This window comes from Pristiophorus japonicus, chromosome 23, assembly GCF_044704955.1.
Source record: "Pristiophorus japonicus isolate sPriJap1 chromosome 23, sPriJap1.hap1, whole genome shotgun sequence".
NCBI classification, from domain to species: Eukaryota; Metazoa; Chordata; class Chondrichthyes; family Pristiophoridae; genus Pristiophorus; species Pristiophorus japonicus.
In genome coordinates this window covers 11136982-11281160 of record NC_091999.1, presented here as the reverse complement: position 1 = coordinate 11281160, position 144179 = coordinate 11136982, and the positions used below count along the sequence as shown (strand labels likewise).

Sequence of the window (144179 nt, the reverse complement as noted above, 5' to 3'; positions counted from 1 at the left end):
GGGTAATGGCCAATAAATTCTGGGATCCTCAGTGACCTCACGAGAATTAATACGAAAGGAAAACATACGAAGATAAGAAAATAAGAAATAGGTGCAGGAGTAGGCCATTTGGCTTCTCGAGACTGATTCGCCATTCAAAAAGATGATGGCTGATCTGATTCTGGCCTCAACCCCACTTCCCACCCCGATCCCCATAATCCTTGACTCCCTTATTGTTCCAAAATTTGCATATCTCCACCTTAAATACATCCAATGAACGAGACTTTTCAACCCTCTGAGGAAAAGAAACCCAAAGATTCACGACCCTCTGAGAGAAGAAATTACTCCTTATTTTCGATTTAACTAGCAGAGTGGACAAGGGAGAATCGGTGGATGTAGTGTATTTGTACTTTCAAAAGGCTTTTACAAGGTCCCATACAAGAGATTGGTGTGCAAAATTAAAGAACATGGTATTGGGGCTAATGTATTGACCTGGATAGAGTACTGGTTGGCAGACAGGAGCAAAGGGTAGGAATAAACGGGTCCTTTTCAGAATGGCAGGCAGTGACTAGTGGGGTACCGCAAGTTTCAGTGCTGGGAACTCAGCTATTCACAATATACATTAACTATTTAGTGGAAGGAATTGAATGTAATATCTCCAAGTTTGCAGATGACATAAAACTAGGTGGTAGCGTGAGTTGTGAGGAGGATGCTAAGAGGCTGCAAGATGACTTGGACAGGTTAGATGAGTGGGCAAATGCATGGCAGATGAATTATAAAGTAGATAAATGTGAGTTTATCCACTTTGTGGCAAAAACTGGAAGGCAGAATATTATCCGAATAGTGACAGATGAGGAAAAAGGGGGGTGGAATGAGACCTGGGTTTCATGGTATATCAGCCATTTAAATTTGGCATGCAGGTACTGTAGGCGGTGAAGAAGGCAAATGGCATGTTGGCCTTCATAGCGAGAGGATTTGAGTGTAGGAGCAGGGAGGTCTTACTGCAGTTGTACAAGGCCTTGGTGAGGCCACACCTTGTTTATTGTGCACAGCTGTGTTATCCGAATCTGAGGAAGGACATTCTTGCTATTGAGGGAGTGCAGCGAAGGTTCACCAGACTGATGCCCGGATGGCAGAACTGACATATGAAGAAATACTGCATCGACGAGGCTTATATGCACTGGAATTGAGAAGATTGGGAGGGGATCTCGTAGAAACATTTAAAATTCTGACGGGATTGGACAGGTTAGATGCAAGAACAATGTTTCGATGTTGGAGAAGTCCAGAACCAGGGGTCACAGTCGAAGGATAAGGGGTAAGCCAAATAGGACCGACATGAGGAGAAACTTCTCCACTCAGAGAATTGTGAACCTGTGGGATTCTCTACCACAGAAAGTTGTTGAGGCCAGTACGTTGGATATATTCAAAAGGGAGTTAGATGTGGCCCTTAAGGCTAAAAGGATCAATGGTATGGAGAGAAAGCAGGAATGGTGTAGTAAAGTTGCATGACCAGCCATGATCATATTGAATGGTGGTGCAGGCTCGAAGGGCCGAATGGCCTAATCCTGCACCTATTGTCTATGTTTCTATGTTTCTATGTTTAAATGGGCGACCTCTTATTCTGAAACTATGCCCCCGTGTTCTAGATACCGGCACTAGGGGAAATATCCAATCTTCATGTACCGTGATGAGCCCCCTCAGAATCGTATACGTTTCAGTGGACCATTTCTGAATTAGGAACTCCAAAAAGTACATGTCCAACCTGCTCAGCCTTCCTTCATAAGACAACCGCTTCATCTCAGGAATCAATCTCGTCAAACATCTCTGAACTGCCTCGAATGCAAGTGTATCTTTCCTGAAATAAGGTGACCAAATTGTACACAATGCTCCAGGTCTGGTCTCACCAATACTCTGTACTTTTGTAGCAGGACGTGGAAACATAGAAACATAGAAAATAGGTGCAGGAGTAGGCCATTCAGCCCTTCTAGCCTGCACCGCCATTCAATGAGTTCATGGCTGAACATGCAACTTCATACCCCCTTCCTGCTTTCTCGCCATACCCTTTGATCCCCCGAGTAGTAAGGACTTCATCTAACTCCCTTTTGAATATATTCAGTGAATTGGCCTCAACTACTTTCTGTGGTAGAAAATTCCACAGGTTCACCACTCTCTGGGTGAAGAAGTTTCTCCTCATCTCGGTGCTAAATGGCTTACCCCTTATCCTTAGACTGTGAGCCGTGGTTCTGGACTTCCCCAACATTGGGAACATTCTTCCTGCATCTAACCTGTCTAAACCCGTCAGAATGTTAAACGTTTCTATGAGGTCCCCTCTCATTCTTCTGAACTCCAGTGAATACAAGCCCAGTTGATCCAGTCTTTCTTGATAGGTCAGTCCCACCATCCCGGGAATCAGCCTGGTGAATCTTCGCTGCACTCCCTCAATAGCAAGAATGTCCTTCCTCATGTTAGGAGACCAAAACTGAACACAATACTCCAGGTGTGGCCTCACCAAGGCACTGTGCAACTGTAGCAACACCTCCCTGCCTCTGTACTCAAATCCCCTCGCTATGAAGGCCAACATGCCATTTGCTTTCTTAACCGCCTGCTGTACCTGCATGCCAACCTTCAATGACTGATGTACCATGACACCCAGGTCTTGTTGCACCTCCCCTTTTCCTAATCTGTCACCACTCAAATAATAGTCTGTCTCTCTGTTTTTAACCACCAAAGTGGATAACCTCACATTTATCCACCTTATACTTCTCCGCTTTTATATTCTATCCCCCTTACAATAAAGGCTGTCATTCCCCTTGCCTTCGTAATTACTTGCTGTATCTGCATGCTAACGTTTTTGAGTTTCCTGTACTAGGACCCCCAGATACCTCTGTACCATTGCATTTTGTAATCTCTCCAAATTTATAGTAATCATTAGCTTTTTATTTTTTCTAACAATTCGGTAACTTCACATTTTTGCAAAATATACTCAATTGGTCAAATTGTTGCCTACTTAATTAGCCTATCTATATTCTTTTGTAGTTTATTTGCTTCCTACACACAGCTTGCTTTTAAACTTATTTTTATATAATTATTAAATTTGGTTATATGACTCGGAACCTTCATCCAAGTAATTACTACAAATTGTAAATAGATGATGCCCCAGCACCGATCACTTTGTCACCCGACTTGTTACTGTTTGCCACCCTGAAAATGACCCATTTATCTCGAATCTCTGCTTTCTGTTAGTCATCCAATCTACTATGAACGCTAATATATTACCCCCAAACACGTGAGCTCTTATCTTATGCAATAATCTTTATGTGGCATCTTATTGAATGCTTTCTGGAAATCCAAATACACAACATCTACTGGTTCCACTATATCCACCCTGCTCATGACTTCCTCAAAGAACTGGAGGAAATGTGTCAAACATGATTTCCCTTTCATGAAACCATGCTGCCCCTGCTTGTCTGCATTCTGATTTTCTAAAGGACCTGCTACTTGGTCCTCAATGATGGACGATAACATTTTCGCAATGACAGATGTTAGGCTAACTGGGATACAGTATCCTGCTTTCTGTCTCTCTCCTTTCTTAAATAGGGGCATTACATTTGCGGTTTTCAAGTCCACTGGGGCCTCGCCAGAATTCAGGGATTTTTGGTAGATTACAAACATTGCATTCCCAATCTCTGCAGCCACCCCCTTTAGACCGTAGGATGCAGGCTATCGGGGAAAAGGGGACCAATCCACATTTAGTCCCATTAGTTTGCTGTAAGAGGCAATGACATTTATTTCTGTTTGCTGCCAGAGATCGGCAGTAGATTTTTAGAATGATGGAAAGGCTTGAGCGGATGAATTACTTACTGCTATATTCCTACTGCTTTATTGTGTTGGGATACATAAATAAATAAAATCAATGTCGTCTCCATTTTCAAAATTACATTATACAATAACATGTTCGACTGGAGGATAACTGATCCTACTTCACAATGGCGATTATTAGCCACTATGATTATTTGCTGTTAAACAAGCTACTGAATGAAGGAATACTTAAAGAGTTAATATTAAATTTATTCCCATTCTTATTCTTATTCAAAGTCCCACAAGTAACAAAACAAACAGAAAAAACTCGGGCTGTTCTAGGCCCTTTCAAGAGCTGATATCCCGTGCTTGCAGCCCTGAGTCAGGGGTCACAGACCGCACTAAATGGGACTCGTGTGCTCTGCAGCAAACGGCCCGTGACCCCTGACACTGAATCAATGGGAGAAACAGCAAATCATGGCGCTGTAACGTGGAAAAGAATTGTGTCGTCATTCACTGCCGGGCACACCGCGGGCAACATTTTGTGACGTACAGTCCGCCATGTTTGTGTGATGTAACACGTTGTGAATGGCTTCCGTTTATTTACTAAAAATGCCTCGATTGAAACACCTCAATTTACTCGAAAATTACTTCGGTATTTTAATCGATAAAAGAGAGAAATATACAGTTGTTGCTAGAACGGTTGGTGAGGTGCGCATGTGTGAACATTTCTTCCAGAGTGCAGCGGTTTTCCTCTGCCGATTTGAATTGTGAGAGGCACAGCACTCCATGGCCCGGATATTAACCATGTGAATCCGGCAAAAGATACATTTTTGTGATGAGAAAATCAATTTTTTACACAGAAGCAGCTGATACGGTGCAATAACTGCACGAGTTATGTCAATAAGTAAATTGGATATGAGTCTCTAAAGAGTATTTTAAAGGGTGGGAGGAGCGATAATGGAATTACAGACTTGATGGACTTAATCACTCCCTAAAACTTAACGAGTCCGGTGACAGCGGGAAGATGACAGCGACATAAGATGAGATTAGAGTGGAGGGCGGTTCCGGTTAGGGGGTGTCGGGGAAGAGGGATTGGGGCACGGAAATAATTTAATCATCATCTGCACCTATTCCCAAACAAGTCCATCCACCCCCTTCGTAAGAGTAGTTAATTCTTTCTTCCCTTAACCAACTGTCCTATTAAACCACAGGAGACATCATGCGTGAACTCCAGGTGTTTCGAGGCAAAAGAGCGCCACACCAGCAAAAAAAACCGGACAGTACTCGGGTCTGATTAGAAACACCTGGAGATGTTCCCCTCGCCAGGAGGCGCTGAAGGAATCCGATGAGCAAGTAAAGGACGTGCAGTCAAACTTCAGGGAAACAGGGAGCGAAGGTCTGAAGGACAATGGTTGAACAACAGAGACAGCGTCTAGTGTAATACAAACAGTGACATGGTCTAGTGCATAAATAACTGAGACTGCATCTAGTGTAAAATAAATAGAGATAGGATCTGGTGCAGCAATAACTGAACAGGGCCTACTGCAACATAAAAAGATACGTGGTCTCGTATAATATAAAGAATGACAGGGCATGGCGTAATATAAAGAGAGACACGGTCGAATGCAATAATAACTGAGATAGGACCTAATTTAATATAAACAGAGAGAGGGCCTCGTGTAATATAAAAAGAGACTTGGTCTGGTGTGATATAAACAGATACAGGGTCTGGCGTAAGAGAAACAGCGACAGGATCCAATCTAGTATGAAGAGGGACATAGTTTGCAGAGTAAAAACTGAGACAGGGCTTTGTGTAATATAAATAGATACATGTGCTTCTGCAAAAACATCTGATGCAGGGCCGAGTGTAAGATCGACACAACTGTCTGTTTATGATACACTGATGCATCATTTTGCGTTGAAGAATTGTTACCCTCCCCAATCGGGCCTCGCAGTGACATTGGACCATGAGATAGAGAAATATCGCGGGTTCACTGTCAGTCTCATGCCCAATCTGTAACACCTATTGCTTCTGTATACTCTCTTGCCCTAAATACAAATCTATGTGCGGTGATAAGTCACAGAAGTGTTTCCGGGAATCCCCAGCTGTCACCCGTTAATCTCTCAGATCTGTAAGTTTTGGAGAAAAATGAGGTTTTGGAGCACCATTCTTGGCGACAGGACATAGAGTGAATCCGCTCTGTGAAACATTAATTATCAATTTATAACGAACACTGCTGTGTGATTAGTCTGTATTATTATTATGCCAGGTTATTACTGTTATTATTTTGTTATGAATTATGACTATAACTTCTGCCATTTTATTGTATTGGTTTTGCTGTCTCGCTATTTACATTAATTCGGAAATTTCATGTTTCAGTTTTTTACTCTGTCCAGCTCACCAACACAAATACGCATTTATTTGCCTGAACTAGATGGACTTCGCGTTAATAATAGCACTATTCATAACTATGGAATATTAATTTCGTAAAAATGGAAGTCATTCGACATTCCTAATCATCCAATATAAACACCAAGCAGCGTAACTCCATGAATCAATGGTGATTAACTTTTCGTTCTTGATTATTAAACTGAATGTTGAATCAAAACATTATCAACATAAATTCCTCATCAATATTTCATATTAAACAAACCCATACAGAAACAACATGGGTTAGACAGAGAATAACGCTCCCTTTACAGTGTCCCACCAAAAACTCGCAGGACAGGTACAGCACGGGTGAGATATAGAGTCAAGCTCCCACTTCCTTGGCCCGTCAAACACTCCCAGGGCAGGTGAAGCACAGGCTATATGCAGAGTGGAGCTCTCTGTGCACTGTCCTAGCAAACACTCCCGGGACAGGTAAAGCACGAGTTAGAGGCAGATTAACATTCCCTCCACACTCCCTCATCAAAAAGTCGCAGGGCAGGTACAGCAAGCATTTGATTCAGAGAAATCTCCCGTAACACTGTCCCTTCAAACTCTCGCAGGGCAGTTACAGCCGTGTTAGATAGAGAGGAAACCTGCCGCTATACTGTCCCATCAAACAGTGCCAGGGCAGCTACATCACGGGCTAGATACACATTAGCCACTCCCTCCCACCACCCGCCCCCAACCCCAAAAATGACACTGAAGATACATCCAAGGAGAATGTAATAAAATCGGTGGCTATGGGAAGACTGGACTAATCTATCTATCTATCTATCTATCTATCTTTCTATCTATCTATCTATCTATCTATCTATCTATCTATCTATCTATCTATCTATCTATCTATCTATCTATCTATCTATCTATCGATCTATCGTTCTATCTATCGTTCTATCTATCGTTCTATCTATCTTTCCATGTGTCTATCTATCTATCTATCTATCTATCTATCTATCTATCTATCTATCTATCTATCTATCTATCTATCTATCTATCTATCTATCTATCTATCTATCTATCTATCTATCTATCTATCTATCTATCTATCTATCTATCTATCTATCTATCTATCTATCTACCTACCTATCTATCTATCTATCTAACTATCTATCGTTCTCTCTATTTATCTTTCTATCTATCGTTCTATCTATCTATCTATCGCTCTATCTATCGATCTATCTATCTATCTTTCTGTCTATCTATTTCTCGTTCTCTCTATTTTGTTTCTATCTATCGCTCTATCTATCTATCTATCTTTCTATCTATCTATCTATCTATCTATCTATCTATCTATCTATCTATCTATCTATCTATCTATCTATCTATCTTTCTATCTATCGAGCTATCGATCTATCTATCGATCTTTCTATCTATCCATCTATCTATCGATCTATCTTTCTCTCTATCTATCTATCTATCTATCTATCAAGCTATCTAGCTATCGCTCTATCTATCTATCGCTCTATCTGTCTACCTTTCCATGTATCTATCTATCTATCTACCTATCTATCTATCTATCTATCTATCCATCGATCTATCTATCTATCTATCTATCATCTATCGATCTATCTATCTCTCTATCTACTCTGTCTTGTCCCAGGCGTGGATTGGCTGTCTCTGAAAACAACGAACCTTTGAACCTGGAATGCCTCTGACAGCTATGTGTAACAACAGATTAAGTTGTTCAGAAAGATTTGAAATGTGTCGCATTTCAATCTGAAATAGTCATCGCGATCTTGGAATCATAGAATTTTACACCTTGTTCCAATCTTTCTGAATCTGAACCCCTAAATTTTAATCCCCCTTTACTCCTTTAAATGAATATTTACCTTTTTACCGTAAGTTCATATGGTCTCTGGTCTCGATGCTTTCATTGTCTTAGCCAAAGAAAACAGGCAATTTTTTGATTGTGCTTTAAGTTCTGTATCAACGTGAAAACTCCTGACTGACAGGCGCTCCACGTGGTGGTGGTTTTGGATAAATGTCTATTTGTCGAATTTGTCAAAGGAAGTATTCTCTCCCAGAATTATTTGGATTGTTTTCCTATTTATTTTACTGAGAAGAGGATGTTTACTGCAGGGAGAAATTAAACTCCTGCGGATCTAGATATTGTATAACTTGGAGTTTCATTTATTTCATTTGAAGTAACACTAAATAATAAAACTGAAACGCCATATAATGTAATACAAAGTTATTTTTAATTCATTCGCTGGATGCCTGCGTCGCTGGCAAGGCCAGAATTTATTGGCCATCCCTGATAGCTTCCGAAATGATTATTTAATAATATGACGCCACTATATTTGATGTATCCCAGTGAAATCACGGTTACTGACTAAATCCGGTCCTTTAAATTGGCTACCTCATTCATCATTACTTTAACCCTGCATATCTTTGTCAGGTGACACTAAATGACAATAATAACATTCTGAATCTTTGTTTTCCAAAGCGAGACACAGGATAATGAGAATAAATAACCTGACCTTAATGATTTAGAGGAATGAAACCTGTTGTGCAGGATGTATCACCGTTTGTCTCGGTATGTATCTTCGCGCAGTAAACTGCCGGGAGTCCGCAGCGGTGGCTTTATGCACACCGAAAATATTATAACCACTCTTTTTGTCAACACACAAATCGAGCCGTCCACTCTCGTCAGTTTTATTCGGCTGATAGGCGGAGACTTAAAATTCTGGTGCCCGGACTGGTAATTGCCGGTATCTCAAAAACCTATCACTGCAGCTGCTGGTCACATCGCACTGGATTTGAACTGACTGTCCCTCCGCGGCTGTCACCTTCTCGGTTTGGGATATTCCGTCCTCGCCATAGACGCCTGTTAATAAAAGACAAACACGCAACACATTGAACAGGTTTATTTTCCAATCCAGTCTTCTTAAGTCAGAATAGTTACATGGAAATAAGAACCTGAATGTCCCGATTCGATGTATTGTATTGCAAGATATTGGTTCTGAAAATTCCAGCGCTGTCGATTGTCTGAAAATCTGTCTGTCTGGTTGGTAAGATCGATAACCAATGTAATAATTTGCCAGCGACTGGCAATGGTCTCTGATCCTTATAGCGTGGTTGTTCTTTATCCAATAAACAAATGGTTGACGTGTTTCAAACCGGCGCGCCCGATTTTTAGTCTGGTGTCACTTTGTAAACGTCAGAAGCGATTGGTGTCTGTTCACTATGGTGGATCCTGGCAATGGGTCCGAAGCAATCATATCATGCTGTGGTATTCTGCGTTCAAAACCGGACCAGACAAAAGGGATTAAAGCATCTCCATTTCTGGTGGTGACTGGGGTGGTCCGTGTGTCAGACATATTCGCTGATCAGGCAGGTGACGGCCGCGGAAGGACAGTGAGTTCAAATCCAGTGCGATGTGACCAGCAGCTACAGTGATAGGGTTTTGAGATACCAGCAATTACCAGGCCGGGCACCAGAATTTAAAGTCTCCGCCTATCAGCCTAATAAAACCGACGAGAGTGGACGGTTCGATTTGTTTGTTGACAAAACGAGTAGTTATAATATTTTCGGTGTGCGGAAAGCCACCGCTGTGGACTCCCGGCAGTTTACTGTGCGAAGATACATACTGAGACAAACGGTGATACATCCTGCACAATAGGTTTCATTCCTCTAAATCATTGAGGTCAGGATGAGGGGGCTGCGGAATAGATGGGGAAAAATTAACATTAGTGGTCCCGATGAATGGGCTCACCCATGCGAGACAGGAAAAATAAAGATGATTATGGCAGCTTTAACTTAATCTAGAAAAGTGTAAAGTATTGTACATGGGAAAGACAATCAAGAACATGAATACTTAATGCATGGTGTTTAAATAGCTGATGGTGAATTTAAAAGAGAGTGGAATAAATGCCCCACATGCGCAAGGAATGCAGCGGAGAACCGGTGGGATATTCGCCAATCTCTTGAGTCACAATACAAGGGATGTTCACATTGACAGGGTCAAACTGATTTAATATCTATTGGCGCCGTTTGTTTAATTGCAGCATTGAGCTGTACAACACAAACAATACATGTGTAAGGAAATTACTTCAATAATACTGTACCCTTTTGGAACAATGTAACTCCACTTCTCTATAAGAACTGTGGTATTTCCAGGCTCGAGCAACGATTTCCAGAGTTATTATTTTAGCTACAAACAACTGCATCTCTGCGTTGGGTTTCCATTTTGCGGGTGAAATCAGAGGTTGGATAAGATAACGCAAGACCAACACATTCTGAATTGTAATTAGTAATGAGAAATATATTTATAGAAACTATCAACTTAAGTTGACAAGCTCATTTACAGTCAACTAATATGTGGAACTGTTCAACTGTAAGTGGACAATATAATATAAGTGACCATAAATCTGAGAGGGGAGGAGGAATTTCCCATTAATTTATAATCAAAAACAAATCAGTCTGTATGTTTTGATGAAACGTGACCCGCGTGGGAAACAATGGTTAGTCAGCGCCATCTGGTGGCCGGGTCCTCTTTGAGCTGAACTCGCAGACATTGTTCACTATTTGTGCTCTCGCACTGCCAATTTCATTCAGAATCACGCACGGATGTCCCGACACATGCGCGGTACCCCTCCCCCAACCCCCATCAATGCTGAGTCCCGAGCCGCACTCACAGATTCACTTCTTGAGTTGCAGAGGCCCGTTTGTGCCGGGCACAGTGGATATTGGGCTCAGATTGATACACAACAGCGCTGCCTTCTCCAGGAATTGGCCTTGATCCGCTGGTGGTTCCTTTACATAAGTCAAAAGGATCCGACATGATGCTGGACTTTACTTTAGTGATTATCTCCCTGAATTTCTTACTCTCCCCTCACTGTGAGTGTGGTCACAATCCGTCAGTTGGAAATATTTTACATCTTAAATGTATTTTTTATTTATTATATATTATTATTTTATGTTATATTATATTTTATTTTATTACGTTGTATTATATTATGTTGTATTATGTTATATTGAATTAATTTATATTATGTTATATTCTGCTTTATTACGTTATAAAATTATTCGATATTATTTACATTGTGTTAATTATATGATATAATAATTTATTGTGTATTCTATTATATTATGTCTACTTCTCATATGATATATTATATTATATAATATTATTTTATATCATATTATTATCTACATATCCGTCTTAGGTGCCATGGGCAGTTAAGATATATCGCAGTTTCCCAATCAGTGGTTTTAAATGAGGGAGATACTGCATCGTTGACCTGCTTCACCACAATCGCAGCACAGATCCTGCACTGGTACAGACAATACCCGAAGCGAACCGTTCAGCACCTGGCAACTGGTACCAGCGATCAGAGCAGAATCAAGTCTCGGTTCAGTTCAGCAGATAAGCACCGTGATCAGAATATTTGTGACACTCGAGCAACAGGTGCCGCCAACTATTCTGTGCGGTGAAGACACAGTGCAGGTAAGATCGTCAGAGACAGTGCAAAAACCTGCCGGGGGCTTCAGGACTTGTATCCTCTGCTGTTATCAGAGAGCTGGATAATTTATAACACTGTCCCTTTGAACGCCACCCACCCCCGCCCCCCCCACCCCAGTCTCCCTATCAGGGAAGCCTGCTCCGGGTCTCAGTTTACTCTTTAATATCAGACGAGAAGATCCAACATTTTATTAAAAATTTGATATTTTCTGTCGCACTCGAAGAAGGGCTCCCCATGTACTACCCATGTTCCTTGCTGATAATTCTCGTGCTGCCCGGTGAGTATCTGTATAAATGCTAAGTATGTGCTACATGGGTTATGTGCAATCCATGAATTTTCACACATTTTGTGTTTTGTTACAGGAACCAGGGGCGCAGGCGTAGTGTGCTAGTATCCATCTGAACTAACGGTTAGAAGAACAGACCATAATACTCAGCTGTTGGTTCTCCAGATCCGATCGTTTGTCCTTCCTCTGCTGCTACATCAGCAGCCCTGTTAAATTCCGAGATACTTCCAGAGAAGATATCACTCGGGGCAGGTTGATAATTATCTATATTTCCCAGATCAGTTCTCTACAGATTTGGGCAAGGATACGGAAACGAATGCAAGCATGTATTTCATCTAGCAACCTGACAGAATTTGGATTTCGTCACGTTCTGATCAAATTAACCCCAGACAGAAAAGCATGAAAGATCACATGTTGGGAGGCAGTTCAGAGAATGTTCCATAGGTTTATTCCGGCAGTTGACGGGGTTAAATTATGAGGAAATGTTGATTAGTTTGGGCTTCTACTCATTGAAATTCAAAAGAATGATGGTGATCTTATCGAAACATAAGATTTTGCAGGGGCTTGATAAGGTGATTGCAGAGAGGATGTTTCCACTGACGAGGGAGGCTAGAACGAGAGGGGATGATGTTAGAATAAGTGGCCGCCCATTTAAAGCAGAGATGAGGAGAAATTTCTTCTCTCAGAGCGTTGTAAATCTGTGGAATTCGCTGCCTCAGAGAGGTGTGGAACTTGGGACATTGAATACATTTGATACAAATGTACACAGTTTCTTAAGCGATAAGGGGATAAAGGGTTATTGGGAGCGGGCGGGGATGTGGAGCTGAGTCCATGGTCAGATCAGCCATGATCTTCTTGAATGGCAGAGCAGACTCTAGAGGCCTTAGGGCCTACAAATGATCCTATATCTTATGTTGTTATGTCGCTATGCAGCTATAAATACATGTTGAGATTTATGTCCGGGCCTTTGCTTTCATTTGACGCTGCACTTCACTGCACAGTGCTTGACCGCCCGTCCTGCACACTTCGGTAAATGTTCTTTCTACACTTGCTTGCAGCCGCCTAATATTGTCCTGATATTTCGCCTCCCATTAGTGCGGATATTTTCTAATTAATGAGCTTTGAGGCTCTGCCGGTTTCTGCTGACACCATTGCACGATGTCAATATCTGGGGTTGTATATTCGCAGTCTTACTGCACAAAACACCCTGCTAACACCTCTATTGTCACCGGAGACTGAGCTACTTGATTCGCACATAATCGCCTGTGAAGAAAGGAGAACAGTATAACAGGAGCTTACACAGTGTCGATTACACCTTGTGTCTATCTGTGTGTGTGCATGTAACTTCCCATGAACCCAGCTATTTCTTGTATGGAAAGTTCAGATTGCCTGCACAAATTCTTTGCATCAGTCTGCTAACCTGGGTTTTTCATGTAATTCAGTACTTACTGCCCAGCCGCCTGTATTATGAGAAATAAGTCTGATTGAAACACTCGCAGAAACTTGGAATGGAATGAGACAGCGATTGAGAAGGACAGAGGTAACCCACGGCCTTTCCAGCTCACCGTTCCACCCACACACTGCGGGGAGCGACCCCATTGTTACTTCCTTTGCCTGCGGTCATTGTTGGCTTTGATTTTTGCATCACGGACTTTCTAATCCCCACGCTTGAGTTTGCCGCCGTCTGCTGGCGGATTTTGTTCAATTCGATTTAAACTAACGTCATTGAGTGAATTTATTTTTTTATGGATCATATATAAAACACCTGTGCCAGATATTGTGCCCCAAAACTCTAGATTTGAGCTGGTTCAACCAGGAATATTTCTGAAGCTGTGCACTCATTTCTTATCCCTCCCACTCTATTTATTTCCAGTCACTTGCTCAGTGAGCATGATCAGTTTGGCCACAGACTTCTCCACCCTGCCAACACCCTTTCCATTACATCAGCTGCGATTTCAGTTGATTGGCGCTGCACAGTTTCTGCGGGTGCACAGACAGTTGAATTCACTCAATTGTGTGTCTGCGGCTGCCCCACCAACAGCTTCCATTTGCTGCTCTTGCTCTGACCCGCCTTATTGTATTGGAGAGATTGCTGCCACTGGTCCCTCTTCGCCATTGCTTGGATCAGAAGTACAGTGGAGCGGGGATCTGTATTTCCGTCCCGACAGAGGATTTTCCAGACTGCAGTGTATCAGATTCAGGGAGGATCATGTAGAACCATCCCGCGCCGCTCCTCGTCATTATATAACTTCTCAGTAAGCATTTCCTTTCCAGGAAAAATCCATTCGCCCCCAGACTGCTGTAACACAGATGTTATTATTGACCAAGTGCTAACAGTGATGTTAATCACTATTACTATTATTTTATGTCAGAAGTAGACCACCAAGACACAGAAGAACCGCCAGTTCCGGAAATGACGGTTGAAGAGGCAATGTAATGTGAAAGCAAGTGGTACGACATATCATGTGTGCTGGTACCGTCAGCACCCCGTGCAGCCGCCAGGATTTGGGTTGTGGGTCACATTTCAGGAGAGGCCGCGTTGTTCTGATGTTTTTGAAACCCTCAAATGATTTCTAAAATCATTCCTGAATTGCCCCACCATTAAGTTATTTTCTTGACGACTGGAGCGTGAGGTCTGCTTGCAATTGTGACACTGAATGAGAACTGGTTTTATATCTGTTTCACTAAGATTGAAATTTGAGGTGCCCATGATATGAACATGGATTGGAAGCATTATCTATCAAACAACTTATTATGATAGTAATAGCAAGATTATTATTATTAATAAACATTATTCCAGTTTAGTATTGAAAGCTGGATAGCTACTCATTTGTTTGATTTGGACGGACACTCTCCTGCAATAAGTACTGACACTCCCGGTTTCTCACCACTTTTTCTACTGTCCCCTTGACCTTGTCACATTGCAGCAGCGGTTTTATATGAGGTTCCCTTTGGTTCCTGCCCTTGTGTCAGTTTCCACCCGCAGTAATAGACCGCGCTATCAAATAGCCAAGTCGCCGCTGGTGAAATTCCCCTCACGTTGCGAAGGATCGACAGATGTGAAAAATCGAGCAGCCACGCCCCCTGCTCGGAAAACATCCCCGTCCGATTGGAGGTAGATTAGGATTGTGGTTCCTTTTCCGCCGCCCTGCCTGTACAGCTGTAAGGAATGGGATGAAAAGCTGTAATTAATTGTCACCGCGTCTCCTTCAAAGTGCATCGCTGTCACCAGCCACTGCGAGATCGAGTCTGTGCCACTAACAGCTGCAGAAATTTAGTAATACAGAACTTCAACAATTTTTCATCACTTTTTTGTAACTAAATGATTACGAGATGGAATACATTGCAAATAGAGAGAAAACAACGTTATAACTATTTCAATGACACCTGGAAGAAGATTTTGTAACTTGTAAACTTTACCAGTTAAGAGAGCTGCAGCTGTGACGATTGAATAAACACGTTAGACCCAACATATTTACAGAGAGTTGATTGCGGATTGGAACAGAACGGTTTGAACCTGAAAATGGTTTAGTCAAGTGTTGGGAAGATGTTGATTAATATCCAGTGTCTTTGCCGATTGTTTCATTCCTGACCGTGTCAGCAGGTGGTATCGAATCAGAGTACGGGTCTTTTTTCTGCAATTCGTCGAATCAGTTCACAGCTCCTTTGTTCTCCAATTGATGTAGTCGGCTCACAGTTCCTCTGTATCCAATTCAGTACATGACAGCGAGCAGCGCTAAACGGAATGAAATTGTTCTCACAACAGAGAACTGGACGGGAATTAAACCCAATGTCGGCCCTGCAACAGGTGAGATAGAGGCAGTGAAGCGAAATAGTTAATGCTGTTCTGGTATCAGTGTAGGCGACACCCATTAAAAAATTGCTCACTGAATATTAGAACAACCCATAGCCAATCGAAAGCGGGATATAGAAGGCCTCGCAGTCCTGAGGGATTTGAAAACAAGGATGTGGTAAATCCGACAACAGTCACCTATAATATGAGAGAAATTAATTACAATATGCACATAAATCAGTAGCAGTAGAACTTTAATAGACTTCAAGTCAGTGTGATGAACCCTTCCCTTGCAGGATGAAGAGAGCTTGTCAAACTGTGCAGAATGAAGGAGTCAATATCTTGCAAGAAGTTCTGATTAACCCTTTCCTTACCGGATAAATGGAACTGTACACAACAAAGGAGACGGCACATTCAGGAGAGATGTGGAAGCGCGCTAAGATTGTCTGATAGGAAATTGCAGGAGATATTGTATTGGAGCGCCCAGCCTTTGTCTCACGGTGCCTCACTGCACAGTAATATACTCCAGCCTATGAGACCGCACTGCTGTCCATAACGAGAATGTTATAACTTCTTAACTTCTTATCGCGTCAATGAAGAATTTGAATCGTCCATCAGTGGAGTTGGCCAGGATAGTAGATATGATACAATTCAGGTCACGGTTCTGCAGTTGGCTTTACCATAATATACCATCAGAGCCGCTGGTCCTTGCATTGCACGGGATTTCAATCGATCCCCCCTCTTGTGCAAACAGCTGATGTAGTTGGTGAATCACAGCCTCACCACCGAAAACTGCAGATACAAAGAAGGTGGAAAATTAGACACAATAAATAAATGTAACGGCGAAGGCTTTTCAGCACACCGACACTCACCTAAAATCAAAAAGTGAAAATTACCATTCCATTCATGGCGTTTCCCTAGTTTATGCAAGTTCCTAGTTTATCATAATGGATCAAGAATATTATTGGAAATTCGATTATTTCGGGGTTATTCTGATGTGTAGTCGACGATGTGATTTTCAGGTATGATGGTAAGTATCTTTATGTCCTTGCTGAGAACCAGCTTGGAATGCTAGTGCTGATGCTTTATTCTAACTAACACGCCCTCTGGTTGCACAGTTTATCATTTATCTTCTTGAACAAAAATCGCAAAATTTAACACTAACTCATGCTGAACCGGCGGGTAACTAAAGTAATTCCACCCGAGCTGAGAGCAGAGGTCCCCTCTGTATGATTGGGCAATGGTGTAAACATGACCTATCTCCCTCTCGGATTCGGTTTCGAAAACAGAGGGGGCAGAAAAGACAGAGATCTATTATATCTGATGGGACTGCACAGGTTAGCTTTGTTAACGCTAGTGCTTATCCACCATTTAAATAGAGCCGATAAAGTGAGTTTTGGATGGGAAGGGCTTGAAATGAATGGTGGATTTTTCGAGATATGTTGTTGTGGCAAGGGCGGGATATAGGTTTCATGCGCTGCTGGCAATGACAACACAGTATTGACCACACTGGCCTTCTACAACAGTAATCGTCAGCTAATCGAATGTAATCTCCCGGGAAAGGAATGCAAAAATAAACAATTGGATATTTTCACTGCATAAAAACTATTGATGTAAAAGAGCATTACCTGGTGGCCCATTTGTCGTTTTTATTATTTCATTGGAGAGGGTCGTCGATGGCAAGGCCAGCATTTGTTGCTGATTCCTAATTGCCCTTGAGAAGTTGGTGATGAGCTGCCTTCTTGAAAGGGTGCCGTACTTCAGCTGACGTCTTCCTACTTGCTTTTCAAATCTGTCATTAACGAAGAGACAGAGAGAGAAAAATAGTTATAGATACAGTGAAAAAGATTGAGGGAGAAATAGGGCTAGAAACACAGATAGAGATACTGGGAGAGAAATTCAGCGAGAGACCGCGAGATAAACAGTTGGAAAGGGCTGTGGGAACAGTTAGAAGAATCCACATGCATGGAATTGCTTTCGTAATAATATAAGAAATAGGAGCAGAGGTAGAGTACACCTCCCATCTAGCCAGCTCCCGCATTCAATAAGATCATGGCTGAACTTGCACATCACATCCACATTCCCGCCAAAATACGTATCCCTTGATTCCATTACTCCCAATGATCTATAGATCTCAGTCTTGAACATAATCCACCATTCAACATCCACCGGCCTCTGGGGTAGAGAATACCAAATTTTCACAACCTTCTGAGTGAAGCAATTGTCCTCACTGCAGACCTAAATGTCTGAGCCCTTATCATAGAATTATAGAATCATAGAAACTTAAAGCATAGAAAGAAGCCATTTAGGCCCTTTGTTTCCGCATTTAATGACAAAGAGCTATCCAGCCTTAACCCACATTCCAGCACTTGGTCCATAGACTGTTATGTTTCGAAAATTCAAAAGCACGTCCAAATACTTTGTAAATGCTATGAGGGTTTCTGCCCCGACCACGTTTCAGGCAGTGAGTTCAAAACCACTACAACTGGGTGAAAACATTTCTCTTCAAATCCCCTGTAAACCGTCTGCCAATTAATATAAATCTATGCCCGCTGGTTGTTGACCCCTCCACTAAGCAAAATAGGTGCGCATATATACATTATCGAGGCCCCCTTCATTTTATACACCACAATAAGGTCTCCCGTCAACTTCCTTTCTCCAAAGAAATCAAAACCAGCCTATCCAATCTTTCCTCATGGCGAAAACACTTCAGTCCAGGCAGCATCCTCGCAAATCTCCTCTGTACACTCTCGAGTGCAATCATGTTCATGTAATGTGGTGACCTGAACTGTACGTAGTACGCTGGCTGTGGCGTAACTAGTGTTTTATACAGTTCACGCAACAGTCAAGCACCTATATCCCTTCTAATCAGGCAAGTAATGTGCATGCCTTCTTTACCATATTATATACATGGGCTGCTACCTTCAGAGATCCGTGGAAATGTACCCGAAAGTCCCTATGTTCGTCCACATATCTCAGTCTCCTCACATTTAATGTGTATTACCTTGCCTTGTTAGACCTCGCCAAATGCATTACCTCACGCTTTTCAGGATTTAATTCCATTTGGCACTGTCGTTTCCACCTGACCAGTTCATTAATATATTCCTTCAGGTTACATATTTCTTCCTCATTCTCAACCACACGAACAATTTTTGTATCACCTGCAACCTTCTTAATCATAGCCCCGACATTAAAATCTAAATCATCGATGTTCTCACAAAAATCATGGGACCTCCTACTTACCCCTGTGGAACCGCACTGGAAACAGCCTTTCAGTCACAAAAAACACCCAACGAGCATTACCGTTTGCTTCCTGCCTCTGAGCCGAACTTGGATCCAACTTGCCACTTTGGTTTGAATCATATGGGAGTTTACTTTCGTGAAAATCTTCCATGTGGGAACTTATCAAAAGCCTGGCTTCAATCCATATACACGACATCAAAACTACTACCATGATTGAACCTTCTTCTTATCTCCTCAAAAAATTGTATCAGGTTAGTCAGACATGAATTTCCCTTAACAAATCCATGCTGACTATCCTTAATTAATCCGTGTCTTTCTCAATGAAGATGTGTCTTGTCCCTCAAAGTTTCATCCAATATTTATTTCATCTCCGAGATTAGGCTTACTGGCATGTAATTATTCTGTCTGTCCCTTTCTGCCTTTTTAAACAAAGGTACACCATGAGCAGTCCTCCAGTCCTCCTTGTAGCCAAAGACGTTAGGAAAATGATGGTCAGTGCCTCTGTTAATTCCACATGTGCTTTTCGTTACAGTTGGGATACATTTCACCCGAGCCTGGATATTGATACACTCTCAAAGCTGCTAAACATGTTAACAATTCCTCTCTCGCTGTGATTATTTAAGTTTATTTAATATTTCACACTCCTCCTCCCTGATTGTAATGTCTGTTTCACTCCTCTATGTTGTGAAAAAAGACGCAAAGTATTCATTAAGAATCACACCCACGGCATCCGTCTCAACATACAGATTACCTTTATGGTCTCTAATACGCCCTACTTTTTTTTTCATTCTCTTAACATAGAAACATAGAAACATAGAAAATAGGTGCAGGAGTAGGCCATTCGGCCCTTCTAGCCTGCACCGCCATTCAATGAGTTCATGGCTGAACATGCAACTTCAGTACCCCATTCCTGATTTCTCGCCATACCCCTTGATCCCCCTAATAGTTAGGACTTCATTTAACTCCTTTTTGAATATATTTAGTAAATTGGCCTCAACAACTTGCTGTGGTAGATAATTCCACAGGTTCACCATTCTCTGGGTGAAGAAGTTTCTCCTCATCTCGTTCCTAAATGGCTTACCTCTTATCCTTAGACTGTGACCCCTGGTTCTGGACTTCCCCAACATTGGGAACATTCTTCCTGCATCTAACCTGTCTAAACTCATCAGAATTTTAAAAGTTTCTATGAGATCCCCTCTCATTCTTCTGAACTCCAGTGAATACAAGCGCAGTTGACCCAGTCTTTCTTGATATGTCAGTCCCGCCATCCAGGGAATCGGTGTGGTGAACCTTCGCTGCACTCCCTCAATAGCAAGAATGTCCTTCCTCAAGTTCGGCGAACAAAACTGTACACAATACTCCAGATGTGGCCTCACCAAGGACCTGCACAACTGTAGCAACACCTCCCTGCCACTGTACTCCAATTTCCTCGCTATGAAAGCCAACATGCCATTTGCTTTCTTATCCACCAGCTGGATCTGCATGCCAACCTTCAATGACTGATGTACCATGACACCCAGGTCTCGTTACACATCCCCTTTTCCTAATCTGTCACCATTCAGATAAATATCTGTCTCTCTGTTTTTACCACTAAAGTGGATAACCTCACATTTATCCACATTATACTTCATCTGCCATGCATTTGCCCACTCACCTAACGTATCCAAGTCAGTCTGCAGCCTCATAGCATCATCCTCGCAGCTCACACTGCCATACAACTTAGTGTCATCCGCAAATTTGGAGACACTACATTTAATCCCCTCGTCTAAATCATTAATGTACAATGTAAACAGCTGGGGCCCCAGCACAGAAACTTGCGGTACCCCACTAGTCACTGCCTGTCATTCTGAAAAGTACCCATTTAGTTCTACACTTTGCTTCCTGTCTGACAACCAGTTCTCAATCCATGTCAGCGCACTACCCCCAATCCCATGTGCTTTAACTTTGCACATTAATCTCTTGTGTGGGACCTTGTCGAAAGCCTTCTGAAAGTCCAAATATACCACATCAACTGGTTCTCCCTTGTCCACTCTACTGGAAACATCCTCAAAAAATTACAGAAGGTTTGTCAAGCATGATTTCCCTTTCACAAATCCATGCTGTTTTGGACCTATCATGTCACCTCTTTCCAAATGCGCTGCTATGACATCCTTAATAATTGATTCCATCATTTTACCCACTACTGAGATCAGGCTGACCTGTCTATAATTCCGTGTTTTCTCTCTCCCTCCTTTTTTAAAAATTGGGGTGACATTGGCTACTGATAGATAGATACTGATCCAGAGTCCATGGACTGTTGGAAAATGACTATCAATGCATCCGCTATTTCCAAGGCCACCTCCTTAAGTACTCTGGGATGCAGTCCATCAGGCCCTGGGGAATTATCGGCCTTCAATCCCATCAATTTCCCCAACACAATTTCCCAACTAATAAGGATTTCCCTCAGTTCCTTCTTCTTAATGTATTTATAAAACATGTTTGGCTCTTCCTAGATTTACCTGCCATTTATTTTTTCATCTCACTGCTTTCCTAATTTCATTTTTAATTTCACCCTTGCACTTTCTATATTCCTCTAGGTCTTCTGCCTTATTTTGCCCATGGTATCTGTTATAAAGGTGCATTTTTTTCTTTATCGTACTCTGTCTGCTGCTTGGAATCTTGGGTGCTCGAGATTTGTTAGTTGCACTCTTTTTCGTTGAAGCAACAATCTTGCTCCCAGGATCTCCACCTTGAATGCCTCTCACTTCTCTGATAATGATTTATCTTCAAGTAGGTATTTTCAATCCACTTTGGCTTTCCCCCAATTGAGAATTGTTATTCCTTGTCTATCTTTGTCCTTTGCCTTAACGACCCTAATCTAACTGAATTTTGATCACTAGCGCCAACATGCTCTCCCAAAGATATCTCTTCCACCTGCCGAGCTTCGTTCAATACAATTACGTGCAGAACACTCCCTTCCTCGGCTTGCTACACACTGGCGAAGAAAACTCTCCAGAATGCATTTTTGGAAATCTGCAAACTCTATCTTTCACACTTATTCTATCCCAGTTAAAATTAGGTTAGTAGAAACCCCCTAAGATTACTGTCGAATAGTTTTTGCAGTTCTCAGAAATGTGCCTACACATTTGCTGTTCTGTTTCTCTCTGACTATTTGACGATCTACAGTGCACGCCCAGCATTGTAATTGCCCCTTTTTCGTTCTTAAATTCAACCTATATGGTCTTATTTGATGATCCTTCCACATATCTTCCCTCCTCACAGCTGTAATTGATTTTGAAATCAATGCTGCGACCCCTCCTCGTTTTATCTCCCACACTGTCACATCTGAAAACCAAGTAACCAGGAGTGTTGAGCTTTGAACCATGTGTCAGTAATAGCTATAATATCATACTCCCAAATGTCTATCTGGGCGCTCATTTCATCTGCATTATTCCGTACACTCTTCCTTTGAGTATACACCCTTTAGCAGTGCCAAACTCCGTTTATTTTCCAACCTTTGTTTCCCCTGCCTAAAATTTCATTTTCACATTTGCTGCTATCCAATTCCAGCGTTATTTATCTCCCTTCTGAATCTACTCTCGGGTTCCCACCCCCCCAGCCAAGCTTATTCATACCCTCCCCATCAGCACTAGCACCCGCACCATCCGTGCGAGGATATTGTTCCCAGTTCCGCGAGTATTCTGAGACTATGGAGTATAATTTGGGAAAATGTGAGGTTATCCACTTTGATATAAATAATAAAAAAGAAATTCTTATTTAAATTGAGGAAATTGCAAAATGCTGCAGTACAGAGCGACCTGGGCGTCGTTGTGCATGAAGCATGAAAAGTTAGGATGCAGGTACAGCAAATAAGCTGGAAATCAAATTGAATGTTGTCCTTTATTGCAAGTGGGTCGAGTATAAAAGCAGAGAATTCCTCCTACAACTGTACAGATTTCTGGTGAGGCCACACCTAGAGTACTGCGTCCAGTGTTGGTCACCTTATTTAAGGAGAGTTATATTTGCATTGGAGGAAGTTCAGACAATGTTCACGAGATTGATTCCTGAGATGAAGGGGTTAACTTATGAAGAAAGGTTGAGCAGGTTGTGCCTATACTCATTGGAGGTCAAAATAATGAGACGTGATCTTTTTGAGATATATAAGATATTGAGGGGTCTCGACAATGTAGATGCGGAGAGGATGTTTCCACTCAGGGGAAATTTCAAACTAGGGTCCATAGTTTCATAATAAGGTGTCGCCCATTTAAAACTGAGATGAGGAGGAATTTGTTCTCTGAAATGGTTGTAACTCTGTGGAATTCTCTGCCCAAGAGATTTGTGGAAGCTGGGCCATTGAATATATTTAAGATGGAGAGAGACATATTTTTGCGCGATAAGGGAGTGAAGCGTTAAGGGGAGCGGGCAGGGAATTAGAGCTGAGCAGATGATCAGGTCAGCAAAGATCTTATTGAATGGCGGAGCAGGTTTGAGGGGCCAACTGGCCTACTCGTGCTCATATTTTTCATGTTCTTATGTTCTTATGAACCTTGTTCTGCATTCTCCAAGCAAGGGAAACAACCTCTCAGCATCTATCAAATTAAGACCACTAAAATGCTCATACGTTTCAATGAGATCACCTCTCATTCTTCTAAACGGCAGCGAATATAAACTAATTCCATGAAACCGCTCCTCATAGAAGAGCCTTTTCTTTACAGGAATTACATCTAAGGAACCTTGGTTGACTATATGGCAAGTACTTCCTTCTTCCGATAAGGAGAACAAAACTGAACACAGTACTCCCGGTATGGTCTCACCACGACTCAATTTATTTGCAGCAAGATTTCCTAACTCTTTTCCTCAAATGTCTTGCAATAAAGATTAATATACAATTTGCCTTCCAAACCTTGCTGTAACTTCATGTTAACTTTCTGTGATTCGTGTGCAAATGACATTGAATATCAAGATAAGCACCTTTTAACAGATACAGCCTATTTTAAGGTGTCGAGTTTCTGGTTGATTAAATTATGATCGGACCATGGCGTTCCTCATCCTCCACAAACTTGTGATCTTGCGATTGATTTGCTGCAGTGAAACCGCAGGCACATGCCGGAGCTCCCACTTGTGGCGAAGTGAGGTAAACAGCCATCTGCCAAAGGAAGCACGGAATTCTCGAACTGCAGGTGGATGTTGTTGAATGACAATGACAAATTTTCTTTTTCTTTTACTATTATTATTATACACTTTAGTGCAGAAAGAGAAATACCCGGAGTTAGTGGCAACTTCAGCTTAAATTTTGGTGATTCCCTTTGTTTATTTTTAATATCCAAGACACAACTGATGAATGAAGCTCGGTCAAAACAACATGAAAACACACAGATTCCAACTCTGAGGAACCTGGGGCAAATCCAGAGGGTGTAGAAACGTCTCATGATTCCTGCTTAATGAATAAACGTTTGGATTTGCTGTGACTGCTGCCATTTTAAATATGTTACTGAGCTTTAGTTATTTTTTATATATTATAACTGATACTATCAATGGAGCACCTTGTTGTGTTGAAGCTAGAGCTAAAGACAAATTGTAACAGAGCAGGGAGAGCGAAATGACGAGATTGACACAAACAGATACGGTAGAATCATAGAATCATAAATTACCACATACAAGTGTGGCCATTCGACCCATTGTGTTGACAAATAGCGAACCTGCCTATTCCCAATTTCCGGCATTATGTACACAACCCTGTAGGTCACGGCTCTTTCAGTAAACATGCAAGTAGTTTTCAAAAGGGATGAATGTTTCTGCCTTTATCACCCTTTCTGGTCGTGAGTTCCAGACCCCCAACACCCTCTCAGTGAATTTACTTTTCCTCATCTCGCCTCTAATCCTTCTAACAACGACATTGATCCTCTCCCCCCACCCCTGGTTAGTGACCCTCTGCTAAGGGAGTAGGTCATTCCTATCTACTATATCTAGGCTTTTCATAATTCTATGCACCTTCATTAAATATTGCCTCAGCCTCTTCTGGTCGAAAGATAACAACTCCAGCCTCTCCAATATTTCATCACAGCTAAATATTTTCCAGTCCTGGCAACATCCTTGTAATTCTCCTCTGCAGTTACATATTTCCTGTAATGTGGTGACCAGATCTGTATGCAGTACTCAAGCTGTGGGCTAACTATTTTTGTATACAATTCTAGCATAGCTTCACTACTCTTTTAGTCTATGTCACGGCTAATAAAGGAAAGCATTCCATATGTCTTTTAAGTACCTTATCGGCCTATCCTGCAACCTTTAAGGATCTGTGGACAAACACTCCAGTAAATAGTGGGGCGCCACAGGAATCAATACTGGGACCCCAACTATTGACATTCTACATTTACGACTTGGAAGAAGGGACTGAGTGCAACGGAGCCAAGTTTGCTGACGAATCAAAGATGGAAGGAAAAGCAATTTGTGAGGTGGGCACAAAAAATCTGCAAAAGGACATAGACAGGCTACGTTAGTGGGCAAAGATGTGGCAGCCGGAGTATAATGTTAGTAAGTGTGAGGTCATGCACTTTTGCAGAAATAAAATCAAAATACAAGTTATTATTTAAATGAGGAAATATTGCAAAGTTCAGCAGTGCAGCGGGACCTGGGGGTACTTGTGCATGAAGCACAAATGGATCTTATGCAGGTACAGCAAATGAGCAGGAAGGCCAATGTTATATTGGCCTTTATTGCAAAGGGGATGGAGTATAAAAGCAGGAAGTCTTACTACAGCTATAGAAGGTATTGCTGAGGCCACAACTGGAATACTGCGTGGAGTTTTGTTTTCCATATTTAAGAAAGGATATACTTGCTCTGGAGGTAGTTCAGAGCAGGCTCACTGGGTTGATTCAGCGGATGAGGTGGTTGACTTACGAGGAAAATTTGAGTCGTTTGGGCCTCTACTCATTGGAATTCAGAAGAATGAGAGGTGATATTATCGAAACATATAAGTTTATGGGGGTCTTTTCAAGGTGGATGCAGAGATTGTGTAGATCAGAACCAGAGAGTATGATCTTAGAATAAGGGGCCGCCCATTTAAAACAGAGATGGAAAGAAATTCTTCTCTCAAAGAGTTGTAAATCTGTGGAATTCGCTGCCTCAGAGAGCTGTGGACGCTGGGACATTGAATACATTTAAGACAGAAATAGTTTCTTAAACGATAAGTGGATAAGGGGTTATTGGGAGCGGGTGGGGAAGTGGGGCTGAGTCCATGATCGGATCAGCGTGATCTTATTGAATGGGGGAGCAGACTCGAGGGGCCATATGGCCTACTCCTGTTCCTATTTCATATTTTCTTATGTTGTTATGTACCTCAGTACCTCCACACCTCTCAGTACCCTCTATTTGTTATGCGATCCATTTTCTTGTTGCACCTCCCCAAAAGCATGACCTCTCAGTTCTCCTGATTGCATTCCATTATCCCTTTTTCTGTTCCAATGACCAGTTGATCGATATATTCCTACATCAAAGCTTTCTTCCTCACTGTCAACCACAAGGCCAATATTTGTATCATCTGCAAACGTCTTTATCATGCACCCTACATTTAAGCATAAAGTGTTAATATATATTACAGACAGCAAGTGAACGAGCACTGAGCCCGGTGGAACCTCACTACAAACAACCTTCCAATCGCAAAAGCACTCTCCAAGTATTACCCATTTCTTCCTGCCACTGAGCCAATTTTTGATAAATTTGCCACTCTCCCTTCGATCCCATGGGCTTTTACTTCTTTGTTCAGCCTGCCACGTGGGACCTTGTCAACATCCTTGCTAAAATTCATGCACATTGGTTCATCGAGAATCCTTGTTACCTTCTCAGAAAAGTAAATCAAGTTAGTCAAACACGACCTTCCCTTAACATCGCCGAAACAAAGAGAGAGGTGGAGACACCGACAAAGACAGTGACAGAAAAAGAAATCGGCAGCGAAAGTAATTGGTCTGAAACTGATTGGTTCACACAATTGTCGGTTCTGAGAGAATAGCCAATCCTCTCCATGGGAAACGCCCCTTAGTTACCCAATCAGTGAAGTCTGCGCCTGATCGACGTTTCATCCTAAATAAACGACTAGAATATTGAGAACATTCTGCTATTTTCTGTCGAACTTTATAAAATTCACCATGTGCTCCCCATGTTTCTTCCTAATAATAATGTTTGTGCTGCCTGGTGAGTCTACGTTTAAATGGCCAGTTTGAGTTCCATGGGTTATATTTACTCGCAGAAGTTTTGATACATTTTCTGATTTGTTACAGGAATCAATGGCGAAGATAAGGTGCTCCAGGATCCGCCTGAATTAACGGTTCAGGAAGGACAGAACACAATCCTGAGCTGCAGTTACTCGACAGCTAGTTCAACTCTGTTCTGGTACATCCAATATCCCGGAGAAGCTCCGAGATATTTACTGAAGAGATATAGCTCAGGAGCCGGAGACAAGTCTCCAGGTTTACCAGACAGGTTCTCTGCTGACCTGAACAAAACGAATAAAACGGTTCCTTTAAATATCGCTGGGACGCTTGTCTCTGATGCCGCCGTATATTTCTGTGCCATGGAGCCCACAGTGCTGCAGAGATATAGCGGACCTCGTACAAAAACGCATACTGAGAATTCCAATCAGTGTTCAACAGAGGGCGCCCTTACACAGATAAACAGAAGCGAAAATGTAACCTCTACAGTGAGAGTCACAGGGACGTTCTCAAAAGGGTGACAAAACACAACTCTGAACAAGAAGAGGTGAGGTCCAATTGTAGAATTTTATTCAGTGATTTAAACTCGTATTCATACTAAAAATCAGCTTATAAAACCACTTCTGTTTTTACACTTTATCCTTTGATGCTATTTCGGTACCTGTCTCCAGCATTGTGCATCTGTTTACACATCTCCTCTGTTAGTTTCCTGGACCCGGTGATCGTAGCCTGTACACAGACTTTATTTTATCAGAGTATGCTGCTGAGTCGCAGTCTGTTTATACACAATCAACAGATTTCACAAGGTCGTGACTGCGCTCTTCCAAACAAGCCCCAAGCACAGAGTTCCCTCAATCTCCACCGCCCTTCAGAAAGTCTCTTTAATTCTGGAATGCTTTCTGTCATCAATAACAATCCCGCAACTTCCGGTTTGAAACAAACAGGCAAGGGGATCTCCGCAGCTTCCGGTTTGCAACAAACAGACAAGGGGCTCGTTCCCACTCCCTGTCTCAAAATTTTTAACCATTCCCTTTTTAGGACACTGACTGTGGCCCAGTTGAGCGTGTTTCCATTCACTGGTAGGCAGCTCCTTACCTATCGGTCTCACAGCACGACTGAGGAAACAAGGAAGTGCGGTGAGAGCATCCTGAGACATGGCAACAGATTATTGAGGGTGGGGAGTAGAACGTATGTCTCCAAGCATCCAAGCCCCCTTTTCGAGAGTATACAACGTCAATTTGGCTACTCAGCATCGGGCTTATGTGGAGCTTTTCTGATAGGTAATGGTAGAGCAAACATATTTCATCTTTTTTCTCTCTTCCACAGTACAGAGATTTTGAGGGTTGTAGGGCTGGAGTGGGTCCAGAGACAGAGATGAGCGAGACAATATGAAGATTTTCGAAAAAGAAGGTAAATTGTAAACACGAGGCATTGTCGGACTGGGAGCCAATATAGGTCAGCGAGCACAGACGTGATGGGTCAACAGAACTTGGCACGAGTTAATATACAGGCAGCAGAGCTTTCGATGAGCTAATGTTTACGGTGGGTGCACGCTGTGAGGCCGGTCAGTGGAGCATGGAATAGTCGAGCCTAGAGGTATCCAAGGCATGGATGAGGGTTTCACCCGACTATGAGCTGAAGTAGGGGCGGAGTTAAAATTATGTTAGTCAATTAATTCATTTGGTCCCATTTGCCAGCAGCACAATTGCGCGGGATACTCCCTCATCATCTGTTAGATATTCCTATCGAAAGGTTGCTCACTTTATTCAATGCAACTTATGGCAACGGGAAATATAACTGTATTTAAAGGGGTTGTCAGTGAAGATAGAATAGAGCCCATGTTGTACGGTGACACTGTGCCGCAAAGATTAGCAGAGACCGTCTAGAATCCTGCCCGGCCCAAGATGGCGGTCGGCGTTGGGGCGGGGCTAATCGCTCATAACCTGTGCGGTTATCAGAGTGCTGGGTGAATTATAACACTGTCCCTGGAAACCGCCCCTCAGTCTGCAATTACGTGATGCCTGCCCCTGTTCTCAGATTACCCTTTAATACCAAACGAGAAGGATCAACATAGCATCAACATGTTGCTTTGTTCTGTCGAACACTAAACCGGACGTCATGTGTTCGCCATGTTAATTACTGTTGTCCTGCCCGGTGAATTTTGCTTAAAGGATCAGCATGTGCTTCATCCATTATATTTAGTCCCAGACTTTTAAGACATTCTATATTTTGATTCAGGAACGAGTAGCGCAGAACCAGTGGCCCTTGATCTGCCTGAATTAACGGTTCTGGAAGATCAGACCTATACTGAACTGTAGTTTCTCCAGATCCGTTCGTTTTCCTCTCTCTATTGGTACTTTGATATCGCTGGTAAGCACCGAGAAAATTCTCCAGATTTCCCAAATCGCTTTTCTGCTAACTTGGACAAAGAGAAGGACACGAAAACAACTCTCTGATCTAGCAACCTGACTGTTTTGGTCTCCGTGACTTTGGGATCAAATTAAATCCACATATAAACGCAACAACGATGAATCAAAGGAGCTGCTAATGCTCGCTGAGATTTTTGTATGAAGACTTTGCTTTAATCTGACGCTGTGCCCCACGGCACAGTAATGGGCCGCCCCGTCCACCCAACTCAGGCCACTCATCTTGAGTTAACCGTACTTTCTGGAGAAGTTAGCATTCACCAGAGATTTCGACACCTTTCAGAGCTGCTACTTTGCTAATTATCTAGCTTCGAGGCTGTTCCGGAATCTGCCAATACTATTCCATGTAGTAAATATCCGGGGTTATACGTTCACAATCTAACCTCACCGAAGCCCCTGCTGACACGGCAATTGTCAACGGAGATTGAATTACTGGATCGGTACAAAATCCGCCTTTGAAGATTGGGCAGTAAAAGAACATGAAGTTAACCAGCAGTGATCTAAACTTGCGCCTATCTGTGTCAATGTGTTTATTCTCCCATCTACACAGCTGACCATCATGTTAATATTTATGATTACTAATTGCACCAAGACCCTACACAAGCTTTTTGCATCAATCTGTTAACCTATGTTGTTTAATTTAATGCGATACCTACGGTCCAACACACTCACCAGGATTATTAGCAACATGTCACAGTTACTTTGAATTGAACGAGGCAGAGATTGAGAAGGTGAGAAGTAAACCGGGCGAGGCCTGTTCCAATGTTCAACCTGCGCACTGCAGGGGCGGCCCCATTGTGGCATCACTCAGATTGGATCGCTGTTGCCATTGTTGTTTACATCACGTGACTCTCTAATGACCATGTTTGATATTGGCGCCTTCTGTTGGCGTAATTTATTCAGAATAATCTCATTGTGGGGATTTTGGGTTTGTTGATTATATATAAAACACATGTGCCAGATATTGTGTTTCAATATTGCAAATAAGAACAGATTGAAGCTGCTCATTATTGCTGAAGCTGTACAATGTACTTCCTTTCCCCCCAACTCTCTTTATTCCCTGTCACTTGCTCAGTAAGCAGAAAGACCACAGACCTCTAGAGCCAACCATCGCCCTTTCCGCACACCGAGTGCAGCTGAGTGGTGCCACGCAGTTTGCGTTGATAATCAAAGCCTTGAATTCACTCAGTTTTGTGTCTGTGGCAGCTGCACGCAAGAATCCATTTGTTACTCTCCTTCTGACACTCATATGTAGGCCTGTGCTATTGGAGAGATTGCTTACACTGTTCCCTGTTTGGCTTTGTTTGGATCAGGTGTGCAGTAGGGCCCTGTCTATATATCTGCTCCGACAGCGGATTTACCGGACTCTGCAGTTACAGACTCAGGGATCATCATGTGGAACCGTCTCGCACTGCTTCTCTTCATTTATAATCACATCTCAGTAACTATAGATTTTCCGCTAAAACTCCAGGCTCCCCTTCAATGCTGTTATCCAGATGTTATTATTGGTCAAGTGATGATGATGAGGATGATGACTACTACTATTATTTTATGTCAGTATGCAGCCACCAAGACAAAGTGCAACAGCCAGTTCCTGAAATGATGGTTGAAAAGGAAAGTAATGTCATCCTAATCTGTAGCTTAAAAACCAGCAGTGGTGCTGCACATTATACGTTCTGGTACAATCAGCACCCTGGCCATCCGCTAAGGTTGGAACCTGAGTCTCACGGGGTCACATTTCAGGAGAGACCTCGTTGTTCTGAAAGTTTTTGACGCATCTGTCGTCTCTTAAATCGTTACGGAATATTCCCCTCCGTTTATTTCATCTCCTGCCGACTGGAGCGGTAGGTCTGAGTGCGATTCTGACACTGACTGAGAACTTGCTTTATATACATTTCACTAAGATTGAAAGTTGATGTGTCAATAACATGAACAGAGATTGGACGCATTGTGTAATCAGACAATTTGTTATGAAATTAACTGTAAGATTATTATGATTACAATAATAAACTTTATGCCAGTTCTGTATTGTTAAATGGGTAGCTAATTATTTGTTTGGTTTACATGGATACTCTCCTGCGATAAGGACTGACATCCCCCCATTCTCCCCACTTTGCCCAATATTCCGTTGTCCATGTCAGATTGCAGTAGGGCTATTGCACGAGGCACCCTCTGGTGCCGATCACTGTGTCCTTCAGCGCACAGTAATACACCGCACTATCAGTCAGCCGCAGGCCGCCGATGGTGAAGTTCCCCTCACTTTTCGATCTGTCCAGAGATGCAGAAAATAGAGCCCCAGTGCCCACTGCTCTGACAACATCCCCATAGGAAGGACTGTAGATTAGGGTTTGGGACCTTTGTCCCGGTCCTGACGGTACAGTTGTGTGGAATTCGAACCAGCATTGGTAATATAGCTGTAAATAATTCTCACCGAGTCTCCTTCAAACTGCATCGCTCTAACCGGCGGCTGTGAGACGGAGTCTGCACCGCTGACACCTGCAGACATGTATAAATGCAAAATCTTAACTAATTATTATAATTTAATTATAACTAAATCATCATGCGATGGAATACATTGCAAATAGTGATAAAACACAGTTAAAAGGTTGTCAGTGACACCTGGAAGAGGAAGATTGTGTAACTTTAAATTTTACCAGTTAAGAGAGCTGCAGCTGTGACGGCTGAGTAAAAAGTCACACCAAACATGTTTACAGATAGTACATGGCAGATTTGAACAGAACGGGTTGAACCTGAAATTATTTTCGTCAAGAGTTGCGAAGATGTTGATTCATATCCGGTGTCTTTGCTGATTGGTTCATTCCTGGCAGAGTCAGCAGGTGATATCCAATGAGCTCACGTGTCCTTTGCTTTCCAATTCAACGAATTTGCTCCCAGCCCCTTTCTTCTCCAACTTAATACATCACAGCATGCAGCGCGGAACAGAGTGAAGTTGTTCTCCTCACAACATGGAACTGGAAGGGAATTAAACTCAATGTTGGCTCTTTAGCAGGTGAGGGAGTAGCAGTGAAGGGAAATAGATACTTTACTTATTTTATCATTCCAGGAGTCTTCCATTAAAATAGCTGCTCACTTACTGTGAGAAATACCGACAAGCAATAGATAAGGGGATATAGAAGGCCAGCGGTTCCTGAGCGATTTGAACACAAGGATGTGATAAATTTGATAAAAGCCATCAATTATGTGAATTAAATGAATTACAACATGATCAGAAATCAGTAGCAAAATAAAAGTAATAGGATTCAGGTCAGTCTGAGTAACCATCCCCTTGCAAGATGAACAGAGCCTGTGGAAATGTACAGCACAAAAGAGTCAACATCTTGAAGGAAAATCTGATCAGTCCTTTCCTTCTCGGATGAATGGAACTGTACACCACAAAGCTGTCAACACATTCTGGAAGCAGAGAAAGGGTATTAAGATTGTCTGATGGGAACCTGCAGGAGATAATGTACTGGAGCGCCCAGCTATTGTTTCATGGTGCTTCAGTGCTCAGTAATACACTCCATCGTCTGAGACCACGATGCTGTCCATACATAAAATGTTGGAACTCCTTGTTGTGTCAATGAAGAGTTTGAATCGTCCGTCAGTGGCATTGCCATCAGAGCCGCTGTTGCTCGCATTGCACTGGATTTCAATCGATTCTCCCTCGTGCAAATATCTGCTGTGGTTGATGGATCACAGCCTCGCCGCCCATAACTAACAATACAAAAGAGACAGAAAATTAGAGAGAAGAAATATGTTTTTACGAATAATACTTTTCTGCACAAAACACTAACAAAAACCAAAAAAGTGAAAGTTTAAATTTCATTCTTTGTGTTTTCCTGATTTCAGCGCACGGTGGATCAAGATAATTACTGGAAAATCGAATTATTCCGGGTTATTCTAACGTGCAATCGATTTTGTACTTTTCTACGCGGTATGATGCTACATATATTTTACATCTTCACTGAAGGTCAGAGCGCAATGCAAGTGCTCACGCTTTATTCGTCTTGACATTCCCCATGATTCATTGATCCTCCTGAGCAAAAGCAGCTAAGGTCACCGTTAACTTCGTGCAGTAATGGTGGGTAAGATAATGACGTTTCATTCTCTGGGATCAGGGTTCTAATTTAGCACAGGCAGAGGGGGATGAAGGTCTCCGCTACATCTGATGGGGGACTGGGTGGGTAAGTTTGTCAGACACAGACAATTCACGCTGCGGGAGTTCATTTGGAATGTCGTGGTGATAGAAAGGATGGATTTCGACTGTGTCTTATTTTGACTGTGAAGATCAGTTGGCTTAACGCTGTTATTTCTCCCCCGTTCAAATAGAGACAATAAAACGAGTAAAGGCGGCTTTTGGTTTTGGATGGGAAGGACTTGAAAATAACGGGGAAGGGTTTGAGGCTTGTTGTGGCAGGCCTGGCATATACCTAATTTGTGCTAGAATCGGAAAATGCGGCAGGAAAAACATCCTGACTCTCTAGAGCTTGTGCACAAAGATCACATGCATTCGGCACAAGTTGAACTGAAAGGAAATGGATTTCAATTGTTGTGAATTCGGGTTTGGGGTTGTTGTTTATCGTGCAGATCAGAATGGATCAAATTTTCCAGCGGAAACTTTGAATTTCCAAGCTCCAATTCATTTGATTAATAATTCTGTCCACATAATTATTGATGTATAAGGCTTGACATTCACCATCACCATCAGCGCAACACATCTTCCCAAAAATGGGCGCTGCAAATCTGACGATTCGGAAAGATAGACAAGAAGGAGAATGAGGTGGGGTAGCTCTGTTAATAAAGGATTATATCAAGGCAGTTGTGAGGGACGATATTCGCTCCAATGAGCAAAATGTAGAATCATTGTGGGTGGAGATCAGAGATAGTAAGGGCAAAAAGTCACTGGTCTGCTTTGTTTATAGGCCCCCAAATAATTACTTCACGGTGGGGCGGCCAATAATCAAGGGAATAATGGAGGCATGTGAAAAAGGAACGGCAGTAGTCAAAGGGGATTTTAACCGACATATCGATTGGTCAAATCAAATCGCATGGGGTAGCCTGGAGGAGGAATTCATAGAATACTTACGGGAATGTTTGTTAGAACAGTATGTAACAGAACCTACAAGGGAGCAAGCCACCTTAGATCTGGTCCTGTGTAATGAGACAGGAAAAATAAACTGTCTCCTAGTAAAAGATCCTCCCGGAAAGAGTGATCACAGTATGGTTGAATTTGTAATGCAGATTGAGGGTGAGGAAGTTGTCTCAGAAACGACCGCACTATGCTTAAACAAAGGGGACTACAGTAGGCTGAGGGCAGAGTTGGCTAAAGTAGACTGGAAACAAAGACAAAATGGTGGCACAATTGAGGAACAGTGGAGGACTTTTAAGGAGCTCTTTCATAGTGCGCAACAAAAATATATTCCAGTGAAAAAGAAGGGCGGCAAGAGAAGGGATAACCAGCCGTGGATAACCAAGGTGATAACGGAGAGGATCAAATCAAAGACCAATGCGTATAAGGTGGCCAAGTTTAGTGGGAAACTAGGGGATTGGGAAAATTTTAAGCAACAGCAAAGAATGACTAAAAAAGCAATATCGAAAGGAAAGATAAATTACGAAGGTAAACTTGCGCAAAACACAAAAACAGATAGTAAAAGCTTTTACAGATATATAAAAAGGAAAAGAGTGACTAAAGTAAATGTTGGTTCCTTAGAAGGTGAGAAGGGGGATTTAATAATGGGAAATGTGGAAATGGCTGAGACCTTAAACAATTATTTTGCTTCGGTCTTCACAGTGGAAGACACAAGAACCATGCCAAAAATTGCTGGTCACAGGAATGTGGGAGGGGAGGACCTTGAGACAATCACTAACGCGACGGAGGTAGTGCTGGACAGGCTAATGGGACTCAAGGTGGAAAAGTCCCCTGGTCCTGATGAAATGTATCCCAGGGTATTAAAAGAGATGGTGGAAGTTATAGCAGATGCATTCGTTATAATCTACCAAAATTCTCTGAACTCTGGGGAGGTACCAGCGGATTGTAAAGCAGCTAATGTAACGCATATATTTAAAAAAGGGGGCAGACAAAAGGCAGGTAACTATAGGCCGGTTAGTTTAACATCTGTAGTGGGGAAAATGCTTGAAACTATCATTAAGGAAGAAATAGCGGGACATCTAGATAGGAATAGTGCAATCAAGCAGACGCAGCATGGATTCATGAAGCGGAAATCATGTTTAACTAATTACTGGAATTATTTGAGGATATAACGAGCATGGTGGATAGAGGTGTACCGATGGATGTGGTGTATTTAGATTTCTAAAATGCATTCGATAAGGTGCCACACACAAGGTTACTGCAGAAGATAGAGGTACACGGCATCAAAGGAAAGGTATTAGCATGGATAAAGAATTGGCTGGTGAACAGAAAGCAGAGAGTCGGGATAAATGGGTCCTTTTCGGGTTGGAAATCGGTGGTTCGTGGTGTGCCACAGGGATCGGTGCTGGGACCACAACTGTTTACAATATAAATAGATGACCTGGAAGAGGGGGCAGAGTGTAGTGTAACAAAATTTGCAGATGACACTAAGATTAGTAGGAAAGCGGTTTTTGTAGAGGACTCAGAGAGGCTGCAACGAGATTTCGATAGATTAAGCGAATGTGCTAAGGTTTGGCAGATGGAATACAATGTCGGAAAGTGTGAGGTCATCCACGTTGGGAGAAAACCCAGTAAAGGGGAATATTATTTGAATGGGGAGAAATTACAACGTGCTGAGGTGCAGAGGGACCTGGGGGTCCTTGTGCATGAAACTCTTTTTGGGAGTAAACAAAAAATAATAAACCGTGCCCCCCCGATCTGGGGGAAACACCAGACATTTACAGGCCCTTTTATTTTTTTGTGGTATTTTTTGGGTTTTTTTTGGGCACAAAAACATATTTTTCTCCAAGTGCCCCCTATAAAAGGGGAGGGGGACACTAAAAGCACCGGCAATTAAAATAAATTAACTTAAAAACATAAAATCAAATTAAAATTTGGTTGCCGGGCGTGATAATGCACTCCAGTCCCTCCGGTGCCCACCTCTCGCGGAAGGCCGCGAGCGTACCGGTGGACACCGCGTGCTCCATCTCCATCTTTGTGCATGAATCCCAAAAAATTAGTTTGCAGGTGCAGCAGGTAATCAGGAAGGCGAATGGAATGTTGGCCTTCAAGCGAGAGGGATGGAGTACAAAAGCAGGGAGGTCCTGCTGCAACTGTATAGGGTATTGGTAAGGCCGCACCTGGAGTACAGCGTGCAGTTTTGGTCACCTAACTTAAGGAAGGATATACTAGCTTTGGAGGGGGTACAGAGAGGATTCACTAGGCTGATTCCGGAGTTGAGGGGGTTACCTTATGATGATAGATTAAGTTGACTGGGTCTTTTCTTGTTGGAGTTCAGAAGGATCAGGGGTGATCTTATAGAAACATTTAAAATCATGAAAGGGATAGACAAGATAGTGGCAGAGAGGTTGTTTCCACTGGTAGGGGAGACTAGAACTAGGTGGCACAGCCTCAAAATACGGGGGTGCCAATTTAAAACCGAATTGAGAAGGAATTTCTTCTCCCAGAGGGTTGTGAATCTGTGGAATTCTCTGCCTAAGGAAGCAGTTGAGGCTAGCTCATTGAATGTGTTCAAGTCATAGATTGATAGATTTTTAACCAATAAAGGAATTAAGGGTTACGGGGAGAGGGCGGGTAAGTGGAGCTGAGTCCACGGCCGGATCAGCCATGATCTTATTGAATGGCGGAGCAGGCTCGAGGGGCTAGATGGCCTACTCCTGTTCCTAATTCTTATGTTCTTACGTTCTAAACTGCACACTTGATACACTTACTGTTTTCACCCAGTATCCAAACAGTGTGACAGTTCTCATCATATCCACGAGAGGGCGCCGTGCTCATATATATCTCGCTGCGCCCTCATGGCGCGGTCCAATTTTCTTCCTTTGACACTTTAATTCCTTTAAATCCATTTACATTAGGACTTTGTTTATATCTGTATTGACGTTCGTGGTGTTTAGCAAAGACGTGCCCGGCCCCCACCCAATCAACACCGCGTCTTGTATTGTCTGCAAATCATCGTCACAATCTCTCCATCCAACGCTTTAGAATTATTTGCGGATATGAAAATATTAAAGCAAATGAGATGGAAGGAGTTGGTCGTTTTGTAAAGCTGCCATTTGAAAAAATGTGTTTAATGTTGAAAGCTTGAATGAAGGACACAGGCCGAGAGACAGTAGTGAAACCCGAATATGGAGTTTGTCCCATGTCAATAACCACCATATTTCATCCCATGTCATTGATATCACCACCGGAGAGTAGCACCTGCTGTTAATTTCAGGCAGAGGTAGAACCGTTTCAGCAGGCAATTGCAGAAGGGGTCATGTTCCCTTGCGAAAAATTACAAACACAATCGGATGATGGCGTTATGATATTATCTCGAACTTGCAATATATCGGCTTGAATGTAAAGGTAGATGTTCAGTTTATTTCACTCACAGTCATCAATCAGTCTGGCATGCTTGACGCGGGTTCAGGTTCCACTAACCTTCTGCTGGGGACACACAGGGGGAAGGTTTCCCCTGGTCTCTCTGTGAAAATGTTAGCTGAAATTTGTTTTTTCTAATCACACCCACAATCTTGTAGAATGCGTTGACTATTTCATTAGAAATAACGACAACAGCAAATCCAATGCACAGAGCGGAAAGGTCAGTGTGAACATGAATGTTCCCGGAGAATGAACCTAATGTTCTCGATGTATCGTCACAAACCGGCACAAAATGAAAAACAATCATTGTGAGGGATTCCAGCCCGTTGAATATCATCCAACTATTAGCCAATGCTGAAGCATTCCTCACACCAAAGACTGCACCCATTGTGTGACTGGCTCCACCTATAGATACTTTATGTTTTGACTGTCAATATCTCTGATGAAACCCGCTGTTAAATGGGAATTGTAGAGACAACCTTTGCAGACACATTGCATTCGGCAGCCCCTTCCACAGCTTCCGTCTGCTGCTCTCCCTCTGACCCACTTTGCCTGCCCTGCATCATTACAGAGATTGCTGCAGCTGTTGCGGGACTGTAAACAAGACGAAGGTATTTGTACAGAGACTGCAGCAATTTCTATCAGTGTGAATCTATCGCACAGTAATACACAGCGGTATCTGAGCTCTCCTTGCTTATAATGACCAATTGGCCGCGTTTGTTTACAGTATAAAGATCCAATTCAAATCGACCCCTGCTCTGCCTGCCAGCCAATACCCGCCTTATTACCCACTCGATTGCCTGACTGGATTTATGTTTGTACCAGTGCATGGCATAAAAGCTGCGAGTGTCATAGCTGCAAATAGTGTGCAGAGACTCATCGATCTAGACTCTTACCACAGCGGGAGACTGCAGCACTTGGTCCGAGACACCGACCTGTGAAAACATTGAGATAATAAAACACTGGAGCAACTTGACTAAAAACACACTGCGGGTTATTGAGCTCAACTCCTGTACCTACGTGTTAGCAGCAGCAGAATAACGGGCAATAGATTCATTTCTACCGAATAATACATCCTGGCAATTACAATGTCAAGAAGAAAGCGGCACACGGCTCGCATCACAAGACCCCAAACCGAGTAAAGACAATGAACAGGCGGCTGTGTAAAGTCAGCGCCTCCCTGTTAACGTCTCTGTCACTTGGATTTGCTGTTCTTGGATTGACTGGAAATGTATATTTTTCATCTCCAGTTGATATCCGGACAAGTCAGTGGTCGAAGGACCAGCAAGTATGTCTCCTCCCTATGGAGGGCATTAAGGTAAACGTCAACACTTTGTGAGAGTGACTCTCTAACGGGACATTCCTGGCGTTGGGTATTTGTAACCACGTTAATCTCTATATCACTCGTACCTTGCAGATTGTAGCCTGTGTCACTGTACCACACAGAGGAGTCAACACATTCAGTGTAGTCTGATTAACACTTTCCTTCCAGGAGGATTTGAGACTGTGGAAATGTACCTCACAGAGCAGTCAAAACCAGCAGCAGAGGAGATAAGCGATGTAGCCATTATCGAACAGAAACCAGCAGGAGGTATTGTACTAGAGCGCTCAGTCTTTGCCTGACGGTGCCTAACTGCTCCAGCGTCTGATACCGTGGTTCTGTGCATACCGAGAATGTTGTAACTTCTTGTTGGGGCAATGAAGTGTCGGAATCGTCCGTCAGTGGTGTTGCCCTGGATAGCAGATATGATACATTTCAGGGCATGGTTCTGTAGTTGTCTGTAAAAGATGATGTGCTCACTGCCGCTGGTGCTTGCATTGCACTAGATTTCAATCGACTCTCCATCTTGTGCAAACACCCGCTGTGATTGATGGATCATAGCCTCGCTGCTGATAACTGCTGATGAAATGAGGTGGAAAATTAATCACAATATATATATTTTAACAGCGAATGCACAAAACACTCACCTAAAGTAAAAACGTGAAAGTAACAATTCCATTCATAGCAAGTTTATACGTGTTCCTAGTTTATCTTTGTCGATCAAGAATATTATTGGAAACTCGATTACTTCGGGGATATTCTGATGTGCAATCGATTATATCATTTTCAGGTATGATGACAACTATCTGTTATATCCTCACTGAGGGCCAAGGAAGAATGCAAGTGCTGACGCTTTGTACTAACTACCACGCCCTCTGGTTTCTCATTTTATCATTTATTGTCTTGAACAAAAGCTGCCAAGTTTAACGTTAACTCATGCACTACCGGCGGGCAACTAAAGTAACTCCGCCCAAACAGAGAGCAGAGGTCCCCTCTGTCTGATAGGGCTGTGGGTCAAGCACTGACCTATCTGCCTTTGGGACTTCGTTTTGAAAACAGAGGAGGCAGAAAGGAAAAATGGATGGAGATCTATTATATCTGATGGGACTCAGAAGGTTAGCTAGTATTTCTCCACCATTCAAATAGAGCTCATAAAATGAGTTTTGCATAGGAAGTATTTTAAATGAATGTGGGGAGATTTCTGATATGTTGGTGCAGCAGCGCCGGGATACAGGTGACATGCGCTGTTTGCAATTGTTACAAATTATTGACGATTCTCGTCTTCTACAACAGTTACTCTCAGCTAATCGAATGTAATCTCCTGGGAATGGAATCGAAAAAAAACACTTGGATATTTTCACTGCACGAAAGGACTATCGATGTAAACGAGCACGACCCGTCGGCCCATGCATGGTTATTATTATTTCACGGGACGGCTGCGTCGATGACAGGGCCAACATTTGTTGCTCATTCCTAATTACGCTTGAGAAGTTGGTTTTCAGCTGCCTTCTTGAAAGGCTGCAGTTCTTGAGGTGCGGTGTTCCTACTTGCTTTTCAAATCTGTTAGTAACTGAGAGACACTGAGTGAGAAATAGATATACACACATTAGAAAAGATTCAGGGAGAGATAGGGCGAGAAACACATATAGACTTACTGGGAGGGAATTTCAGGGAGAGACCGCTGGATAAATAGTTGGAAAGGGCTCTGGGAAAAGTTAGAAAAATCCATCAGAATGGAATTACTTTGGTAAGAACATAAGTAATAGCAGCAGGGATAGACCACACCACCCATCGAACCAGCTCCGTCATTCAATAAGATCATGGATGAACTTGCACATCAAATCCACGTTCCCGGCCAAATATCATTTCTATTGATTCTATTATTGTCCAATAATGTATAGATCTCTGTCTTGAACATACTCGACCATTCAGCAACCACAGGGCTTTCGGGTAGAGAATTCCAAATTTTCACAATCTTGTGAATGAAGAAATTGCTCCTCACCGCAGACATAAATGGCCGAGAATTTATCAGTGAATCATAGAATCATAGAAATTTACAGCACGGAAGGAGACCATTTCGGCACAGTCCACCTCCTGACAAAGAGCTATCCAGCCTTCACCCACTTTCCAGCTCTTGATCCATAGCCTTGTAAGTTGCGGAAATTCAAATTTACATCCAAGTACTTTTTATGTAGTATGAGGGTTTCTGCCTCAACCACCTCTCAGGCAGTGTATTCCAAACTCTCACCACCAACTGGATGAAAACCTTTCCCTTCAAATCTCCTCTAAACCGTCTGCCAATTAATTTAAATCTATGCATCCTGGTTGTTGACCCCTCCACTAAGCGAAATAAGTGCGCCTATTTACACTATTTAGCCCCCGCTTCCATCATTGTATACACATCAATATGATTTCCCTTCAACTTCCTTTCTGCAATGCAATCAAACCAAGCCTATCCAATCTTTCCTCATGGGGAAAATTCTCCAGTCCATGCATCATCCCTGCAAATGTCCTCTGTACCCTCTCTAGTGCAGTCACGTTCCTGTAATGTGGTGACCAGAACTGTATGTAGTACTCTGGCAGTGGCCCAACTTGTGTTATATAAAGTTCAAGCTATAAGGCAAGTATCCTGTATGCCTTCTAATCAGGCAACTATTCTGTATGACTTCTAAACCACATTATATGTGCGGGCTGCTACCGCTAGTGATCCATGGAAATGTACACCAATATCCCTACTTTCCTCCACACATCTCAGTCTCCTACCATTTAATGTGTATTACCTTGCCTTGTTCGGCCTCCCCAAATGCAGTACCTCACACTTTTCAGGTTTGAATTACATTTGCTAATGCCGTTTCCACCTAATCACTTCATTGATATGTTCCTGCAGGTTACATATTTCTTCCTCATTACCAACCACACGAACAATTTTTGTATCATCTGCAACCTTCTCAATCATATCCCCCCCAATCAAATCTAAATCGTTGACATCTACCACACAAGGCAAGGGACCTACAACTGTTCCCTGCGGAACCGCATTGGAAACAGCCTTTCAGGCACAAAAAACAACCAACGAGCATTACCGTTTGGTTCCTGCCTCTGGGCCAAACTTATATCCAACTTGCCACGTTGGCCTGGATGATATGGGCGTATACCTTCGTGAAAAATCTTCCATGTGGAACCCCATCAAAACCTTGCTTCAATCCATTTTCATTACATCAAAATTACTACCCTGATTGACCCTTCTTCTTATCTCCTCAAAAATGTGTATTAGGTTAGTCGGACACGAACTTCCCTTAACACATCCATGCTGACTATCCATGATTAATCCGTGTCTTTCTCAATGAAGATTTATCCTCTCCGTTAAAGTTAATTCCAATCATTTACCCACCACAGAAATTAGGCTTACTGGCATGTAATTATTCTGTCTGTCCCTTTCTCTCTCTTTAAACTTGGGTACACCACGAGCAGTCCTCCAGTCCTCCAGGCACCTGTAACCAGAGAGGTTAGGAAAATGATGGTCAGAGCCTCTGCTATTTCCACATGTGTTTTTCTGCACAGCCTGGGTTATATTTCATCTGAGCCTGGGAATTTATCCACTCTCAAATCTGCTAAACCTGTTAACAATTCCTCTCTCGCTGGGTTTACTGAAGCTAATATTTCACACTTCTCCTCAATGATTGTAATGACTGTTTCAAACCTCTATGTTGTGAAAACAGACGCAAAGTATTCATTAAAAATCACACCTACGTCATCCGCCTCCACACAGTGATTACCTCTATGGTCTCTAATAGGCTCTACTCTTTTTTATCCACTTGTTCTTAATGTATTTATAAAAAATCTTTGGCTTTACCTAGATTTACGTGCCAATCTTTTTTTCATCTCATTGCTTTCCTAATTTCCTATTTAATTTCACCCCTGCACTTTCTATACTCCTCTCGGGTTTCTGCAGTATTGAGCCCTCGGTATCTGTCATAAACGTACCTTTTTTTCTGTATCGTACCCTGTATGCTGCTTGACATCCTGGATGCTCTAGATTTGTTAGTCCCACCCTTTTTCTTTTAAGGAACAAACTTGCTTTCAGGATCTCCACGTTCAATGCATCTCACTGCACTGACAATGATTGACCTTCAATAAGCTGTTATCAATCCACTTTGGTATTCCTCCAATTGAGAATTGTCATTCCTGGTCTATCTTTGTCCTTTTCCAGAACGATCCTTACTCTAACTGATTTATGATCATTAGCACCAACTTGCTTTCCCACTGATATCCCTTTCACGTGCCCAGCTTCGTTCACTAAAATTAAGTACAGAACCCGCACTTCGTCAGCTTGCTACACACTGGCTAAAAAACTCTTCTTAATGCATTTTTGGAAATCAGCACACTCTATATCTTTCACACTTAATCTATCCCAGCTAATATTAGGGTAGCAGAAATCCCCTACTATTACTGCCCAAAAGTTTTTGCATTTCTCAGAAATGTGCCTGCAGATTTGCACTTCTGTCTCTCTCTGACTGTTTGAGGCTCTACGGTTCACTCCCATCAGTGTGATTGCCCCTTTTTCGTTCTTAAATTCAACCCATATTGTCTTATTTGATGATCCTTCTAACATATCATCCCTCCTCACAGCTGTAATTGATAGTTTAATCAATGTTGCAACAACCCCCTCCTTTTTAAAAATCTCTCTTTCACATCTGAATACCCAGTAACCAGGAATGTCGAGCTGACATAACTGCCCTTCTTTCAGACATGTGTCAGTAATAGCTATAATATCATACACCCAAGTGTCTATCTGTGCTCTTAATTCATCTGCATTATTCTGCGGACTCATTGCTTTGAGTATACACCATTTAGCAGTGCCAAACTCCGTTTATTTTCTAGCCTTTCCTTCCCCTGTCGACAATATCCTTTTCACATGTGCTGCTATCCAATTCCATCGTTGTATATCTCCCTTCTGAATCTACTCTCAACTTCCCACCACGCTGCCAAGCTTATTCATACCCTCCCCATCAGGACTAGCAACACCCACGACCCATGCGAGGATATTGTTCCCGGATCCGGGAGGAGTCTGAGACTATGGAGTATAATGTGGGAAAGTGTGAGGTTGTCCACTTTGGCAGAAATAATGAAAAAGCAAATTCTTATTTAAATGGAGGACATTACAAAAAGCTGCAGTACAGAGGGACCTGGGCGTCCTTGTACATGAAGCATAAAAAGTCAGTATACAGGTACAGCAAATAAGCTGGAAGGCAAATTGAATGTTGGCCTTCATTAAAAGGGGGTCGAGTATAAAAGCAGATATTTCCTGCTACAAATGTACAGGTTACTGGTGAGGCCACACCTAGTCTACTGCGTACAGTATTGGTCTCCTTATTGAAGCAGGGATATACTTGCATTGGAGGCAGTTCAGACAATGTTCACAAGATTGATTCCTCAGATGAAGGGGTTGACTTGTGAAGAAAGGTTGAGCAGGTTCGGCCTATACTCACTGGAGTTCAAAATAATGAGACGTGATTTTATTGAGATATATAAGATACTAAGGAGTCCCGACAAAGTAGATGCAGAGAGGATGTTTCCACTCATGGGGGAATCTCAAACAAGGGGCTATAGTTTCAGAATAAGATATCGCCCATTTAAAACTGAGATGAGGAGGAATTTGTTCCCTCAACAGGTTGTACATCTGTGGAATTCACTGCCCAAGAGATCTGTGGAGGCTGGGACATTGAATCTATTCAAGGTGGAGATAGACATATTTTTGGATGATAAAGGAGTAAAAGGTTAATGCAAGCGGGCAGGGAAGTAGAGCTGAGCTCATGATCAGGTCAGTAATGGTCTTATTGAATGGTGGAGCAGGTTTGAGGGGCCAAATGGCCTACTCTTGCATATATTTCTTATGTTCTTTTGTCCTTATGAACCCTAGTTCTGGATTCTCCAGGCAGGGGAAACAACCTCTCAACATCTATCAAATCAAGACCTCTAAAAAGTTCATACTTTTCAATGAGATCACCTCTCATTCTTCTAAACGGCAGAGAATATAAACTGATTCCACAAAACCTCTCCTCATAGAAGAGCCTTTTCTTTTTAGGAATTAAATCTAGGGAAACTTCGTTGAATTTATGGCAAGTACTTCCTTCCTCCGATAAGGATAACAAAACTGAACACAGTACTCCCGGTATGGTCTCACCAAAACTCAATACATTTGCAGCAAGATTTCCTAACTCTTTCCCTGTAACGCCTTGGAATAAATGTTAGCATACGATTTTTCTTCCAAAGCTTGCTGTAACTGCATGTTAACTTTCTGTGATTCGTGTGCAGATCACATTGAATATCAAGATTCAGAAGTACCTTTTAACAATAAAGCATATTTTAGGCTGTCGATTTTCTGGAAGATTAAATTATGATCGGATGAACGGTGTTCCTCATCCTCCACGACCTTGTGACCTTACGATTCATTTGCTGCAGTGCAACCTTAGGCACATGCCGGAGCTCCCTCTGGTGACAAAGTGAGCTAAACTGCCATCTGCCTGAGGAAGCACGGAATTTTCGAAATACAGGTGGAAGTTGTTGTACGATTGTGACATTTCCTTGTTTTTTTTTACTATTATTATATTCTTTAATGCAGAAAGAGAAATACCCGGCGTTAATGGCAACCTCAGCTTAAATATTGGTGATTCCCTTTGTTTATTTTTAATACCAAGATACAACTGATGAAAGAAGCTCGGTCAAAACAACATGAAAACACACAGATTCCAATTCTGTGGAACCGCGGCACATACAGAGTGTGTAGACCCGTCTCATTATTCCTGCTTAATGGATAAACGATTGAATCATGCTGTGACTGCTGCCATTTAAAATATGTCACTGAGCTTTATTTATATATTTTTTATTATAACTGATACTATCAATGGAGCACCATGTTGTGCTGAAGCAAGAGATTTCGGCAAGTTGGAACATGTCAGGGAGAGCAAACGATAGTCAGTGCCAAACACAGACACAGATTCATAGAATCATAAATTACGACATACAAGGGTAGCCATTCGACCCATCGTGTTGACAAATAGCGATCCTGCCTATTCGCAATTTCCTGCATTATGTACATAGCCCTGTAGGCCACGTCTGTTTTAGTGAACATCCAAGTACTTTTTAAATGTGATGAGGGTTTCTTCCTCTACCACCCATGCTGGCAGTGAGTTCCAGAGCTCCACCACCCTCTAGGTGAATTTACTTTTCCTCCTCTCCCTTCGAATCCTTCTACCAACCACTTTGATCCCATGCCCTCTGGTTTTGACCCTTTGCTAAGGGAAATACTTCCTTCCTATCTACTGTATCTAGGCCCCTCATAATTCTATACACGTTAATTAAATTTCCCCTGAGCCTCATATGGTAGAAAGAAAACAACCCCAGCCTATCCAATCTTTCCTCATAGCTAAAACATTTCCAGTCCTGGCAACATCTTTGTAAATCTCCTCTGTATGCACTCGAGTGCCATCACCTCTTTCCTGTAATGTGGTGACCAGATCTGTACACATAACTAGTTTTGTACACAGTTCAAGCATAGCTTCACTGCTCTTTTAATCTATGCCTCGGTTAATAAAGGAAAGCATTCCATATGACTTTTGAAGTACCTTATCGACCTTTCCTGCAACCATTAAGGATTTATGGACATACATCCCAATATCTAGTGGGGTGCTGCAAGGATCAGTGCTTGGACACCAACTATTGACAATCTATATTAACGACTTGGAAGAAGGGACTGAGTGTAACGTAGCCAAGTTTGATGAGGATACAAAGATAGGAGGAAAAGCAATGTGTGAGGCGGAAACAAAAAATCTGCAAAAGGACATAGAAAGGCTAAGTTAGTGGGCAAAAATTTGGTAGATGCAGTATAATGTTAGAATGTGTGAGGTCATGCACGTTGGCAGAAAAAATCTAAGTGCAAGTTATTATTTAAGTGGAGAAAGATTGCAAAGTGCTGCAGTACAGCGGGACCTGTGGCTACTTGTGCATGAAACACAAAAGGATAGTATGCAGGTACAGCAAATGATCAGGAAGGCGAATGGTATCTTGTCCTTTATTGCAAAGGATATGGGGTAAAAAATTAGGGAAGTCTTAATGCAGCTAGATATGTTATCACTGATGTCACACCTGGAATATTGCATGCAGTTTTGTTTTCCACATTTACGAAAGGAGATACTTGTTCTGGAGGGAGTTCAGAGAAGGTGCACTAGGTTGATTCCGGGGAGGGGATTAACTTATGAGGAAAGGCTGAGTAGGTTGGGCCTCTACTCATTGGAATTAAGAAGAATGAGAGGTGATCTTATCGAAACGCGTACGAATATGCGGGGGCTTGACAAGGTGCATGCAGCGAGGATGTTTCCACGGGGCAGACCAGAGCTAGAGGGCACAATTTTAGTATAAGTGGCCGCCCATTTAAAACAGAGGCAAGGAAAAATATATTCTATCAGGGGTTGTAAATCTGTGGAATTCACTGCCTCAGAGAGCTGTGGAAGCTGGGACGTTGAATAAATCTCCACCTATCAGGCTAATACAGCTGACGGGAGTGGATAGTTTGATTTGTTTGTTGACAGACAGAGGGGTGATAACATTTTCGGTGTGCAGAAAGCCACGGCTTTCGACTCCGGGCTGTATTACTGTGCGAAGATGCACACTGAGGCAAACGGTGATACAACCTGTACAATTATTTTCATTCCTCTCAATCATCGAGATCAGGATATTTATTCTCACCATCTTCAGTCTCCCTTTAGAAACAAACATTCTGAATTATATTTTTGTCATTTAGTATCACCTGAATAAGATAGACAGGCTTAAAGTAATGGTTAGTGGGGTCGGCACTTTAAGGGACTGGATTTTATTCAGTAACCATGATTTAACTGGGATACATCATATTATTAAATAATCATTTAGGAACCTACCAGGGATGGCCAATTAATGCTGGCCTTGACTGCGACGCAGACATCCAGCGAATGAATTATATGGTGTTTTGAGTTTTATTATTTAGTGTCACTTCAAATGAAATAAATGAAAATGGAAGTTACTCCATTATTTAGATCCACGAGGTTTAACTTCCCCCTGTAGTGAACATACTCTTCTATAGTAAAATACGTAGAAAACAATCCAAATAATTCTGGGACTGAATACTTCGTTTGCCAACTTCGACAAATACACATTTACCCGAATCTACCACCAAGTGCCGCTCCTGTCCGTCAGGAGTTTTCACGTTGATCCAGGACTGAAAGCACAATCAAAAAATGCCGTTACTGTTTGTCTAAGATAACGAAAGCATCGAGACCAGAGATCACATGGACGTTACGGTAACGAGGTAAATATTCATTTAAAGGAGTAAAGGAGGAAAAAGAGTTCGGAGTTTAGATTCAGAAAGTTTGGAACAAGCTGTAAACTTCAATGATTCTAAGACCGTGACGACTACTTGAGTTAGAAATGCAACACAGATGAAATCTTCTTGAACAATTTAATCTTTCCTTACACACAGCTGTCAGAGGCATTCCAGGGATGGTTCAAGAGTTCATTGTTTTGAGAGAGAGCCAATCCACGAGTGCGTCTGTGAATGACGTCAGGCGACAACATCCAATAATAGGCCGAATGCTGATAATGTCACACTTCCAGGGAAAAGTAAAGCCCTCCGGTGATAGCCCCGTCATCATAATTTAAATTCTGGGATTCGGCAACACGGTCCACTGTGGAAATCAGACCCTAATTGATCTACTTCTGTCAACTTTATCGTCATGAACAGGAACCTCCGCAATGACCTATTTCCAGTTGGAGCAATGGTGCTGTTGATATTGTGTGAGTTTATTTATGCGATCAGACGCCTTGGTTTTAGCAATTTCATATTACCTTGTCTTTGGTGAGTGACTTTGTTTTGTTTACAGCCGTTCGATGCGAGGATCGGAGCTCACATCCTCAGAATGTGGTGTCTCGGGAAGGAGAATTGGCTGAACTGGACTGCCGGCACTCCTTTGGTGCTCCGGATACCGTAATCTGGTACAAACAAGCACTAACCACTAACAGGGATGCCAACGTTTATCAGCTCCATATACCAGGGGACTGAGACCACAGGGCGCTACAAATGTTCCTTTGACCGAGCGAATAACTCCAACACCATCTCTATAGACGGCATCGTGGCAGAGACGCCGGAGTGTATCACTGTGTGGTTCAGGCACGGTGAGGGGAAGAGCTGCTCCAGCTGCACAATATCTTGTTTGTTGTCGTCTTTCTGTGCACCATCAACCATTCCCCGAATCAAGTCCTTTAGAAATGGTACTTTCACATGTTTAAACATCCACCTGGTAAAATTACGACATCTTATAGCTGTAACTACCAACATAGTGCATCGAACCCTATTAACTAAGGTTTTCTATGTTTGGTTGTGCAATAGTGGATAGATGGATAGATGGATAGCTAGATAGATTAGTCCAGTCTTCCCATATCCACCCATTTTATTACAATCTCCTTGCATGTATTTTCAGTTTAATTCTTATTCCTGCTTTGGCAGCAGCTCCTTGTCACTCGGTGAGATTTGAAATATCGGTGTATCGGGAAACCGAAAGACAACCATTTTGCTTGATCACAAAACAACATTCGCTACAAATTTTTTTGTATTGTGGTACTGACTATTCTCCAATCATCACCCTCGTAACCCAGCTCCATCTTCAGAAAGGAAAGAGTTCAGCTCAGGTTTAAAGTTCTATGGACCGTGAGAAATTCTGCACCACTCTCACCATGAACGCGGCGGCGCTGTCTGATACCACGGTGTATTGCACTGCAGTGAGAAATGGTAAAACAAAGAGGTGAGGAGCCTGTATCTGAACTCACTCATCACGGGGAGTGAGGAGACCACGGGGTGTCTGAATCGAGTACGATACAAGTAAAATCAGCAAGAGGGTACTTAAAATGATTAAAGGACATCATCAGTGCTTTTAGTTTTAACAGATTAAAAATAAGATTAATTGTTTAGTTGAAAATTCAAGTTTTGTTTTCACATTTTCACCCAAATTACACCCTGATCCAGGCAGAAGCTTAACTTACCCCGTGCTGTGCTTGTCTTGGGAGTCTTTATTTGGATAGTTCAGAATGAATGGGAGGGATGGAGGGAGGTTGCGGGGGTTACTCTGTATCTAACCCGTGCAGCAGCTGCCCTGGCACTGTTTGATGGGACAGTGCAGAGGCAGCTTTACTCTTTTTCGAACACGTGCTGTACCTGCTCTGGGAATTTTCATTGGACAATGTTAAGGGAGATTTCTCTGAATCAAAAGCTTGTTGTACCTGCCCTGCGAGTGTTTGATGAAAGATTGTGGAGGGAGCTTTACTCTGCATCTATTTCGTGCTTTACCTGGTCCGGGAATGTTTGATGGGACCGCGTAGAGAGAGCTGTACTCTGTATATGACCTGTGCTTCACCTGCCCTGCGAGTGTTTGATGGGCCAGTGAAGTGCAAGCGTTACTCCATATCTAACCGGTGCTGTACCTCTCCAAGGAGTTTTTGGTGGAACAGTGTAAAGGGAGCGTAACTCTCTATCTAATCCATCTTGTTCTTTTGTGTGGGAATGTTTTATCTGCAATAATGATAACCTTGATCAGAGATTTATGTTGATAGTGTTTAGATTCAACATTCAGTTGAATCCTCAAGAGCAAAACATTAATCATCTTTGATTCATGGACTTACTCTGCTTGGACTCCATATTGGATGATTAGGAATTTCGAATGACTTCCATTTATACCAAAATTAACATTCCATAATTATGAATAGTCCTATTATTAACGTGAAGTCCATCTAGTTTATGCAAATGAACGCGTATTTGTGGTAGTGACCTGGGCATAGTTAAAAACTGCAACATGAAATTTCAGAATTAATGTAAACAGCGAGGCAGCAAAACCAGGATAATAAAATGGCAGAGGTTACATTCATAATCTTAACAAAATAATAACAGTAATAAGATGGCATGATAATAATCCAGATTAATCAGGCAGCAATGTTCTTTATAAATTGAGAATCAATGCTTCAGAGAGCGGATTCCCTTCATCTCCTGTCGCCAATGGATGGGGTGCTCCAAAACATCATATCTGGCCAAAACTTACAGCTCCGATAGTTTAGCGGTTTCACAGGTGACAGCTGGGGATTCCCAGAAATACTTCTGTGTATTATCACCGCACATGGTGTTGTATTTAGGGCAAGAGTCTATTCACAAACAACAGGTGTTTCAGAGTGGCACAACAGACTGACAGTGAACCGGCGTTATCCCTCTATTACACGGTCCAATGTCACTGCGTGGTCCGATGGGGCATGGTAACAATTCTTCAATTCAAATTTATACTTCAGTGTGTCATAAACAGACAGTTGTGTCGATCTTACATAAGGCCCTGTACCAGCTTTTAGTGCACAAGCACATGTATCTATTTATATTACACAAAGCCCTGTCTCAGTTGTTACTCTACGAGACCATGTCTAGACCATGGCTCCTCCTGGCGCGGGGAACATCTCTAGATATTTCGAATCAGACCTGAGTACCGTCCGGCTTTTTTGCTGGTGCGGCACTCATTTTCTTCTAAACTGCTGGAGTTCTGGCATGATGTGTCCTGTGGTTTAATAGGACAGTTGGTTAAGGGAGGGAAAAATTAACGACACTTACGAAGGGGGTGGAAGGAATTGTTTGGGAACAGCTGCAGTTGATGATTAAATTATGTATTTGCCCCAATCGCTCTTCCCCGACACCCACGATCCGGGGCCATCTCCCTTCGAATCTCACCTTATTTGGCCGTCCTTTTCCCGCTGACACCAGGCTCGGTAAGTTTCAGGGAGTGAATAAGTCCATCCAGTCTGCAATTCCCTTCTCGCTCCTCACACCCTTTTAAATCCTCGTTAGAGACCCATATCCAATTTACCTATTAACATAACTCGTGTAGCTTTTGCACAGTATCAGCTGCTTCTGTGTAAAGAATTGCTTTTCTCACGACAAAAATGTTTCTTTTGCCGCGTTCGCTCGGCTGATGTCCGGGCCATGGAGAGCTGCAGCTCCCACAATTCACATCAGCAGAGAAAAGCCACTATCTGTGACACGCATCCCGCTGTACTCTGAGAGAAATGTTCACACATACGCACCTCACCTCCCTTTCCAGCGACAACTGTGTACTTCTCGCTTTTATCGATTAAGATACCAAACTTATTTTCGTGTAAATTGAGGTAACTATTCGTTTCAATCAAGCCATTTTATGTACATGAACAAAAGCCATTCACAATGTGTTACGTCACACAAACATGACGGACTGTACATCACAAAATGCTGCCTGCCGGTGTGCCCGGCAGTGGATGACGCCACAATCCTTTTTCACGTTATAGCGCCATGATTGGCTGTTTCACCCATTGATTCAGGGTCAGGGCTCACAGGTCGTTTCCTGCAGAGCACGCGAGCCCCATTTGGTGCGGTCTGTGACCCATGACTCAGGGCTGTGACCATGGGATATCAGCTCTTAAAGGGCCTAGCACGACCCGAGTTGTTTCTGTTAGTTTTGATACTTGTGGAGAGTTGATGGGACTTTGAATAACAATGGGAAGAAAATGACATTTTACTTTTTAAGTATTACTTCATTCAGTCGGTTGTTTAACACCAAATCCTCATATTGTCTAATAATCAACATTGTGAAGTAGGATCAGTTATCCTAAAGGAGAACATGTTGTTATATAACGGAATTTTGAAAATGGGGACAATATTGATTATATTTATTTCTGTATCTCAACATAATAAAGCAGTAGGAATTTAGCAGTAGGTAATTCATCCGCTCAAGCCTTTCCATCATTCTAAAAATCAACTTCTAATCTCTGGCAGCAAACAGAAATAAATGCCATTGCCTCTTACAGCAAACTAATGGGACTGAATCTGTATAAGTTGACTTTATCAGATGGCTTGCATCCTACGGTCTTAAAGGAGGTGGCTGCAGAGATAGTGGATCCAATGCATGTAAACTACTAAAAATCCCTGGATTCTGGTGAGGCCCCAGTGAATTGGAAAACTGCAAATGGGGTGCCCCTATTGAAGAAAGGAGAGAAACAAAAAGGAGGAAACGATATCCCAGTTACCCTAATATCTGTCATTGGAAAAATACTGCGGTCCATCATTGAGGAAGAAGTAGCAGGTCATTTAGAAAATCATCATACAGTCAAGCAGACACAGCATGGTTTCATGCAAGGGAAATCATGTTTGCCAAATTTGCTCCACTTCTTTGAGGAAGTAATGAGCAGGGTGGATATAGCAGAAACAGTAGATGTTGTGTATTTGGATTTCCAGAAAGCATTCAATAAGGTGCTAAATAAAATATTATTGCACAAGATAAGTGCTCACGGGGTTGGCGGTAATATATTAGCGTTCATAGTGGATTGGATATCTAACAGAAAGCAGAGAGTCGACATAAATGGGTCATTTTCAGGTTGGCAAACCGTAACTAGTGGGGTGCCAAAAGGATCGTTGCTGGGACCTCAACTATTTTCAATTTGTAGTAATTACTTGGATGAAGGGACCGAGTTTCATACAACCAGATTTGTTAATGATACAAAAATAAGTGGGAATGCAAGTTGTGTGGAGGAAGCAAATAATCTACAAAATAACATTGATAGGCTAATTAACTAGGCAACAATTTGACCAATTGAGTATATTTTGCGAAAATGTGAGATTATCGACTTTGGTGGGAAAAATAAAAAGCTAATTATCATCTTAAATTTGGAGTAATTACAAAATGCAGTGGTACAGAGGGTTCTGGCGGTCTTTGTACAGGAAACTCAAAAACGCTAGCATACAGGTAGAGCAAGTAATTATGAAGGCAAATGGAATGTTGGCCTTTATTGCAACGGGGATAGAATATAAAAGCAGACAACTCCTGCTACAACTGAACTGGTTATTGGTGAGATCACACCTGCAGCACTGTGTACAGTTTGGTCACCGTATTTAACGAAGGATCTACTTGCATTGAAGGCAGTTCAGAGATATTTCATGAGATTGATTCCTGAGATGAAGCGGTTGTCTTATGAACAAAGATTGAGCATGTTGGGCATATACTCATTTGAGTTTCGAAGACTTAGAGATGGTCCATTGAAAGGTATACGATTCTGAGGGGGCTTAACACGCTACATGCAGAGCGGATCTTTCCACTAGTTAGGGAATCTAGAACTCGGGGGCATAGTTTCAGAATAAGTGGTCGCCCATTTAAACACAGAAACATAGAAAATACGTGCAGGAGTAGGCCATTCGGCCCCTCGAGCCTGTGCCACCATTCAATATGATCATATCTGACCATGCAACTTTGCTACCCCATTCTTGCTTTCACTCCATACCGCTTGATCCCTTTAGCTGTAAGGGCCACATCTAACTCCCTTCTCAATATATCTAACATATCGGCCTCAACAATTTTCTCTGGTAGAGAATTCCACAGGTTTACAATTCTCTGAGTGATGAAGTTTTTCCTCATCTCGGTCCTAAAAGGCTTACCCCTTATCCTGAGACTGTGACCCCTGATTCTGGACTTCCCCAACATCGGGAACATTCTTTCTGTATCTAACCTTTTCAATCCCGTCAGAATTTTCGATGTTTCTGTGAGATCCCCTCTCATTCTTCAAAATTCCAGTGAATATAACCCTACTCGATCCAATCTTTCTTCATATGTCTGTCCCGCCATCCCGGGAATCAGTTTGGAGAACCTTCGCTGCACTCCCTCAATAGCAAGAATGTACTTCCTCAGATTAGGAGACCAAACTGTACACACTATTCAAGGTGTGGCCTCACCAATGCCCTGTACAATTATAGTAAGACCTCCCTGCTCCTTTACTCAAATCCTCTCGCTATGAAGGCCAACATGCCATTTGCCTTCTTCACCGCCTGTTGTACCTGCATGTCAACTTTCAATGACTGATGTACCATGGCGCCCAGGTCTCGTTGCGCCTCCCCTTTTCCTCATCTGTCACCATTCAGATAATATTCTGCCTTGCTGTTTTTGCCACAAAAGTAGATAACCTCATATTTATCCACATTATACTGCATCTGCCATGCATTTTCCCACTCACCTAACCTGCCCAAGTCAAGCTGCAGCGTTTTAGCATCCTCCTCAGAGATCACGCTGGCACCCAGCTTAGTATCATCTGCAAATTGGGGATATTAGAAACATAGAAAATAGTTGCAGGAGTAGGCCCTTTGGCCCTTCGAGCCAGCACCGCCATTCAATGAGTTCATAGTTGAACATGCAACTTCAGTACCCAATTCCTGCTTTCTCGCCATACCCCTTGATCCCCCTAGTAATAAGGACTTCATCTAACACCTTTTTGAATATATTTAGTGAATTGGCCTCAACAACTTCCTGTGCTAGAGAATTCCACAGGTTCACCACTCTCTGGGTGAAGAGGTTTCTCCTCATATCGGTCCTAAATGGTTTACCCCTTATCCTTAGACGGTGATCCCTGGTTTCGGACTTCCCCAACATTGGGAACATTCTTCCTGCATCTAACCTGTCTAAACTCATCAGAATTTTAAACGTTTCTGTGAGATCTCCTCTCTTTCTTCTGAACTCCAGTGACTCCAAGCCCAGTTGATCCACTTTTTCTTGATATGTCATTCCGGCCATCACGGGAATCAGTCTGGTGAACCTTCGCTGCACTCCCTCAATAGCAAGAATGTCCTTCCTCAAGTTAGGAGACCAAAACTCTGCACAATACTCCAAGTGTGGCCTCACCAAGGCCCTGTACAACTGGAGTAACACCTCCATGCCCCCCTCGCTATGAAGGCCAACATGCCATTTGCTTTCTTAACCGTCTGCTGTACCTGCATGCCAACCTTCAATGACTGATGTACCATGACACCCAGGTCTCGTTGCACCTTCCCTTTTCCTAATCTGTCACCATTCAGATAATAGTCTGTCTCTCTGTTTTTACCACCAAAGTGGATAACCTCACATTTATCCACATTATACTTCATCTGCCATGCATTTGCTCACTCACCTAACCTATCCAATTCACTCTGCAGCCTCATAGCATCCTCCTCGAAGCTCACACTGCCACCCAACTTAGTGTCTTCCACAAATTTGGAGATATTACGTTTAATCCCCTCATCCAAATCATTAATATACAATGTAAACAGCTGGGCTCCCAGCACAGAACCTTGCGGTACCCCACTAGTCACTGCCTGCCATTCTGAAAAGTATCCATTTACTCCTACTCTTTGCAACCTGTCTGCCAACCAGTTCTCAAGCCACGTCAGCACACTACCACCAATCCCATGTGCTTTAACTTTGCACATTAATCTCTTGTGTCGGACATTGTCGAAAGCCTTCTGAAAGTCCAAATATACCACATCAACTGGTTCTCCCTTGTCCACTCTACTGGAAACATCCTCCAAACATTCCAGAAGATTTGTCAAGCATGATTTCCCTTTCACAAATCCATGCTGCCTTGGACCTATCATGTCACCTCTTTCCAAATGCGCTGCTATGATATCCTTAATAATTGATTCCATCATTTTACCCACGACCGATGTCAGGCTGACCGGTCTATAATTTTCCGTTTTCTCTCTCCCTCCTTTTTGAAAAAGTGGGGTTACATTGGCTACCCTCCACTCCATAGGAACTGATCCAGATTCTATGGAATGTTGGAAAATGACTGTCAATGCATCCGCTATTTCCAAGGCCACTTCCTTAAGTACTCTGGGATGCAGTCCATCAGGCCCTGGGGATTTATGGGCCTTCAATCCCATTAATTTCCCCAACACAGTTTCCCGACTAATAAGGATGTCCCTCAGTTCCTCCTTGTTACTCGACCCTCTGGCCCCTTTTATATCCAGAAGGTTGTTTGTGACCTCTTTTTTTGAATATCGAACCAAAGTACTTGTTCAATTGGTCTGCCATTTCTTTGTTCCCCGTTATGACTTCCCCTGATTCTGATTGCAGAGGACCTATGTTTGTCTTTACTAACCTTTTTCTCTTTACAGCTCTATATAAACTTTCGCAGTCCGAAGTAATGTTCCCTGCAAGCTTCCTCTCGTACTCTATTTTCCCTGCCCTAATTAAACCCTTTGTCCTCCTCTGCTGAGTTCTTAATTTCTCCCAGTCCCCGGGGTAACTGCTATTTCTGGCCAATTTGTATGCCACTTCCTTTGCTTTAATACTATCCCTGATTTCCCTTGATAGCCACGGTTGAGCCACCTTCCCTTTTTTATTTTTATGCCAGACAGGGATGTACAATTGTTGTAGTTCATCCATGCGGTCTCTAAATGTCTGCCATTGCCCATCCACAGTCAACCGCTTAAGTATCATTCGCCAATCTGTCCTAGTCAATTCACGCCTCATACTTCCAAAGTTACCCTTCTGTAAGTTCTGGACCATGGTCTCTGAATTAACTGTTTCATTATCCATCCTAATGTAGAATTCCACCATATTATGGGCATTCTTTTCCAAGAGCCCTCGCACAACGAGATTGCTAATTAATCCTCTCTCATTACACAACACCCAGTTGAAGATGGCCTCCCCCCTAGTTGGTTCCTGACATACTGGTCTAAAAAAGCATCCCTTATGCACTCCAGGAAATCCTCCTCCACCGTATTGCTTCCAGTTTGGTTAGCCCAATCTATATGCATATTAAAGTCACCCATGATAACTGCTGCACCTTTATTGCATGCACCCCCAATTTCCTGTTTGGTGACCTCCCCAACATCACTACTACTGTTTGGAGATCTATACACAACTCCCACTTAACATTTTATGCTCTTTGGTGTCTACAGCTCTACCCATATAGATTCCACATCATCCAAGCTAATGTCCTTCCCAACTGTTGCATTAATCTCCTCATTAACCAGCAATGCTACCCCACCTCCTTTTCCTTTTATTCTATCCTTCCTGAATGTTGAATACCCATGGATGTTGAGTTCCCAGCCCTGATCAGCCTGGAGCCACGTCTCTGTAATCCCAATCACATCATATCTGTAAACATCTATTTGCATAGTTAATTCATCCACCTTATTACGGATACTCCTTGCATTAAGACACAAAGCTTACAAGGTTGTTTTTTTTAACAACCTTTGTCCTTTTCGAATTATGATGTAGTGTGGCCCTTTTTGTTTCTTGCCTTTGTATACTCGGCCTTCCACTATTGCCTTTATAACATCTGTTTCTGACTCCATATTACTTCGCCCTATCTCGCTGCATAGGTTCCCATCCCCCTGCCATATTATTTAAACACTCCCGAACAGCATTAGCAAATGTTACCTCTTGGACATCAGTTCCAGTCCTTCCGAAATGCAGACAGTCCCTTTGTACAGGTCCCACTTCCCACAGAACTGATCACCATATCCGAGGAATTTGAATCCCTCTCTTTTGCACCACTGCTCAAGCCACGTATGTATTTGAACTATCCTGCTCCCCCTACTCTGATTAGACCGTGGCACTGGTACCAATCCAGAGATTACTAACTTTGAGGTCCTACTTTTTAATTTAACTCCTGGCTTCCTAAATTCAGCTTGTAGGACCTCTTCGCGCTTCTTACCTATGTCGTTGGTACCTACATGTACCACGACAACTGGCTGTTCACCCTCCCTCTCCAGAATGCTCTGCAGCCGCTCCGCGACATCCTTGGCCCTTGCACCTGGGAGGCAACATACCATCCTGGAGTCTCTGTTGCTGAGGCAGAAACTCCTATCTATTCCCCTTACAATAGAGTCCCCTATCACTATAGCTCGCCCACTCATTTTCCCACCCTTCTGTGCAGCAGAGCCACCCCCGATGCCGTGATCCTGGCTGCTGGTGCCTTCCCCTGGTAAATCATCTCCCCCAACATTATCCAAAGTGGTATATCTATTTTGGAGGGAGATATCCGCAGGGGACACCTGCACTACATTCCTGCTCTTGCCTTGCCTCTTGGTCACCCATTCACTATCTGTCCTAACCCTTACCTGCGGTGTGACCAACTCACTAAATGTGCTACACACAACATTCTCAGCATCGCGCATGATACAGAGTGAGTCCATCCGCAGCTCCAGTGCCGTCATGTGGTCTGTTAGAAGCTGCAACTGGACACACTTCCCGCACACATTGTAGTCAGAGACACTGGAAGAGTCCCTGACTTCCCACATAGCACAGGAGGAGCATGACACGGGTCCGAGCTCTACTGCCATGACTTAACCCTTAAATTAATTTACTGACTAAAATTTACTTAAACACCAAACAGCTACTTAGTAGTTCACAGCCAATTAAACCAATCTAAACGTCAGTCTAAAAGAGAGTTATACATACCAGTCGAATCGCCAACCACTTACCAGGTTGGCTGTGACGTCACCTCTCGATTTCGCACCCCTCTACCTTTGCCTGCAACTGGTTGGGCTCGTCTCTGGCCCTCCATCTCCTACTCTCACACTCCATATCAGCTGCTCTAGTGTCAGCACTGGTAGGAAAAACAAGACAAAACTCCACCTGCCACCCCCACTTGCCAAAACTCACCCACTTACCAAACTCACAAATGCCACTCTATGCTGGTGTACTCTGTGCTCTGCAAGAGCTGCCTCTTTTTAAACTGTATCTAGGTCTGATGACCCACTATTGGTCAGACGTTTACAGAACTGGTTTTATCTAGCTGCTAATTGCCTCCTTTTGGAGAGTTACCGTGTTTTTCTCTGCCTAAACCTAAAAGTTTACCAACTATTTAACTTGTCCCCTTTAAATTAAACTGCTACTTACTTGGAAGCTATTGGCAATTGCCACTAACAATTTACTCCAGCCTCAAAATGGTTTAAAGAGAATAGCCCTTAAAACTCACCCACATACCAAACTCACAAATGCCACTCTATGCTGCTGCACTCCGTGCTCTGCACGAGCTGCATCTTTTAAAACTGTTCAATCCCTTCCTCTAAAGCATTAATATTTGTTGTGAATAGCTGGGGTCACAGCGCTGAACCATGCAGTGCCCAACTAGTCTCTGCCTGCAATTCTGAAAAGGACTCGTTTATTCCTACTCTTTGCTTCCTGCCTGCCAACCAGTTCTCTATCAACATCAGTACATTACCCCCAATATCATGTGCTTTAATTTTGCAAACTTAGCTCTTGTGTCGGACCTTGTCAAAAGCCTTTTGAAAGTCCAAATACACCACATCCAATGGTTCTCCCTTGTCCACTCTACTAGTTAAATCGAAAATGAGGAGGAATTTATTTTCTCAGGGATTCGTGAATCTTTGGGATTCTCTACCTCAGATAGCTGTGAAGTACGGTTCATTGGATTTATTTAAGGTCGAGATGTTCAGATTTTTGAATGATATTGGAGTCAATGGTTAGAAAAATTTGCGCGGAAGTGGGGTTGAGACCAGGATCAGATCAGCCACGATCTTTTTGAATGGAGTAGGCTCAAGAAGCCAAATGGCTTACTCCTGTTCCTATTTTTTATTTTCTTATGCTCTTATGTTTCCCTTTCTTATTAATTCTCGTGAGGCCGCTGAGGAGTGCAGTATTTATTGCCCATTCCCCAGATTCCCCTTGTTAAGTTGATCGTGGTTCTATTGCTTGGACGACTGCATTTCTGCTCTTTGCACCCGTTTGATACAATTGAGCGCCTTACTGGGCCATTTCATCGAACATTCAGAAGACAACCACGTTGTCTATGGCACCGGAGGCCCATAAGGGACAGAGCCAGAAAAGACAGCCATTTTCCTTGAAAATTAAGGAAGTTAGTAATGTAGTTGGGGTTTAACCACAATACGAGTTTCACGGTCACTTTTACTGATAACTGCTTCTTGTTTATTTATAAAACACCTGAATTCAAATTTCTAAACTACCATAGTAGAGGTTGAACTAGTGAACTCTAGATTATTAACTCACACCTCGGGATTATTTGTTGAGTTGCAGAACCAGCACACTACGACACACCTTAAAAAGTCATTTTATCTGCCTCAACCAATCGATATGACAGTGTCAGGAGTAATATAACCAGAGAGTTGGTTTAGTGCAGTCATAACTCAGACAGGTACTAATGTAATGTAAACGAGATATTTAGGGAGAGACAGATGGAGAGAAATAGATAGAGAAACTAATTGAAATAAACAGAGGGGAAGAGAGGGATATAATCAGAGAGTGAAAAAAATGCGAGATTGAGACAGAGAGAGAGACAGAGCGAAGAACGGTGAGAGGGAGCGAGAGAGATACAGAAAAAGGGACATGATGAGAGACACAGAGACAGACAGAGAGGGAGGTAGGCAGACACAGACACGGAGCCAATGAGATGCATACAGTGAGAATCAGATGGAGTGGAGAGACACAGAAACCGTTAAAAAGTTCTACAGTGAAATCGAGTTGACAGAGAAATAACCGCAGCAAGAGAAACAGAGAGATGAGCTGAAGCAAAGGTTTTACATCGTTAAACTAAAAAAGGAAGAACAGATATTAAATAATTGTGGATAAAGACTGGAGAAAAGTGATGAGATGGGACAGGCATGCACGGAAAGGGCATTGAAAGAAAATGTGCCACATATGCATTTGCGCAGTGCATTTCTATTTTAAATGTGCTTTAAAATCATCAGCTATTGTAATTCCACCGGTGAACATTACCGGTTCTTGTTAAGAATTGGGTTTTATTTGACTTTTAAGAATGTCCCTCTGAATCTCACTGTGGAGGCTGAATTGTCGCTTCTGTTTATCAGCGTGAGAGCGCCCTCTGGTCAGCACTGACTGGAACTTCCAGTGTGGGTTTTTATATGGGATCCGTCATATCTCTGCACAAGTATGTGGCTAATGGCACAGAAATAAATGGCGATGTCTGAGATCAAGGCCTTGCTGATCGTTAGCTCGGTAATCTTACTCATGTTATGAAACGCAGAAGAGAATCGGTCACTGAAGTCGGGTTTCGATTTACTGTCGCTCTAATAAGGTAAAACACATACTGTGATGGATGCGCGGGATGCTGACTGTACCGGAACACAGAAGGGCGAAGATTGCTGGTTTTCAAGGTGCAGTTTAGTGTGACATTACTTTCCTCTTCAACCATCATTCCGAGAACCGAGTGTTGCACTTTGTCTTGTTGGCTCCATTCTAAAATAAAATAATAGTGATTGTCATCATTGCATTATCATGTTCATTATCATTTTACAAAAAATAACATCAGGGGTAGAATTATTATTTTTGCCAAGGAAATACTTACTGAGAACTAATATAATGATGCGGAGCAGTGCGAGACTGTTCCACATGATGCTCCCTGAGTCTGTAACTCTGCAGTCCGGGAAATCCTCTGTCGGTGCAGCAATAGAGATCCCTGCTCCACTGCACTGCTGCTCTAACCAATGTAAAGCAGGGAACAGCGGCAGCGATCTTTCCAATTACACAGGCCAGGCAAGGCGGGGCAGAGCGACAGCAGAAAACGGAAGCTGTGGGCGAGGCTGTCACGGGCAGTGTTGTCATACGTAGGATCCATTTGTGAGAACAGAATTAAGAATAATGTCTCCTTCGCAAATTATACAACACTTCCTCTGGATAAGACCTGTGTTAATTTCACATTTATTACAAATTCGGGTCAAGCAGATTGGCGACAGCAATTGCAAAATTACACATTATTCACAGTTAGCGAAATCTTCAAAAGTTAAGTGGGATAAAACCAGGTGCTGCAATAACCGATGGGAAAGAGAACAAAACTGTTCGGAAATATATAACATTAATCAGCTGAAATGCGAAATCATAAGGAATTTCATCTTAATTTATATTGAATAATCAAATTGCGGATTGACCACCGCCCTTTGACTGAACAGGCCGTTTTGGGAACCGAATTGACTGTGACCCAATCTAACCAGGCTTTGCTCAGAGAGGAGAAATTGTACGAAAGCGGGGATTTTCACTGCACTGTGGCCAGCAGCAAAGCAATAGGTTCCGGTATCCACAAACTCTGCCTGGCCGAAGCCGAAAGTGCTCAGACTAAGATCCCGGTCGGTGTGGATCTCAAACCGGACTCGGTGGCATTCTGCCTTGAATCCACAATGGATGTATCTAGGGGCCGCGCTCACCAGCCAGCTGTACCAACAGATGTTGTCGGTCGGGCTGAACCCGCCCTGGATTCTGAAAGGATTTCCTTCGACTGCGAAGTCTCAGGCAGGTAGAGAAATCTGGGCCAATCTCGGTGCACCTTTCGACAAAATGTAAGAATTACATGGAATGTACAGCACAGAAACAGCTGATAGAATCAGAGAACAATCGTGAAATAGAGAAGATAAATGTTTAAAGAAAGTGAGCAATGAAAAGAGTTGGAAAGATAGATAGAGGAAAAGAAAGTGAAAGTAAGAAAGAAAGGATGAGAAAGACAAAGAGACAAAGCCTTGCAATAATGAGAGTGAAGAGGACAGCAATTGAGAAAAGGGGGAAAGAGAAATGAAGGAAGGTGATAAGTTACGAGAGAAGGACAGCGCTAATAGGTAAGAGAAAGCCATAAACATGTTCAGAAATAAAGTAAAATATCCTTTCCTTTACATTCACTCACATTTCCCTTCTGTCTATTTAGACAGTTAAATTGTCTGAAACAATATACAATGTCTGCAAACAATAGGCCGCTGGAAACCGCACCTTCGATGAACTCACACTTTACTCTGCCCATTTTCCTGACTTGTGTGAAGTCCTCAGAGTCACTGTCAGAGGGCGCCGTGGTTACATGTTTCTCGCCGTTATCAACCGGAAATTCTAGAGGCAAATTTTGCAGCAACACTGACAATGGCAGCCCTGCCTATAGCTTCCATTTGCCGATCTCACTCAGACCCGCCATGCCAGCTCTGTATTAATGGAGAGATTGCTGCCGCTGCTCCCTGTTGGCATTGGTGGGATCAACAGTGCAGTGGCGCGGGGAGCTGTAATTCTGCTCTAACAGAGTATTTCATGGACGGCAGAGTTATGCACTCAGGGAAATTCATGCGGAACCGTCTTGCACAACTGCTCATTGTTATATTACTTCTAAGTAAGTATTTCTTACCTATTAAAAATAATTTCTCCCTTTGACTACTGTAACTCAGGTGTTATTATTGGTAAAATGATACAGATGATTATGATTATGTTGATTAAGTTGAAGTTGATGATGATCATGATGATTCATTCTATTATTTTCTGTTAGAATGGAGCCAACAAGACAAAGTGGAATAGCCGGTCCCTAAAATGATGGTTGAGGAGGAAAGTAATGTCACACTAACCTGCACCTTGAAAACCAGCGATACTGCACCTTTTGTGTTCTGTTACATTCAGCACCCCGGGAAGCCTCCACAGTATGTGCTCCGTTTTATTGGAGAGAATGCAGACCTGAACCTCTCCTTCATTAATCAATTCTATTCTACATTTAATAAAATTGCCAAGATTACCGAGCTAATGATTGGCAAAGTCCTGACCTCTGACACTGCCGTGTATTTCTGTGCCATGAGCCCCATACTGCTGCAGAATGAGAGTGGATCCCATACAAAAACCCAAACTGAGAGTTCCAGATGCTGCGCACCAGAAGGCGCTCTCACACCGATAATCAGAGACAATTATTCTCCACACTCAGTGTCACAGGGAGATTCTTAAAAGGAAGCGAAAACAAAACCAACAACAAGTCTCCCCTTCTGCTTCTGTCACCACTCTTCAAGACAGCGTCTGGGTGACCGAATCTCCGTGATTCTGTTCTGAAAAAAGATGTTCAAACAAGGAAAGGACAGAGTGTCGAGTGTTTGCAATTCAGATCATAAGCATATTGCAAATTAGAGAAAAGAGAAAATGTATTTGATCCACAATCATTACCACCATCAATTGAACAATAATAACGCCTGTGTTACAGCAGTGAGGGGGAGAATGGATTTTTGGTGGGAAGGTAATATTTATATAATGATGAGGAGCGGTTCGAGACGATTCCACATGACTCTCACTCAGTCTTTAACTTTGCAGTGCGGGAACACCGCTCTCTGAGCAGAAATACAGATGTCCACCCGGCTGCACTGTCAAACGAGGAATAGCGGCTGAAATCGCTCCAATCTTCTTTGTCTCATTGGCAATCCCTCGGAGTCAACGAACAAATGCTTCAGCGCTCAAAATGAATTCTCAGGTGACTGAAGAAACCAATGCAGGACCTACAGTCTCTGTCACAGTTGTGGCAGACTGTAGTTGGAGGACCAGGAGATCGTGGTGCTCGGGTTGCCACGTGCTCCTTCCAATGTCGACGCTTGGCTTCAGCTTGCCTTTGGCGAAGAAACTGGAGTTGTTCAGATTCCAGCATCCGTCGTATTTTGCTTTAGTATTAAAGTTCAGCGCCTTCCCGGATGCGTTCCACCACATTGGGCGATGTTGGGACAGGTGTCGATGAGGGTGTTGCAAATTTAATGGCGGCTTTGAGGGTTCCCTTGAATCATTTCCTCTGCCCACCTGGGGCTCACTTGCCGTGTCGGAGCTCTGGGTAGACCGCTTGTTTTGGAGCCTCGTGTCAGGCATGCAGACGATGTGGCTTGCCCAATGGAGCTGATCAAGTGTGGTCACTGCTTCGATGCGGGGGGCAGGCATGGCGGACCAGAGTGAGAGAAGCAAATGGAAGCTGTGGGCGGTGACGATAAAGTCGAAGGGAGAAGAATTAAATAGTCATTTGCTGCTCACTTTCTCTCGCAATGACCCCTTCCTCTGCAGCTAAATGACGAAGGAGTTGCGCAGAGGATTTAAATAGCACTGTATCCCAGTGCCTGACTGCAATGACCCCAAGAGGAGTATCCGCATTGAAACCTAAATTGAACTGTGGATGTTGAACCTGGGGGCACGGATTCAATGTATAAAAATTCATTTTAGGACTGGTATCATGAAGTTTTTCACGCACACACAGAGTGATTAATGTGTGCAATATAGAGTGGTGGACGGAAATACACTAGCATAGTTAAAGGAAAAGCTTGAGGCTGCAATGACGCGTGGGAGTTAGGATCTCTCTGGATAGATCAGACAAGACCACCCGAATGGCCTCCATCGTTCTCAGACCTCATGAACTGCAATTCGGCGGAATTTGGAACTTGTAGTTACAAGTAGTCACCACCAGAGGGCAGTGGGCAGATGCCAGATCAGAATGAGGTCGAGTTGCAGATGGACAACATCGTTCAGTTACTTTATTATTAATGACACGCTGTAAATATTTTTATGGTAGCATCTGATCCTCTGCTTGCATCCTCCCATTCTTCTGAAACTTGTCAGTCATTCCCAATTTCATTCATATAACAGGTGGCATTTGTATAATTTACCGTGTCTTTGTGTTCAAATGCTCCAGGATCCGCTGGTTGGCTGTAATAACCTTTCGATCAGCAGTGGGTAGTTCTAATGGTCAGTGAGCAGCTCCTGTACTGGGAGCCTCTACTGATACCTCGACAACATTAACTGTTTCCCTTTACTTCCCCTACATTATAGACTGCACCTGTTGAGAGAATTGAGACCCAGTTGTATCTGAAAAAATTGGACGATTTTCTGCCCCAATCAATGTGAAATTTATGTTTTTATGATCATGGACCAATACTCATCAGTAAAAGAATGCAGCAAGTAGATCACACCGAAGGTACGCTGCTGGTCTGATTGTGTCCAGAAAGAGAAGCAAGATATGACAATTATGCAACCTGTGACTAAGGGATGAGAGGGTGCAGCTTGCCAGATAATCCTCAGGAATTGTCTGACTGTTTGTTAAAAGTTTTCGGACATTGCTGAGAACTAACGAATCCAATTCTGGATCAAGTTTGCATCGAGTCTGTTCCTCATTCATTTCAAAATATTGACAGATGAACATGTCAATATCCTCTTCAAGATATCAATCATTGTGTGCCGGTCTATGTTTATTCTGACATGCGTCTCTGTCTTTGTTTGAGTGTGTGTCTCTCTCTGTTTGTGTGTTTGTGTGCATGTGTCTGAGTGTGTGTGTATGTACGAGTGTGGCTGTGTGTGTGTGTGTGTGTCAGTCTGTGTATGAGTGTTGGAGCATATGCTTGAATATGAGCGAGAGAGAGTGTGCGTTTGTGTTTGAGTGTTTCTGAGTGTGTGAATGTGTGTTTATGTGTTCCTGTGTGTATTTGAGAATGTGTGTATGTCTGTGTGTGTCAGTGTATGCGTGTGTGTGAGTCTAAATGTGTGTGTGTGAGTCGGTGTATGTGTGTGTGTGAGTCTGTCTGTGTGTGTGTGTTTGAGTTTGTGTTTTTGAGTAGATGTGTCAGTCTGTGGTGTCTGTGTCTGTGGTCATGTGCTTGTTTCTTATGCACTGTTTGAGGCTTGCTTTCGACACAAGGGTGCGCTCTCTGCACTTATTAAAGTGCTTTGCATCTCAAGCAAAGTACAAATAAATATACGTCAATAACCTCCAAAGATACCAAACATTGTATGTATTTTTGTTAAACTTGGTTTGTGTGTAACCTATCTTCTTAAGACTGCAACTATTAATGGGATGCATTGACTGCAGGAATTTCTACACCTTATTTCACCTTAATGAAGAGAGGTAGAGAAAGAATGAGAGGAATAGACAGAGAGAAGTAGACTGAGAGATTGCAAAAGAGAGGGAGAGAGAGAGATCTCATGACACGGGTAAAGGTACCGAGTTAAATAGACATATATAAAGAGAGACAAAGACACACACAATCAGTCAAGGATAGAGTTTGGAGAGATGCCGCAGCAATTGGGCATAACTAACACACATTGGTGCAAAGCTAAAGAAAGTTCTGAGAGACCAGCCAATCCTGTCCCTGGGAAACGCCCCTAAATTTCTCAATAAGTGAAGCCTGCCACTGATTTGGGTTTAACATTTAATATCGCACATATTGAGAACATTCTGTTTTTTTCTGTCAGACTCTAATCCACACACTATGTATTCCCTATACTCCTTATTGATAATAATCGTCGGGCTGCCCGGTGAGTCTATGTTTAAATGGTCAGTGTGTGTTTCATGCTTTAAATTCACTCCCAGACTTTTGACGCATTCTGTATTTTGTAACAGGAACGAGTGGCAAAGATTCAGTGTCCCAGGATCCGTCAGAATTAACAGTTCAGGAGGGACAGACCAAAATACTGAACTGCAGTTACTCCACCTCTGATAACTTTCCCTACCTCTTCTGGTATATCCAGTATCCCGGAGCCGCTCCGAGATATTTACTGAAGAGATACGGCAAGAGGAAAGGCGATCAGGCTCCAGACCTCCCAGACCGGATCTCTGCTGATTTGGACCAAGACAAGAAATCGGTTCCTTTAAATGTCTCCGGGGCTCTTGTCTCTGACTCTGCCATCTATTACTGTGCGCTGTGCCCCACACTGTTACAGGGGCGGAGTCAGCCCGTACAAAAACCAGCAAAAGACTCTCATCTCCTATCACTGAATCAGATCAGTGACCTGGATTCGGAATTGATAATGGAACATCAACCAAAGTAAAAGACTGATTTGGCCTCATTACCAATTTCTCAGCAGTAGACTCTCTCGAATTCTATGCAATATCACGTTTGTATCAGCTGCTTCTAATAGTTAGAGAGCAGCTCTTTTAAAGGGAGTCGCTGGCACTGATAACAGAACAACGTTAACTGTAGCCCTTTACTGCCTCCACCGCATGTACTGACCCTGTTAAAGTATTAATATTGGGTTTAATCCCCTGTTAAAGGGCCAGCATTGTGTTTAATCCCTGTTAAATGTCCAACATTGTGTTTAATCCCCAGGTTGTTCTCTGTTGCGAAAATCGTTTCAATCCTTTTCTTGCTGCCCGCTCTGACGTCGTGAATTGCAGAACAAACGAGCTGTGAGCTAATTGGATGAATTGGAGGACAAAGCGCAGTGAGAAGATTGTTTGACTTGGAGAACAAAGGGATGTAAGGTGATTGGACGAAGTGGAGAAAAAAGGAACTGATTGGCTGAAATGGCGAACAATAGAACTGTCAACTGATTGGATGAATTGGAGAACACAGGACACGTGAGTTGATTGGAAATCATCGCTGTCTCTGTCAAGAACGAGCCAATCAGCAGAGAGGCCGGATATTAATCAACATCTCCCCAATTTTGAAGAGAATCATTTTCAGGTTCAACCCGTTCTGTTGAAATCTGCCATCAAACATGTTGGATGTTACTTTTTATTTGTTCATCATGGCTGCAGTTCTTTTAACTGGTAAGTTCACAAGTTGCACAACACTGTGTTGCACATATGCATCATACATTATAAGTAATAGATCACTCCCCTGAACATAAGAATATCAACAGATTGATCGGAAGTGAAGACCATCAGCATGCAACTTGACTCACACTGAACACTGCTTGGGGAAACTCGCCAAAATCCCCCGGGAATGAAAGCGGTTGAGTTCAGATAAATGACAGACAGACTCGCCAGACCCGCCGGTACTAATGACGGACCTTGACAGATACAGGTCTTAAAGCCATAGACCGTTAGGTGTTTTCCCTTCATATCACAAGAGGTGAAGGTGAGAAATTGATCCCGCTGAAGCTTCAATGAACGAAGTTTTATTCAGTCGTTCCAAGCACCTACGCGTTGCAGCTGTGGGGAAATGTATTTCTGTTTTACTGCCAGATGTTACTTCTCAGTTATGTGTGGGGGGTGACGGGTCGATTCTGGGGGATAGTCACAGTGAAGTGATATTGATTAATTTAATATAACTCTGGCCTCTTGCAGGATATTGTCGGGGAGACTCCATTTCACAGACACCGGCTGAAACCATAGTAAATGAAGGAGACGATGTCCAGTTGCATTGTAATTACACAGTTACAAGCACGAGCACATTTGATCTATTCTGGTATCGTCAGTATCCCAGCGGATCCATAGAATATCTGCTGCAGAGAAGCAAATACAGCGAGCAAAGGGAGAGATTTCCAGGGGACCGTTTTTCAGCGAAGCTCAATGATTTGAGTCGAACCGTCCCGCTGATTGTGTCTGAGACACAACTGACAGACTCCGCGGTGTATTACTGCGCACTGAGACCCACAGAGACACGGAGCTGGGCTGGACATGTACAAAAACTGTCAGAGCGTCGCTCAACATATCAGCGCGTCAGGGGAACATTGTGATTAGGTGAAAATCTGAGCTGTCCTTGTATTTATGGTCTGACATTGTACTGTTAATTATCAGACCTAGTTACCCTTACTCATAAAAATATATGTTGCTGGCTCAGAAGTGAAATGTGAAGAATGAAAGCAAGAAGACATTGCATTTACATATCGTCTTTCCCGACCTCAGGATATCATGAAGCCTTTTGCAATGGTAACACAAATATTTGAAATGTCGTTGCTGTTGTAATGTAGGAAACGCGACAGGCAATCAATGCAGAGCAAGATTACACAACTTGCAATATTCTTATGATAACATGTTATTAGTGAAATTTATTGAGGGATAACTATTGGCCAGGACACCGCGGTGAACTGCTCTGCTCTTTTTCGAAATATTGGGAGATTTTACAAACACCTGAGAGAGTATATGGGATTAACATCTCATGCAAAAGACCCCATCTCCAATAATTCAGCATAACCTGAGTACTGCACTGAAGTATCAGCCTTGATTATGTGCTCAAGTCTCTGGACTCACATGTGAACCCTCAACAGCTGACACCTAATCCTTGCAGAGTCGACCTTGTTCTATTCACTCGAGCACATAATTACCTTTATTATAATATCATCAATGAGTGAAATGATATTATAGAGGGAACCTGGCTGATGACTGACAGGCAGATGTAAAACGGCCTGTATGGGCCTCGGTTTCTGTCACTGAGCAAGTGGACCAGTTTGTGTCAATGCAACTACACAGAAAGGAATCACTGCAGTTAAGAAATGCAGGAGGATATTTAAGTATAAACATGAATATCACAGCAGAATGAACATAATGCTCTCGATGAGTCGTCACACATCAGCATAAAATAAAACAACACTCAGTAATGTGATTGACTCATGCCTGCTGAATATAATCCCACAATTAAGCAATGCTAAAGCTTTCCTCACACCAAAGACGGCACTCACTGAGTGATCGGCTCCACAGGGCAATATTTTATGCTGTGATGTCAGTATCTCTGATAAAACCCGCTATCAACATGTAAATTATAGAGACAATCCTTGTGGGAACACTGCCTGCGGCAGCCCCGCCCTCAGCTTCCGTTTGTTGCTCTTGCTCTGACCCGCTTTACCTCTGCCATGTTATTGAAGAGATTGCTGCAGCTGTTACCGAACTGTAAACAGGATGGAGGTTTTTGAACAGTGACTGCCGCATTTCCTCTCAGTATGTGACCCTATCGCACAATATTACGCAGCAGTATCCCCGCTCTCCGAGTTCTCAAAGACCAATTGGCCGCATGTTTCCACAGCAGAACGATCCACTTAAAATCGGGCCCTGCACCCTTTGCCATCCGATGCTCGCATTATTACCCACTCGAGTCACTGACTAGACTTATGTTCGTACCAGTGCATGGAGTAAATGATGGACGTGACATAGGTGCAGGTTATTTGCACCAAATCTCCGTTCCAACTGTTATCGCAGCCGGAGATTGCAATACTCGGTCCGAGAGACATTGACCAGTAAAAACATTCAGATAATAAAACACTGGAGCAAGGCGAATAATAAAACACTGCAGGTTATTGAGCTCAGCTCCTGTAGCTACATGTTAGCAGCAGCAGAATAACGGAGCATAAATTCATTTGTATCGAGTAATACATCTTGGCAATTACAATTTCAAGAGGAAAGCGGCTCAAAGCTTGCATTAGAAGAGCCCGAACCAAGTGAAAACATTGAACAGGCGAGGCTGCTGAGTAAAGTCAGCGACGCCCGATTAAAGTCTCAGTCACGTGTGTTAGCTGCTCTTGGTTTGGCTGGAAATGGACTTGGTTCACCCGTGGTTCACATCCGGACATGCCAGTGACATCATGGCCAGGACGTTTCTCTCCTTGTGGAGGGAAATGAGGTGAAGCTCATCCCTTTGTGAAAGTGACTCTCGGAAGTGACATTCCTGGCGTTGGGTGTTTAGAACCAAGTCAATCTCGAGATAATCCTTTCCAAATAGAATGGGTGGAGACTCTGGATCTTTACCCTACCGAGGATTCAACCGATTCAGGACACTCTGATTGACCCATTCCTTTCAGAATTAATGGAACCGCTGTATCTGCAGTCCACAGAGAAGTAAACCCATTCAGTGCAGTCTGATTAACTCTTATTTTAAAGAATGTATGGAGGCTCTGGAATTGCGCCTCACAGCAGTAACAGCAGAAATCCAGCCTTTGTTTACAGAGGGGACAGTAGCAATGCGTCCACTCAGGATCTGTGTTGTGTGGGAGGCATTTCTGAAAATCCAAGCTGGGCTGTAGTCTACGTCCCTATAGGAGAATGGTTCCACATTTAGAGTCCGGGCGGGAATGAAACCCATATCTAGTTTCTGTAACCGGGAAGCACAGGACTATTAAAATGTTTAGTTTACATAAGCACAAAATAATTAAGAGCAGGAGTAGGCCATACGACCATTTTGAGCCTTCTCCGCCATTCAATAAGATCATGGCTGAGTTTCGACCTCAACTCCACTTTTCCACCTGCCCCCCGCATCCCTTGATTCACCTCAAGTGAAAACTCGATATATCTCAGCCTTGAATATCGTCAACGAATCAGCTTCCACAGGCTTTTGGTGTAGAGAATTGTCAAGATTCACTACCCTCCGAGTGAAAAAATTCCTCCTTATCTCGGTATTAAATGGCTGACCCCTAAGCCTGAGATGATGCCCCCGAGTTCTGGACTCTACAGCCAGGGGCCACAACCTCTCAGCACATACCTTGTCAATTCCCTTAAGAATCTTATATGTTTCAACGAGATCATCTCTCATTCTTTTAAACTCCAGAGTGTGTACATTTATTTAGGAGCCATTTAATTCTCTATAATTCTGTGGATTTTATTACAGTCTGTAGTTAAGGGTAACTCCAGTGAACTTTCACTCACGGGTTAGTTCACTGGTGAACTAACAATGGTACCGAAATTTAGGGAAGTGATTTATTAGTCCCTGATATTAGATCGATGACATTTGCTATTACTGAACAAACAACAACAACTTGTATCTATATAGCGCCCTTAACGTAGTAAATCATCCAAAGATGCTTCACATTAGTATTGTGAGATAAAACATTTGATGCAGAGCCTCATAAGGAGTAATTAGGGCACGTGACCAAAAGCTTGGTCAAATAGGTCGGTATTAAAGAGCGTTTTGAAGGAGAGGTAAAAAGGCAGTGAGTTTCGGATGGGAAATCGAGAGCTTGGGGCCGAGGCAGCAGATGGCACGGCCACCAATGGTGGAGCGATTATAATCAGAGATGCTCAAAAAGGCAGAATTACAAGAGTGCAGACATCTTGGCGGGTTGTGAGGCGGGAGAAGATTACAGAGATAGGGAGAGGTTAGTGTTGTGTATGGAGAAAGAATCAGATTGAATACCGTGAGCTCAAAGTTACGTGTGACCTTAGTCTTTCATTGCAGGTCTCCAGAGTGCCTCTCCAACCTGTGAAGCCTTCTTAAGTACCTGTGCTCCCAAGGGGTCATGGGGTCCCTTGGGACTCCGGGGAAAGAGCCCTCTGGTGGCTGTACAGAGTAAATATAAGTCCACATATATAACAACAGTCCCACCAAAGTCGATAGTGCCACTATTTACAATGTGAGTTGATCTGGGGCTTTTCCTGCCCTGATTGATCATCTCGGTGTGAAAGCTGGTGTTGTTTAATCACTTGTTGGGCCCTCGCTGGGCTGCTGTGCAACTGCCCTTGCTGGGCTACCTGGATTGTTGGGCCCTGCAGGGCTGCTGTGGATGATGGGTTCTGCTTCGTGGTCAACAGTGGTGTCAGTTGCCACTGGTGTGTGTGTTGGGGGATCAAAAAAGGTAGGGTCCAAGGTGGGTTGTTCAGGTTAGTACATGAATCTGAGTTTGATTTGGTCCAAGTGTTTCCGGTGAATGGGTCCATTTGAAAGTTTGACCGGAATCACCCAGCTCCGCTCTTTGGCCACAACAGTGCCGGGAACCAACTTGGGACCTTGTGCATAATTTAAAACAAATGCAGGATCATTGATTTCAATTTCACGTGACACATTTGCGCTCTCATGGTATGCACCTTGTTGAAGTCGCCTGCTATCTACCTGTTCATGTAGATCAGGATGAACTAACGAGAGCCTTGTCTTAAGTGTTCATTTCATGATCATTTCATCAGGGTGATCCCAGTGAGTGAGTGGGGTTACGTGCGGTAGCTAAGCAGGACTCTGGATCGGCAGGTCTGCAGTGAGAATTCAGTTACCCACTTCAAGCCTTGCTTGATGGTTTGCACTGCTCTCTCTGCCTGACCATTGGACGCTGGTTTAAACGCGGCAGATGTGACATGTTTGATTCCGTTACGGGTCATGAATTCTTTGTAATTGGCACTGGTAAAACATGGCCCGTTGTCGCTCACCAGGACATCGGGAAAGCCGTGTGTGGCAAACATGGCCCGCAGGCTTTCAGTAGTGGCAGCGGACGTGCTAGCCAACGTTATCTCACATTCAATACACTTGGAGTCGGCATCTACATCCACAAGGAATATTTTACCCAAGAACGGGCCTGCATAGTCGACCAGTACTCTAGACTATGGTTTGGATGGACAAGATCATAAACTTAGCGTCGCCTCCCTGGGTATATTGCTTAACTGCGAGCAGGTATTATATTTGTGAACGCAGGACTCTAAGTCCGCTTCGATACCGGGCCAACACATATGGGATCTGGCTCTCGCTTTCATCATTACAATGCTTGGGTGGGTACAGTGGAGGTCATTGATGATGGTTTCTCTGCCCTTCTTTGGGAACATTACTCGATTGCCCCACAGAAGGCAGTCTGCCTGCATAGACATTTCATCTTTGCGCCGCTGGAATGGCTTTATCTCTTACTGCATTTCCACTTGGACACTGGACCAGCTCCCGTGAAGCACACAGCTGTTGAATAGAGATAAAAAGGGGTCCTGGCTTGTCCAGGTTTTGATCTGCCGGGCAGTGCTGGGTGATTGCTCACTCTCGAATGTTTAAATTGCCATGGCTTGATCTGCGGGCAATGGCAGCCTACTGAGAGCATCGGCGCAGTTTTCCGTGCCTGGCCTGTGGCGGACGGCATAGTTTTATGCAGACAATGTGAGCGCCCATCTGTGGATGTGGGCCGATGCGTTGGTATTTATCCCTTTACTCTGGGAAAATGGGATATAAGTGGCTTATGGTCCTTTTCCAATTCGAACTTTAACCCAAACAGGTATTGCTGCATTTTCTTTACGCCATAGACACACGCTAACGATTCTTTTTCAAGCCTGCTGCAGGCTCTCTCAGCCTCAGACAGATTCTTGGATGCATAAGCACCGGGTTGCAGTTTCCCAAAATCATTAGCTTGTTGCAATACACACCTTACGCCATACGACGATGCATCACATGATAGTACCAAATGCTTACATGGATCATAAAGCTAAAGCAATTTGTTTGAGCATCACAATTTTCTCACTTTGAAAAAGGCATTTTCTTGGCTTTTGCCTCAAGCCCATTGGCCCCCTTTTCGTAGTAAGACATGTAGTCGTCTAGCAGAGTGCTGAGACCTGGTAAGAAGTTACCAAAGTAGTTCAAAAGTCCCCGAAATGACTGCAGCACCGTCACATTCTGTGGCCGCGGTCCGTTCGCAATTGCCTCCATCTTCACGTTGGTGGGCCTAATGCCATCCGCCACAATCCTCCTTCCCAGGAACTCCACTTCAGGCGCCAGGAAAACGTACTTCGAGAGTTTGAACCTGAGCCCCACGCGGTTGAATCTACTAAGAACCTCCTCCAAGTTCTGCCGTTGCTCGACTGTGTTCTGACCTGTGACCAAGATGTCGCCCTGGAAGAGCACAGTGTGTGGGACCGACTTCAGTAAGCTTTCCATGTTTCTTTGGAATATCTCCACTGCTGTTCGGATTCCAAATGGGTACCTCTTATAAACAAAAAGACCTTTGTGCGTGTTGATGCAGGTGAGGTCCTTTGATGATTCCTCCAGTTCCTGCATCATGTAGGCTGAAGTCAGATCCAGCTTCATGTGTGTCTTTCCTCCCGCCAGCGTTGCAAAGAAGTTGTCGGCTTTTGGTAGTGGGTATTGGTCCTGCAGGGAGAAACGATTAATCATTATTTTGTAATCGCCACAAATTCTGACGGTGCCGTCTCCCTTGAGGACTGGGACAATAGGACTGGCTGAACTCGATCAGTGAAATGATGCCCTCTCGTTTCAGCCGGCCTTGCTCGATGTCTACCCTTTATCTCAACATGTATGGTACTGCTCTCGCCCTGTCATGGATGGGTCGTGCCCACGGAATTAGGTGGATCTGCACTTTTGCTCCTTGGAATGTCCCGATGCATGGTTCGAACAGTGAAGGAAATTTGTTTAAGACCTGGGCACACGAATTATCGTCAGCGGGCGATAGCGCTCAGAGTTCATCGCAGTTCCAGCGTATGTTTCCCAGCCTGCTCCTGCCGTGCAGCGTGGGACCATCGCCCGGTACCACCCAGAGTGGTAGTGTATGTACCGCTCCATCGTAGGAGAGCTTTATGGTAGCACTGTCGATTACAGGAATCAGTTCTTTTGTGTACGCTCTTAGTTTCATGAGAATTGGAGTTGAGACTGGCCTTGAGGCCTTGTTGCACCACAACCTTTTGAAAGTCTTTTTGCCCATGATGGATGGGCTTGCACCCGTGTCCAGCTCCAATGAATCCTGGAGTCCATTTAGTTCAACATTCAGCATTATTGTTGGACAATTCAAGGTACACCTGCCTCTTCTACCGAAGGCTTTGTTTCATCGTGATCCTCCTCTGCAAATGGTGGTTTGCAGATTTAGCAGGCTTAGCAGCTCGCCGACATATGCGTTGGAGGTGCCCCATTGTTCCACAGCCCTTGCAAACGTATCCTTTGAATCGGCATGAATAGAAACGATGATCACCCCGGCAGCGCTAACAATGTGTTAATGGTCTTGCATTAATCACCCTTTATGATCGACTCTGAGACATCTGCGGACATGTATCTACAGATATGTGTGACCTGCCCTGTACATTAGGATTCGAAAACAACATCACTTTGTTCACAGTACTTGTAGCAACATTTGTGTGCTGTGAGATTTGCTTAGTAATTTCACTGGTGGCAATGAGCGCCTGGGCTATCGCTATGGCCTTACTCAAGATTGGAGTCACTACAGTCAAAAATTTGCGAAGTATGGTTTCGTAGCCAATGCCAAGTACGAAAAGGCTCTGAGAATGTGCTCCAAATGTCCTTCCAATTCGCAATGTCCGGCAAGATGTCTTAGCTCGGTGACGTAACTCACCACTTCCTGGCTTCAGACGTTTTGTAGGTGTAGAACCGGTACCTCGCCATCAGAACGCTTTCCTTCGGGTTCAAATGCTCTCGGACCAGTGTGCACAAATCGTCATATGATTTCTCCGTGGGTTTCGCAGGAGAGAGCAGATTCTGCTTGAGGCCATATGTTGGTGCCCCACAGACGGTAAGGAGCATCGCCCTTCATTTCGCAGTGCTCTCTTCCCCATCTAGCTTGTTGGCCACAAAGTATTGGTCGAGTCGCTCCACAAAAGTTTCCCAATCATCTCCCTCCGAAAATTTCTCCAGGATGCCCACTATTCTCTGCATCATTGGGATCAGTATCTGTATCTCGTCGTCGGTTTGTTGCATGTGGAGAAAGAGTCAGGCTGAATACTGTGAACTCAAAGTACCGTGTGAACTTAATATTTTATTGCAGGTCTCCAGAGTGCCTCTCCAACCTTCTTAAGCCTTCTTAAATTCCGGCTCTCCTAAGGGATTATGGGATCCCTTGGGACTCCAAGGGATGAGCCCACTAGTGGCTGTACAGAGTAAATACAAGTCCACATATATAACAGCTAGAATATAAAGGGAGTTGAAAACAAGGATGACAATTTTGAAATCGGGGCGTTACTTAACTGGGAGCCAATGTCGGTCACTGCGCACAGGACAAGGGAACAGACATAAAGAATACACTTACCCTGTAATTGACAGTTTTGCACAATGCACCCTATTGTTTGCATTACAATGTTGTTTAAGTTCCATCTGGTAAGTTATGATCTACCATCTACCTGCAATTAATTATTTAATCGTCTATAATCTTCAGATGGTTAATTAGCAATGAGAGATAATCCAGGAAACAACCTAGCAGTTCGTTTCAGGGAAGCTATGCAGGGGGCCAGAGGGATGTAGAATGGGGACAGAAGCAAAAGTTAAAAAGAAGATAAGTAAAAGCGGAGGGCAGAGAAACCCAAGGTAAAAATCAAAAAGGGCCACATTTCAGCAACATTTTAAAGCGACAAAGTGAGTTGAAAAGACAAGCCTGAAGGCTCTGTGTCTCAATGCGAGGTGTCTTCGTGATAAGGTGGTCGAATTAACTGTGCAGGGCGACCAAGGCTCCAGGGTGACCAAAGCTGGGAACTCAACATCCAGGGGTAACAACAATCAGGAAGGATAGAGAGTAAGGAAAAGGACTTAGGGTACCGTTGCTCGTTAACGTCGAAATTAACGCAATAGTAAGGAAGGGCATTAGCTTGGATAATGTGGAATCTGTATGGGTAGAGCTGCGGAATACCAAAGGGCAGAAAACGCCAGTGGGAGTTGTGTACAGACGACCAAACAGCAGTAGTAAGTTTGGGGACAACAACAAACAAGAAATTAGGAATGCATGCAATAAGGGTACAGCAGTTATCACGGGAGACTTTAATCTACATATACATTGGCCTAACCGAACTGGTAGCAATACGGTGGAGGAAGTTTTCCTCGAGTGTATTCGGGATGGTTTTCTTGACCAATATGACGAGGAACCAACTAGCGGGCTGGCCATCCTAGACTGGATAATGTGTAATGAGAAAGGACTAATTAGCAATCTAGTTGTGCTAGGCCCCTTGGGGAACAGCGACCATAATATGGTAGAATTCTTTATTAAGATGGAGAGTGACACAGTTAATTCAGAGACTAGGGTCCTGAACTTAAGGAAAGGTAACTTCGATGATATGAGACGTGAATTGGCTCGAATAGACTGGCGAACGATACTTTAAGGATTGACAGTGGATAGGCAATGGCAAACATTTAAAGATCACATGGATGAACTTCATTAATTGTACATCACGGTCTGGAGTATAAATAAAACAGGGAAGGTGGCTCAAACGTGGCTAAAAGGGGAAATTAGGGATAATGTTAAATCCAAGGAAGTGGCATATAAATTGGCCAGAAAAAGCAGGAAATCTGAGGTCTGGGAGAAATTTAGAATTCAGCAGTGGAGGACAAAGGGTTTAATTAGGAGCAGGAAAATGAGATTGACAGGAAGCTTGCTGGGAACATAAAAACTGACTGCAAAATCTTCTATAGATATGTGAAGAGAAAAAGTTAAGTGAAGACAAATGTAGATCCCTTGCAGTCAGAATCAGGTGAATTTATAATGGGGAACAAAGAAATGGAAGACCAATTGAACACATAATTTGGTTCTGTCTTCACCAAGGAAGACACAAATAATATTGCAGAAATACTAGGGGACCGAGGGTACAGTGAGAAGGAGGAACTGAAGGAATTCCTCATTAGTCAGGAAATTGCATTCGGGTAATAGATGGGATTGAAGACCGATAAATCCCAAGGGCCGGATAGTCTGCATCCCAGAGTACTTAAGGAAGTGGCGCTAGAAATGGTGGATGCATTGGTGATCATTTTCCAGCAGTTTATCGACTCTGGATCAGTTCGTGTAGACTGGAGGCTAGCAAATGTCACACCACTTTTTAAGAAAGAATGGAGAGAGAAAAAGGCGAATTAGAGACCAGTTAGTCTGACATCGGTAGTGGTGAAAATGATGGAATCAATTATTAAAGATGAAATAGCAGCGCATTTGGAAAGCAGTGAGAGGATCGGTCCAAGTAAGTCTGGATTTATGAATGGGAAATCATGCTTGACAACTCTTCTAGAATTTTTTCAGGATGTAACTAATAGCGTGGACAGGGGAGAACTAGTGGATGTGGTGTATTTGGTCTTTCAAAACTCTTTTGACAAGATCCTACACTAGAGATTGTTGTTCAAAATTAAAGCACATGGTAATGGGGGTAATGTACTGACGTGGAGAGAGAACTGGTTGGCAGACAGGAAGCAGAGAGTCGGGTTAAACTGGTCCTTTTCAGAATGGCATGCAGTGACTAGTGGGATGCCGCAGGACTCAGTGCTGGGACCCCAGCTATTTACAATATACATCAGTGATTTAAATGTAAGAATTGAGTGTAATATCTCCAAGTTTTCAGTTGACACTTAGCTGGGTGAGCTATGTGGAGGATGCTAAGAGGCTGCAGTGTCAGTTGGACAGGTTATCTGAGTGGGCAAATGCATGGTAGATGCAGTATAATGTGGATAAATGTGAAGTTATCCACTTTGGTGGCAAAAACACGAAGGCAGAATATTATTTGAATGGCGACAGATTAGGAAAAGGGGAGGTGCAACGAGACCTGGGAGTCATGGTACATCAGTCATTGAAAGTTGGCCTGCTGGTACAGCAGGCGGCGAAGAAGGCAAATGGTAGGTTGGCCTTCATAGCAAATAGATTTTAGTATAGGTGCAGGGAGGTCTTACTGCAGTTGTACAGGGCCTTGGTGAGGCCTCACCTGGAATATTGTGTGCAGCTTTGGTCTCCTAATCTGAGGAAGGACGTTCTTGCTATTGAGGGAGTGCAGCGAAGGTTCACCAGACTGATTCCCGGGAAGGCAGGACTGGCATATGAGGTGAGACTGGACCGAGTGGGCCTGTATTGACTGGAGTTTAGAAGGTTGAGAGGGATCTCATGGAAACATATACAATTCTGACGGGACTGGACAGTTTAGATGCAGGAAGTATGTTCCCGATGTTGGAGAAGTCCCGAAACAGGGGACACAGACTAAGGATAAGGAGTAAGCTATTTAGGACTAAGATGAGGAGAAACGTCTTCGCTCAGAGATTTCTTTGCTTGTGGAATTCTCTACCGCAGAGAGTTGTTGATGCCATTTCGTTGGATATATTCAAGAGGGAGTTCGATATGGCCCTTATGGCTGAAGGTATCAAGTGGTATGGAGAGAAAGCAGGAAAGGGGTACTGAGGTGATGATTAGCCATGATCATGTTGAATGGTGGTCAGTCTTGAAGGGCTGAATGGCCTACTCCTGCACCTATTTTCTATGTTTCTATGTTTCTATGTTTCTATGTTTCTATGTTTCTATGTTTACCACTCGTCTGCATAAAGCTCCCAGGAGCAGAGCGTGGGAAGCAGTCAGAACCCTTATGTGAGGTGTGGGGAGTGGGGGGATTCAGAGCCCAGAGTGATGTATAGGGGGTTCAGAACCCACAGGTTGAGGGGGAGTGTGGGTTCAGAGCCCACAGGGTGAGGTGTAGGGTGGGTTCAGAGCCCGCGGTGAGGTTTAGAGGGGATCAGAGCCCAGGGTGATGTGTGGGGGTGTTCAGACCCTAGTGTGAGGTGTAGGGCAGGTTTAGACACCAGAGGTAGCTGTAGGGCGGGTTTAGATCCCAGTATTGTGTATCCATTTACACATCGCCCCAGTTAGTTTCCGGACCCAGTGATCGGGGCCTGTGCACAGGGTTTATTGCATCAGAGTATGTTGCTGGTTCGGAGTCTGTTTACACACAATCAACAGATTTCACAAAGTCGTGACTGTGCTCTTTAAAACAAGCCCCAAGCACAGAGTTCCCCAATCTCCGCACTCAGGCCGCTTATCTTGAGTTAACCGTACGTTAGAGAGATGTTAGCAGCCGGCCGCGATTTCGACACCCTTCAGTGCTGCTACTTTGATAATTATCCAGCTTGGAGGCTGTGCCTGTTTCTACCGATACGATTCCATGTAATAAATATCCGGAGTTTTACATTCCCAATCCAACTGCACCAAACCTACTGCTGACAATTGTTCACAGAGACTCAGTTACTGGATCTGTACACAGTCCACCTGTCAAAGTCCAGAACCAGGGGTCACAGTCTAAGGATAAGGGATCATCCATTTAGGACCGAGATGACGAGAAACTTCTTCACTCAGAGAGTTGTGAGCATGTGTATTTCTCGAGCACAGAAAGTTCTTGAGGCCAGTTCGTTAGATATATTCAAAAGGGAGTTAGATGTGGGCCTTATGGTTAAAGGGATCAAGGGGTATAGAGAGAAAGCAGGAATGGGGTACTGAAGTGCATGATCAGCCATGATCTTATTGAATGGTGGTGCAGGCTCGAAGGACCGAATGACCTACTCCTGCACCTATTCTCTATGTTTCTATGTTTCTATGTGAAGATTGGGGAGTAAAAGAACAAAAAGTTAACCAGCAGCGAACTAAACTTGCACCTATCTGTATCACAGTGGTTATTTTCCCATCTACTCAGCTGACCACCATATTAATGTTTGTGATTACTAATTGCACCGAGCTCCTGCACAAGCTGTATGCATCAATCAGTTAACCTGTGTTGTTTAATATAATACAATAATTACGGTCCAACACAGTCACCAGGATTATTCGCAATATGTCGCAGTGAATTTGAATTGAATGTGGCAGAGACTGAGAAGACGACAAGCAAATCGGGGCCTATTCCCTTGCTCCACCCATTCACTGCAGGGGTCAGCACCATTGTGATAACACTCAGGCTTCGATCGCTGTTGCCATTGGCGTTTGCATCACGTCACTTTCCAGTGACCAACGTATGATATTGGCACCCTCTGCTGGCGTAATTTGCTCAGAATAAGGTTATTCAGGGGATCTCGGGTTTGTTGATTATATATAAAAACATATGGGCCAGAAATTATGTTTCAACATAGTCGATTAGAGCTGCTTTAACGTGGTCATTAATTCTGATGCTGTGCAATCCATTCTTTTCGTTCCAACTCTGCTTATTTCCTATCAATTGCCCAGTAAGCAGAAGCAGTTAGGCCACAGACTTCTCGACCCAACCATTGCCCTGCAGCTGAGCGATGTTGCGTGGTTTGTGCAATTAAACAAAGCCTTGAATTCACTCAATTTTGTGTCTGCAGAAACAGCGTGCAAAGCAGCCATTTGCTGCTCTCCTTCTGACCCTCCTTTTTAGGCCTGTGCTATTGCAGAGATTGCTTCTGCTGTTCCCTGTTTGCCATTGTTTGGATCAGGTGTGCATTCGGGCCCTATCTACATTAATGCACCGCCAGAGGATTTCCCGGATGAGTGAAAGACAGGGAAATCTACAGATGGGTATACAGGGAGAGAAATTAAAGGGGAGACGGAGTGAGAAAAATGGAGAGAAAGTGAGAAAAATGAGAGAGAGATGGGGAGGTAAATAGATGAAATTACAGGAAGACAACTATGGGACAGATGAGAAGAACAGTGAGAGAATCAGTGGGAAAGACAGGGAGAGGAAAACAGATACAGCAACACGGAGAGTGAAACGGAGAGAAACCAATAAAGGGACAATGATATATTCAGAAAGAGAAAAAGAGTGTGAAACAACTATAGACACAGCGAGAGAAACAGATGTAGGCACTGTGAGAAACAGAGAGTGACAGTGAGAGAAGCAGTGAGAGGGAGAGAGAGTGAGAGAAACAATATCTGTGAATTCAAGGATAAACAAAAAATTACATAAATATGTACGGTAAAACGTGATATAGAAAAGTGTTAATCCAGAAAATGGCTTAAATTATACAGTGGCATTAGGACAAGTGTATCCAGGTTCAAACTTGTAAAAGATAACTTTAGGAATAAGTTGAAGAGATTGGGGGTCACACAGAAAGTGACCGTCACTTGAAATGAACAAAGTGACAAAGTCCAACATCATGGAATTAATAAGTAAGAAATAAAGGAAATTAGGGGGACTGGGTTCAGGAAGGATACATTATGATGGGTCGAACGGTGTTCCTCATCTGCAAGTACCATGTGATGGTGTGATTAATCAGCAGCAGTTAACAGCAAACACTTTGAGGGCGCTCATTCTGGTGGTGATATGAAGGTTATATGTACCTCAGACTGAGAATTCACTGAATTCTCAATTTGCTGATGGATGTTGTTGCGTGATGATGTAATATTCTTCTTCTTTTATTATTATATAATAAAATGCAGATATGTATATACACAGTGTTAAAGACAACTTCAGTGTAAATCCTGCTAATGCCCATTGTTTATTTGCAATGCCCAAGATATGACTCATGAATGAAGCTCACTTAAAAGAATATGAAAACACAACAATTCCAACTCTAACGTACCGTACCACATGCAGATTATGCAGATTTGCCTCATGTTTCACACCTCTCTAATATATTGTGGGATTTCTAAAGTATCTGCAGCCATTTCAAACATGTTCGTGATCTTCGGTTATCGTCTATTATCACTTATACCTGCATCTATTAATTGAGCACTTTGTTGCGTTGAAAAAAGAGATTGAGACAAATACGTTTTCTCCACACGGCACCTTTATGAAATACGATAGGAAGAGAGAGAGAGACAGAGCTAACGACAGACAGAGACAGACAGACAGATAGACACCGAGACAAAGAGAGAGACAGAGACACAGTGAAAGCCAGAGAGACAGAAAGCGAAACAGGCAGAGAAAGTAATTCGTCTCTAACTAACACTGACTGGTGCAAAACTGTCGTCAGCTCTGAGAGACCAGCCAATCTTGTCAATGCGAAACACCCCTCAGTTTCCCAATAAGTGAAGCTTGCGCTGATCTGAGTTTACTCTTTAATATCACACTAGAAGGGTCAACATATATAAAACATTCCGCTCTTTGCTGTCAAACTCTTTAACTAGGCATCATGTGCTCTCCCTGTTCCTTACTGATAATAATGCTCGTTTTACCGGCGAGTCTATGTTTAAACGGTCAGTACTTGTTTCATGGGTTATATACAATCCGGCACTTTTAACACATTCTGCATTTTGTTACAGGAACGAGTGGCAAATATCCAGTGTCCCTGGATCCGCCTCATCTAATGGTACAGGAAGGGCAGACCTTAATAATGAACTGTAGTTACTCGACAACATACAAAGGCCCAACTCTCTGCTGGTACATGCAGTATACCGGGAAAGCTCCAAGATATTACTGAGGAGATATAGCTCGGGGATGGGAAATTACTCTCCAGATTTAACAGACAGGTTCTTTGCTGTTTTGCTCAGAGACAACAAAGTTGTTCCATTATAGATCACCGGAGCTTTTATCCCCGACACCGCCGTGTATTTGTGTCCCATGGAGCCCACACTGATGAAGAGATGTGGTGGATCCCGGACAAAAACCCTGACGAGGTGTTCCAGTTAGTGTTCTCCAGAGGGCGCTCTTGCACCGATAAGAAATAATTCAACCTCCTGAATGACAGCAAAAAAAAACACTCAACAAGGACAGGTTCGGTCGACTTGTGAAATTATATTACTTTGTGATTTCACCTCGTATTTATAATAAAATTAACTTTCGCAATCGTTTCTGTGGAGCATTTACTCCCCTTTTATACGGAAAGAAATCTAACACTTTCATTTGTATAACACCATTCACGAACCCGGATGTCTCAAAGCGTTTTACAGCCAATTACATATTTTTTGCAGCGCAGTCAATGTTGTAATGTAGGAAACGCGAGAGCCAATTAGAGCACAGCAAGCTCACACAAAAGGCAAGCAGATAATGATAAGATAATCTGATTGAGTGATGCAGGTTGACGTGTAAATATTGGTGAGGACTCCGTGAATAACACTCCTGCTCATCTTCAAATATTGCCATGGGATATTTTACATCCACCTGAGAGAGCAGACGAGGCCTCCATCGAATATCTCATCCGTAAGACTTTTCCATGCCTGCCTGTATTAGTGTGCAACTGTTTGCACATCTCCATTGTAATTTTCATGCAACCTTTGATCGCAGCTTGTACACAAGGTTGATTTGATTAGTGTGTTACTGTGTCAGAGAGAGTTTATACACAAAGAACAGAATTCACTATGCAGTGATTGTGCCCTTTAAAACACGCCAAAAGCTCAGAGTTACCCCAATGTAAATTCTCCTTCAGAATGTCTCTCCTGCTGCAATATTTTCTGTCACGATTAACAACCTCGTGTTTGCACGTTACACTAAATAGAAGGATGTAATTCCCACCCCGATCTATGAAAGCGGAACCATTTCCCTATAAGGACACTGGCTGTAGCCCAGCTTGGGGTATTTCCATTCTTTGAAAGCCAGCTCACCACCTACCAGTCTGATGGCATCCTGGGGACACAAGGGAGTGACGTGGTAGAATCCCGATTTCCGACAGCAGATAACTGAGGGTGGGGATTAGAACGGGTTTTTTCAAATAACCAACACCCCTTTTACAGAGTGGACGGCGACATTGTGGGTACTCAGCCTTTGGGTTGTGTGGGGCATTTCTGACCGGTAATTGTGGCTCAAACGCATTTAATCTGCTTCTATTTCCAACAGGAGCCCTGCAGCAATCTGTCGATCCCAGAATGTTGTGAGGCTGGAGGAGATTACAGAGATAGGGAGAGGCGAGGCCATAGACCGACTTGAAAACAAGGTTGAGAATTTTACAATCTAGGCGTTGTCGGACCGAAAGCTAATGTCGGTCAGTGAGCACAGGTGTGATGGGTGAACGTGATCTGGAGGGAGTTAGGACATGAGCTGACGAATTTCAACGCGCTCAAGATTCCTGAGGCAAGATGAGAAGACGGCGCGGAGTGAGTTGAAATAGTCGAGTCTAGAGGTACCAAAGACACGGACGAGGGTTTCAGCAGGAAGTGAACTGAAGCAGGGGAGGATTTAAAATGCTGCTACCTCGTTAAAATATTCGCTTCCTATTACCAAATAGGGCATTGCACTAGGTACTTCCTCACTTTTTGTTGCACCTTCCTATCGAAGCGTTACTCACTTTATCAGTATAAATTCCAACAAGGGGAAATAGAACTGCTGGTTCAAGGGGTTTAGGGTGAAGATCTCATCGAGCACATGTCGTACCGTCACTCGTTACATTATGGCTAGTGTTCGGTAGATATGACTATGCCTTGTATCGATTTGCACTAATGTGATGTTAGTAAACGTTTTAACTCAGTAATGTATTCAAAGTTAACTTTTATTTCAGGGGAGATTCAGGCACGTTCGGTGCCACAGCCTTAGACCGCGCTCCATGTGACAGAAGGGGTATTGTGAAAATAGACTGCAGCTACACAACAAGGTCCAGTAACCCCGATCTGTACTAGTACAGACAGCGCACAAACCAGGTTGCGTGGTTTATGTTGTATCGAGAAAAAAGCGCAAAAATAAGGCGGATTTTTCCAAGGGAAGGTAGGAGGCCGCCCAGACGAATGCAGAAATGCATTTCCTTCCACTTATAAAAACGGAGGGGTGTCGTAATATTCATTAAAGGAGCAATGAAAGCGGTGAGGAGGGGTGATATGTTAGAAGGATCAACAATGAGGCTATTTTGGCTCAATCGATCAAAACAGGGGGCCAATCACACTGCTGGGTGTGTACTATAGACTCGCAAAACAGTCAGAAGGAGATAGAAGAGCAAATATTTAGGCACATTTCTGAGAATTGCAAAAATAATAGTGCAGTTATAGTAGGGAATTTCAACTAGCCTAATATTAACTGGGATAGAATTAGTGTGAGATGGTTCGAAGGAGCAGAATACGTAAACTGGATTCAAGCGACCCTTTTTAGCCAGTATGCAGCAAGCCCAACAAGAGGCTGCGTTCTGCAATTAGTTTCAGGAAATAAAGCTGGACAGGTGGAAGGTGTATCAGTGGAAGAGCATTTTGATGGTGGTGAGTATAATCAGTTAGGTTTAAGGTAGTTATGGAATGAGACAAAGATTGACAGGAAATAAAAGTTTCCATTTGGAGAAAATCCAAAATATCTGAGCTGAGATGTGATTTAGCTAAAGTGAAATGGACAAATATATTTGAAGGTAAATCAGTGTCAGAGCGGTGGGATACGTTCAAGGAAGTGATAGTGAGAGTTCAGAACAAGTATTGTCCCTTAAAGAAAAAGGGTGGGAAAATAAATCCAGAGCCCCCTGGATGTCAAGGAGCATACAGAGTAAGAAAAGGAACAAAAGGGAAATTTATGGCGAATATAGAGGGATCAATACGGCACAATCCGTGGAGGAGTATAGAAAGTGCAAGAGTGAAATTAAACAATGAAAGAGACGGCCTGAAACTTACTGGCAAGTAAAATCAAGGAAGAAGCAAAGATGCTTTATAAACGATTTAACTATTTGTACTGCAGTTTTCATGACAGACTTCGGTTAGTAAAGCCCCCACCCCCCCCCCCCCCCCCCCTCCTCAACGTGCGGCGTCTGTCAAGCTATGCACCCGCTCCCGAATTATTCCCTCCACGTGGTGCGGAGTAGCAGCACCGGAGGCCCGAGATTGCGGACCTGGTCTCGGCGGCCGACCGAGAGTGGCAGCGGGGGGGACGAGAGGTCCGGCGAGCGGCGACGGGCTGCCGAGAACGGCGGCATCGGGCAAAGAAGCAGTGGGGGTGGAAAGGGGGTGGAAGACAGAGACACACTGGAGGAAGGAGAGGGAGAGAGAGACTGTGGGATGCGAAAGAGACTGGGAGAGAGAGAGATAGAGAGAGGCTGGGGCAGAGAGAGATACTGGGAGAGAGTGAGAGAATGAGGCTGGGGGAGAGAGAGTGATAGAGAGACTGGTGGGTGAAGGAGAGAGAGGCTGAGGGGAGAGTAAGAGACATTGAGGAGAGAGAGGTAGGGAGAGAGAGAGATAGAGAAAGAGACTGGGGCAGAGTGAGAGACTGGGAGAGAGAGAGTCTGGGGGAGAGAAAGCAACTGGGGGAGAGAGCGAGAGAGAGATACTGGAGCGGGGGTGAGGGGGGAGAGACAAACGTGCAGGGGGGTCGGAGGGGAGAAAGAAAACTCAGGGAAGACGGATCACGTCATTCCAACCATCTGCAAGGGACATCGTTGGAGTGCATGAAATCCACAAGTCACGACACTGTCACTTTTCACTTCATACCCAATAAACCTGTTAACAATGCCAACACAATGCTCCATCTATGGTGGGGTCGGGGGGGAGGATGCACTGGCGCTGGGTAAAGCACTTTGGCTGGGGGAAGGATGCACTTGGACTGGTGAATGGCACTTCGGCTGCGGAAGGATGCACTTGTACTGCGGTAAGGCACTTCGGCTGGAGAACCATGCATTTGCACTGAGGTGAGGCACTTCGGCTATAAAGCATGCAATTATACTGGGGTAACGCACTTCGCCTGGGCAAGGCATGCACCTGGACTGGAGTAAGGCGCTTCCGCGAGGGAAGGCATGCACTTGGACTGGGGTAAGGCATTTCGGCTGGGGAAGGCATGCACTCGGACTGGGGTTAAGTAATTCGGTAGGGGAGGCATGCACTTGGACTGGGGTAAGGCATGTCGGCTGGCCCTTGTTGTCTTTAGGGGAGCTCTGTCCTCTGTCGCTTCAGGAAGTCAAATTGGATCGAGAAATTTCATCTGCCATGTGTCCACCATTCCACCAGCCTTTCTATATCTTCTTAAATCTATCGCTGTCCTCCTCACTGTTGTGTCAGCTGCCAATTTTGAAATTATGGTTTGTACTCTGAAGTAGAAGTTATTAATATACATCAAGAAAAGTAGTTGTCTTAATACTGAGCCTGATGAACATTAATATATGCCCTCCTGCAATCTGATAGACAGCTGTTCTCAAAGATCTCTGTTTCCTGTCACTTAATCAATTCCGCTATTACATAATTCATGCAGTCAGTCCACAATTCTCTCCTCCGTCTGAGTAATGAATTGTTTTCCTCACCCTAAAAATTTATATTTTGCCGTGTCATGTTTCACTCTGGGGGCAAATTTATTACACGTCTGTTTCCACGGGGACCAGTAGAGTTTCTCTTTCCTTTCCTTTGGTTCACTCCGTCTTTCACTGATTTGTTTGATGAGCGGTGTCCACCTCCTGGCATTCCAGGATTCGCTGTCTAAACTACTCAGAGATTCTCTCCGCTCTTCAGGATACCTGCACTCTGTTCAGACCAGCAACACGGCAGCTCCTGGCTGAAAGGAGGCTGGGAGTTGATTCAGTGAGTTAATGAACAGGCCATGGAGGGCTGAAAGAATAACTCCGACCCTGTACACCAGCCTAATGTGTGACGGGCTTTCACATCGGGCTCAGAGGCTAAATGAAGCGCCAGAAAACTGCAGGTCTCTCTCGTGAATCCTATTGCTTTTTCACACAGCTCACAGCCAGACATCTGGGAACCGTGCAGCCCATCACTGATCACCGGAATACTGCCCTCTCCAAATCACTGCATCCTCTAAAGTATTTCAGTCCCGCTCTGAGGTATAATCTCCAAAAGCAGTCCAGGGCTACAGTCTCCAGCTCCCCATCATATGAACCATCCGTTATAGGCAGCACAATGATGGGAATCCAGCTTGTTTTCACCCTGTGTATCTGTTTCCCCCGTGAGTACCGTTCAAACAAATCGACATTGTGTCGATTTAAAATAAAGCTGCCGTGTCCATCCGAATTGCAGACTTTATCTGCGTTTTTGCCCCAATGTGTGGTTCGACTCAGATGATCCATTAAACTCTCTCCGTTTAATTTCCAGGCTCTTTCAGTCAGTCAGTGGTACAGACACCTCCACCGATGACGAGGCAGAAGTATCAGTCTCTTACCATCACCTGCGTTTTCTATGGCGGATTTTGAGCTTATCCTTTAACCCGTGGGGAATTCTTCAGACAAACCCAGATCGGGACAGAGAGGGAGCGGATCTCGAGCGAAAGGCGATTTCTTATGCGGACGAATGAGGCTGAAAAGATATTTTCGCTGGAAATTAGGGATGTGCGAGTTGAAGACAGCGCCACCTATTACTGTGAAGCTCAGTTCAAATAAATAACACAGTGATGGCCTTGGCTTACCGCGATACAAAAACTCTCAGTGCAGATTGTGACAGAAACCAATGAAAAGAGGGATTAAACAGGCAGTTCCGCCTCGCATTGTCTGCCCCATATTCTAGTTTATAATCAGATTGTATTACTGCAGTTAACAGTTTGAGTTTTGTAAATGCTGAGTGTGTGGAGGCGGTAATGTCTTTCCCGGGATTGGTGTCAATGAATGGCGATTGGAAATGACTGAGCGCAGTTGCAAGTCCAGAATACCAGATGGGATCCTGTTCTAACAGCTTGAACCGGAAACCGCAGACCCCACCGTGCACCTAATGTCCCAACATCTCACCGATTACCGGGAGATTTTATGCTGATGTGAAACACTCTGTTCAATGGAACAGCACAGTGGAAGAGACCTGAGAAAAAATCTATACACAATTAAAGCATAAATTCACCGGTCCCGGATCCTGAATTGTAGGTTTGATCATATTGCCGCTGTAATCTGGTTTAATTTCCGTGTAATTCCTGCTTTCGTTTATCTTTCTCTGATATTTTCTCCATTTATATAAAGCGTCTATCGCTGGCCCGTGTTCCTGGGGCATTTTACGAAGAGCTCAGAATCTCACAAGGAATAGATTGAACCGACGGGGACTGTGGGAAACAAATTTTGATTATTGACCTCTGGAATAATTGGGCAGCGCCTAAAGTCTGGTGTTCTAACAGCTTGAACCGGAAACCGCAGACCCCACCGTGCACCTAATGTCCCAACATCTCACCGATTACCGGGAGATTTTATGCTGATGTGAAACACTCTGTTCAATGGAACAGCACAGTGGAAGAGACCTGAGAAAAAATCTATACACAATTAAAGCATAAATTCACCGGTCCCGGATCCTGAATTGTAGGTTTGATCATATTGCCGCTGTAATCTGGTTTAATTTCCGTGTAATTCCTGCTTTCGTTTATCTTTCTCTGATATTTTCTCCATTTATATAAAGCGTCTATCGCTGGCCCGTGTTCCTGGGGCATTTTACGAAGAGCTCAGAATCTCACAAGGAATAGATTGAACCGACGGGGACTGTGGGAAACAAATTTTGATTATTGACCTCTGGAATAATTGGGCAGCGCCTAAAGTCTGGTGTTGTGTGGCCGGCAGATTGAGGTGTCAGTTGTTCTTGTGTTGGGGTGACTGAGAGCGGTGTCATTGTGGTGGTCTATTATGATACTGTGGATGGATCCGGGACTGTGGTGACTGGCACAGCCGGTAAGTGACTCCAAAGCACACCTTAATTCAGACTTTCCCGGTTAATATTCACTGTCAGTTTTGGATTGTGATCAATAGCACCTTAATCTCCTTCGAAGTAAAACAGAGCTGTTTCCTAATAGAGCCTTTCAATTGCAGTTTTCGAGGAGTAGAATATGAACAGAGGTGGGGCTCCGGTCCATAGATTAGCGTTGTAAGACCCCCATGAAGCAGGCAGGCTGCAGTGGTCTGACCTCCATCTGCCTCATCGTTGGTGCAACGGGAACCTCAGGATGTCCAAGGAATGTTCTAGATTCTCTCGCTCTCTGATCCGCAGTTGCTGATGTTGCGCGCAGGTTTTCGACACACTGGACTCCGCTTTTGGTGTTTTCTGTGAATGAGGGTGGTAAGCCTTTCCCTGGGAGCTGTGGTGGTGGGTGGGGTGGGGGGAGGCTGCACAGAGATTTCTCCTGGGCAGGAGATGGCTCTCAGAGTCGGGCAGTGTGAATGACGTAATGGGAGAGGGAAAACAAGAATTCAGTGACTCGTCCAATACCTGCAGCGGCCCGTCCATTACAAGCAGCGACCGGTGCTCCATCTGCAGCGGCTGGTCCGTTACATGCTGCAGCCGGTACTATATCTGCTGCGGTGGGTTCAATACATGGGCCGGCCCGACCGATATTACCAGTGGCCGGTCTGATACATGCAGCGAAAAGGAGAGAAATAGCTGATTTCACCGACCAGGCGAGGGTGCAGAGACACTGGTCTCTGCGCCATTCAAAACACAACCCGACACCGGGCGATTGAGATTTACTGGAGAGACGGGCTGTGATTGAGCTCCAGCCCTTTTTTCAGCTTTGGAATTCTAACACTGCTGAAAAAAGACACCAGCAGAAATCAGCACATCTCTGGAAAGATTAAACAGACGGGAGCTCTTTTCTTTGGAGAAGAAAAGAAAACGAGCAGACCTGAAATAGGTTATTACAATTATGAATGGTTCGATAGGATGCACGTAGAGAAACTGTTTCCTTCATGGTTGAGCCGAGAACAATGGGCCACAATTATAAGATAGTCACTAACAGAACAAATAAAGACATTAGAAAGAATTTATTTACACAGAGAGGATTCAGAATGTGGAACTCGCTGCCGCATTTCGGACTTGGAGCAGCGGGTGGAGTCAATACGGGGCATCCACGAGGCTGGGAGCTACGTGGATAGCACGTTTCAGGAGATGGTCACCCCGCAGCTTAAAGGGGTGCAGATAGAGGGGAAGTCCGTGAATAGCAGATGTAGTAAATTTGCTAGGCAGGTAGCATAGGAATCCCACCGTGAGTTCATCTCGCTTTCAAACCGATATTCACTTCTGAGTACCGGTAAGGACGAAGGTGCCTCTGGGGAGTAGAGCTACTTCCAAGGCACCATGGGTGGCTCAGCTACACAATTGGGAGGGACGAAGAACAAAAGCGTGATAGTGCTCGGGGATTCTATAGTTAGGGGAACAGAGAGGCGTTTCTGCGGCCGCAGACGTGACTCCCGAATGGTTTTGCACCTCCCTGGTGCGAGGGTCAATGATGTCACAGAACAGATGGCGGGCATCCTGGGTGACATGGTAAACAGCTAGAGATTGTGATCCTTATTAGGACCAACGACATATGTAAAATGATGAATGAGGCCCTAAAGGAAGAAATCAGGGAGCTCGGACAAAAATTAAAAAGGTAGGACCTCAAAGGTAGTAATCTCCGGTTTACTACCGCTGCCACGTGCTCATGAGTACAAGAAGAGAAGATTAGAGAGGATTAACACGTGTCTGGAAAGTTGGTGTAGGACTGAGGGCTTTAATTTATTGAGGCATTGGGACCGCTTCTGGGGGAGATAGGACTTGTACAAATCGAAAGTTTTGCACCTCAACAGTGCCGGGACCAATATCCTCGCGGGGAGTTTTGCTAGTGCTGTTGGGACGAGTTTAAACTCGCTTGGCATGAGAATGGGAACCTGAGAACGGATTTAAAAAGGGAAGCAAGTAAAGCAGATATTGGATAGCAAGAATCTAGAAAGCGAATCTGTAAGACAGAGGTTGCAGGGCTTAGTATGTAGTAAGGAAGGAGGCCTTCCTGTGTTGATGTTATATACTTTAATGCAAGGAGTATAGCTGTTATGTATTAATGCTTGGGGGTCACCACACGCCACAGGGCGCTGCGGTCGGAGGACATCGGGCTCTATGCATGTGGCATGTGTGCTTAGTCACCTGTATATAAACTGGGTGTCTTTGTCACGCAGGCGCAATTGAGCTGGAATAAAGTTGGATCAGGATGCACTTGAGTGAGTTTACAGTAAGCAGACCTTTGAGTCATTACAATAGCGAGTAAGTGCCTTTCTCTTTGTCACTCTCTCAATAAGGTGAAAATCGAAAAATAATCTAAACCAATTCGATGCCGGCTATGTCTTTGTTCCCGCAACATCCAGTGAGTTCCATTACTAGTCGAAGCCCCAAAACTATCGAGGGACATTATAAGTGGACAGACCTCGGCGCTGGCGAGATAGCTTTTAAAATGTGAGTGCTAACACTGAGTTGGAAATATTTGAATTTGACCTCGGGCTAAAACGCCGGGCAGCCTCCGCAGTGCACGGTTAATATTATGCCAGGAAGCATGACTTCACTGAACGATTATCTTGTACGTTTAATTAAAGTAGCAAGATAACTGAGCTAATGACCTGCAAAGCACTATTCTCTGACACCTCCGACATCGTATTTCTGTCCCGTACAGCACAAACAGTGAGAGTTACAGGGAAGTTCTTAAACGGGAAAAAACACAACACTCAACAACAGGTGATCTCCACAAGCGCTATAATATTATTGCTGATTTCAACTCCCACATATAATATAAAAACAACTTCACTGATCAATCTGTGGTGCCTTATCTCCCTTTTTTTCTTTCGATGCCTTTGCCGATGCCTCTCTCTTCTTATCCCCTATCTCCACCCTTTACGCACAATTGTATGAACTTCCTTCTATCAGCCTTTAATCGAACGACGAAAAACCTTTGCCGAATCTCTCTAGATTTATTCAGAACGGTTCCAACCCATATTCCTATAACGAGGAACTACAGACAGCTCAGGGAATAAACACCAGATTTCTCAAACCCTGGCTATCTGAAAATCTGAACAATTCTCAGATTATCCAACACAGGCCATCAGTTCCCACCATTTTTTTGTTGCTGATCAGACCCCTGGGCTTTGTGTCAAATGTAGTTTCCCCAACATTTGTGCAAATTTTAGAATGAATAGGGGATGGATATTTGAAATCCAATTGTCACAATGGGTTGGGATGGCACGTCAAGCAATAATCATCAGATAAATACATCCATCATCGGAAGAATTGAATTCCGATACTAACCAGTGGGCAGGATAAGAGAGCGAAATGGTGTGGAAAATGGGGAAAGAGATTGTAAAATGTGAATAATTGGAAAACCCGGAGATCCGATTTCTGAAGCGATTAAATGTACAATGTTGCAGATTGATGTGAAATGACGAAAGACTACCTGAACCCGCCCTACACCTCACATTATGAACCCTGAAACCGACCTGCGCCACACAGTGGGGATCTGCAGCCGCGCTAACTGTCACCCTGGGAACTCTGAACCCGCTCCCCACCTCCCCTCGCCGCCCGCCCCAGCAACATGCTGGTTCTGCGCATTTTAAATAAATGAGCCTAACTGTGGCATAAGCCGAGCCTAGACTCAGGATCAGATTTGGAATTCGACCGGCCTGTGCGGCTCCATGTCTACACTACTTTGGGAAGTGAAAGACCGAGAATTTGCGCAGGAGCCTTGTGCACTGGTAGTTGCTGTGTTATCAAGGCGTTGTCTTTCAGATAAGAGTTTAAGCGACGGCTTCATCCAAGAGATGGATGGTAAAACTCCTGTGGCAGGGTTTGAAGAGCACCTTTGACTGTGGCTCCCCGAGCCGAAATCTGTCCCTCAATAAAACGCAAATGAACCGTTAATTTTCTCCTTTGCTTTTTGTGGGATGTTGGGGAAGTGAAAGATTGGTCCCCACGTCCTCGGTGTCTGAGAGTTAGAGAGAGCAAGTCTCAGCCGGGATTCCTGCTCCTTGTCACCAACCAACAGCTCCTGCCCGGGAACTGCTTGTGTGATTCTAAGCTGAGGATATGATTGGCTGTGTCAAAGAGTCAGCTGGCAGTAGTGCTGTGGTTGCGAATCAGGTCAGTGTGTAATTTCATCCCTCTCTCCCCCTCGGTCGGTGTGTAGTTCCCTCCCTCTCTCTCTCCCTCGGTCAGTGTGTGGTGCCCTCCCTCTCTCTCCAACTCGGTCGGTGCGTAGTCCCCTCCCTCTCTCCCCCTCAGTCGGTGCGTAGTTCCCACCCTCTCTCCCTCTCAGTCGGTGTGTAGTTCCCTCCCTCTCTCCCCCTCAGTCGATGCGTAGTTCCCTCCCTCTCTCTCCCTCGGTCATTATGTAGTTCCATTACTCCGTCCCCCTCGGTCGGTGTGTAGTTCCCTCCCTCTCTCCTACTCCGTCGGTGAGTAGTTCCCTCCCTCTCTCCCCCTCGGTCGGTGTGTAGTTCCCTCCCTCTCCCTCCCTCGGTCAGTGGGTGGTGCCCTCACTCTCTCTCCCTCTCCATCGGTGTGTTGTTCCCTCCCTCTCTCCCCCTCTGTCAGTGTGTAGCTCCATCCCTCTCTCCCCCTCGGTCAATGTGTGGTGCCCTCCCACTCTCTCTCCCTTGGTCAGTGTATAGTTCCCTCCCTCTCTCCCACTCGGTCAGTGTGTATTTCCCTCCCTCTCTCCCCCTCGGTCAGTGTGTGGCTCCATCCCTCTCTCCCACTCGGTCAGTGTGTATTTCCCTCCCTCTCTCCCCCTCGGTCAGTGTGTGGCTCCATCCCTCTCTCCCACTCGGTCAGTGTGTATTTCCCTCCCTCTCTCCCCCTCGGTCAGTGTGTGGCTCCATCCCTCTCTCCCCCTCGGTCGGTGTGTAGTTCCAGCCCTCTCTCACCATCGGTCAATGTGTGGTGCCCTCCCACTCTCTCTCCCTCGGTCAGTGTGTAGCTCCATCCCTCTCTGCCTCGGTCGGTGCGTAGTTCCCTCCCTCTCCGTCCCTCGGTCAGTGGGTGGTGCCCTCACTCTCTCTACCTCTCCGTTGGTGTGTTGATCCCTCCCTCTCTCCCCCTCTGTCAGTGTGTAGCTCCATCCCTCTCTCCCCCTCGGTCAATGTGTGGTGCCCTCCCAATCTCTCTCCCTTGGTCAGTGTGTAGTTCCCTCCCTCTCTCCCCCTCGGTCAGTGTTTATTTCCCTCCCTCTCTCCCCTTCGGTCAGTGTGTAGCTCCATCCCTCTCTCCCCCTCGGTCGGTGTGTAGTTCCAGCCCTCTCTCACCATCGGTCAATGTGTGGTGCCCTCCCACTCTCTCTCCCTTGGTCAGTGTGTGGTGCCCTCCCTCTCTCTCCAACTCGGTCGGTGCGTAGTTCCCTCCCTCTCTCCCCCTCAGTCGGTGCGTAGTTCCCTCCCTCTGTCCCCTTCGGTCGGTGTATAGTTCCCTCCCTCTCTCCCACTCCGTCGGTGAGTAGTTCCCTCCCTCTGTCCCCCTCGGTCGGTGTATAGTTCCCTCCCTCTCTCCTCCTCGGTCAATGTGTGGTGCCCTCCCACTCTCTCTCCCTTGGTCAGTGTGTGGTGCCCTCCCTTTATCTCCACCTCGGTCGGTGCGTAGTTCCCTCCCTCTCTACCCCTCAGTCGGTGCGTAGTTCCCTCCCTCTCTCCCTCTCAGTCGGTGTGTAGTTCCCTCCCTCTCTCCCCCTCAGTCGCTGCGTAGTTCCCTCCCTCTCTCTCCCTCGGTCATTATGTAGTTCCATTACTCCGTCCCCCTCGGTCGGTGTGTAGTTCCCTCCCTCTCTCCCACTCCGTCGGTGAGGAGTTCCCTCCCTCTCTCCCCCTCGGTCAGTGTGTAGTTCCCTCCCTCTCCCTCCCTCGGTCAGTGGGTGGTGCCCTCACACTCTCTCCCTCTCCGTCGGTGTGTTGTTCCCTCCCTCTCTCCCCCTCTGTCAGTGTGTAGCTCCATCCCTCTCTCCCCCTCGGTCAATGTGTGGTGCCCTCCCACTCTCTCTCCCTTGTTCAGTGTGTAGTTCCCTCCCTCTCTCCCCCTCGGTCAGTGTGTATTTCCCTGCCTCTCTCCCCCTCGGTCAGTGTGTGGCTCCATCCCTCTCTCCCCCTCGGTCGGTGTGTAGTTCCAGCCCTCTCTCACCATCGGTCAATGTGTGGTGCCCTCCCACTCTCTCTCCCTCGGTCAGTGTGTAGCTCCATCCCTCTCTCCCTCGGTCGGTGCGTAGTTCCCTCCCTTTCTCCCCCTCAGTCGGTGCATAGTTACCTCCCTCTCTCTCAGTTGGTCAGTGTGTGATGCCCTCCCTCTCTCTCTGCTCGGTCGGTGTGTACGTCCCTCCCTCTCTCTCCCTCGGTCTATGTTTAGTGCCCTCCCTCTCTCTCCCCCTCGGTCGGTGTGTAGGTCCCTCCATCACACCTCCTCGGTCGGTGTGTAGTTCCCTCCATCTCTATCCCTCGGTCGGTGTGTAGTTCCCTACCTCTCTCCCCCTCGGTCGGTGTGTAGTTCCCTCCGTCTCTCTCCCTCGGTCGGTGTGTAGTTCCCTCCGTTTCTCTCCCACGGTCAGTGTGTGTGGTGCCCTCCCCCTCTCTCCCTCGGTCTGTGCATAGTTCCCTCCCTCTCTGTCCCTCGGTCAGTGTGTGCTGCCCTCAGTCTTTCTCCCTCAGTCACTGAGTGGTGTCCTCCCTCTCTCTCCCCCTCGGTCACTGTGTAGTTCCCCATCTCTCTCCCCCTCGTTCGGTGTGTAGTTTCCTCGCTCTCTCTCCCTCGGTCGGTGTGTAGTTCCCTCCGTCTCTCTCCCTCTGTCAGTGTGTGTGGTGTCCTCCCTCTCTCTCCCTCGGTCTCTGCATAGTTCCCTCCCTCTCTGTCCCTCGGTCAGTGTGTGGTGCCCTCACTCTCTCTCCCTCAGTCACTGTGTGGTAACCTCCCTCTCTCTCCCCCTCGGTCGCTGTGTAGTTCCCTCCCTCTCTCCCCCTCAGTCAGTGCATAGTTCCATTACTCTCTCCTCCTCGATCGGTTTGTAGTTCGCTCACTCTCTCTCCCTCGGTCGGTGCGTAGTTCCCTCCCTTTCTTCCCCTCAGTCGGTGCATAGTTACCTCCCTCTCTCTCAGTTGGTCAGTGTGTGATGCCCTCCCTCTCTCTCCCCTCGGTCGGTGAATACTTCCCTCCCTCTCTCTCCCTCGGTCTATGTTTAGTGCCCTCCCTCTCTCTCCCCCTTGGTCGGTGTGAAGGTCCCTCCATCACACCTCCTCGGTCGGTGTGTAGTTCCCTCCATCTCTATCCCTCGGTCGGTGTGTAGTTCCCCACCTCTCTCCCCCTCGGTCTGTGCGTAGTTCCCTCCCTCTCTGTCCCTTGGTCAGTGTGTGGTGCCCTCACTCTCTCACCCTCAGTCAGTTTGTGGTGTCCTCCATCTCTCTCCCCCTCCATCGGTGTGTAGTTCCCTCCCTCTCTCTCCCTCGGTCGGTGTGTAGTTCACTCCGTCTCTCTCCCTCGGTCAGTGTGAAGTGTCCTCCCCCTCTCTCTCCCTTGGTCGGTGTGTAGTTCCCTCCGTCTCTCTCCCACGGTCGGTGTGTAGTTCCCTCCGTTTCTCTCCCTCGGTCAGTGTGTGTGGTGCCCTCCCCCTCTCTCCCTCGGTCTGTGCATAGTTCCCTCCCTCTCTGTCCCTCGGTCAGTGTGTGCTGCCCTCAGTCTTTCTCCCTCAGTCACTGAGTGGTGTCCTCCCTCTCTCTCCCCCTCGGTCACTGTGTAGTTCCCCATCTCTCTCGCCCTCGTTCGGTGTGTAGTTCCCTCCCTCTCTCTCCCTCGGTCGGTGTGTAGTTCCCTCCGTCTCTCCCCCTCTGTCAGTGTGTGTGGTGTCCTCCCTCTCTCTCCCTCGGTCTCTGCATAGTTCCCTCCCTCTCTGTCCCTTGGTCAGTGTGTGGTGCCCTCACTCTCTCTCCCTCAGTCACTGTGTGGTGACCTCCCTCTCTCTTCCCCTCGGACGCTGTGTAGTTCCCTCCCTCTCTCCCCCTCAGTCAGTGCGTAGTTCCATTACTCTCTCCTCCTCGATCGGTTTGTAGTTCGCTCACTCTCTCTCCCTCGGTCAGTGTGTAGTTCCCTCCCTCTCTCTCGCTTGGTCGGTGTGTAGTTCCCTCCCTCTCTCCCCCTTGGTCGGTGCGTAATTCCCTCCGTCTCTCTCCCTCTCAGTGTGTAGTTCCCTCCCTCTCTCCCCCTTGGTCGGTGCATAATTCCCTCCCTTTCTCTCCCTCGGTCGGTGTGTAGTTCCCTCCCACTCTCTCCCTCGGGCTGTGTGATGCCCTCCCACTCTTTCTACCCCTCCGTCGGTGTGTAGTTCCCTCAATCTCTATCCCTCGGTCGTTGTGTAGTTCCCTCCCTCTCTCTCTCCCTCGGTCGGTGTGTAGTTCCCTCCGTCTCTCTCCCTCTGTCAGCGTGTGTGGTGTCCTCCCTCTCTCTCCCTCGGTCGGTGTGTAGTTCCCTCCTTCACTCTCCCCCTCCATCGGTGTGTAGTTCCCTCAATCTCTATCCCTCAGTCGGTGTGTAGTTCCCTCCCTCTAATCCCTCGTTCGGTGCATAGTTCCCTCCCTCTCCCTCCCTCAGTCGGTGTGTAGTTACCTGCAGATCTCTCCCTCGGTCAGTGTGTGTGGTGCCCTCCCTCTCTCTCCCTCGGTCTGTGCGTAGTTCCCTCCCTCTCTGTCCCTCGGTCAGTGTGTGGTGCCCTCATTCTCTCTCCCCCTCGGTCGGTGTGTAGTTCCCTCCCTCTCTCTCCCTCGGTCAGTGTGTGTGGTGCCCTCCCTCTTTCTCCCTCGGTCTGTGCATAGTTCCCTCCCTCTCTGACCCTCGGTCAGTGTGTGGTGCCCTCATTCTCTCTCCCTCAGTCACTGTGTGGTGTCCTCCATCTCTCTCCCCCTCTGTCAGTTTGTAGTTCCCTCCCTCTCTCTCCCTAGGTCTGTGCGTAGTTCCCTCCCTCTCTGTTCCTCAGTCAGTGTGTGGTGCCCTCCCTCTCTCTCCCTCAGTCAGTGTGTGATGTCCTCCCTCTCCCTCCACCTCGGTCGGTGTGTAGTTCCCTCCCTCTCCCCCACTCGGTCGGTGCTACTTCCCTTCCTCCCTCCCCTTCGGTTGGTGCGTAGTTCCCTCCCTCTCTCCCCCTCGGTCCATGCGTAGTTCCATCCATCTCTCCCCCTCGGTGGGTGTGTATTCCCTCCCTCTCTCCCCCTCGGTCGGGAGATCACTACGCAGCAAGCAAGGGAGGGAGGAAGAGGGAGGGTGCTGCACACCGACTGAGGGAGGGAGAGCGAGCTGCTCCAAGTGTGCGACGAATTTGAGATGGGCGACTGGATCAAAACACTCGTCGCCGTTTTGGAGCGTGGGCAGGAACATCGGCAGGGCCCAGGTATAGAGGATGAGTGGCGAATATTTGTGGCGAGATGTGGTGAATGTTTATTGCGGAGAAGTGGTGAGAGATAGTGGCGGAGGTGCAACAAATAAGGGTATGGGACACAGAAAAGCCGAGGGTCCTGGGGCAGCACGGGCCAGCCCACAATGCGATATGTTTGCCTGCTGGTTCCGTGCAGCAAAGCAGGTCTCTAGCCGTCTTGGTTAATCCTGACCATTGGATAAAGGACTAGCTCTGTCAAGCTCGTGTGATGACTGGTGTGCAACCATCACTGCATTTTATAAAAATTCACACGCAGACATTTTCCATCCCATCAATTGAAGTCAAAACTGGAACATCGGGCCCTTCAGCGAAACCCCAGCTTGGATTTTCAGAAATGCCTCCCACACAACTCACATGCTGGACATTGTTGGTGTCCGTTATGTAATAGAACGGTTGGATACCAGTTGTTACGACATTGGGCTCGAGATCCAACGCCTCCATCCAAGCAACTGGTTTTTCAGACTGTCCTGAAGGAGTTGAATTCTTTGTGGGGTAGAGTTCTACAGGCTCCATCAGCTCTGCAAGGAAAGTGTTAGATAGAGTTTGAATTAGTTACAAATACCCAGCGCCAAATATGTCTCTTCGGAGAGTCACTATCAAAAAGGGATGCACTTCACGTCACTTACCCCGCCCTCCACCACCAGCAGGAGAGGAAATTGCTGGTCACGAGACGACTGGCAGGTATGTATGTGAATCCCTGCAGGTCCTTGTGCATGAATCCCAAAAGGTTAGTTTGCAGGTGCAGCAGGTAATCAGGAAGGCGAATGCAATGTTGGCCTTCATTGCGTGAGGGATGGAGTATAAAAGCAGGGAGGTCCTGGTACAACTGTATAAGGTATTAGTAAGGCCGCACCTTGAGTACTGCGTGCAGTTTTGGTCACCTTACTTAAGGAAGGATATACTAGCTTTGGAAGGGGTACAGAACCGATTCACTCGGCTGATTCCAGAAATGAGGGGGTTACCTTATGATGATTGATTGAGTAGCTGGGTCTTTACTCGTTGTAGTTCAGAAGGATGAGCGGTGATCTTATAGAAACATTCAAAATCATGAAAGCGATAGACAAGATAGAGGCAGAGAGGTTGTTTCCACTGTTAGGGGAGACTAGAACTAGAGGGCACAGCCTCAAAATACGGAGGAGCCAATTTAAAACCGAGTTGAGAAGGAATTTCGTCTCCTAGAGGGTTGTGAATCTGTGGAATTCTCTGCCCAAGGAAGGAGTTGAGGCTAGCTCATTGAATGTTTTCAAGTTAAAGATAGATAGATTTTTAACCAATAAGGGAATTAAGGGTTACGGGGAGAGGGCGGGTAAGTGGAGCTGAGTCCACGGCCAGATCAGCCATGATCTTGTTGAATGGCGGAGCAGGCTCGAGGGGCTAGATGGCCTACTCCTGTTCCTAATTCTTATGTTCTTATGTTCTTATGAATCGCGGGTGAACAATTCCCATTTACAGCCAATCCAAGAGCAGCAAACCCACGTGCTGGAGGCGTTAACTGGGCTGCGCTCAATGTAGTCAGCCAACTGTCCCGTGTGTTTACTCGGATCCGATATCTTCTGATGCGAGCTGAGTGCCGTTTTCTTCTTCACATCATAATCACAAGAATGTTTTATTCGGTACAAGTGAATCTGTTACCCTTTATTCTGCTGCTGCTAACATGTAGGTACAGGAGCTGTCTTCAACAACCCACAGTATTTTTTATTCACCTTGCTGCAGTGTTTTATTATCTGAATATTTTTTTACAGATCGTTGTCTCTCGGAGCGTGTGCTGCAGTCTCCAGCTGCGATAACAGTCCAGAGTGGGGATTCCGTGCAAATAAACTGCAGCTATGACATGAACGGCATGTTCTTCATGCAATGGTACAAACAGAAATCCAGTCAGAAACTCGAGTTGATAATAAAGCGATTATCGGTTGGCCAAATGAGAAGGGACCGATTTGAATTGGATATTTCCCCTGAGAAGAAACGCGGCCATTTGGCCATTGAGAACTCGGAGTGCGCGGATACGGCTGTCTATTACTGTGCGATGAAGCCGCACACTGAGTGGAAACGCGGCATTCAATGTACAAAAACCTCCCTCATATTTACAGTCCCGTCACAGCTTCAGAAATCTCTCCTTTAACACAGGACAGGTAAGGCGCGTCAGTGTGAGAGCAGCAAACGGAAACTGTCGGCGGGCCTGCCACAGGTTGTGTTACCACAAGGTGCGACTCTATAACTTCCATTTTATAACGGGTATGATCAGAGATACTGACAGTCACAGCATTCAGTATCGCATCCTGGAGCCATACAGTCAATGCACATCGTATTTGGTACGGGCGTAAATCCATTACTTTACTGAGCATTTGTTTATTTTATGCCGGTGTGTGAAAACTGATGGACTTCATTTTCCTGTAACAATCGTGTTTACACCGAGATGTCCACGCTATGCGGTAGATTTCCTCTGGTCGATAATTCTAACGAAACAGTCATGCAGTGTAAAAGAATGAGATTGCCATTCCATTAAAATAAATTTAAGATGAGATTTTCACAAAAAAAGCTTGCATCTTGTGTGCGCCAGCAGTGGGTTAATAGATCCCGAACCCCCGTCAACTACCTCAGTTTGATTTGTGACTGTGAGTGAATTAAACTGAACAACTAGCTTTACATTCAGTTCAATATATTGATACAATATTCGATACAATATCTTACCATCATCAACTGACTTTGCTGGTAATTGTTCGGCGCGGAATATGAATATGTTTTGTTCAGACTCGGCTATGCGAGTGTAGGGTTTACATTGTATTGTTCAGTCTGATGTGTGCCAAATATCTGCAGAAACGGTTCTACATCTGCCCGAACCTAACGGGAGGCGCGCTTCCACTATGCTGAAATTAATGCACTTAATCTTTGTGCACACCTCCATACAGTCAGTTTTGTTTTGGTCCTGCATTTCTCGGTTCCAGTGATTCCTTTCTCTGCGTTTGTTGTACTGAGGTAAACCTGATAGAAATCGATCCATTTGCTCAGGGATAACAAGTGCCCGAAACCCATAGATACCTGTTGTACATCTGACTGAAATTTTCCGTCATATCTCCTCGGAACCTCGCCCCAATTACGTTTAATAATTTGATAGACACATGATCCTTAAACCGTTTGGAGTTTTCCCTTCACTTCCTAAAATAAGCAGTATGATTGAAAATGAAGAAGAAAACTGCGGATTGCAGGACAATATCAATGCACTGGTCAGGCGCACGGAACAGTGGCAAATTGAATTCAATGCAGATATGCGTGAGGCAATGCATTTGTGGAGGTCTGCCAAGCCAATGGAATACACATTAAATGGTAGGACACTGAAAAGTGCAGAGGAACTAAGGGACCTTTGAATGCTGACACATAGAACCTCAAGGTAGCAGGCCAGGTTGATAAGTTAGTTAAGAAGGCATATGGAATACTAGCCTTTGTTGTCGAAGCACAGAAGAGAATAGCAAGGAGGTCATAATTGAACAGTATAAAACACCGAAACCCCGACTTCACAGATGATTCCCTGCCGTGTTCGATCAAACTACCAAGATTACCGAGCTAACAATCAGCAATGTCCTGATCTCTGACACCATCGTGTATTTCTGTGCCATGAGCCCCACACTGCTGCAAAGATATTGTGGTTCCTGTATAAAAACCCACACTGAGAGTTCCAGTTCATGCTCAGCAGAGGGCGCTCTTATACCGCTAAACAGCAGAGGCTACTCAGTCGCCACAGTAAGAGTCACAGGGACCATCCAACAAAACAAAAACTCTCAACAAAAATCGGAGATGTCCATCGGCGGAATTTTATTATTTGGAGATTTTAAATCGCAGTTATAATAAAAATACATTGCACAAACGCATCTGTGGTGCTTTTAATCTTTCGATGTGCTTTCTATGCCTGCCTGTCCCTTCGCATCACTTGTTTCCACGCTTTATCCATAATCGTAGGAATTTTCTTCTTTCAGTCTTTCGTTTAATTATAGAAATCTTTGCTGCTGCTCGGCAGATTAAGTCAAAACCACACGATACGAGCTTCCCAAATGTGAACTGCAGACAGAGCAATCAATAAACACAGTGACATAAAATTCGTATCGGCCCGAGGAGCTGATTATCCGGTGCTGTGTGCAACAGGCGGCTGATCTGATACCATCGGTCTCGTTCCACCGCCCGAGAGGAATTTCAGTCCAGAAGTTCTCACATGATGTGCACCGACATCAGAACAGTTCTCACAATATCCACCAGAAGGCGGCTGGCTCAGATAAAGGTCCTTGCATTAAATGCCGTTTTTCATTAACAACGGTACCATTTTGGAATAAATTGAAGATTAGTATTTGAAAGGTGCAATAGGCTGAGTCGGAATATCGGTAATAATCATCAAAAAGACATCCAACACATCCAAGGATTGACTTATGATTCTAACAATTTGAAAGGACAAGTAAGCAGAAGTATGTGGAAGATGGGTGAAATGTTAAAACATTAATTAAAGACACATCCTGAGATTTGATTTCTGAAGGCATTAACTGTATCGATGGTGGCGATCGATTTTAACGGGGTGAAAGACAGCCCAAAACCTCACATTTTGTTCAGTTTTCTACACCGCATCTGTTTGTAATACGACTGAAAGTTGTAAGGACAGTTTTTTAGTCACTGTTGGTGTTGAGCTGTTGTTAACGAGATTCCCCTCTAAACGTCACCTTCGGGACCCGGAACCCTTTCTACAACTAACTCTGCAGGGCTCTGAAACCAACTAAACCCACTCTGGGGCGCTTTGATCCCACTCCAGTCGGCCTCGGGCATTGCACCACCGTATGCTTCAACCTGGGGATGCTGCACGAATCCCACACATCATCCTAGAGGCTCTGAACCCGCCCCATACCGATCGCTGGATTCGTTGAACGTGCTCCCCCCACTCTGGTCTGGGGCACTTTACAACGATTTGTGATGATTTATTGAAAAGCGCTGATGTGCCGCCCGACCAGTCTCTCTCATTGCTAATCAACAAGCTGAAAATTATGGATCAGTAAATAAATCGTTAAAGGCACTAATAATTCAACAGATAAAATTGAAACAGCGTTTTAAATGCAAATGAATGAATGGAGCAGTGCGCGAAACGATGTTAAGATTACTGAGAGAATTTGTTCTTTAAATCTGTTCCACTGTATTTTCGGAAACAGCAGACATCATCACTCCAATATCATGGAAATACGAATCATTCCGTCAACAGACGGGAGCATTGTTAGTTAATTACCTCACTCACCCGTGAGGGAAGGCTCGCTGGACTGGGTTAAACTAACGTAGTTCTGGATAAAGAGTTGCCCCCGGATTGCAACAAACCCAATTAACAATCATTAGCTTCCATTCCGAATGCACAGGCAAGGGTTTCATTTCCACTCCCGGTCTGAAAATGCGGAAGCAGTCCCCTATAAGGACACTGACTGTTGCTCAGCTCAATGTGTTTCCATTTACTGGCAGCCAGCTCACCACCTAACATTCTCACAGCACCACTGCAGACACAAGGAAGTGACGTGAGAGCATCCTGTGATACGAGAGCAGATAATTGAGCTGGGGATCAGAGCGGGTGTCTTCAAATATCCTTCCCTCCATTTAAAGAAAGGACTGTGACAATGCGGCGACTCAGTATGTGGATCGTGTGGGGGACATTTCTGACAGGTAATTCATGACCAAACACAGGTAATCTGTTCTGCCATTTCACAAACATGGTTTGAAGCGGAATTTTAATCACCCGGTGATCCCATCTTTTCCTCTTTGATCATGTTTTTCAGATCTGAGTCAAGGAGATTTTGTTTCTCAGCCGCTGCCCTCAGAAGTTAAGAGAGAAGGAGAACCAGTGACTTTAAACTGTACGTATGATACTGCATTGAGCTACTATAATTTACACTGGTACCGGCAGCACCCAGACACACAGCCCGAGTTTATACTGAGGAAGTATTCAGATGGTAGTGAATATAAAGCAAAATTTGCAGCAGCCCGTTTCTCCGCACTTCTCCAGACCGTGAATAAATTCACCAGTTTAACAATCCGTGGGCTGCAGTTGACTGACGCTGGCGTGTATTACTGCGCTCTATCTGACACGCAGTGATGGAAAACAGTCTCACCCCTGTACATAAACTGCCATTGGAGTGCACTGCGAAGCTCCTGTCTGTTGGGGTTGTGTGGAATCAAGACAGATGCAGCCACAATGAGCAGCGTGTCAGGTGCTCAAACACACACCGAGCGGAAACCAAATTAACCTCGGATCAAACTGCCACCCAAATGTTTCCAGAAGCTGTCTCAAAAGCAAACTGCAGAATCCAATCGGTTCGAAGGATCGATCGCAGAATGAATCAGCTGGTTAAACTGTCTTTTCTGCTTCTGATCAGCTGTTTTTCCTTAAAGCCATGGATCGATGCTCAGATCAACTGCGACTAAAAGTTTGCTGACAGCGCCAGGAATCTCCTGCTGGTCGCCCTGTTAATACGGCAGGATCTTGTTCCCATTTTCCACCTATGTTATTTCATTCCGTGTATTCCTTCAAAACTGAACATTTAATGTGTTGAGGTGGGCGTGGAAATCCTCTGACTTATTTATTTACCCACAAGGTTGCATGCAACTCTCCAAAGTTGATAACAGAAGTGCTGGAAATTAGCAACCGAATGGGTGAACATAAGAACATAACAACATAAGAACATAGGAACATAAGAATTAGGAACAGGAGTAGGCCATCTAGATCCTCGAGCCTGCTCCGCCATTCAGTAAGATCATGGCTGATCTGGCCGTGGACTCAGCTCCACTTACCCACCCGCTCCCCGTAACCCTTAATTCCCTTATTGGATAAAAATTTATCTATCTGTGATTTGAATACATTCAATGAGCTAGCCTCAACTGCTTCCCTGGGCAGAGAATGCCACAGATTCAACAACCCTCTGGGAGAAGTAATTCCCTCTCAACTCGGTTTTAAATCGGCTCCCCCGTATTTTGAGGATGTGCCCCCTAGTTCTAGTCTCCTCGACCAGGAAACAACCTCTCTGCCTCGATCTTGTCTATCCCTTTCATTATCTTAAATGTTTATATAAGATCACCCTTCTTCCTTCTGAACTCCAACGAGTAAAGACCCAGTCTACACAATCTATCATCATAAGGTAACCACCTCATCTCCGGAATCAGCCTAGTGAATCGTCTCTGTACCCCCTCCAAAGCGAGTATATCCTTCCTTAAGTAAGGTGATCAAAACTGCACAAAGTACTCCAGGTACGGCCTCACCAATACGCTATACAGTTGCAGCAGGACCTCCCTGCCTTTGTACTCCATCCCTCTCGCAATGAAGGCCAACATTCCATTCGCCTTCCTGATTATTTGCAGCACCTGCAAACTAACTTTTTGGTAATCATGAACAAGGACCCGCAGGTCCCTCTACACCGCAGCATGTATCAATTTCTCCCCATTCAAATAATATTCCCTTTTACTGATTTTTTTTCCAATGTGGATGACCTCATACTTTCCTACATTGTATTCCATCTGGCAAACCTTAGCCCATTCGCTTAACCTATCTAAATCTCTTTGCAGCCTCTCTGTGTCCTCGATACAACCCGCTTTCCCACTAATCTTTGTGTCACCTGCAAATTGTGTTACACTACACTCTGTCCCCACTTCCAGGTCATCCATGTATATTGTAAACAGTTGTGGTCCAAGCACCGATCCCTGTGGCACACCACTAACCACCGATTTCCAACCCGAAAAGGACCCATTTATCCCGACTCTGTGCTTTCTATTAGCCAGCCAATTCTCTATCCATGCTAATACATTTCCTCTGACTCTGCGTAACTTTATCTTCTGGAGTAACCTTTTGTGTGGCACCTTATCGAAAGCCTTTTGGAAATCTAAATACACCACATCCATTGGTACACCTCTATCCACCATGCTCGTTATGTCCTCAATCAACTCCAGTAAATTAGTTAAACATGATTTCCCCTTCATGAATCCACGTTGCATCTGCTTGATTTCACTATTCCTATCTAGATGTCCCGCTCTTAGTTCCTTAATGATAGCTTCAAGCATTTTCCCCACTAGAGATGTTAAACGAACTGGCCTATAGTTACCTGCCTTTTGTCTGCCCCCTTTTTTAAACAGTGGCGTTACATTAGCTGCTTTCCAATCCGCTGGTACCTCCCCAGAGTCCAGGGAATTTTGGTAGATTATAACGAATGCATCTGCTATAACTTCCGCCATCTCTTTTAATACCCTGGGATGCATTTCATCAGGACCAGGGAACTTGTCTACCTTGAGTCGCATTAGCATGTCCAGCACTATCTCCCTAGTGTTAGTGATTGTCTCGAGGTCCTCCCTTCCCACATTCCTGTGACCACCAATGTTTGGCATGGTTTTTGTGTCTTCCACTGTGAAGACTGAAGCAAAATAATTGTTTACGGTCTCAGCCATTTCCACATTTCCCATTATTAAATCCCCCTTCTCATCTTCTAAGGGACCAACATTTACATTAGTCACTCTTTTCCGTTTTATCTATCTGTAAAAGCTTTTACTATCTGTTTTTATGTTTTGCGCAAGTTTTCTTTTGTAATCTATCTTTCCTTTCTTTATTGCTTTCTTAGTCATTCTTTGCTGTCGCTTAAAATGTTCCCAATCTTCTAGTTTCCCACTAACCTTGGCCACCCTATACGCATTGGTTTTTAATTTGATACTCTCCTTTATTTCCTTGGTTATCCACGGCTGGTTATCCCTTCTCTTACTTCCCTTCTTTTTCACTGGAATATATTTTTATTGAGCACTATGAAAGCGCTCCTTAAAATACCTCCACTGTTCCTCAATTGTGCCACCGTTCAATCTGTGTTTCCAGTCTACTTCAGTCAACTCTGCCCTCATCCCACTGTTGTCCCCTTTGTTTAAGCATAGTACGCTCGTTTCAGACACTACTTCCTCACCCTCAATCTGTATTACAATTTCAACCACACTGTGATCACTCATTCCGAGAGGATCTTTTACTTGGAGATCGTTTATTATTCCTGTCTCATTACACAGGACCAGATCTAAGATAGCTTGCTCCCTGGTAGGTTCTGTAACATACTGTTCTAAGAAACAATCCCGTATGCATTCTAAGAATTCCTCCTCAAGGCTACCCCGTGCGATTTGATTTGACCAATCGATATGTGGGTTAAAATCGCCCATGATTACTGCCGTTCCTTTTTCACATGCCTCCATTATTCCTTTGATTATTGCCCGCCCCACCGGGAGAGGGTAGGAAAGAGAAAAATGATTGAATGTTGCTGGAGGTCTATGGAGGAATAGAGATTTATTAACGCTTTTGCTAATCTTGCTGCTTCGGTATCTGGCTCCCTCATTTAACTGCCGTGCATTAGTAAAGCCTTAGAGGAGAGCTCGATCTATTTTGCAGTTATGCCGAAGGATATTGGAACAAATTGTCATTCTGTATTTCAATTCGATCACATCTTGTGAATGGTTTAAGAAGCTATGAAGGACAGAAATTCCGGCAATATAAAGCGGGTCACAAAAGACCCTATGTAGAGCAGGGGCTGTGCTGCACTACAGGAGCATTGTTCGCACATGCGCAACTCTCCAGCAGCTTTGAGCGTGCTATCTTTATCGCTATCGCATATTTTTTCATTCTTATTAAGAATGCGTATTGAAGTCACACGTCACAGCACACGTCATTTAAGTATGGCCGACTGTTCCTCACACAAACATGGCCGCCGCCGTTATGCCCTGCAGTGAATGATGCCACAAACCATTCCATGCATCACATCACCTTGATTGGCTCTTTTAACATTCGAGCACGGTTTGTGGACACGCGCAGTCTGCAGCGTCCACGCAGCGGTAAAAAACCCAGTTTGTGCAGCCTCTCACCCCTGACACAGGGCTGCGAATCCAGGAGCAGGTGCCAGCCCGGGGCGTCTTGAAAGGGCCCTGCACGCCAGAGATTCCCTGAACCTGAATCAGGAAAGAACACGTGGAGACACAGTAATGGTTGCTAAAGCTAACTGGAGCTTGGAGGGGAGGGAGAGAGACTGTGGAAGAGACATTATTTAATCACCAACTTCATCTATTGCCAAACTTCCTTCCGATCCCTGCAGTCGGGCCGCTAATTCTTCTCCACTTTAAGCCGATGTGCTATCCAAGCACAAGAGACCGATCACGAGAACTCCGGGTGTTTAGAGGAAAAGCAGCGCCACACCAGAAGGAATATTATGGAGAAACCTCTGGAGACGCTAATGCGGCCGGGGATCCCGCAAAAGGACGATAAAACGATAAAGGAGGTGGAGCAAAACATCAGTGAAACAGGGAGCGAAGTTCTAAAGTTCACTGGCGGATTCCTGTGGTGATGTTCAGAGAATTTCAGGAGATGTTTTCAGAGGGACTGGAGGAGTATAGGGAGAAAGGAACCCTGCGATGATGTTCAGTGAGTTCAGGCAGGTGGTATCAGCAGCAATGGAGCAGCGCGGGCAGAAATTATCCCCGGGGTGATGTTCAGTGATTTTGGGTACATGGTTAAGAAAGAACGGAGGAGAGACGTGATAAAGGATCCCTGTGTGGTGTTCAATCAGTTCAGGCATATGCTATCATAGGGAGTGGAGCAATGCAGGGAGCAAGATCGCCAGGAAAGAGGAGACAGAGAGTCAGGCTAATTGAGAGTTGCACAGATTGGAGTAGGAGTAGAAATGGTTACCCCAATGCTGGGACAATTTTGCCTGGGTCTTTGTGAACCATTTGAACCTATAAACTGTCGAATCTAAAACAAAAATATATCCTACCGTGCTCTTCCCTGGAACTGGACTCCACTCGCACACTTGTCCTGAACAAAACGAAACTAATATCTCAGAAGAATTTGATTCTGCCATTCCATTGCACAACATCTATCCAGCGGTTATAATCGGCCGCAGAAAGCGTCACCTGTACCTCTGGACACCGCGTGTCATCTCCATCAAATAAAATCTCTATTGTTTTCTTCTCTGCCTTCGGTTGCTGAGAGTGCAAATGAAAAGGATCACGATAGATTACTTTTGTCAGTTAGGCCTAGTCTCTGGGAATCATTCCTGGTGTTTTTGGTCCTTGGTGTGCGTGCACACCTAACCCGTGCTGTTGATGCCCTGTGCGTGGTTGTATGGAATGAAAGAAAGAAAGAAAGAAGGAAAGAAAGAAAGAAAGAAAGAAAGAAAGAAAGAAAGAAAGAAAGAAAGAAAGAAAGAAAGAAAGAAAGAAAGAAAGAAAGAAAGAAAGAAAGAAAGAGAGAAAGAAAGAAAGAAAGAAAAAAGAAGAAAGAAAGACTTGCATTTAGAAAGCGCACCAGACCACTGGACATCTCACAGCGCTTCACAGCCATTGAAGTACTTTTTGAATTATAGTCGCTGTTGTAATCTAGTGTGGAGGGAGATTTACTCTGTCAGATACTGTACTGTATCAAGCTGTGAAGCAGCATATACCTGCTCTTTACTAGAACCTGACCTACCTTGACAGACCATAACATTCGAGGTGACTGCGAGGTAGCAGTGTCGTCATTCCACCTCTAGGGCTTGATTTAATAAGGCACAGGTAAAGGTGACTTTGCTATGGGCGAGACACTGAGTGGCGCAGGGGCTACTTAACTGAAGTTGCATTCAATCACAACTTCGACAGGACGGTAGAAAGATAAATTTCAGGGAAATAAAACAAAGTGTTCATTCCACCGACGAAGTTTTTCAGGGCTGACAGGAGTTGACTCCAGCTGATCCATGACCATGGCATATTCAGCTGGAATGTGGACATGGGAGAGCGTGTGGGATAATGGTGTTAGGGTAAAAGGAAGGCTTCTCTTCCTCGGGGCGGACGACCTGATACAGGTAATCAACACGTCGCCCTTTGCCCTCCGTATAACGACCATGGAAGTAAACACATAAACTTTAGGGTTAACTTGCTTTATTTCGAGCAATGCAAGGGAAGGTTTAGTCGTGGAACCTTCAATATACAAGAGGTTTCGAGAATAATTGAGAAAGGTTTTGGAGAGGAGCTACCCTCCTGCAAAGTCATCAATAGTTCTATTGCTAATGGGGAGTTACATTGACTTGACGACTCTTTCTTGTCGACTCTTATCAGACTAGCTCTGAGTAGTACATACAATTGTCCATCTCCCATCATTGTGCTTTTCCATCAGTTTTACTTTGCCACAGTCTGTACGTCTCCTAATGTAACTGTTCTAAAAATTCACGTTCCCTTATCTCTTCCTCGGAGATTCTAATCAAATTTGTAACTGCTGACTTGTTATGTGTTGCTAATGTTAAGGATACAGATTAAGGCGTTCTAAGTGTGCTATACCTACATAAGCAAGTGTCACATACACAGACAATTCCGCAGACCCGCCTAATATTGATTAGTTCCCAACCTTCAGCATTTTATTCTGACCACCTATCTCTCTGCTCTGTTGCCTGCTACAATTTATATCCCTTATAAATCCCCCCAATGGCCTTGGCTATATGCCCAAGATAGGCCATTTATCAATTATTTCCTCATGGGTGGGTTTCCAGGGTTACCCTTTCGCTTGAGTAGTGCTACTTGCTGAACTGCAGGACCTACCTGTTGGCTTTCCCATCAAGGTTATACTAAATAAGTATTTTCTGCCGGACTGCCTAATTTCCCTTTTTTCAATATTTTAACTATAGTACGGGCTAGGGGCAGACTATTACGCCGATTCACCATCTTACAGGTTAATACTAGCAAGATAAGTTCCCTTGCACTACAGCCAGTACATTGAGTCGAAAATAGATCATGTATAAGTCCTTTCTAGCCAACATTTTCTCGGTGTTCTAATTATGCCTGTGGTATTCTCTGTTTCTTCTATCTTTCCTCCACTTGGGGTCTTAGCTATTCTGCCGAAGATCTGCCCGCCTGGAATATCGTCTATGAAGTCGAATGGTGTCCAACTCAGTCGAGTTTGTTCTTCTTTCAGTTCGTGTATCGGTTTTCCTTTTGGCCCGATGGCCTTCGCATAATCTCCTGGGGTAATGTCCATCATCGATCGTTTCCTCCTTTAGTTCAGGGGTTATAATAAACCCGTTTATATCTGTCTCGTCAAGCGGAGTAATGCTGAAGTCAGTATCCATAATGGTGTATGAGATGTTCCTTTCGTCATTTCAGTTGCCATGGTGCGCACATATCAATCTCCATTTCCTGGTGGAACATCGATATTTCGTAGTCCTGTGTTGGGGCGGGGCGGGGAGATAATACTCAAGGTGCACCCGTCCAATTGGTCATTTCCACAGTCATCTTTGTTGAATCATAGTGGATCTCGACATAAAGCAACTGGGTTATTTTTATACGAATCATCTTTGCTGAGATACTTAGTATTGTTGTTCTCTTCAGAAACATTTCTGGATGGTGCCACGCCTCCTCCATTTTGCTCCAACAATCCCTGTAAGGTTCGTTTTAGGGCATCACTCGATCAACTATAGAGTTTAACATCGCAACTCTCGCCGCGAATCCAGCCAGATATCACGTCACGTATCCCGCCACGTGTCCTGCCATGTATCCCACTGCGTATCCCGCAACTACCATTTCTTGTATGTTGAGTGAAATCAGCACCCCCTTTCGCCGGGTGCAGTATCTCTGTCCCTGCTGATTACAAAACGCAGCATGGTCTTATTCCCACTATTTATTTGTCCCGCATTTCTCGCCCTTCCCCAAAGTTATTTCGTTTCCTTGTTACATTGTTTTATGCCCGTTATTTAAGTCTACTGTTGCTCCGGCAGTTACCATCAGTGTTTTTGATTCTTTATTAAACTAATATCGACCGACTCCCTGTTATAGAAACCTTGCCGTCCCTCAACCTGTTGTCCTTGATTTGAGGCTGCTTTACCCCACGTTGTTTTCATGAGTACGAGAATCCTGCAATAAATCAATATTTCCCAGTCGTCACTAATTAGGTAGTGTCCATGCTTGTTTAACTGTGTCCAGTGTTTCCACTTGCTGATACCCCTTATAAACACCATAACTTGCATTATTACCTGACAGGGTCCGATCCATTTGGGTGCGAGCCCGGACCTCTCTGGGGTAATGCTCACCATCATCTGACTGCCTATTTCGGGCATTTGGACATTCTGTTCCTTTGTGTAGTTATCTAAGTCCTATATTATTTTCTGATCTCTAGCTGTGCCTTTAAGTCATGTAACTGCTTACAGAGTTCCATTACAAATTTCCGTATTCTGTCTTTATGGTCCTACATCCTCGCTTCCTGAAATCAAGACGTTTGGCTGTCTCATTGCCCTTCCAGTAATCAGTTCAAAGGGTGTCAGTCCTGCCGTCCGACCATGGGCTACCCTGACCGTCATCAGTACTCGGGGTAACCTGTCTACCCATCCCTTTCCAGTCTCTTCAATTGCCTCGGCTAGGGCCGCTTTTAAGGTCCTATTGATTCGTTCCCCCATTCTGGAAGATTCTGGATGATATGGGATATTTTTGCCTGAACCGCAGTAAAGAGCAGGCCTGTTTCATTATCTTCCCTGTGAAGTGTCTACATTGATCTGAGTTCAGAGGTAACGGCCTTCCCCCTCGGGGTATTCTGTCTTCTGCTCGGATCCTGGCCTCGGTTTCTGCTCAGCATTTTCACGTGGCAATTGCTTATACCCATTTCGTAAACTGGTCTATTATCACTAGGCAGTATGTCTTCCCCTTGTCACTGGGTAATGGTCGTTCTGCAAATTCTCCAGGTTCCTCTCGGTCGGGGATGCTTTCTCATTTTGACCTTGACTTTCCCCTCTGGGTGGCATTTTGCGCATATTAGGCATCTTTTACAGTGGTTCGCTGTATATCTACCCATTCACTTCCACCACCAGCATCTGGACATTCAGTTGGCTCCTGTGGATACCTCGACCTTATCATGTTGGTTCTATCTGCATGGACATACCCGTGGTATAAATTCTGGGGCCACACTTTCCCATCATTCCGCCATATCCCGTCGGTTCCTTGTTGGGCCCCTCTCTGCTTCCACCCCTCCTTTTCCTGTGAAGTGACTTCTCTCTGTCCCTTAACCATGTTTACCTCCTCAGGCCCGATTGTACATGCGCCTATCTGGGCTTCCCCTCCATTGTGCCTGGTTCCCCACCCGCTTGGCTACCTCGTCTGCCCATGCATTTCCCTGTTGATGTTGATCAGTAATTTTATGTGCGTTTTGACCTTTATTATCGCACACTGCTGGGGTAGGAGGGAGGATTACACCCATGTTTTTAACATTCTCCTCATATTTATTCGGCCCGTCTCGTCTGCTGCAGGCTATCATATAAGCATGCACTTCTCCAAAAGCATGTCGACTATCTGTATAGATGGTTACTCTTTTCCCCCTAGCCAGCCTCAGAGCCTGAGTGAGAACCGCTAATTCAGCCACTTGAGCTCATAGATCCTCTTCTAACCGTCCTTCCCTTTTTGCCTGTCCGCTGCCAGCTACCAGAGCCCATCCCATCCGTGGTGTCTCGTTGATATAGCGCCGAGACCCATCTGCATATAGATCTATGTCTGCCTCCTCAAGCAAGGTTTCACTCGCCTGACTACTTCCCTCGTCCTCTCCTGGTGCGCTACACTGATGATCTTCCCCATCCGTTATGATTAGCATCCCGTAGCGGGGGTGGGGGGGGGGGCGGTGGGTGTAAAACATTGCTTCCCATCTAGCTTTTCACGCGTCGGATACTGGTTTTAGCCTTCCTGTGTTTAATTAATTCTACTCAGGTATACTGGGTATTTGTTGCGACATCACTATACCACTGGCCGATGCCTGTCCCCATGTAATGATATTTACTGTAGTGGGGATAGATCTGGAAAGGCCTATTCTGGTTGGGTAATCCCAGGGTTGGAGCATTGTGAGAGCTTGTTTTAACTTTGCAACCACAATTTCCCGATCTCGACATTTCTGCAATTGTCGAATAGCTCTAATACCTGCCTGACCCCTTTCATGGTTCCTGGCCTGGGCATTGATCGAATTGCTTTCTTTCTGTCCTCAGGTATCTGTATCTTCCCTTGTGATATTATGTATCCTAGATATGTTACTTCGCTTCTTCCCACCTGCACCTCCCTAGGATTTATTTTTAATCGTGCACTCTGTCAAGCTCCTAGCGCTGTACTTAAAGCGAGTATGTGTTGTTGTTCAGTACTGGAGGCAATAAGGATATCATACACATGCTGCAAAACAGTGCTGCCTTCTTTGCCTGTTGAGGGCCTCACCTTCCTGCGCCTCCTCCCTTATTGCAGCTAAAATATATCAGTGGAGCTGCGTGGGGATCTGTCTCCTCCCTCTTCGTCTCTGCTGCTATTTCTGCTATCTTCTTCCTTTGTTCTGACTTTAACTCCTTTACATGTTCTGCCCACTCCAAAGTTCCATCGTAATCATGCCCCACTTTAAATCCCAACTTAATTATCTTTTGCTGCGCTTCTCCTTGCTCATCGTTGCACATCCCATGCTTGAGGAAATTTTGCATTTTTCCCCCTACGGCCGTGCACTCTACCTTGCATCTTTTTTTTCTTCCAGCTTATTTATCTTAGCATCAAACTCTTGAATTCGTTTTGCTTGAGTATCTATTTTTTTATCTGTTCTCTGCAGCAGGCGAGTATAATGACAAAGGCTTGTTTTGTTTTATTTTTATCTCTGATTATCCCACCATTTCCTCTGACTGTCAGGTGAGTCTTCTGGCTGCCATCCTTGCTTTTTCATCCCTTTTAGAATGGGGGCAGAAGCAAAACATTGAAAGAAGGAAAGTAAAGGTGGAGGGCAGAGAAACCCAAGGCAAAATTCAAAAAGGGCCATATTGCAGCAAAATTCTAAAAGGGCAACGTGTGTTAAAAAACAAACCTGAAGGCTCTGTGCCTCAATGCGAGGAATATTCTTAATAAGATGGACGAATTAACTGCACAGGCAGCAATTAATGAATATGAAATAATTGGCATCACGGCGCCATGGCTCAGGGGTGACAAAGGCTGGGAGCTCAACATCCAGGGGTGTTCAACATTCAGGAAGGATGGACAGAAAGGAAAAGGAGGTGGGGTAGCGTTGCTAGTTAAAGAGGAATTTAACGCAATAGTAAGGAAAGACATTAGCTTGGATGATGTGGAATCTGTATAGGTGGAGCTGCGGAATACCAAAGAATAGAAAACGCTAGTGGGAGTTGTTTACAGACCACAAAACAGCAATAGTGAGGTTGGGGATAACATCCAACAACAAATAAGGGATGCATGAAATAAAGGTACAGCAGTCATCATGGGCGACATTAATCTACATATAGAGTGAGCTAAGCAAACTGCAAGCTATACGGTCGAGGAGGATTTCCTGGAGTGTAGTAGGGATGGGTTTCTCGAGCAATATGTCGAGGAACCATCTAGAGGGCTGGCGATGCTAGTCTGCGTGATGTGTAATGAGAAAGGACTTATTAGCAATCTTGTTGTGTGCGGCCGCATGGGGAAGAGTGACCATAATATGTTCGAATGCTTTATTAAGATGGAGAGTGATACAGTTAATTCAGAGACCAGGGTCCTGAACTTAAGGAAAGGTAACTTGGATAGTATGAGACGTGAATTGGCTACAATAGAATGGCGAATGATACTTAAAGGGTTGACGACGGATAGGAAATGGCAAGCATTTAATGATCTCATGGATGAACTTCAACAATTGCACATCCCTGTCTGGAGTAAAAAATAAAATGGGAATGGTGGCTCAACCGTGTCCAACAAGGGAAACTAATGATAGTGTTAAATCCAGGAATAGGCATACAAATTGGCCAGAAAAAGCAGCAATCCTGAGGACTGGGAGAAATTTATAATTCAGCAGAGGAGGACAAAGGTTTTAATTAGGAGGGTGGGGAAATAGAGTATGAGAGGAAGCTTGCTGGGAACATAAAAACTGGATGCAAAAGCTTCTATAGATATGTGAAGAAGAAAAGAGTAGTGAAGGAAAACGTAGGTCCCTTGCAGTCAGATTAAAGGTGACATTATAATGCGGAACAAAGAAATGGCAGACCAGTTGATTAATTACTTTGATTCTGTCTTCACGAAGGAAGACACAAACAACATTCCAGAAGTACTAGGGGACCGAGGGTCTGGTGAGAAGCAGGAATTGAAGGATATCCTTATTAGGTGGGAAATTGTATTTAGGAAATTGATGGGATTGAAGGCCGATAAATCCCTGGGGCCTCATAGGCTGCATTCCAGAGTACTTAAGGAAGTGGCCCTAGAAATAGTGCATGCATTGGGTATCATTTTCCAACAGTCTATCGACTCTGGATCAGTTCTTATGGACTGGAGTGCAGCTAATGTAACACCACTTTTTAAAAAAGGAGGAAGAGAGAAAACAGGTAATTATAGACCGATTAGCCTGACATCAGTATTGGGGAAAATGTTGGAATTAATTATTAAAGATGAAATAACAGCGCATTTGGAAAGCAGTGACAGGATCAGTCCAAGTCAACATGGGTTTATGAAAGGGAAATCATGCTTGACAAACCTTCTGGAATTTTTGAGGATGTAACTAATAGAGTGGACAAAAGAGAACCAGTGGATGTGGTGTATTTCGACTTTCAAAAGGCCTTTGACAAGGTCCCACATACGAGATTGGTGTGGAAAATCAAAGCATATGGTATTGGGAGTAATGTACTGATGTGGATAGAGAACTGATTGGCAGACAGGAAGCAAAGAGTCGGGATAAACGGGTCCTTTTCAGAATGGCAGGATGTGACGAGTGGGATGCCGCAGGGCTCAGTGCTGGGACCCCAGCTATTTACAATATACATTAATGATTTGTATGAAGGAATTGAGTTTAATATCTCCAAGTTTGCAGATGACGCTAAACTGGGTGGAGGTGTGAGCTGTGACGAGGACGCTAATAGGCTGCAGGGTGACTTGGATAGGTTAGGTGAGTAGGCGTTTTTGCCCCCAATGTGGATAACCTCACATTTATCCACATTATACTGAATCTATCATGCGTTTGCCCACTCACGTCACCTGTCGAAGTCACCCTGCAGCCTCTTCGCTCCCCTCACAGCTCACCCCGCCACCCAGTTTAGTGTCATCTGCAAACTTGGAAACATTACACGCAATTCCTTCATCCAAATCATTGATGTATATTGTAACTAGCTGGGGTCCCAGCACTGAGCGCTGCGGCACCCCACTAATCACTGCCTGCTATTCTGAAAAGGACCCGTTTAACCCGACTCTCTGCTTCCTGTTTGCCCAACCAGTTCTCTATTCACATCAGTATATTACACCCTATACCCTATGCTTTGATTTTGCACACCAATCCCTTGTGTGGGACCCTGCCGAAAGCATTTTGAAATCCAAATACACCACATCCACTGGTTCTCCCTTGTCCACGCTGCTAGTTACATGCTGAGAAAAATTCCAGAACATTTGTCAAGCATGAATTCTCCTTCATAAATCCATGCTGACTTGGACAGATCCTGTCACTGCTTTCCAAAGGCGCTGCTATTTCATCCTTAATAATTGATTCCAACATTTTCCCCAGCACTGAGGTTAGGCTAACCGGTCGAAAATTACCTGCTTTCTCTCTCCCTCCCTTTTTAAAAAGTGGTGTTGCATTAGCTACCCTCCAGTCCATAGGAACTGATCCCCAGTCGATGGACTGTTGGAATTGATCACCAATGCATCCACTATTTCTAGGGCCAGTCCTTCAGTACTCTGCAATGCAGACTATCAGGCCCCAGGGATTTATCGGCCTTCAATCGCATCAATTTCCCTAACACAAGTTCCCACCTAATAAAGACATCCTTCAGTTCCTCCTTCTCACTAGACCCTCGGACCTCTAGTACGTTCGGAAGGTTATTTCTGTCTTCCTTCGTGTAGACAAAACCAACGTATTCGTTCAATTGGTCTGCCATTTCTTTGTTCCCCATTATAAATTCACATGAATCCTACTGCAAGTGACCTACGTTTGTCTTCACTAATATTTGTCTCTTCTCATATCTATAGAAACTTTTGCAGTCAGTTTTTATGTTCCCGGCAAGCTTCTGCTCGGACTCTATTGTCCCCTCATAATTAAACTCTTTGTCCTCCTCTTCTGAATTCTAAATTTCTCACAGTCGTCAGGTTTGCTGCTTTTTCTGGCCAATGTATATGCCTCTTCCTTGGGTTTAACACTATCCTTAATTTGCCTTGTTAGCCACGGTTTAACCACCTTCCCCATTTTATTTTAACTCGAGACAGCGATGAACAATTGCAGAAATTCATTCATGTGATGTTTAAATGTTTGCCATTGCCTTTAAACCATCAACTCTTTAAGTATCATTTGCAAGTCTACTCGAGCCAATTCACTCCTCAAACCAACCAAGTTACCTTTCCTTAAGTTGAGTACCCTAGATTCGGAATTAACTGTGTCACTCTCCATTCGAATGAAGAATTCTACCATGTTATGGTCACTCTTCCTCAAGGGTTCTCGCGCAACAAGATTGCTAATTCGTCCTTTCTCATTACACATCACCAAGTCTAGAATGGCCAGCTCTCTGGTAGGGTTCCTCGACAAATTGGTCTGGAAATATATCCCTCATACACTCCAGGAAATCCTCCTCCACCGCATTGCTACCAGTTTTGTTAGCCAAATCAATATGTAGATTAAAGTCACCCATGATAACTGCTGTACCTTTATTGCATGCATCCATAATTTCTTGTTTGATTCTGTCCCCAAACTTTCCAGTACTGTTTGGTGATCTGTACACAACTCCCACGAGCGTTTTCTGCCCGTTGGTATTCCGCAGCACCACCCAAACCGATTCCATATCATCCAAGCTAATGTCCTTTCTTAATATTGCATTACTTTCGTCTTTAACCAGCAATGCCACCAAACTTCCTTTTCCTTTCTGTCAATCCTTCCTAAATGTTGAATACCCATGGATGTTGAGTTCCCAGCCTTGGTCACACTGCAGCCGTGTCTCCGTGATGCCAATTACATCATACCGATTAACTGCTCTCTGCGCAGTTAATTCGTCCACCTTATTGTGAACACTCCTCGCAGTGAGGCACAGAGCCTTCAGGCTTGTCTTTTTAACACACTTTGCCTTTTTAGAATTTTACTGTACTGTGGTCCTTTTTGCTTTTAACCTTAGGTTTATCTGCCCTCCACATTTACTTTTCTTCTTTCTATCTTTTGCTTCTGCCCCAATTCTACTTCCCTCTCTCTACCTGCATAGGTTCCCATCACCCTGCTGTATTACTTTAAGTCCTCCCCAACAGCGCAAGCAAACACTCCACCTAGGACAATGGATCCAGTCCTGCCCAGGTGCAGACCATCCGGTTTGTACTGGTCCCACCTCCCCCAGAACTGGTTCCAATGTAGCAAGAATTTGAATCCCTCCCTGCTACACCACTCCTCAAACCACGTATTCATCTGAGCTATCCTGCGATTCCTCCTCTGATTAGCACGTGGCACTGGTAGCAATCCTGAGATTACTACTTTTGAGGTCCTACGTTTTAATTTACCTCCTAGCTCCCTAAACTCGTCTTGTAGAACCTCATCCCTTTTTTTATCAATATCTTTGGTGCCTATATGCACCCCGTCAACTGGCTGCACACCTTTCCTTTTCAGAATGCCCTGCTCCCGCTCCGAGATATACTTGACCCTTGCACCAGGGAGGCAACATACCATCCTGGAGTCTCGGTTGCGGCCGCAGAAACGTCTATATTTTCCTCTTACAATTGAATCTCCTATCACAACAGCTCTCCCACTCTTTTTCATGCCCTCCTGTGCAGCAGAGCCACCCACCGTGCAATGAACTTGCCTGCTGCTGCCCTCCACTGGTGAGTCATCCCCCTCAACAGTACCCAAAGTGGTGTTTCTGTTTTGCAAAGGGATGACCGCAGGGGACCCCTTCACTACGTTCCTATCACTGCTCTTCCTGTTGGTCCTCCATTCACTATCTGCCTGAGTAATCTTTTCCTGCGCTAAGACCAACTCACGAAACTTGCTATTCACGTCATTCGCAGCATCGTGCATGCTCCAGAGTGAATCCACTCACAGCTCCAGCGCCGCAATGTTGTCCATCAGCAGCTGCAGCCGGATAAACTTCCCATGCACGTAGTCGTCAGGGACCAAGGAAGCGTCCCTGACTTCCCAAATAGTACAGGTGGAGCATAGCACGTGTCTGAGCTGTCCTGCCATGATGTAACCCCCAGATTATATTGGTAACAGCAATGATAAACCTTACTTACTGAGATAGAATAGAAAAAGAAAAACTATTTACCAATCTCCAGCCAATCACTTTACCCACTTTAGATTTCTTTCTACTTATTTTTTGCCTTCTGACCCTGCTTCAGCTGCACCAGTCGGCCTTTATAGGCCTCACCCACGCTGCTGCTCCGCCTCTCGAACTGCCACCGATCCCCGAACTCCCGGTGGGGCTTTTTCGGCTTTACACACGCTGATCCGCCTCTCGAACTGCCGCCGATCCCCGGACTCCCGCTGCTGCGTATGTAGGCACCTTCAGTGACTCCACGATGCAGGGTATGATACTTAAACTGTGTAGACCTGGAGTCCTGTCTTTGCAGCTCCTGAGTGCAGATAACAAGCTATGTGTTCCTTTTTATACTGGGTTACCTGCAGTGTGCAGGTAACTCTTAGGTCTCCAACAGCAGCACCCTCTTGTGCACAGGCAAGGTGTGTACAGTGTAAGGGTACATTCAGTGTTGCATAACAGTATTACAGACACCACACAGTAAACAGGCATGCATACACAACACACACTGGGTCATTGTATGCCTCATCCACACTGCTGCTCCGCCTCTCGAACTGCAGCCGATCCCCGGACTCTGCCTGTGACCAGTGGTCTACCTCAGGGCTCAGTGCTGGGAGCCGAACTCGTTACACTATACATCAATGATTTGGATGAAGGAATTGTGTGTAATATCTCCAAGTTTGCAGATGACACTAAACTCGGTGCGCTGTGAGCTGTGAGGTGGACGCTAAAAGGCTGCAGGTTGACTTTGACAGATTCGGTGAGTGGGCAAATCCATGGCAGATGCAGTACAATGTGGATAAATGTGAGGTTATCCACTTTGGGGGCAAAAACACGAAGATAGAATATTATCTGCATGGTGGCAGATAAGGAAAATGGGAGGTGCAACGATACCTGGGTGTCATGGTTCATCAGTCATTGAAATTTGGCAGACAGGTGCAGCAGGTGATAAAGAAGGCAAATTGTATGTTGGTCTTCATAGCTAAGGGATTTGTGTATAGCAGCAGGGAGGTCTTACTGCTGTTGTAGAAGGCCTTCGTGAGGCCTCACCTGGAATATAGTGTTCAATTTTGATCTCCTAATCTGAGGAAGGACGTTCTTGCTATTGAGGGAGTGCAGCGAAGGTTCACTGTTCCCGGGATGGCCGGACTGACATATGAGGAGAGACTGGATCAACTGGGCCTTTATACATTGGAGTTTAGAAGAATGAGAGGAGATCTCATAAAAACACACAAGATTCTGACGAGACGGGACAGTTTAGATGCAGGTAGATTTTTACCGATGTTGGGAGAGTCCAGAACCAGGGGACACAGTCTTAGCATAAGGCTTCGGCCATTTTGGACTGAGATGAGGAGAAACTTCTTCACTCAAAGAGTTGTTAACCTGTGGAATTCCCTGCCGCAGAGAGTTGTTAATGCCCGTTCATTGGATATATTCAAGAGGGAGTTGGATATGGCCCTTACGGCTCATGGGATCAAGGGGTATGGAGAGAAAGCAGGAAAGGGGTACGGAGGGAATGATCAGCCATGATCTTATCGAATGGTGGTGCAGGCTCGAAGGGCCGAATGGCATACTCCTGCACCCATTTTCTATGTTTCTATGTTTCAATGTTTCTATGTACAAATTCGGGGCAAACTGATTGGCGACAGGAATTGCAAAATTATTACATTGTTCAACAGTTACCGAAATCTTCAACAGTGTAGTGGGTCAAATCCAGGTGCTGAATAAGCGCTGGGAAAGAGAACAAAACTGTCAGGAAATGTAGAACATTAATGAGCTGAAATGTGAATTTAAAAAATAAATTTCATCTTAATTTCTGTTGAATAATATAATTGCGGTTTGACAACCGCCCTTTGACTGAACCGGTCGCATTGGGAACCGATTTGACTGTTACCCAATCTATCCAGGCTTTGTCAGAGAGGAGAAATTGAACGGGAGCGGGGCTTTTACCCACACTGTGGCCCGCAGCACAGCAATAGGTTCCGGTATCTGCCAAGTCCACGTGGCCGAAGCCGAGTGTGCTCAGACTTTGATACCGGTTGGTGTGGACCTCCAACCGGACTCGGTGACATTCTGCTTTGAATTGCACAATGGATGTATCTCGGGGCCGCGCTCACCAGTCGGCTGTACCAACAGATGTTGTCAGTCCTGCTGAACCCGCACTGCATTCTGACAGGATTTCCTTCCAATGCAAAGTCTCAGGCAGGTAGAGAAATCTGGGCGAATCTCGGTGTACATTTCGACAAAATTTAAGAATTACATGAATGTGCAGCACTGAAACAGCCGATAGAATCTGAGAACAATTATGAAATAGAGAAGATAAAGATTTAAAGAATGTGAGTGATGAACAGAGTTCGAAACATAGATAGAGGAAAAGAAAGTGAAAGTATGAAAGAAAGAATGAGAAAGACAAAGAGACAATGCAGTGCAATAATGAAAGTTTAGAGGACAGCAATTTAGAAAATCCGAAAGAAGGTGATGAGTAACGATGGAAGGTCAGCACTAATAGGTAAGAGGATGCCATAAACATATTCAGAAAGAAAGTAAAATGTCCTTACCTTCACTCACATTTCCCTTCTGCATATTTAGACAGTTGAATTGTCTGAAACAATATAAATATGTGCAAATAATAGGCCGCTGGAAACCACCCGATTGATGAACTCACAATGTACTCTGCCCATTATCCTGACTGTGTGAAGTCCGCAGAATTACTGTCAGAGGGCGCCGTGGTCACAATTTTGCAGTAACACTGACCACTGCAGCCCCCCGCACAGCTTTAGTTTGCCGCTCTCGCTCAGACCCACCTTGCCAGACCTGTGTTATGGGAGAGATTACTGCCGCTGCTCCCTGTTGGCATCGGTGCAGTGGCGTGGTGATCTGTAATTCTGATCTCACAGAGGATTTCCCGGATGGCAGAGTGGCACACTCAGGGAGCATCATGCAGAACGGTCTTGCACCGCTGTTCATTGTTATATCACTTCTAAGTAAGTATTTCCTGCCTATTAACCATTATTTTTCCCACGGGCTGCTGTAACTCAGGTGTTATTATTGGTAAAATATTATTGGTAAAATAATATTGATGATTATGATTATGTTGAGTTAGACAATGGTGATGATGATCATGATGATTATTTTTATTATTTTCTGACAGAATGGAGGCAACAAGACAACATGGAACAGCCGATCCCTGAAATGATGGTTGAGGAGGAAAGTAATGTAACACTAACCTGCACCTTGAAAACCAGCGATACTGCCCCTTCTGTGTTCTGATACATTCAGCACCATGGGAAGCCTCCACAGTAGGGGCTTCATTTTATCGGAGTGATTGTAGACCTAAACCCCGCCTTCACTGATCGATTCTCTTCTACTTTTAATAAAATTGCCAAGATTCCCGAGCTAACGATCGGCAAAGCCCTGACCTCTGACACTGCCATGTATTTCTGTGCCATGAGCTAAAGAGTTATCGCCGACTGCATACAAAAACCAGAGGGTGCTCTCACACCGATAATCAGAAGCAATAATTCTCCACAGTCAGAGTCACAGGGAGATTCTTAAAAGGGAGAGAAAACAAAACCAACAACAAGTCTCCCCTTCTGCTTCTGTCTTCACTCTTGAAGACAGCGTCTGGGTGACAGATTATCCATGATTCTGGTCTGAAAATAGATGTTCAAACAGCGAACGGACAGAATGTCGACTGTTTGCAATTCAGACCTTAAGCTTGTTGCAAATTAGAGAAAAGAAGAAATGTATTTGATCGACCATCATTAACACCATCAATTGAACAATAATAACACCTGGGTTACAGCAGTGTGGGGGATAATGCATTTTTTCCGGAAGTTATTATTTACTGGGAGGTGATATAATGATGAGGACTGGTATCAGGTGATTCCATATGATACTCACTCAGTCTTTAACTCTGCAGTGCGAGAAATCCTCCGTCGGAGCAGAAATACAGATGTCCACTGGTCTGCAATGTCAAATAACGAACGGTGACAGCAATCCCTCCAAACTTTTTCTTTTCGTAGGCAATCCCTCAGAGCCAAGGATGACTTGCTTCCGCGCTAAAAATGAGTTCTCAGGTGACTGAAGAGACCAATGCAGGAGCTACAGTCTCTGTCACAGGTGTGGCAGACGGTAGTTGCCACGTGTTCCTTCCACTGTGGACACTGCACTGCAGCTCGCTTTCGCCGAAGAGACTCGAGTTGTTCAGATTCCAGCATCCATAGTATTTTTCTTTTGTATTCGTGATCAGCACCTTCCCAGATGCTTTTCCAACCGTTTGGGCGGCCCTGGGAAAGGGATTGCCAGGTGTCAATGGGGATGTTGCAATTTTTCATGGAGGCTCGAAGGGTGCCCTTGAATCGTTTCCGCTGCCCGCCTGGGGCTCACTTGCTGTGTCGGAGCTCTGAGTAGAGCGCTTGTTTAGGAGCCTTGTGTCAGGCATGCAGACGGTGTGGCCTGCCCAACGGAGCTGATCGAGCGTGGTCAGTGCTTCGATGCTTGGTGCAGGCATCGCGTGTCAGGGTGAGAGAAGCAAATGGAAACTGTGCACGGTGCTGATAAAGTGGACGGGAGAAGAAAAAACTAGTCGCCTGGTGCTCACTTTCTTTTGCAATGACTCCTTCTTCTAAAGCTGAATGATGAACGAGTCGGTCAAAGGAGCTGATTTAAACAGCACTGTATCGCAGCGCCTGACTGCAATGACCCCAAGAGGAGTATCTGCATAAACCTAAACTGAACCGTGGAAATATACCTGGGGACACGGATTCAATGTGTAAAAATTAATTTTAGGACCGGTATCATGAAGTTCTTCGTGCACACACAGAGTGATTAATGTGAACAATAGAGAGTGGCAAGGGAAATATACCTGCATAGTTAACAGAAAAAATTTAGGCTACAATGACAGGTGGGAGTTAGGATCTCTCTGGATATATCAGACAATACCACCCGAATGGCCTCTCTTGTTATCAGATCTTGTGAACGACAATACGGCTGAAGTTGTAACTTGTAGTTACAGAAAGTCAACGCGAGAGGGCAGTGGGCAGATGTATTCACTCTTGGTTTCAGTGTGAGGGCGAGTTGCAGAAGGACAACATCGTTCAGTTCCTTTCTATAATCTTTAATATTAAAATTGTTCAAGTATTATTAATGACATGCTGTAAGTATTTTAATGATCTGCTCACCTTAATATCACTTATCCACCCGCTGCTTGGCTCCTCCCATTCTGCTGAAACTTGACAGTCATTCCCAATTTTTTTCATATAACAGGTGGCGTTTGTATAATTCACCGTGCCTTTGTGTTCAAATGCCCCAGGACCATTTGACTTTCTATTGTAGCCTTTACTTCAGCAGTGGGTAGATCTAATCGTCAGGGAGCAGCTCCTATATGGGCAGCCTCTACTGATACTTCCACATCATTAAGTGTTTCCCATTATTTGCCCTAACTTACAGATTGCACCAGTTTAGAGAATTGAGTTCCCGCTGCATCTGAAAACAGTGGATGATTATCAGCCCAGGTCAAGGTGAAATATATGTTTCTTATTTGATAATGGACCAAAACACATCCGTTAACGAAAGCAGCAAGTAGATCACAGCGATGGAATGCTGCTGGTGTGATTGTGTCCAGAAAGTGAAGCAAGATATGAAAAGTTCACAATCTGTGACTCAGGGATGAGAGTGCGCAGCTTTTCATATGATCTTCAGGAATTGCCTGACTGGTTGTTAAAAGTTTTGGCACATTGTTGAGACCTAATGAATCCAATTCTGGAATAGTTTACATCGAGGGTGGCCATCGGCGAGAGGCGGGAGCTGCGTGAGTTAGGCCTATAAAGGCCCAGAGGGAGGTCGGAGAGGGAGCGGCAGTTGGCGAGAGGAGGGAGCTGCGTGAGTGAGGCTTATAAATGCCCAGCGGGAGGTCGAAGAGGTGGCGGCAGTCAGCTAGAGGCGGGAGCTGCGTGAGTGAGGCCTGTAAAGTCCCAGCAGGAGGTCGGAGAGGCGATGGCAGTCGGCGAGAGGCGGGAGCTGCGTGAGTGAGGCATTTAAAGTCCCAGCAGGAGGTCGGATACGCGGCCGAAGTCGGGGAAAGACAGGAGCTGCCAGAGTGAGGCCTATAAAGGTTCAGCGGGAGGTCGGAGAGGTGGCGGCAGTCGACTAGAGGCGGGAGCTGCGTGAGTGAGTCCTATAAAGACCCAGCGGGAAGTCAGAGAACTGTGGCAATCAGCGAGAGGCAGGAACTGGCGTGAGTGAGGCCTATAAAGGCGTGCTTGTGCAGCTGCAGCAGGGTGAGAATACAAAAAGAAGTAGAAATAAATAGAAAGGTGACATCACAGCCACGGGGGTAAGTGATTGGCTGGTGATTGCTGAGCAGTTTATTTTTTCTTTCTTTATCAGTAAGTAACCTTTTAACATTGCTTTGCCCAATTAGGTTAATTTAAGGGTTAAGTCATGGCAAGGGAGCTCGGACACGTGTTCTGCTCCTACTGTACTATGTGGGAAATCAGGGACGCTTCCGGTGTCCCTGACGACTACATACGCGGGAAGTGTATCTGCCTGCAGATCCTGACAGACCGCATTGCGGCACTGGAGCTGCGGGTGGATGAACTCTGGAGCATCCACGATGCTGAGAATGACGTGAATTGCATGTTCAGTGAGTTGGTCACACCGCAGGCAAAGGATATACAGCCAGATAGGGAACGGGTGATCAACAGGAAGAGCAGTGCCAGGAAGGTAGTGCAGAGGTCCCCTGCGGTCATCCCCCTGCAAAAGAGATACACCGCTTTGGGTACTGTTGAGGGGGATGACTAAAAGGGGAGGCAGCAGCAGCCAAATTCATGGTGGGCAAAAAAGTGGGAGTGCTATAGTGATTGATGATTCAATTGTAAGGGGAATAGATAGGCGTTTCTGTGGCTGCAACCGAGACTCCAGGATGGTAAGCTGTCTCCCTGGTGCAAGGATCAAGGATGTATGGGAGCTGGTGCAAGACATTCTTAAAAGGGAGGGTGAACAGCCAGTTGTCGTGGTGCATATAGGTACCAACGATACAGGTAAAAAACGGGATGAGATCCTCCGAGACAAATTTAGTGAGCTAGGAACTAAATTTAAAAGTAGGACTTCAAACTTGGTAATCTCAGGATTGCTACCAGTGCCACGTGCTCGTCAAAGTAGGAATCGCAGGAAAGCTCACATGAATACGTGCCATGAGGAGTGGTGCAGAAGGGAGGGATTAACATTCCTGGGACATTGGAACCGGTTCTGGAGAAGGTGGGACCAGTACAAACCGGATGTTCTGCACACATGCAGGACCGGAACCAATGTCCTAGGGGGAGTGTTTGCTAGTGCTGTTGGGAAGGAGTTAAACTAATATGGCAGGGGGATATAAAAGGGATAGACAGGCAAAATACACAAAGGAGGATAGTAAAAGTGTAGGGCAGAGAAACCCAAGGCAAAAAACAAAAAAGGCCATATTACAGCAAAATTCTAAACGGACAAAGTGTGTAAAAAAGACAAGCCTGCAGGCTCTGTATCTCAATGCGAGAAGAATTCGGAATAAGGTAGACGAATTAACTGCGATTATAGCAGTTAATGGATATGATGTCATTGGCATCCCGGAGACATAGCTCCAGGGTGACCAAGGCTGGGAACTCAACATCCTGGGGAATTTAACATTTAGGAAGGATAGACAGAAAGGAAAAGGAAGCAGGGTGGCGTTGCTGATTAAGGAGGAAATTAAGGCAATAATAAGGAAGGACATTGATTTTGATGATGTGGAATCGGTATGGGTGAAGCTACGGAATACCAAAGGGCAGAAAACGCCGGTGGGTGTTGTGTACAGGCCACCAAACAGGAGTAGTGAGGTTGGGGACAGCATTAAACAAGAAATAAGGAATGTGTGCAATAAATGTACAGCAGTTATCATGGGCGACTTTAATTTACATATAGATTGAGCTAACCAAACTGGTAGCAATGCGGTGGAGGAGGATTTCCTGGAGTGTATTAGGGATGGTTTTCTTGACCAATATGTCAAGGAACCAACCAGAGAGCTGGCCATCCTAGACTGGGTGATGTGCAATGAGAAGGGACTAATTAGCAATCTTGTTGTGCGAGGTCCCTTGGGGAAGAGTGAGCATAATATGGTCGAATGCTTTATTAAGGTGGAGAGTGACACAGTTAAATCAGACACCAGGATCCTGAAATTAAGGAAAGCCAACTTCGATGGCATGAGGCGTTAATTGGTTAGACTAGACTGGCGAGTGATACCTTAAGGGCTGACGGTGGATAGGCAATGGCAAACATTTATAGACCACATGGATGAACTTCAACAATTATACATCTCTGTCTGGAGTAACAAATAAAACATGGAAGGTGGCTCAACCGTGGCAAACATGGGAAATTAAGGATAGTGTTAGATCCAAGGAAGAGCATATAAATTCGCTAGAAAAAACAGCACACCAGAGGACTGGGAGAAATTTAGAATTCAGCAGAGGTTGACAAAGGGTTTAATTAGGAAGGCGAAAATAGCGTACGAGAGAAAGCTTTCCGGGAACATAAAAACTGACTGCAAAAGCTATGTGAAGAGAAAAAGAGTAAGTGAACACAAACGTAGGACCCTAACAGTCTGACTCGGCTGAATTTACATTGAGGAACAAAGAAATAGTGGACCAATTGAACAAATACTTTGGTTCTGTCTTCACGAAGGAAGACACAAATACCTTCTGGATGTAATAGGGGACCGAAGGTCTAGTGAGAAGGAGAAATTGAAGGATATCATAATTAGGTGGGAAACTGTAGTGGAAATTGATGGAATTCAATGCCATAAATCCCCGGGGCCTGATTGTCAGCATTCCAGAGTACTTAAGCAAGTGGCCCTTGAAATAGTGTGTCCATTGGTGATCATTTTCCAACAGTCTATCGACTCTGGATCAGTTCCTGTGGACTGGAGGGTAGCTAATGTAACACCACTTTTTAAAAAAGGAGGGAGAGAGAAAACGGGTAATTATAGAACGGTTAGCCTGACATCAGTAGTGGGGAAAATGTTGGAATTAATTATTAAGGATGAAGTAGCAGCGCATTTGGAAAGCAGTGACTGGATCGGTTCAAGTGTGCATGGATTTATGAAAGGAAATCATCCTTGACAAATCTTTGGAATTTATTGAGGATGTAGCTAGTAGAGTGGTCAAGGTAGAACCAGGGACTGTGGTGTATTTGGACTTTCAAAAGGCCTTTGACAAGGTCCCACATAAGAGATTGGTGTGCAAAATCAAAGCACATGGTATTGGGGGTAATGTATTGGATAGAGAATTGATTGGCAGACAGGAAGCAGAGAGTCGGGATAAACAGGTAGGTTTTGGAATGGGAGGCAGTGACGAGTGGAGTGTCGCAGTGCTCAGTGCTGGGACTCCAGCACTTTACAATATACATCAATGATTGGTATGAAGGAATTGAGTGTACTCTCTCCAATTTTGCAGATGACACTAAATTGGGTGGCGCTGTGAGCTGTGAGGAGGATGCTAAGAGGCTGCAGAGTGATTTGGACAGGTTAGACGAATGGGCAATTACATGGCAGATGCAGTATAATGTGGATAAATGTGAGGTGATCCACATTGGTGGCAAAAACACGAAGGCAGAATATTATCTTAATGGCGGCAGAGTAGGAAAAGGGGAGGTGCAACGAGACCTGGCTGTCATGGTTCATCAGTCATTGAAAGTTGGCATGCAGGTGCAGCAGGCGATGAAGAAGGCAAATTAAATGTTGGCCTTCATAGCTAGGAGATTTGCGTGTAGGAGCAGGGAGGTCTTACTGCAATTGTCCAGGGCCTTGATGAGGCCTCACCTGGAACATTGTGTTCAGTTTTGGTCTCTGAATCTGAGGAAGGACGTTCTTGCTATTGAGGGAATGCAACGAAGGTTCACCAGACTGATTCCAGGGATGGCTGTACTGACATATGAGGAGAGACTGGATCAACTGGGCCATTATACACTGGAGTTTAGAAGGATGAGAGGGGATCTCATAGAAACGTATAAGATTTTGATGAGACGGGACAGGTTAGATGCGGGAAGATTATTCACTATGTTGGTGAAGTCCAGTACTAAGGGAAAAAGTCTTAGGATAAGGGGAGGCCATTTAGGATTGAGATGAGGAGAAACATCATCACTCAGAGAGTTGTTAACCTGTGGAATTCCCTGCCGCAGAGAGTTGTTGTTGCCAATTCATTGAATGTATTCAAGAGGGAGTTAGATATGTCCCTTGAGGCTCAAAGTATCAAAAGGTCGGAGAGAAAGCGGGAAAAGGGTACTGAGGTGAAGGATCTGCCATTATCTTATTGAATGATGATGCAGGCTCGAAGGGCCGAATGGCCTACTCCTGCACCTATTTTCTATGTTTCTTTGTTTCTATGAGTCTGCTCCTCATTCATTTCAAAATTTTGACAACTGAACATACGTCAATATCATCCTCAAGATATCAATCATTGTGTGCCAGTCTATATTTATTTTGGTATTTGCGCCTGCGTATGTTTGAGTGTGTGTCTATCTGTGTTTGTATGTTTGTGTGGATGTGTCTGAGTGCGTGTGTGTGTGTGTGTGTGTGTACGAATGTGGTTGTGTGTGTGAGTGTGTGTGTCAGTCTGTGTGAGTGTGTGAGCGTATGCTTGAATAAGTGTGTCAGAGTGTGCGTTTCTGTTTGAGTATGTGTGAGTGTGTGAATGTGTGTTTATGTGTGCCTGAGTGTATTTGAGCGTGGGTGTATGTCTGTGTGTGTGAATATATGCGTGTGTGTGAGTCTGTGTGTGTGTGTGAGTCTGTGAATATGTGTGTGTGAGTTTGTGTGCGTGTGTGTGTGTGTGTCTGTGTGTGTATGTGTTTGAGTTTGGGTGTTTGAGTTTGTGTGTATATCTGTGGTTGTCTGTGTGCAGATGACTGTGGTCATGTGCTTGTTTCGAATGCTCTGTGTGAGGCTTGTATTGGACACACGGGTGCGCTCTCTGCACGTATTGAAGAGCTTTGCATCTCAAGCAAAGTACAACTAAATATACGTCAATAACCACCAAAGGTATCAAACATTGTGTGTATTTTTGTTAATGTTGGTGTATGTATAACCTTTCTTCTTAAGACTGCAACTTTTAATTGGATGCTTTGACTGCAGAAATTTCTACACATTATTTCACCTTAATGAGAGAGAGGAAGAGAAAGAATGAGAGGGATAGACACAGAGAAATAGACAGAGAGAGCGAAAGAGAGAGAGAGAGAGAGAGTACTTGACATATATAGAGATAACGAGTTAAATAGACATATATAAAGAGGGACAAAGACACACGCAAACAGTCAAGGAAAGAGTTTGGAGAGATCCTACAGCAATTGGGCGCAACTAACACTCATTGGTGCAAAGCTAAAGACAATTCTGAGAGACCAGCCAACCCTGTCCCTGGGAAACGCCAATCAGTTTCTCAATAAATGAAGCCTGCCCCTGATTTGGGTTTAATCTTTAATATCGCACATATTTAGAACATTCTGTTATTTTCTGTCGGACTCTAATCCAGACACGATGTATTCCCTATTTTCCTTATTGATAATAATGGTCGTGCTGTCCGGTGAGTCTATGTTTAAAAGGTCAGTGTGTCTTTCATGATTTAAATTCACTCCCAGACTTTTGACACATTCCGTATTTTGTAACAGGAATGAATGGCAAAGATTCAGTATCCCAGGATCTGGCAGAATTAAATGTTAAGGAAGGAGATACAATAATCCTGAATTGTCGTTACTCCACATCCGACAGCTTTCCCTACCTCTTCTGGTATATCAAATATCCCGCGGAAGCTCCTAGATATTTACTGAAGAGATACGACAAGAAGCAGGGAGGTCAATCTCGAGATCTCCCAGAGCGGATCTCTGCTGTTTTGGACCAAGACAAGAAATCAGTTCATTTAAATATCTCCGGGGCTCTTGTCTCTGACTCCGCCATCTATTACTGTGCACTGCGCCCCACACTGTTACAGGGGCACAGTCAGCCCGTACAAAAACCAGCAAAATACTCTCATCTCCTATCACAGAATCAGATCTGTGACCTGGATTGTGAAATGATAATGGAACATAAACCAAAGTATAAAGAAGAATTGAGCCTAATTACCAATTTCTCTGCTGTAGACTCTGTGATATTCTATGCAATATCACTTTATATCAGCTGCTTCAAATAGTCAGTGAGCAGCTCTTTTAAAGGGAGCCTCTTACACTGATAACAGACCAACGTTAACTGTCGCCCTTCATTGTCTCCACCGCATAAACTGACCCTGTTAAAAGGCCACATTGGGTTTAATCCACAGGCGAAAATAGTTCAGTCCTTTCCCTTTTGTCTGGCCTGATGTCGTGAATTGCAGAACAAACGGTCTGTGAGCTGATTGGATGAATTCGAGGACAATGCGCAGTGAGAAGATTGGTTGACTTGGAGAACAAAGGGCTGTAAAGTGATTGGATGAATTGGAGAAAAAAGGAACTGAAGTCTCATTGGCTGAAATGGCGAACAAGGGAACTGTGAACTGATTGGATGAATTGGCGAACACAGGCTACGTGAGTTGAATGTATATCACCTGCTGTTTCTGTCAAGAACGATCCAATCAGCGGAGGGGTCGGATATTAAGCAACATCTCCCCACTCTTGACGAAAAATATTTTCAGGTTCAACCCATTCTGTTGAAAACCGCCATCAAACATGTTGGATGTTACTTTTTATTTGTTCATCACAGTTGCAGCGCTTTTAACTGGTAAGTTCATAAGTTGCACAACACTGTGTTGCACATCTGCCTCATACATTACACTTAATCGGTTACTCGCCTGAACACAAGAATATCAACAGATTGATTCGAACTAAAGTCCGTTGGGAAGCATCTTGAGTCAACATTGAACACTGCTTGGGGAAACTCGCCAAAATCCCCCAGTGAATGAAAGCGGTTGAATTCAATTGAATGACAGACAGACTCGCCAGGCGCGCCGGTACTAATGATGGAGTTTGACAGACTCAGGTGTCTTAAACCCACAGACCGTTTGGAGTTTTCCCTTCACATCATAAGAGGTGAAGGTGAGCAACTGATCCCGCTGAAGGTTCATTAAATGAAGTTTTATTCAGTCGTTCCAAGGACCTTCCCGTTGCAGCTGTGGGGAAATGTATTTCTGTTTAACTGCCCAGAGTTGCTTCTCAAGTAAGTGCTGGGGGAGACGGATTGACTCTGTTTGATAGACAGAATGATGTGACACTGTTTAATTTAATATCACACTGGCCTCTTGCAGGACAATGTCGAGGATACTCCGTTTCACAGACACCCGATGCAACCACATTAAGTGTAGGAGACGATGTCCAGTTGCATTGTAATTATACAGCTACAAGCAGCAGTAATCCTTATCTATTCTGGTACCGTCAGTATCCCAGCGGATCCATCGAATATCTGCTGCACAGAAGCAAATACAGTGAGGAAAAGGAGAGAATTCCAGGGGAACGTTTTTCAGCGAAGCTCAATGATTTGAGCCGAACCGTCCCACTGAATGTGTCTGAGACACAACTGACAGACTCGGCGGTCTATTACTGCGCACTGAGCCCCACAGTGACGCAGAGTTGGGCTGGCACTGTACATAAACTGTCAAAGCGTCGCTCAACATATCAGCGCATCAGGGGAACATTGTGATCAGGGGAATATCTGAGCTAGTCCCTGTATTTATGTTCGGACATTGTACTGTTAATTCTCGTATGAATTTACCTTTACTCATTAAACCATATTTTGCGGGCACACAAGTGAAAGAGTAGGAAAGAAGCAAGGAGAAAGAAATTGCATTTATACAGTATCTTTCGCGACCTCAGGATGTCGCAAAGCCTCTCACAATTATCCGATTATGTTTTAGAAATGTCATCACTGTTGTAATGTAGGGAACGCGGCAGCCAATCTGCACATAGCATGATCACACAAGGAGCAATATTGTTTTTTTACCTTAGGCTGTTATTAGTGATGTTGAATGAAGTTTAATATTGGCCGGACACTGGCGGTTTCCCTCTGCTCTTTTTTCATGTCGTGACATTGTGATATTTTGCAAATACCTGAGAGTGAAGAAAGGATTAATGTACAATGTGAAAGACTCCATCTCCAATAATTCAGCATTCCGTGCCCACTCCACTGAAGTATCAGCCTAGATTATGTGCTCAGGTCTCTCGACTGACGTGTGAACCATCAACAGCTGACACCAAATCCTTGCAGATTCGACCTTGTTCTATTCATACGAGCACGCAATTAACTTTATTAAAAATAAATATTATATACATACACAAATGCGGATCGATGAGTGAAATGACATTATAGAGGGAACCTGGCTGATAACTGGCAGGCAGATGTAAAACGGCCTCTATGGGCCCCGGTTTCTGTCACTGAGCAAAGGGACTAATTTGAATCAGGATGACCGCAATGCAGCTGCAGACTCAAAGGAATCACTGGAGTTGGGAAATGCAGGAGGATATTTAAGTCTAAACATAAATGTTACAGGAGAATGTACCTAATGCTCTCGATGAGTCGTCAGACACCAGCATAAATTAAACCAACAATCAGCAAAGTGATTGACTCGGGCCTGGTAAATATAATCCCTCAATTCAGCAATGCTAAAGCTTTCCTCACACCAAAGTCTGCAATCACTGAGCGACTGGCTCCACAGGCCAATATTTTAAGCTGTGACTGTCAATATCTCTGATCAAACCTGCTATCAACTGGAAATTATGAGACAAGCCGTGTGGTAACACTGCTTGCGGCAGCCCCGCCCTCAGCTTCCGTTTACTGCTCTCACTCTGACCCGGTTTACCTGCCCTGTGCTATTGAAGAGATTGCTGCAGCTGTTACGGGACTCTAAATAGGAACGCGGTTTTTGTACAGTGTGCGGCTCTATCGCACATAATACAGCATGATATCCGTGATCTCCGAGCTCTCAATGAGCAATTAGCCATGTTTGTCCACAGTGGAAAAATCTAATGCAAATCTGTCCCTGCTCCCTTTGCCATCCGATGCTCGCATTATAATCCACTCGATCGCTGAATATATTTCTGTTTGTACCAGTGCATGGCGCAAATGGAAGACGTGTCATAGCTGCAGTTTATCTGCAGCAAATTCCCGCGGTGGACTGTTATCACGGCGTGAGACTGCAGCACTCAGTCTCAAAGACACCGACCTGTAAAAACATTGAGATAATAAAATACTGGAGCAACATTAATAAAAAAAAACATGCGGGTTATTAAGCTCAGCTCCTGTACCTACATGTTAGCAGCACCAGAATAACAAGGAATAGATTTATTTTTTTTTACCGAATAATACATCCTGGTGATTACAAAGTCAAGAAGAAAGTGGCACACAGATCGAATAAGAAGACCCCGAAACGAGTGAATGCATTGGACAGGCGGCTGATTAAAGACATCGCCGCGCAGCAAAAGTTTCAGTTACGTGGGTTTGCTGCTCTTGAATTAGCTGGAAATGGACAATGTTCACCCACGGTTCAAATCCGGTCGGTAACCCAAAGATGAGTTTACACATTTAGGACGCTCTGATTAAGCCTTACAGAAATAATGGAGCCTCTGATTCTGCACTCCACAGAGGAGGCAACCCATTCAGCGCAGTATGATTAACACTAACCTTACAGAATGTATTGAAGCTCCGGAAATCTGCCCATAGCAGTAACAGCAGAAATCCATCCTTTCTTTACAGCAGCAGACAGTAGCAATGCGGCGACTCGGCATCGAGGTTGTGCAGCAGTTATTTTTGAAAAATCAAGCTGGGCCGTAGTCTACGTCCTTACAGGAGAATGGTTCCACATTTGGAGTCCGGGGCGGGAATGAAACCTATATCTAGGTTCTGTAATCGGGTAGCACAGGATGATTGAAGCCTTTAGTTTAAAAAAAAAGATAAGAATTAAGAGTGGGATTAGGCTATACGGCTATTTGAGCCTTTTCCACCATTCAATGAGATCATGGCTGATCTTCGACCTCAATTGCAATTTCCCACCTGACCCCCGCATCCCTTGATTCACCTCAAGTCCAAAACTCGATCGATCTCAACATTGAATATATTCAACGACTCAGATTCCACAGGCTTTTGTTGCAGAGAATTGCCTAGATCCCCTACCCTTCGTGAAAATAAATTCCTCCTCATCTCGGTATAAAATGGCAGACCCCTTGTCCTGAGATGATGACTCCATTTCTGGACTCTACAGCCAAGGGAGAAAAACTCTCAGCGCCTACCCTGTTAATGCCATTCAGAATCTTTTAAGTTTCAATGAGGTCACCTCTCATTCTTCTAAACTCCAGAGTGTGCAGATTTATTGCGGGGTCATTTAATTCTCTATAACTCTGTTGGTTTTACTGGAGTCTGTTGTTAATCATTACTCCAGTGAGGTTTCACTCACGGTTCAGTTCACTGGTAAACCAACAATGATACCGAATTTTACCGTTATTATTTGATTAGTTTATTTATTTTTACATCTGTGTCTGTCTGTCCATTCCAGCAGTGACACAATTGTTTTCTTTTCTTCGATCTCTACATCTATCCATCTATCCATCTTATTGCCGAGCAACATGTCTGTCAACTTGTCTGCCCGCCAGTCTGTCTCGCTCAATCTATCTCTCTGTCTGTGTGTCTGACTGTCCGTATTTCTTTCTATGTCTCCGTATATTAACCTGCCTAACTATCAATATCTAGCAATTAATCAGATGTTTGCTCGTTCTGTCTCTTTGCCTCCCTGTATATACTCAAAGATATTGACAGATATATTCTCAAAGAAAGACAAACCTGTGGTCTGTGCTTTGCGCTGTTTCCATGGCTAACCAGGATTGTTTTCTGCAGAATTAATTTCTGGAGACTCCATCGATCAGTGGCCAACAGAAGCCCAATATCTGGAAGGACCCTAACTGAGCATTACTTGTAATTATTCCACTGCCCAAGCGAGGTACTAACTGAAGCGGTACCGTCAGGGCCAGTACAGTGCCCCACTCTCGTAATTATAATACATTCCTTTGGAAAGAACGAAGTTAACGGCAGTTTTTCTGTCATTCTGAAAAAGTCGAAAACTCTCACTGTTCTTCCTCCTCATGTACAATATTTTACCCTTTTCTAGATTAAGTTACATATGCCATAATCGTCTCTATTTTTCCTGGCTCAGGTGGGTCAGTCCATTCATCGGGACCGCTAATGTTAATTTCTCCCCATGTATTCCGGATCCCCCGGTGCCAATTCAGCGAATCTGTCTGACACACAATCACCCCAATCACGCACGAGAAATGGAGACACTTTAATCCCTTTTGTCAGCGCCGGCTTTGAACACGGAATACCAGAGCATGATAGGATTGCTTCGGACCTATTGCCAGGAACCACCAGAGTGAACAGACACCAATCGCTTCTGATGTTAACAAAGTGACACCAGAACAAATATCGGGCGTGTCGGTGAAGAACACATCAGCGATCTGATTATTGAATGCTGAAGAATAACGCTATAAAGTTCAGATGCCTCTCCCAGTCGCTGGCAAATTATAACATCTGTTATCGAACTGACCAACCATACATGCGGATTTTCAAACAATCGATATCACAGGAATTTTCAGAACCAAAACCTTGCAATACAATGCTTCGAATTGGGACATTCCGATTCTTATTTTCATGTTACTATTCTGACTTAAGATGACTGGATAGGAAAATAAACCAGTTGAACGTGTTGAGTGTGTATCTTTTATTAGCAGGGTTCCATGGTGAGAATGGAATATCCAAATGCGAGCAGGTGACGGCGGCGGAGGGACAGTCAGTTCAAATTCAATGCGATGTGCCCATCAGAAGTAGCGATAGGGGTTTATGGTACTGGTAATTACCATGCCGGGAACCGGAATTTACAAACTCCACCTATCAGGCTAATAAAACCGACGAGAGTCGACGGTTCGATTTGTTTGTCGACAGAAAGAGGGGTTCAAATATATTTGATGTGAGGAAATCCGCAGCTTCAGACTCCGGGCTGTAATACTGTGCGAAGATGCACACTGAGACAAACAGTGATACATACTGTACAATAACTTTCTTTCCTCTGAATCATCGAGATCAGGATATTTATTCTGACCATAGTGGCTCTCCCTTTAGAAGACAAACATTCAGAATTGCATTATTGTCATTTAGTGTCACTTGACAAAGATGTACAGGGTAAAAAATATGGTTAATGTTGTCGCTACTTTAAGGGGCTGGATTTACTCAGTAACCATGATTTCACTGGGCTACATCAAATATGGCGGTGTCATATTATTAAATAATCATTTAGGAAGCCACCAGGGAAGGCCCATAAATGCTGGCATTGCCAGCGACGCAGGCAAACAGCGAATGAATTAAAAATAACTATGTGTAACATTATATGGCCTTTTCAGTTTTATTATTTAGTGTTAAGCCAAATGAAATAAATGGAAATGGAAGTTACTAAAATATTTAGATCTGCAGATGTTTAATTTCTCCCTGCAGTAATCATCCTCTTCTCAGTAAAATAAATAGGTAAAAAATCCAAGTAATTCTGTGAGTGAATACTTCGTTTGACAAATTCGATAATATACATTTACACGAAACCATCACCAGATGGCGCACCTGTCCATCGGGAGTTTTTACGTTGATACAGGACATAAAGGAGAACAAAATTTGCTGTTTCTGTTTGACTAAGACAATAAAAGCATCGAGACCATAGAGACCATATAGATGTTAAGGTAACGAGGTAAATATTCATTTAAAGGAGTAAAGGAGAAGAAGTATTTAGCAGTTCAAATTCAGAAAGTTTCGAACAAGTTGGAAATTCTATGATTCCATGACAGCGATGAGTATTTGAGATAGAAATGCTACAAAGATCAAATCTTCCTCCAAAATTTAATCTGTCGTTACACACAGCTATCAAAGGCATTCAAGAGTTCCTTGTTTTTAGCGACAGCCAATCCACGAGTGGGAACTTCCCATAAATATGCCGAATGGTGCGACTGTCTCCCATCAGTGTCGCAATGTACGGAGAGAATGTAAAGCCCACCCCTCACATCCCCGTCATCAAAATTGAAATTCTGGGACGAGGCATCATGGTGGAGTGAGGAAATCAGACCTTAATTGATCCTCTTTTGTCCATCTTAATCGTCATGAACAGGAATCTCTGCAGGAAACTATATCGAGTTGATGCAATGGTGCTTTTGATGTTGTGTGAGTTTATTTATCCGATCAGACACCATGTTTTTACCAATTTCTTATTACCTTGCGATTGGTGAGTGGCTTTGTTTTGCTCACAGCCGTTCGTTGCGAGGATCTGAACTCACATCCGCAGCATGTGGTGTCTCGGGAAGGGAAATGGGGTGAACTGGACTGCCGGCTCTCCTTTGGTGCTGGGATAATGCAGCCTGGTACATACAAGCACGGACAAGGCCGCCAACATTTATCGGCTCCATATACCAGAAATGAGGGCGCAACAAACTGTCATTTCACCAAGCAAAGAAATCCAGCACCATCTCGATAGTTGGCACCGCGGCAAGAGATTCCAGAGTGTCTCACTGTGCTGCGGGGGTACAGTGAGGCAAAGAGCGGCTCCAGCTGCATAATATCTTATTTGTTGTAGTCTTTCCGCTGCACCGTTTACTTTTTCCCGAATCAAGTACTGTTGAAATACTGGTGTTATTCAGACATTGGACTTTCAGACATTCAAACTTTCATCTGTAAAGCTACGACATTTATAACAATAACTACCAACAATGCGCTTCGAACCATATTAAATAAGGTTTTCTATATTTGGTTGTACAATACAGAGTAAATAGATGGACATTGAGATATATAGCTAGCTAGATTGCTCGATAGCTCATCAGATCGATCGCTAGCTAGAGA

General features: G+C 44.3%; 1 gene segment (V, D, J or C); it reads left to right on the top strand.

Annotated features, from left to right (window-relative positions):
• Positions 1–66973: 66973 nt before the first annotated feature.
• LOC139235729 (T cell receptor alpha variable 3-like) lies at positions 66974–68845 on the top strand. The segment is given in 2 exon segments: positions 66974–66998; positions 68418–68845. Coding segments are annotated over 2 exon segments (453 nt in total).
• The last annotated feature ends 75334 nt before the right edge of the window (positions 68846–144179 follow it).